General features: G+C 43.6%; 18 protein-coding genes and 3 long non-coding RNA genes across 26 annotated transcripts in view; 12 read left to right on the top strand and 9 right to left on the bottom strand.

The window, feature by feature from the left end:
- Positions 1 to 1361, top strand: part of LOC136355606 (uncharacterized) — a 2754-nt gene extending 1393 nt beyond the window's left edge. The window contains exon 4 of the long non-coding RNA XR_010739926.1: positions 976 to 1361. This is a non-coding gene — a long non-coding RNA (uncharacterized lncRNA). The remainder of the gene's footprint in view (positions 1 to 975) is intronic.
- Positions 1362 to 7658: 6297 nt separating this feature from the next.
- Positions 7659 to 12477, top strand: LOC4333821 (putative linoleate 9S-lipoxygenase 3). Its single transcript, NM_001418506.1, has 9 exons — positions 7659 to 7963; positions 8363 to 8661; positions 9348 to 9585; positions 9843 to 10178; positions 10267 to 10352; positions 10448 to 10555; positions 10663 to 10970; positions 11049 to 11312; positions 11405 to 12477. Exons 1-9 carry the CDS (start codon positions 7774 to 7776, stop codon positions 12174 to 12176), a joined length of 2601 nt encoding a protein of 866 aa, NP_001405435.1. The 5' UTR covers positions 7659 to 7773; the 3' UTR covers positions 12177 to 12477.
- Positions 12478 to 13908: 1431 nt separating this feature from the next.
- LOC136355607 (uncharacterized) lies at positions 13909 to 15405 on the bottom strand. Its single transcript, XM_066308402.1, has 2 exons — positions 14258 to 15405; positions 13909 to 14167 (listed from the first exon to the last, which is right to left on the bottom strand). The coding sequence occupies exon 1, from the start codon at positions 15337 to 15339 to the stop codon at positions 14437 to 14439; it is 903 nt and encodes a 300-aa protein (XP_066164499.1). The 5' UTR covers positions 15340 to 15405; the 3' UTR covers positions 13909 to 14167; positions 14258 to 14436.
- A 9206-nt stretch (positions 15406 to 24611) lies between these two features.
- LOC4333823 (probable linoleate 9S-lipoxygenase 4) lies at positions 24612 to 31009 on the top strand. Of its 2 annotated transcripts, NM_001402222.1 has the most exons (9): positions 24612 to 25113; positions 25726 to 26015; positions 27995 to 28238; positions 28334 to 28672; positions 28781 to 28866; positions 28963 to 29070; positions 29216 to 29523; positions 29609 to 29872; positions 29972 to 31009. In NM_001402222.1, the coding sequence occupies exons 1-9, from the start codon at positions 24903 to 24905 to the stop codon at positions 30753 to 30755; spliced, it is 2634 nt and encodes an 877-aa protein (NP_001389151.1). In that variant the 5' UTR covers positions 24612 to 24902; the 3' UTR covers positions 30756 to 31009. The 2 variants fall into 2 exon arrangements, with proteins under 2 accessions (NP_001389151.1, NP_001389152.1); NM_001402223.1 differs by lacking the exon at positions 28963 to 29070.
- Positions 31010 to 34292: 3283 nt separating this feature from the next.
- On the top strand, positions 34293 to 41918 carry LOC4333824 (protein ETHYLENE-INSENSITIVE 2-like). Of its 2 annotated transcripts, XM_015775950.3 has the most exons (7): positions 34293 to 35512; positions 35769 to 35855; positions 36026 to 36139; positions 36225 to 36437; positions 37404 to 37580; positions 37670 to 40453; positions 41332 to 41918. In XM_015775950.3, the coding sequence occupies exons 1-7, from the start codon at positions 35261 to 35263 to the stop codon at positions 41602 to 41604; spliced, it is 3900 nt and encodes a 1299-aa protein (XP_015631436.1). In that variant the 5' UTR covers positions 34293 to 35260; the 3' UTR covers positions 41605 to 41918. The 2 variants fall into 2 exon arrangements, with proteins under 2 accessions (XP_015631436.1, XP_015631437.1); XM_015775951.3 differs by lacking the exon at positions 36225 to 36437.
- Positions 41919 to 46427: 4509 nt separating this feature from the next.
- LOC4333825 (uncharacterized) lies at positions 46428 to 54821 on the top strand. Of its 2 annotated transcripts, none has more exons than XR_010739859.1 (19): positions 46428 to 47984; positions 48752 to 48856; positions 48942 to 49007; positions 49082 to 49246; positions 49416 to 49490; positions 49574 to 49728; positions 49979 to 50114; positions 50199 to 50268; positions 50347 to 50474; positions 50583 to 50639; positions 51071 to 51256; positions 51776 to 51868; positions 52233 to 52318; positions 52413 to 52479; positions 52618 to 52684; positions 52761 to 52897; positions 53363 to 53454; positions 53599 to 53660; positions 54335 to 54821. XR_010739859.1 is itself a non-coding variant. In XM_015776913.3 (19 exons), exons 1-19 carry the CDS (start codon positions 46557 to 46559, stop codon positions 54497 to 54499), a joined length of 3345 nt encoding a protein of 1114 aa, XP_015632399.1. In that variant the 5' UTR covers positions 46428 to 46556; the 3' UTR covers positions 54500 to 54821. The 2 variants fall into 2 exon arrangements, 1 of the variants encoding a protein (XP_015632399.1); XM_015776913.3 differs by having other exon boundaries at positions 53594 to 53660.
- Positions 54822 to 56612: 1791 nt separating this feature from the next.
- LOC4333826 (uncharacterized) lies at positions 56613 to 59401 on the bottom strand. Its single transcript, XM_026023998.2, has 2 exons — positions 58551 to 59401; positions 56613 to 57329 (listed from the first exon to the last, which is right to left on the bottom strand). The coding sequence occupies exons 1-2, from the start codon at positions 59304 to 59306 to the stop codon at positions 56937 to 56939; spliced, it is 1149 nt and encodes a 382-aa protein (XP_025879783.2). The 5' UTR covers positions 59307 to 59401; the 3' UTR covers positions 56613 to 56936.
- A 1404-nt stretch (positions 59402 to 60805) lies between these two features.
- LOC4333827 (uncharacterized protein C24B11.05) lies at positions 60806 to 63971 on the top strand. The gene is made up of 7 exons (XM_015777674.2): positions 60806 to 60941; positions 61060 to 61223; positions 61355 to 61392; positions 61531 to 61618; positions 61708 to 61932; positions 62455 to 62520; positions 63534 to 63971. Exons 1-7 carry the CDS (start codon positions 60893 to 60895, stop codon positions 63732 to 63734), a joined length of 831 nt encoding a protein of 276 aa, XP_015633160.1. The 5' UTR covers positions 60806 to 60892; the 3' UTR covers positions 63735 to 63971.
- Positions 63972 to 66487: 2516 nt separating this feature from the next.
- LOC4333828 (uncharacterized) lies at positions 66488 to 68654 on the top strand. The gene is given in 4 exon segments (XM_066308316.1): positions 66488 to 66708; positions 66710 to 66859; positions 67341 to 67482; positions 68430 to 68654. Coding segments are annotated over 4 exon segments (543 nt in total). The 5' UTR covers positions 66488 to 66541; the 3' UTR covers positions 68514 to 68654.
- Positions 68655 to 69677: 1023 nt separating this feature from the next.
- LOC136351044 (pentatricopeptide repeat-containing protein At2g13600-like) lies at positions 69678 to 72387 on the top strand. Its single transcript, XM_026024475.2, has one exon. It carries the CDS (start codon positions 69716 to 69718, stop codon positions 72077 to 72079), a length of 2364 nt encoding a protein of 787 aa, XP_025880260.1. The 5' UTR covers positions 69678 to 69715; the 3' UTR covers positions 72080 to 72387.
- A 3477-nt stretch (positions 72388 to 75864) lies between these two features.
- LOC9268583 (uncharacterized) lies at positions 75865 to 76596 on the top strand. Of its 2 annotated transcripts, none has more exons than XM_026024477.2 (2): positions 75865 to 75912; positions 76039 to 76596. In XM_026024477.2, the coding sequence occupies exon 2, from the start codon at positions 76090 to 76092 to the stop codon at positions 76258 to 76260; it is 171 nt and encodes a 56-aa protein (XP_025880262.1). In that variant the 5' UTR covers positions 75865 to 75912; positions 76039 to 76089; the 3' UTR covers positions 76261 to 76596. The 2 variants fall into 2 exon arrangements, with proteins under 2 accessions (XP_025880262.1, XP_025880263.1); XM_026024478.2 differs by having other exon boundaries at positions 76065 to 76596.
- A 1415-nt stretch (positions 76597 to 78011) lies between these two features.
- Positions 78012 to 79091, bottom strand: LOC4333830 (fatty acid elongase 3-like). Its single transcript, XM_015775467.3, has one exon. The coding sequence runs from the start codon at positions 78996 to 78998 to the stop codon at positions 78159 to 78161; it is 840 nt and encodes a 279-aa protein (XP_015630953.1). The 5' UTR covers positions 78999 to 79091; the 3' UTR covers positions 78012 to 78158.
- A 2286-nt stretch (positions 79092 to 81377) lies between these two features.
- On the bottom strand, positions 81378 to 82177 carry LOC9266869 (uncharacterized protein C6G9.01c). Its single transcript, XM_015775470.3, has one exon. The coding sequence runs from the start codon at positions 82080 to 82082 to the stop codon at positions 81594 to 81596; it is 489 nt and encodes a 162-aa protein (XP_015630956.3). The 5' UTR covers positions 82083 to 82177; the 3' UTR covers positions 81378 to 81593.
- A 401-nt stretch (positions 82178 to 82578) lies between these two features.
- On the bottom strand, positions 82579 to 85137 carry LOC4333831 (uncharacterized). 2 transcript variants are annotated; one of them, XM_015775469.2, is made up of 6 exons: positions 84700 to 85137; positions 84163 to 84277; positions 83831 to 84021; positions 83724 to 83751; positions 83117 to 83225; positions 82579 to 82836 (listed from the first exon to the last, which is right to left on the bottom strand). In XM_015775469.2, the coding sequence occupies exons 1-6, from the start codon at positions 84949 to 84951 to the stop codon at positions 82755 to 82757; spliced, it is 777 nt and encodes a 258-aa protein (XP_015630955.1). In that variant the 5' UTR covers positions 84952 to 85137; the 3' UTR covers positions 82579 to 82754. The 2 variants fall into 2 exon arrangements, with proteins under 2 accessions (XP_015630955.1, XP_015630954.1); XM_015775468.2 differs by having other exon boundaries at positions 83831 to 84036.
- Positions 85138 to 87515: 2378 nt separating this feature from the next.
- LOC4333832 (probable ethylene response sensor 1) lies at positions 87516 to 91960 on the bottom strand. Its single transcript, NM_001418507.1, has 6 exons — positions 91640 to 91960; positions 90118 to 91062; positions 89378 to 89746; positions 89017 to 89283; positions 88162 to 88289; positions 87516 to 88023 (listed from the first exon to the last, which is right to left on the bottom strand). The coding sequence occupies exons 2-6, from the start codon at positions 91021 to 91023 to the stop codon at positions 87783 to 87785; spliced, it is 1911 nt and encodes a 636-aa protein (NP_001405436.1). The 5' UTR covers positions 91024 to 91062; positions 91640 to 91960; the 3' UTR covers positions 87516 to 87782.
- A 5629-nt stretch (positions 91961 to 97589) lies between these two features.
- Positions 97590 to 103853, top strand: LOC4333833 (phosphatidylinositol 4-phosphate 5-kinase 1-like). Its single transcript, NM_001402230.1, has 10 exons — positions 97590 to 97991; positions 98381 to 98470; positions 98722 to 99771; positions 100343 to 100510; positions 100845 to 101010; positions 101187 to 101297; positions 101385 to 101572; positions 102090 to 102244; positions 102439 to 102607; positions 103352 to 103853. The coding sequence occupies exons 2-10, from the start codon at positions 98433 to 98435 to the stop codon at positions 103629 to 103631; spliced, it is 2325 nt and encodes a 774-aa protein (NP_001389159.1). The 5' UTR covers positions 97590 to 97991; positions 98381 to 98432; the 3' UTR covers positions 103632 to 103853.
- Positions 103854 to 103993: 140 nt separating this feature from the next.
- Positions 103994 to 107826, bottom strand: LOC4333834 (uncharacterized). The gene is made up of 10 exons (XM_015775535.3): positions 107699 to 107826; positions 107525 to 107623; positions 107378 to 107437; positions 107134 to 107274; positions 106951 to 107067; positions 106616 to 106687; positions 105892 to 105975; positions 105684 to 105784; positions 105289 to 105373; positions 103994 to 104515 (listed from the first exon to the last, which is right to left on the bottom strand). Exons 1-10 carry the CDS (start codon positions 107771 to 107773, stop codon positions 104141 to 104143), a joined length of 1209 nt encoding a protein of 402 aa, XP_015631021.1. The 5' UTR covers positions 107774 to 107826; the 3' UTR covers positions 103994 to 104140.
- Positions 104453 to 105425, top strand: LOC107280443 (uncharacterized). The gene is made up of 2 exons (XR_010739860.1): positions 104453 to 104898; positions 105023 to 105425. It is a non-coding gene; the product is annotated as an uncharacterized lncRNA (long non-coding RNA).
- A 1167-nt stretch (positions 107827 to 108993) lies between the features above and the next one.
- LOC136355581 (uncharacterized) lies at positions 108994 to 110543 on the top strand. Its single transcript, XR_010739861.1, has 2 exons — positions 108994 to 109523; positions 110236 to 110543. It is a non-coding gene; the product is annotated as an uncharacterized lncRNA (long non-coding RNA).
- A 992-nt stretch (positions 110544 to 111535) lies between these two features.
- Positions 111536 to 113349, bottom strand: LOC4333835 (UDP-glycosyltransferase 91C1). The gene is made up of 2 exons (XM_015773655.3): positions 112801 to 113349; positions 111536 to 112714 (listed from the first exon to the last, which is right to left on the bottom strand). Exons 1-2 carry the CDS (start codon positions 113224 to 113226, stop codon positions 111752 to 111754), a joined length of 1389 nt encoding a protein of 462 aa, XP_015629141.1. The 5' UTR covers positions 113227 to 113349; the 3' UTR covers positions 111536 to 111751.
- Positions 113350 to 113833: 484 nt separating this feature from the next.
- Positions 113834 to 114226, bottom strand: LOC107275502 (putative UDP-rhamnose:rhamnosyltransferase 1). The gene has a single exon (XM_015774142.1). It carries the CDS (start codon positions 114224 to 114226, stop codon positions 113834 to 113836), a length of 393 nt encoding a protein of 130 aa, XP_015629628.1.
- Between the last annotated feature and the right edge of the window lie 15260 nt (positions 114227 to 129486).

A 129486-nucleotide genomic window follows, 5' to 3' on the forward strand; every position in this document is an offset into this window, starting at 1 on the left:
AATATCATGTGGAATGGGTCCTATTACTCAGCCATTTATTGTTTACCATATGACATTGATAACCTGGGTATCAAAATGACTAGATGTTGGTTTAGGAAATGCTTAGCCATGCTTAGTTCAACTAGCACACAAATGGGGATCACCTTATTACATAGACTTTGACTATGAGCATAGCTTTGGATTGGTGCCACCGCAATGGTGTTAGTTAATTAAAATACATTGAATGGTGGGTTGTGGGTGCATGGTTTTGCTGGTCGCACCCATGGCAGTTAAGGACCGGTTCACGGGAAACCCTGGGAGACTTACCGTGCTTACCACAAGCGGGAGTGGGTAACTGCTTGATCTGAAGTATAGCTCGACCCTTTCCTAGGCACCGGTGGCGAGGGTGGGCGTGATGGAGTTGGGTCGGCCGGGGTGTCCGGTTGTCCAGCTGCCGGATTCACCGCGGCGCAAGAGGGGACCGCCCACTGCCTTTTGAGGGGTGGGGGTGAAACCTTAGCGTGGTGTGGATGGTTAGGGGAGGGTTATGTGGAGGGTCTTGTCACGATTTCCCCCTTTGCAGTATCATGGTGATACTTCGGGGCATGGCGACATGTGTGGAATCGTGTCTTGTGGGTACAGTTGTACACCTCTGGCCAGAGTAAAACTATTCGAATAGCCGTGCCCGCGGTTATGGGCGATCAACCAGATTCACCGTGATTAGTCTCACCCCTAGTTTAGCTTAATGAACTGGTGTAGTTCAGGTGGTTGGTTGGGCCTGTTGCAACGTGGTGTAGCGTTGGACAGTGTTTGGTTAATATTGATTAATTACTACAACTGTTTTACTGCTTTCAACTACTGCTTTTAAATGCTAGCTTTATGCAAAAGAACCTCTAGCCTCCTTTGGTTATATCCTGCATCATACCTCCTCTTCCGGTATGACTTGCTGAGTACAGTGGGTAGTACTCAGTCTTGCTCTCTTTTCCCCCACACCAGAGCTGAAGATCTTCCTAGTTGGAGCTGTTTTGTCAAATTTGGTTTCGTCGCTGCCGTCAAGGATTGCCTGTGGAGTGGAGTCGCCCGCTGCTGAAGTCAAGCTTCCCGGTTTAGCTCGCTTTTATCTTTTCCGCTGCATTTGTAATCTTTTCTATTTTTGTAAGACGTGGATCCGTATGTCAACAATTGTCGTTTGTGTACCCTGGCTGGTCCTGGACAGGGATTCAATGCACATTCAGCTTAGAAATTCTGGTTCGAGAATTTCTGGGCGTGACATGTGCCGTCTACGTACTTCTTGTTGTTAGTCCAAAATACGAACTCATAATTAGTCAGCTGCATAGTGGCATCCTATCATGTTATATATTATGTGGTTCTGTTTGGTGACATCTTTTGGAATATATGGTTATTCAACATCTTATTGAAATGTCATGCATCTCTATGAAATACTAGTGCTTGTTTTTTTATTGTGCATATGGACAATCAACTTGTTAATAGAACCTAGGATAAAACATTCAAACAAGCAAACATATTATATATTTAGTTTCCACAATTACATAGACGACACATGTACATAGATGACAAAAGTACATATTATGACACAAGTGCACAATTAGTTGCCTAGAAGTTGTATGACTTTCTCATACAACTGACGATCACAGCGAAGGGCTTTAGGAAGAATGCCAAGTGCCTCTAGCCTCGCTTTGTTCATGTGAGGGATCTTGTACTTATTCCCTCCATTAGCTTCCATTACTTCAATGCAACAGCTTTGTAGTGTCACGAACACTCTATTCAGAGTCTTTGGATCGTAGTCATTATATTCCTTCTGAACATTCTCTATTAGCTCCTCCATGTTTTTAGACACCCTATTAGCAGTTAAGGACTGAAGTGATGCAAAGAAGCCAAGATCTAGACAATTCATATCGGGGGAATTGGGAGGTTGATTCACGAGGCGAATATCAAGCCCCATTTGAGCTACTGCAACACTGAACTGCTCATCGTCAATTGGTACATGAGTTCTAGCATTGTCTTGTTGAATAAATATTGTTCTTCTTGCATCTTCTAGAGGCCAACATGCTCTAATAGCTGGGAGAACTTTAGAGATTATAAATGATCTCATAGTGTCTCTATCAACCTTAATTGTCTTTGTTACAAGTGTCCCCCTCTCTCTATTACGGCTTCTCCTTTGTGCGGGTTCCTGTTAGTACATCAAATAGGCTAGGTTTAAACATAAAAAACAGAAGTAAATAACACTTGTATAAGAAGGTTGTGTTACCTTTCTAACAAAAGGCCAAATGCCTATCTTACCATCAAAAGTACAATTGCCTTCAGCATCATACCTAGGCCTCGCAACTGTTGATAGAAACATTACTTTCTCAATTGCATTCTTATTTTGGACAGGTCTATAGGGTTCCTCCTCAAGGGGATGCAGGTAGAAAGTTCTGTCCTTTTTGGTGGCATTGAACCATTTTTCATCTATGTGGACAATGTTTTCCATTTCAATAAACTTGGGGTCGTTTGGTAACGTACGATGATCTAGCATACCAACACACCACTGCAGCCTTTCTTTTTTGTTTGCCTCCTTCAAATAAGGCTTTAGTGAGTTAGAGTGACGTCGTAGATGCCCTTCTTTGAACAACCTATGCAATGTGCTTTTTGACACACCTAGGGCTTCAGCAAGTGACCGTATAGTGCTTCTTTGGCGCAATGGAATAGCTGATACAACCGACAAGTCTATTACAACCTTTTTGCGGCCACAATTGTAACACTTCCTCGAGTCAACATTAACTTGTACTCCATGTGCGATGCAAAGCTTTGCTCTCTTCCAAATACGCTGGACTGTACGGATGCTGACATTGAACACTTGAGCAACTGCACGTGTGGTGTCTTTTTCTAGTTTTCCATCCTTACTTTTTGCAAGCAACAATTCATAAATTCTTTGCCTTTGTGTGTTTGTCAATTCTCTAGAACTGTTTTCCTCATTTCCATTTGCATCTGGATTTGGATTTGCATTTGCATCTTCTTCTTCTTCTGAGTCTGACAACTCCTCTCTATCAAAGACAACATTGACAGTATCTGTATACACGCCATAGTCCCGAAGATCATCCTCCAAGGCTTCCAGCTCATGTTGCAATTCATTGTCATTGTCTACAAAAAAATTTACATGGTAAGTTAATGTGTGTTAATCAGATTGTGTAGATTTATTCAGTCCTAAAATCAAGAATGTAAACATGTTTGTAACTGATCAAAGAGTAATGAACTTTTACCCAGTTGAATTTCTTGTTCCTCATTTCCATTTGCATGCATATCCAGGTCATGCTCCATGTCTTGCTGATAATTGTCTAAAAAAAACTACTTGCTGGTCAGTGCCGCACAAAGAATATTGAATATGTTTAGGATTTGCAATGTCATGACTCATAACTGTAGTTTACAATAGTACTAACTCTTCCATATTTCCATATCAAGATCCATGACTTATTCATACATCTGTTCGTAAGGTAGCATTGATTTGTTGTCATGCTAATTCAGTTATGTATTTAATTCTACCTCTAGCTCTATTTAAGTTCTAGTGTTGTACAAGTAATTTTTTTCAGGTACTTAATTCAGTTCTTGCTTATTTTCAGTAGCAGGTCAACAGGAATATTGTGTCTGGGACTGGGAGCTGGAGTTAAGGATGTTTCACAATTCAAATTTCACAAGTATGTGACCATCTAAGCATGATTCAATATTTCGCATCATAAACACGTGATTTGTTGATGAATATTAAATACTTAAATTTGGCAAGACGTGTGGGTTCTTGGCAATAAATTGGTTCTTTGTACTAGCAATTAACAAAATTAGTTAGTAAATCTTGACATCGTTCTGCTCACCAATAGGTTGTGCCTGTTAATTCTTCCAACATGCTCTGGCCATGACCAAAGTTACTTCCTCCCTAATTCGATGTTAGGTAACAATGTGCTATTTACAGTTCATTTGTTTTCTCTATCTTCTGTAAAGTCCAGATGCTCTAGGATTCTGAAAAGAAATGGTCAGATGTGAACTAAAATTTCATACTAGGCTCTGAAATCTAATCTATTTGTTTGCCAATGCTTTAATCTGTTTGAAACCATAGTGACATGTCTTGAGTTTTACTCTCTATGATTACTACACCTGTTATCTAGTTTCTAAAGTGTCTTCTGATACATGATAATGGAACTAGAAGAACTAAACTCTGCAAAACTGTCACAGTAGCAACCTTTTGTTCTTTTCAGATCGTGTGTGTGTGTGTGTGTGTGTGAGAGAGAGAGAGAGAGAGAGAGAGAGAGAGAGAGCATGTGTGCTGATGAGGGGGTATAATCTGCTGTTGCATGTCATACAACACCATAGTTTTTTAGAGCCAGATTTACTAATGCAATCAACATGCACTGAGAAAGAACCCATTTTATGCATTGAGAAAGATTAGATGAAGTAAAAAACCTGGATGCAGTTGTTCTTGTTCTTCTGTTGCTTCCAAGTTGAGATCAAAAGCTCCCAAGTTGAGATCAAAAGAATGTACAACTTGATCATTTCCATGGCAAGCAACTCGAGCAAGGTCATCTACCTGGATAACATACCTTCCAGGAACTTCTTCTTCTAGATTGGCTTGTGCTTCATTGAGGTCAGGTAAAGCCCCTCCATCTTCCTCTTCTTCTGCTAATATGTTTAGATCTATAGCCATTGTGATGGGTGGGTGTGGAGTTGGTTTGTAGGATGATGGATGAAGTGATAAAAGGCTTGTAACTGCCTCGCTGCTTGAGGATTATGGAGGGTACCCTTGGGTGGCAAAGCACCATCCATGGAGTTTTTGAATTTGATTAGACCGGTTGGATTCTTTTAAGCCCTTATGTTTTGGCGCCATATCACTCGAATTAGGTGTATAACACCAATCTGTAGTGTTGATACTAGTAGTAGCACCCAGCATTAATTGGATGCTTCAAATATTCCTTTTGTACAGATGTGGCAGTGTACTTGTCGTACTCCTACTAAGCATTCAAATGATTAGCCCCAATTCTATAAATTGAGGGCAAAATGGTCATTTTCACACAACACTAATTTTTCCTAACTAACCTAGAACGTCCTCCTTTCTGGGACGGAGGGAGTACTATAGATGACATGGACACTAATTGGAGCCAGCAGTTGGCTCTCTTGTTGACCTTGCTCTTATACACACATTACGTCTTAGAGTCCGTGCTGCAGCTGACTATAGATCTATAGTCCGATGTTCTTCTCTCTCATCTTTTATCTTATTAAAATATGTTTATAGTTGGCTAATAGTTTACTATTATCTGCTATTGTACCTGCTCTTACAAATCACGGACTGACGTGAGAGATCGGAAGTCGAGGCACACAAATCACAAATGGACGTGTGAATCGCATGGCCACAGTTCCCCCTCTCTCTCTTGTTTGCTGACACGAAATTCAGAGTCGTACTGCAGATATTGTTCTGTTTTTCCTTTTTATTCTCCCCTAGCTTTTGGGAGTACACGTGGTTCAATTCAGAATCAAGAGCTCGATCGTTACCCTTTTCTAACATCAAACAGATCCTGGTGGTGAGGAAGAATTAATTACGAGGCTCTCTGTTATATCGCGAATAAGAGAAACGATGGCTTCGGATAATTCACGATGACAAAGATCGATGATGAAGACGATACCTATATCGGTCTAAAATTGATACTGAAATTTCACCTCCGCTAATTTGTTTGCTAGTATCTCTAATCAGAGATATATCCTATACACATAATTATTTTTTATAAGTATCATATACATCAATTAAAAAATATGATTAAAAAATTCTAAAACAATGTATATAATCTTTCAGTAGTTTTACAAATATGTATAAAGTCATACCTACAAATTTATTATAAATAGGGAGCGATGAAATTCTAACATATTTTTTACTTTCAAATCTGTCGAAACTTTTATTTTTTTTATTACAACTAAAATATAATGAGTCTGGCAAGTACTAAGTACTAAAAGAATATAGCAAATTCCTTAAAATTATATGTATGGGTTTTTCTAACATTTTTAGTATAATTTATTTCTTGGTGTACGCGATGTAAACAGGAAAAACTTATATGCACATAAATGTATTCCCCTCTAACGAAAAGTTGTTATGTCAACAATGCAAATCAGATATAGCTGGACTTGAGCAGTTAGGAGTTTGGAGTCAGCATTATTATGAAATAAAATCACGCACAACACGAGCCGCCCCGGCACACCGTGCATCGGTGCACGTCGACGTCGCGATTTGGAGGAGCAGGGGAAACCGAGACGAATGAGACGAGCTGCACGGTGCACGCGGACGTTTCCCACGCCGCTCGCGTCTTCCCAAATATTCAAATCGATTTTAAGCTATCGCAAACGTGGCCGATGCCATGGCCCTAGTCCTAATTAAGGCCAGTAGCACCAGTGTGGGGGGTGGTTTGGTTTGATAACGTATTCCTTCTGTTTTCCTTTTTAATGCACCCGTACGTGACCGGTCGTAATTAGCCTTCTTCCGTTTTATATTATAAATTATTTTTACCTTTTTTATAATTAAAATTCTTTAAATTTAATATAGAAATATTTAATAACATATAGAAATTAATATATTTTGATAATATATTTGTTTTGTGTCAAAATATTGTAATTTTTTTTATAAACTTGATCAAACTAAAAGAAGTTTAATTAGAAAAAAAGTCAAAACGATACAACAAACGATAGACTAGGAGGTGATTAAGAATACAATAACGTACTCTCTCTGTCCCACAATATCCAGATTCAGCATACTAGCATATGTCACATTCACCCAAAATCCCTTATATTATAGGACGGATGGAGTATTACTCACTTGGATGGAGGGCACAGACTCGCTAGGAGGACAAGAGGGAAGTATGACAACTCCAATTCATTTCTATAGTAGCAGAAATTATGTCATTCATTTCTAGACAAGACATTTATTTTTCCATCTTGTTTAAAAATTTGATATAAATATATGAACATATAAGTCATACTTGAAATATCTTTAATGATAAAGTATGTAAAAACAAAATAAAAATACATATATGTATTTATAAAAAGTAGAAACAACATAAATAATGCTTATATAACTTTTTTTTATAAAACAAAGCAAATGATGAAATATCATGTTTAAAAGTTAATAATGTTATATTTAAAAAATAAAGTATAATTACTAAGATTTGGGTACCGAAATCTCTGATGTTGTTTAAATTTTGGGCTGATAGAGTCGTAGAGATGTGACGATAATGTTTGGTATTACCAAAACTATGTCAATAATTTCGACATAGGCCGAGTTTAGTTTTAAATTTTTTCTTCAAACTTTCAACTTTTCGATCACATCAAAACTTTCCTACACACACAAACTTTTAACTTTTTCGTCACATGGTTTCAATTTCAACCAAACTTCTAATTTTAGCGTGAACTAAACGCACCCATAATAATTTTGAAACGAGTGCTTAATTCACTTACCTATCAAAAAGTTTAATCTAAAGAATTTCAGTAAGATGATAAACCGAACTCTCGCTCTCAAGAATATTAAATTGTGCCAAATGATTTGAGATAATAAATTTTAAGCAGAGTATCCCCCACTAGCACTCACCAGTCAATCTTCAGTCACGGCCCTATTGTACTGTTCCCAGTTACACCCTCTTGTGGCTATAAATACCCAGCGAGCTCACGCTCACTGCAACTCGATTCAGAGCGAAACGTACTGATTAAAGTGATCAGTTCATCAGTCCACGGCAAACCCAGGTCGAGAGCTCGAGACATCCAGAAGAGGCGAAGATGCTGGGAGGGATCATCGACACCATCACGGGGTCGTCGAAGCAGTCGCGGCTCAAGGGCACGGTGGTGCTCATGCGCAAGAACGTCCTCGACCTCAACGACTTCGGCGCCACCGTCATCGACGGCCTCGGCGAGTTCCTCGGCAAGGGCGTCACCTGCCAGCTCATCAGCTCCACCGCCGTCGACCCAAGTGAGCACACCCCCCCCCCCCCCTCTCACCCCCTTGCATCTCTTCTCTTGGTCGATTTACCTCTCTTGTTCATTTTTGTCCATACAAACTTAAACACTGTATGGGCGGCCATTGCCTAGCTAGCTCGGTCCTCTTTTGATGGGACATGGAAAGAAGAGACCAACGTCGAGGAAAAAGACAACCAGGGCAGGAGTACCAGATGCTAACCCAAAGTACAAAAGCTAAAAAGTAAAAAAAAAAAGAAGAAGTAGTACCTCACTTTGAACTAGATGCCTGAAACTATAGCTGGTGTCGCGAGGTGGTGACACGTAGTATAATTAACAGCTGGGGCATGATTAGTCGTTGGTTTGGACTAATTAACGGGAACGGATTGGGCATGATCCTCTCATCGGCGTGCAGACAACGGCAACCGGGGGAAGGTGGGGGCGGAGGCGAGCCTGGAGCAGTGGCTGACGAGCAGCCTGCCGTCGCTGACGACGGGGGAGTCGCGGTTCGGCGTGACGTTCGACTGGGACGTCGACAAGCTCGGCGTGCCGGGGGCCATCATCGTCAAGAACCACCACAGCAACGAGTTCTTCCTCAAGACCATCACCCTCGACGACGTCCCCGGCCGCGCCGGCGCCGTCGTCTTCCTCGCCAACTCCTGGGTCTACCCCGCCGACAAGTACCGTTACGACCGCGTCTTCTTCGCCAACGATGTGAGTTCTTCTCTGCTGCATACTGTATTATGCTACCCTGCATGTAAATTACACTATTACAGTAACCATTTGCCGTTCTTCTTTGTTTGGCCAGTTCGTAGATGCTTTATGTAGTAAGTTGCTTGATTCACGTCGTTTGGTAGGCGTCCATAGGGAAGATATTTGGTTAGGTGAGAAGTGAATGGACTTTATGTAAGTTGTTTATGTGGTAGGTGAAGTGGATTTAGTAGCACTGTTCAAAAAAAAGAAGCAGCTCTACAATGGATATGCTTCCTGATGATAACAACATAAAAGTGGCTATAGTACTAGAAATCTGGAATAGTCCTTGGACTCAGGAAGGCATGTGAGTTCACGTGAGTCATCAACTCATCATAGTTGCCACAGTTCACAGTTCACACCCATTTAGACGGCATTGTTTCATGGCCCCGAGAAGCTTTTTCAACAAGATCAACGACACAGCACTCGATTTTACTTTGCGAACACATGACACGGTAAAAGTTTTAAAGTGAACAGATAGTTGCCTGCCTCTTGTTCAGCGTGCAGCCAGGTGTCCAAGGCCGGTGCCGTATCAAGGGACTGATTTGGGCAATCAACTAACCAATTAAGTAGGAGTAATTAGCGATGCGTATTAATACGAGTACGTGCTATAATTAACTTTGTGATATATTTTCTGCGGCGACGCGCAGGCCTACCTGCCGAGCCAGATGCCGGCGGCGCTGAAGCCGTACCGCGACGACGAGCTCCGCAACCTGCGCGGCGACGACCAGCAGGGCCCCTACGAGGAGCACGACCGCGTCTACCGCTACGATGTCTACAACGACCTCGGCTCCCCCGACTCCGGCAACCCTCGCCCCATCCTCGGCGGCTCCCCCGACACCCCCTACCCTCGCCGCGGCCGCACCGGCCGCAAACCCACCACCACCGGTACGCATCCCCCAACCAAAAATTTTACGATTCTTAAAAAAACATTTTAAGGTCTAAAAAGTTTTTTATACATTTTTACACTAGAATGTGGCACCTTCACTCACATACCTCCCAGTTAGGCCCACCTGTCATAGTGAAACACCAGAACTGGTCCATGTTCAGCTGCAATGTCTCACTGACGGTGGGCCCGGTTTGTGTGGTTGACCGTTGACTTTGACTTTGACTGATGTTTTTTGTACACGTATGCGTGCGTGCAGATCCGGACTCGGAGAGTAGGCTGTCGCTGGTGGAGCAGATCTACGTGCCGCGGGACGAGCGGTTCGGGCACCTGAAGATGGCGGACTTCCTGGGCTACTCGATCAAGGCGATCGCGGAGGGGATCGTGCCGGCGATCCGCACGTACGTGGACACCACCCCCGGCGAGTTCGACTCGTTCCAGGACATCCTCGACCTGTACGAGGGTGGCCTCAAGCTCCCCGATGTCCCCGCGCTGGAGGAGCTCCGCAAGCGATTCCCGCTCCAGCTCGTCAAGGACCTCCTCCCTGCCGCCGGCGACTATATCCTCAAGCTCCCCATGCCTCAGATTATCAAACGTGAGCGCAACCTGTCATCGTAGAGACTTTTCATCAGAATCTTTAGGTGAAAACTGACGATCGATGTAATGTTTGGCTATGTATGCAGAGGACAAGGAGGCGTGGAGGACAGACGAGGAGTTCGCGCGGGAGGTGCTCGCCGGCGTGAACCCGATGATGATCACGCGTCTCACGGTGAGTGATCAGTGATGCGTTCATGCCAAATTGATAGTGAACACGGCTGCTGCAACGTGAAATGTGGCAAATTTAACTCGATGTTGATCCCGCAGGAATTCCCTCCGAAAAGTAGTCTCGATCCTAGCAAGTTCGGCGACCACACCAGCATGATCACGGCGGCGCACATCGGGAGCAACCTCGAGGGCCTCACCGTGCAGCAGGTTGGTTTCGTACGTGCAGATTTTGCTATCAATCGTGACTTGCAAACCTGAATTGTTGCTGGCAAATGGCAATAGTGTGTGGAAATTTACTGTGTCGCGATTTGCAGGCGCTGGACAGCAACCGGCTGTACATTCTGGACCACCACGACCGGTTCATGCCGTTCCTGATCGACGTCAACGGCCTGGAGGGCAACTTCATCTACGCGACCAGGACGCTCTTCTTCCTGCGAGGGGACGGCACGCTGGCGCCGCTCGCCATCGAGCTGAGCGAGCCTATGATCCAGGGCGACGTCACCGCCGCCAAGAGCACCGTGTACACGCCGGCGTCCACCGGCGTCGAGGCCTGGGTGTGGCAGCTCGCCAAGGCCTACGTCGCCGTCAACGACTCCGGCTGGCACCAACTGATCAGCCACTGGTACGTTCAAAACCAGAGCAATCGATCGCTTCATCGACGGAGATTTGTACTCATCGGTTGTTGTTGTTGGTTGATCAGGCTGAACACGCACGCTGTGATGGAGCCGTTCGTGATCGCGACGAACCGGCAGCTCAGCGTGACGCACCCGGTGCACAAGCTGCTGAGCCCGCACTACCGCGACACGATGACCATCAACGCCCTGGCGCGGCAGACGCTCATCAACGCCGGCGGCATCTTCGAGATGACCGTCTTCCCCGGCAAGTACGCGCTCTGGATGTCGTCCATGGTGTACAAGAACTGGAACTTCACCGAGCAGGGCCTCCCCGCCGATCTCATCAAAAGGTAGTAGTATTACACATCTCCATTGATTTTTGTAAGGCATCAGTGGGAAGAATGTACAATTTAGTGCAAAATCGTGTGAATTTTTTTTGCAGGGGAGTGGCGGTGGAGGACGCGACGAGCCCGTACAAGGTGCGGCTGCTGATCAAGGACTACCCGTACGCGGCGGACGGGCTGGAGATCTGGCACGCGATCGAGCAGTGGGTGGGCGAGTACCTGGCGATCTACTACACCGACGACGGCGTGCTCCGAGGCGACGCGGAGCTGCAGGCGTGGTGGGCGGAGGTGCGGGAGGTCGGGCACGGCGACCTCAAGGGCGCGGCGTGGTGGCCCAGGATGGACGCCGTGTCGGAGCTCCGCGACGCGTGCACCACCATCATCTGGATCGCGTCGGCGCTGCACGCGGCGGTCAACTTCGGCCAGTACCCGTACGCCGGTTACCTCCCGAACCGGCCGACGGTGAGCCGGCGGCGGATGCCGGAGCCCGGGACGGAGGCGTACGGCGAGCTGGGGCGCGACCCGGAGCGGGCCTTCATCCGCACCATCACCAGCCAGCTCCAGACCATCATCGGCATCTCGCTGATCGAGGTCCTGTCCAAGCACTCCTCCGACGAGGTGTACCTCGGGCAGCGCGACACGCCGGCGTGGACGTCGGACGCCAGGGCGCTGGAGGCGTTCCGGCGGTTCAGCGACCGGCTGGTGGAGATCGAAGGGAAGGTGGTGGGCATGAACGGCGACGCGGGGCTCAAGAACCGCAATGGCCCAGCCGAGTTCCCATACATGCTGCTTTACCCCAACACCTCCGACGTCACCGGCGCCGCCGCCGGCATCACCGCCAAGGGCATCCCCAACAGCATCTCGATCTGAAATCTGAGCTCCCGATCTTAATCTGAATATGTACCTACGATTACGAATAATTGATCCTTCAGCACGGGAGCATGTAGAGAGATTAGCGTTGTGTGGATACCGAATCAGTGTGCCACCTTATAATGTTGTGAAGAAAAATATATGAAAAAAAAAACTGATAACTAGGAACGATCACTTGCTGCTTCGCAGCACGGTAGCACACGCTCTCGATACATAGGCGGGTAATTGAGCGGGTTCACTCTTCTATCATTATCCGCTGCGCAGGCAGTGATGTAGATGCAATCTTCCTCCAGATTATCCACCCAATCTGCATCGGTTCTTTCAGCGAGCCGAATGTTGCTGTAGGATCCTCTCTGTAATCCAGGAAAGAGTCGTTCTCCACGCATCACCTTCTCAAATTCCGTGTCACGTCCATGGAAGCTCTTCTCACCAGGATGCACAATCCTAGTCCCCTTGCTCTCACAGTAAATGCAACGGACTAATTCTGCCATACATACAAAAATGACAACACGTTATAAACTAATAATAGTATGGTAGTGACAATTGATTATTAACGCGAGTAGAATTCCTTCTGTCACATTTGCACACTCCATATTGAGAACAGAAATCGGACGTGGATTTTCATCCCTTGAGGGGACATTCCCTCGTTATTTGCATGTCATCTAAATAGTTATTAAAAAATTAAAAAAATTGACAACATAGATTAATACGAAATATATCACTCCACAAACATGCAAGACCAAATTCAACTTCTATAAGTTGCAACAAAAATAACAAATTAAAGTGAAAATAACACCTAAATGCCAAGGATTTTGTACGCCTAGATGCCATGGCACCCATCATTTGCATACGATTCAAATAGTTATAGAAAAAATTGAAAAAGTTTAGTAGCATCGATTGTGATGATATAAGTCTATGGAAAGTATTTTCTACATGTATGCATGTAATTTAAAAGGTTATATAAAAATTTTATAAAATTTGATAAGATAGATTATGATAATATAAGACACTATACAAACATGAAGGTCTAAATTTGATCAACATATGAAGAAACAAAAATAACAAATTTTATCTGCGTGGTACGTGTACTATTCACTGTCTGATTTTATTGTTTTTGTTTCTCTAGTTGTAGATCAAATTTAGTCATGCATGTTTATGTATAGACTTATATCATCACAATCGATGCTACTAATTTTTTTCATTTTTTCCTGTAACTATTTGAATCACATGCAAATGATGGGTGCCATGACATCTAGGTGTAGAAAATCCTTGTCCATAAGTCTATACACAAACATGTATGACTAAATTTGATCTACAATTAAAGAAACAAAAATAATAAAATCAGACAGTGAATAGTATCCGTACTCCCTTTAAAACTGGACAGATCAAGAAACTGTGCCCTTTTGAAACAGGACAGAGAGAGTATCACCTATGTCATCTATGAAGCATCCTGCATAAGTAATCTATCACACGTTAGCATCTATTTACCATAGACAGATCTAATATAATCTTTCTATTGGACAGATTTTAGCAGCATTCTTTTTTCTTTTCTGGGCATCACATCACTATTTTTGCTTAACCTTTGGTCCTCTGCTATGTCGGTGAGTTTTCAACTAGAGATATATACTGATATGAAATTGATTACGATAGCATAGACAAATCTACTTGGAAGGGAAATATTGAGATGGATATTGAAAGGTTTTTCGATCGTAAGGTCAAGACCAGAGCATACCAGTATCTCGATGCGGCGAAACCACAGGGATGCACCAAGACTCCTCATGAACGCTATAGTTGCTACATTCAGCAAAGAAGAGCGTTGCAGGATCATTGGCAGATTGGGGGTCATCGCAAATCGCCAGAAAGTTGATATGAGAGTGATTATATTTGTAAATCCTCCATGGGCTATTGCTTCTGACCGGGCCGTACTCCAGGCCAGATACGCACTCATTGACACCACAGATAAAATGAAGCCTATATTTGTGCACCTTCAACTAAAGACACAATCGAAGAGAGTTAATTGGACATTTGAGGCTAAGCATATACAACAAAAATAGAGGGGGGTCAACTTGAAGAAACCAAACCTTGTCAAGGTTGAATGTGGCCAATGCAACTTCCACGTTCTTGCAGACTAGGTCATGATGTAGCCAAAACTTGAAACGCCGGTGACAAAGCGCAATGTAGGCATCATTGCATAACCTTTTAGGCTCTGGCTGCTGTTGATGTCGCAACTCGAAGTGACGCTTGCGAAACAACAAGGAAATCAAGGTGACATCGTCAGAGCAGAGCCTGTCACCGTGCTGCAACGCATGCAGATATACAAACCCAAGCTTAGCCAGGTTGTCAGGTGATGCGAGAAGCTCTTGCTGCGCAAGCGGCGCTGGGTGGAAAGCAGCAGCAGCCGCAGCAGCATAAGCTTCGTGGACACCGGCAGACGGGTAACCGATCTTCTTGATGCCTCAGCTCTGAAACACAAACATCCAATCCCAACCTGCAGTGGCAAGTTACAACAGAAGCTCATGCTGATGTTGTCTGTTCTCGTAATCTTATTGGACATATAACCAAGGGCAGGATCAACAATCCGCAAGTCAGCGTTGGCCATCTGCAGCCACCCCATCGCTTGGTCAGGTGAGCAGTCCGGGTAACGAGTGCACAGGAAGGACAGGAGGCCATAGAAAGATCGGGCCACGATTCGCATCAGGCATTTGGTGCTGATCATCTGCAGTGTACACGGCTTGCTCTGCGAGAAGGCCGCCTGATCGTACCAGATGGTGTTGACGATGATGTTGGAGACGGGGTCCAGCGGGCCGTAGCAGTGGCCGGCCTTGAGCATGCTGCGGTGATACCGAGCGCGCAGCTCGTCGGCCGGCAGCCTCGCCATCGCCTGCAGGTAGAAGCCGCGGATCGTTGCGAAGAGCATTCGCTTCTTGGCCGCCCGGACATGAGGGAGAACTGGTTGAGGCTTTGCACGTAGGAGCAGAGATTTTGCGAGTCGCTCCCATGATTTTGCCAGTTTGGTTTTTGTGTTGTGGTGATCAAGCCGAGATTCGGCGAGCTCCCAGGATTGCTTCAGATGGAGAATTTCATCATCTTTCACTGTGGCGTGGTTCATCATGGTGTTGTCTAGTAGCGCCTTGACTCGAGATTTGTTGGGCGTGATGAGCATTTTCAGGTCACCGGCGAGACGAGCTTCCACCCTAACACGAGCAGTCGAGGGTCGGGGTTGTTAGAGATAATGCAATCTCCTGTAATCTCTGTATGCGCAAGATGAGGAGGCCGGTAGTTTGTTAACCTGATAAGGTTGTTAGAGCATGTATAGGAGATCCGGTTCCTCCCATCTATGGCGCATATATATCTGTAAATGATCGCACGATTCAGTGCTGAATTAACACGAACCGTCGCATCGACGACATTACCTCTAGATTGAGTTTTCTTTCAGGGGTGGCGGGCGGCGACGGCGGCGCACCGGAGGGCTATCTCGGCGGTGATCACGGTGGCGCCGGAGTCGACCACGAACGACTGCTCCATTCCGCGCCGGTTGACGATGAGTCGGGCGGCGACGAGGGCGTCCGCCCCGGCGGCGTCGAGGTAGCGAAGTGCCTCCACCTCGGGGAGGTAGGGGAAGAGGCAGGTCAGGAAGGCGACGAGCCCATCCAGCGACCGCTGGAACATGTCCGCGGCATGCTCTCCTCCGCCGCCGCCGCCGACTTCCGGACGCCGGGAAGAGGACGTGATGACGCTGTTGACGACGATGTTGGAGGTGGGAGAGGAGGCCGAAGCAGAAGCCGCCGCTGGAGATGAACTCCTCCTCGAGACACTTCAACCGACAGTGGTCGTAGCACCTCGCGATCTTGGCAAGAACCGGCACACTCTCGGCTTTCGTGTCGCCTCTGGAGTATTCGTCCTTGAAGTTTCTTGGCCCGTAGATGCGGGGAAGGTGGCGGCGGCCGCCTGGGACGCTCCGGTGTGACATCTATAGTCGATGGTTTGGAGGATCGGGTGGTGGAGGCGGCGATGTCGTCGAGGATTTGGAGATCGGGAGGGGGTGGCGGCGCTGCACCTCTCCTCCTCTCTTTAGTCGATCAGGAGGCGAAACGCCGGCGCCGGCCAAAACGCGCGGTGCTGCTTGCCTGCTTCCTTTCGGTTTTTTTTTTTTTGTGTGTGTGTGTGTGTGTGTTTCAGTGTTTGGACTGTGCCGTGGATTGATTCGTTTCCTTACTATAAACATCGCCGTATTTTCTCCGGCTGGGTTTCCGGCTAATTGCGCGCGCGTTCTCTCTCTCTCACATCTTAATATTTCGCAAAAAAAAAGGATCTTAAGGAAAATCAGTTGGCTGAAAAGACTTTTGAAATTGAGAGAAATTTATCGACAGATGTTTAGCGATATCGTTCGTTTTTTAGATGGGCCGTGACGGACCGGCACGGCCTGCTCGCCGTGCCTTGCCGGCACGCGTGGGTCAGGTGCGTGGCCCAAGCATGGCCCAATGAAAAAAGGGCCTCTCCGTGATGAACCAGCACTGCACAGGCACGGCCCAGGTCAAACCATCGGAAGAAAGGTGACTTGAACTAACCGAGTTCTTCCTCGATAGTTATTTTTCCATCCAAGCAGGTGTACAGAAATTTGGGTTGGTTCGTTGGTTCGTTTCCTCCCATTTTGCCAATCGTGAAGATCAGTTGGTGCAAACTCTGTTTTGCGTATAGGCCACTCTGTTTCGTATTCTGAGGAACAGGATCGCATTGGGTATAAACTCTGTTCCAGAGTCATGAAGCAGTTGAGAACTTGAGATCCTCTAAACAAGATGATATGGGCTAACCTCAATTTGCCCCAGATCCACAGATCTATGTCAGGGAATCTTACACGCATTGAGTGAATCGCGAATCTTTATGGAAAAATAACTAAATGTGGTAAGGAATGAGTGGCATGATCCTGCCTCCCTTAAGGCTGCTGTCGGCGTGTGGTGTTGGAACAAATCCCACGAGCACGTAAAATAGGGTGACTCATTACACATGATTAATTAAGTATTAGCTATTTTTTAAAAAATAGATTAATATAATTTTTAAGATATTTTATATAGAAAACTTTTGTAAAAAAATGCAACGTTTAGTAGTTTGAAAAATATGTGCGTGAAAAAAGAGGTGAGTTGGGAAAGAAGAGGAAATGTTACTGATGGATGTGGTTTCATCCATAAAAGGATAAAAGGTTACTCTGCATGCCCTCTAGCTTATTTGTTTCTATCAAAAACGCTGCCTAGTGGCTTCATCCATAACTTAACCGAGCAGTTATCGATTAAAAAACGATCAGTTTCAAATAAATTTTGCTAAAATTTTAAAGTTTACTCTAAATACTTTTGAACTTTGACCGGTTTATTAAGCAATTCCACGTATTGAACAGTGTCGGTGAACTTGCGAGATATGTGTAATTTAGAATAGTAATAACTTGTAAATTATTTTTTATATATATATAAACTTGTTTGGTATGTGCAAATAAAGGGGGGAAAAAGCAAGTCATAACTAATATCACTAAGTTGAACGCTAATTGGAATATTACGTAGACTCCTATGTCAACATGATATGATGTTACCTACGTATACATATGCTTGATCAAACATGAAATAAGTAATGTTTATTATACGAATAAAAAACGTAAAATATAAAGGGAGTATGCAACGAATACAACATGTCTCATGGCCTTATATGTGTGTGAGACATCCTAATTAGTTATAATATATCGTTGAAGACTTGATTCATATGTACTAGACAAGTTTATGCACTAGAATAAATATTTTTATTAGTTTATGTACTAATTGCACATGTATGATATTTCTGTGTACCGCACATGCAATTTAATTACTCCCCATAATCAAGCATTTTTAAGAATGGTGAGGTGTTAACAAAATTATAGGGACACATAAAAAAATCTTATTGAGTTGTGTCATCTCTCTTTCTCGATAAATTGGCATTCAATTGCCATGCTATCCTTAAAAGAGCCAAAAGCCCCTGAAGATTGTGAGGTGAGTTGTCATTTTGGTTGCCGGAGAACACACTCAATTATCGCATCATTAATTAATGTTAACTATTATAGATTTTTAAAAAATACTTGAATCTTTTTAAAAGCCTTTTATATCACCTTTTTTTATCAAAAAACCGCAGCGTTTAAGTCTTGTACTACTGCATTTCCATGCATTAGCACATACTATACAAGGTACTGTAGCAGCAGTACTCAAATCTATTATTGATAGTCTTTTTCTACTACTGCTACAAAGAAACCTTTTTAGACAGCCAAAAGTATTTTTTGCTGGTGGGTGAAGCAACTGTCTAGCTCCAGGTGTATGTGAAAAATCACAATATTCACTTGCGAGCATCACAACCGCATGCGAAACCAATTTTCACAGGTGTTAAGATGATCGACTACAGATTTTTTTTTCCAAAAAAGGAAAAAAAAAAAGGGGGAGAGAACTTAGGGAGGACTAACAGAGGTGTGTTTGAACCAGTAAGAAAAGGACCTATTTGGAGCCATGTGTGTTTTACATTTTGTGCTTTTTATACTTTCTTTTTTTTTAATCCCGTGTTTCAAAAGATGCCCTGGGTGTCTTCATGTCAAGAAGAGACTTCGTTCCTTTGTCGACGCCAAAGAAAGCAACATGCACTCTCATCTTCTTTAACAGCAAAGGGGTCTAATCAACCACATTTCTGTGAGTGAGCAAAAAGTTTTGGTTTGCCGGCTGGTGACAAGCAGTACTAGCACAGCGACTAGATCTGAAGTGCCCGGCCGCTGGAAAGGCAGATCGTGTACTGATTGTCCCAGCTCCGTCCCGCGGTCTCGCGGTAGCTTCACACAACTTTGCACAAAGTCCCAGATTCTTCCCATCAGCGCTGCCTTTCTGGTGGTCCGACCGTCCCTCACTCACTCCCTCTCGCGTGGTTCACGTTCTGAAACTTCCCGAGTTCTGAGCTTACCCTGCCTGATGTTCGCCCTCCCACGTTCACAACGCTGTATCAATTTGCCGATTTGCCCGGTCTGGGATGTAATGCCAACCAATCCCCCGCAGTTGTACGTAACTTCTTGTGCTTCTACCTGTGCATTTTAGGGTGCAGCACAGCAGCAGACATGACTCCATGCACGTCATGCACGGATGTTAACGGGGCCGTTCCAATGAGTCATATAATTAATTAAATATTAATTAATATAATGTTAAAAATAGATGATCTCAATTTTTATATAGATCATTTCACGAAATGTGCCATTTAACATGCTAACGAAAAATGAGAGATAATTCAAAGGTCATGGTACATTCAAACGCAGCCTTGTTTAAGGTTAGTACTTTAGTACGCTAGGATAACATGCGCACGCTTTTTTTTTATTGAGTTGATTAAGGATGCTGCAGTTGCAACTTGCAATCTGCTGCGGTCCGGTGGTGTGTTGCACGGTGGAACAAAGAGGAATCATCGACAGTTTCAAGGTTTCGCTGTCGATCACACACCTAGAGAAATCGCGCTCAGCTTATTCCATACAAAATTGAAAAAAAATAAATAAATAATACATCTATATCACCGATGACTATTCATATTATAACTTTGGTCAATAAATCGAGCATTTTTTATTGGAAAACGTATCCTATACATACAAATTTTCTTGTGTGCACACCATATACACCAACTAAAAAATATGAAAAAAAAACTCTAAAAAATGTACATCTACCCTTAGTAGTGTTATATCTATGTCTAAAGTCACAATTCAAATTCATTACTTATATATGGGGAGAAAAAAATTCTGATAGATTTATACTCTTAAATTGTAAAAAGAATATTTTTGTTATGGCCAAAATATAATTAATTCGAGGTTAATATTTAACACGTAAGTGTAATCTTATCTTATCTTATATAATGAAAGCAGCAGGCTTTCTTACACGAGAACGTGCCACATCATTATAAATATATTAGCCATCGGATGAAGGATTTGGATAAACAATGGTCATTGGATGAAAAGGGTACATGTATAAACAAACCACAGATGAGCTAAATAAATGGAAATTTCCGGAGGTTTCTGGTACCTCCCCTAGACACATGATAAAAAAGAGAGGGGATAAAGAGAGAAGAAACATGAGGTTTCTAGTGATTTCTCTTATAAACATATAGTACAACTTAGCTAAATCAATAGTTGGCTAGGGAAGTCCATACTTTGTAAAATAATAACTTATTATGTTAAAACCTTCTTATAAGTTTACCTAAACTAATAGACCATATAGAAAAGTTCTTAAACAAAATCAAAAGTCGCACAAAGCGTGACTACGTGGCTAGTATTATTGGAAGTACGTATACAATTTTTTTCTAAAATTTTTAGTAAAATTTGTTAGTTCGTGTGCACGGTGTGTACAAAAAAAATTGTGTGTACATTATATGCTCCCTATTTTATTGACCACAACTATTTATTTTTAACTTCTGTCATTAATAAAAAAAATCTACAACCGGTAGTTAAGTGGTGGTATAAGACATAATTCAGTAAATAAAAGTGAAAGGGCCTGTAACCTAGTGGTTACAAGAGTCTCAGTAGCACCTGAGGTCCTAGGTCCAACTCCTAATGGAAGCGATTTTTTTAGGATTTATTTTTCAGGATTTAACAGGGTTACAAGAGCCTCAATTGTACAATTCTCAAAAAAAATATAATTCAGTAAGTAAGAGAGGATGATTGGTTTAGATTTATTTTTTTACCAGCAAAGACCATTATAAAATACTTTAATCTGAAAATAGTAAAACATGCCATATTTAGTACCGGATCATAATGAGGGAATGACTCCATCACTAAGGTTTAAATCCTGATGCCGATCATAAATATTACATAAGCAAATAAGCTTCCAATATAAATTTAATTTAGTGAGACTAAAGAGTTACCTCAATTTTCCGTCTTTTGAGTGTGCGAAAAGAATTGCTTATAAATGTGTGAATAAGGTGTACATGTGTAATGTTGTATGTGAAAATGCGTCTCGTCTTAAAAAAGATTTATGATACTTCTAGTCTTCGAAGAACCTGATCTTTTCGCACCAAATAAGAAAGGGACAAAAGGCTACCGCTTTTTATTACTACTTGATGCTCATCTTCTAAAGCTACGTACTATTAAATGGTACTTAATCCATGCGCATCATAGTGAAATTTTCTATCCTGCCCGGCCGAGCTGTCTATATATCTTTTCCAGGGACATAATTTAGTGTGGACAGTGGATTAACTAGTGTTTCACGTGTTAGCGTGCGTAGCGTGCGTGCGGTAGCTAGGAATGAGTACATACCATATATACAATCTGATGATAGACATAAGCATGATTGCATGATTAGACAAAGTGGCAGCTAATAAGCTACTCCCTCCATCCCATAATATCCCATAATAAAAGGATTTTAAGTTTTTACCTCGTTTTATTAAAAAAATTAAATATAAAAAACGAAAAGTTGTGCTTAAAGTATTTTGGATAATAAAGTAAGTAAAAAAATTAAATAATAATTTTAAATTTTTTTAATAAAATGAGTGGTCAAACAGTGCAAGTAAAAACTCAAAATCCCTTATATTATATTATGGGACGGAGGGAGTAGCTCCTTTCGTACTCAATTTTCTTTCCAAATCACATGTCTTGTTTAGGTGTGTCCGGTGTCCTAATCTCAACTTAAGCTGCGTATATGTATTCGTCTTAAAGTACAAACAGACCATCCAATGAGGTACGGGCTATGGTTTGGATGAATAAACTGCAGTACGTCAACGAAGTAAACAAAGGCCACAGGGCCACATGATCTCAAGTTTCTCAACAGGTGAGATTAAGTCCAAATTCAGATGAGCAGCAAAGGGATGGCACGTGCTTTTTTAAAAAATACATCTTATATACGAAATATCGTAAGCAATTTGCAGTTTTTTTTTCGAGGAGTAGACTAGTCGCTGGTATTGTCATTCGTCTCTAAAGGCTGAAGCAAGCGAGCACTTGAGCTTGTGCTAACAGAAACACTTACAAAAACATATGATGAGTGGTAAACTTCTACTTGCTTATTTTTCGTGAGCACGTTAATCTTATGAATATGTTCTTTACAACAAATTCTATAAGAAAGATGTTTTAAAAGCTAAATTATATTAATTTTCAGGTTTTTATAGCTAATACTTAATTATATGCTAATAAGCCACCTTATTTTTCATGTTGGAGAGTAGGTTCCAGACCTTTATATTCGAACACAACCTTAGAACTTATTCAGAAGTTATGACTATAGTTGTACAACCAGCTACTATAGAAATAAAACTTACATTTCTTCAATCGCTTGCAGCCACAACAAGAGGCGCCAAACAAAGTCTTAGTATTAGACAAACCTATTGTATGTATCATAAAAAATTATACCACATTACTCTTTTTAATATGAAAAATAGAAAAATAAATATTTAACCTTTCTATTACTTTTTAAAGGCACAACTAATTTTTAAAGTGGTTTTATAATATAAGACATGCATTTTTATCATAAATAATATTCCGCACAACAAACTCATGAATATAAAGTCATACTATACAATAAACTTATACACTACCAAGTACCAACAATGTACTCCATGAATTTCTATAATTCTTCCGTACTTAAGGGTAAAATGGATTTTTTTTAAACGAACAACTAAAGCTCAACCGGCAAAATGAGTACGTAACGTAAATCAAAATCAAATTCCAAACGTTTATCAGAAAGTGAGCAAAATATAAGCGCATACATTGGCCGAAATTTCTAAGGCATTCGAGAAAATTTCCCCATAAAAAGGGCAGTATATATTCATGAATTCGTCGAACCCTTTGTGGTGGGGTCCCTCACCCTCGGCACGTAGCCACACCTGACGTGCACCGTTAATTTTGTGCGCGTGAGAGAGGGCGCGGTCACTTGTATGTATACCCTCGCTAGTCAAGAGTCAAGACGCGCGCCCATGGATTCGAGTAACGCCTGTACGTAATCCTCCCCGGCCTAGTCGCGATCGGTCGGTCCGATCGATCGAGTCCACGGCCATGAGCTTAGCTTGTCATGCACGTAGCTTAATTAGGCCCGGAACTTCCAGTCTCCATCGATCCGATCTCTCTTGCTCGCCTCCAAAAACACAATGGCGTGTTAACAATGATGACGGTTACTCCCTCCGTCAAAAAAAGACAAATCCTTAATTTCCGTGTCTAATATTTAACTGTTCGTATTATATGAAATTTTTTTATAATTAGTATTTCCATTATTGTTGATGATAAAACATGATTAATACTTTATATGTGACTTATCTTTTTAATTTTTTATAATTTTTTTAAATAAGACGAACAGTCAAACGTTGGATACGGAAATCCAAAGTTTGTCTTTTTTTTTACGAGGGAGTAGCTGTGGCTCGTTCTCGAGGTGGTGCTGTCGCATCCTTTGAATTAAACGCATGTGTAATCATTTTTTTTTCTAATAGAAAAGGGTAAGGTGACGCATGCTAATGAGTTTGTGCCGATTCTTCGTTAGTTTACTCAAGTAGATATGGTAAACAACCAAACAATAGACTGAAACATGCATAAATTGCATACAAGATATTGAGTTTTACTTTTCCATGGAGTTGAATGCCTTGGAAGGAGCAGGCATTTTATACAAGTTCGTAAAATATTCAAAATTCGCAAGAAGCCAAAGCACCGTGTCCACAGCGCGCCTAATGAGGTAATGCCAGGTTTGATGCATCGGATATTTGTAAGAATGAATTAACCAGCTGACGGGACACTGACGTTGTACGAACCCAGCAAAATTCAACATTCTGAATAGTACCCGAATTCAATTCCTTTCCGGGTTCAAATTCTCTTTTGAACTTTGCGATGCATTTATCCTTATCCATCACACGCACACACGGCACACGGGTGTTTATGCTGGTGTGCGGCGAAACACCCCGAGTATTTCCCTCGTTTTGATCATTCGATCATTCCATGGTTTGGTTCCACCATTTGGACAGTCAACCCGGCAATTGTTGGCATCAAGCGCGGCGGATGGCAGCGACCGCCGACCGGTACACCGCCCATGTGCCACAGCCCGCCCGCCCGCGCGCGCCAGCGGCCAGCCTCTCGCGAATCGATCCCAAAAACACAACGTTTACAAAAACTATTATGAACTAGAGTGGATTTTAATAGGAGATATTTATAATTGTTTACACACTTAAATAATTAAAAAACAATGGTAAAATTAAAATTTTGAGAAGATATATTAACATATGATATATCAAATTTTAAGTTATACCATTTAAAAAAGGTAAATTAAACAATAATTAATGCATATTTATAGTTAATTTTTTTATAATATGTTGAAGTTAAATTTAAATTTGAATGTCTGTGAAGCGATTTATATTAATCTATCTTTTCATAAAAAGTTTAATATTTTTTTTGCGAGGAAAAGTTTAATAATTATTTAAGTGTGCATACCAACAACAAGGGATGTCGGTAGGATGGTACTATCCAATAGTTTCCCTGTTACGAACTCCTCCGCTTTGGTGACTCGCGACGGCGATGCGCGGGCACCACAAAGCCGCCGCGGCTGGTGGCCGTGGCCGCGTCGCTATAAAATCCCACCGCGGCTTCGTCTCTCTCTCCATCAGCCCGTCTCGCTCTTGCTCCGCGTTCCGCTTGGCTTTCCGGCTTTAGCAGAGTAGTGAGAGAGAGAGAGAGAGAGAGAGAGAGAGAGAGGAGGAGGAGGAGGAGGAGGAGGGGATTGTGACTTGTGATCTGCGAGGATGCAGGTGCAGGGGTTCTTTGACAGGTTGACGGGGAGGAACAAGGAGGCGTGGAAGGAAGGGAGGATCCGTGGGACGGCGGTGCTGGTGAAGAAGGACGTGCTCGGCCTCGGCGACTTCCACGCCTCCCTCCTCGACGGCGTCCACAACATCCTCGGCCACAAGGAGGGCGTCGCCTTCCGCCTCGTCAGCGCCACCGCCCGCGACCCAAGTAAGCACCGCCGCCGCCGCCGCCGCTCGCCGGCCAAAGCAAAACGCTCATCGTGCGTGCGTTTCGTTTCGTGTTTTTTTTTTTTTGGTGTGTGCGTGTTTCCGCTCCAAAGCTTTTGCCTCGGCGTGATTGGTTGGTTGGTTGATTCGTTTCCTGAACAGGAGAAACAGCCGCGTTTTCTCTGGCTGGGGTTTCCGTTTAATTGCTCTCGCTAATAGCTTAATTACAAACCGGTATTTGCAGTCTTCAAGCGTTGTTTGCAAGCTTTTCCTCGGAAAAAAAGCGTATAGTAGTAGTACAAATTTGAAGTGTGCGGTTTGGTTGTTGTCACGCATTCAATGCTACTTCCGTAGAGAAGAAAGGAAGGGAACATTAATTAGTGGAGTGATGGGAGGAGGCAGCATTGACGGTCAACGTCAACACACGTCCCTTAACCCCTCAACAATCTACAATCAAATGTGATTAAATGTGATTAAATCAAATCAAGAAAAGGACACCCAATTCCATTGATCGTCCTGTCGATTTGTCCCCCACTTCATCGATGGATCTGTTTTTTCAAAATTTTCTTTCTATCTCTTTCCAATTTTTTGTCTAATTTTTGTGGATGGACAGGCAATGGAGGGAGGGGGAAGCTGGGGAAGCCGGCGCACCTGGAGGAGCTGGTGGTGACGATGAAGTCGACGGCGGCGGGGGAGTCGGTGTTCCGGGTGGCGTTCGAGTGGGACGAGTCGCAGGGGATCCCCGGCGCCGTCGTCGTCACCAACTCCAACCGGTCCGAGTTCTTCCTCAAGACGCTCACCCTCGACGGCGTCCCCGGCAAGGGCACCGTCGTCTTCGTCGCCAACTCGTGGATCTACCCCGCCGACAACTACCAGTACGAGCGCGTCTTCTTCGCCAACGATGTGAGTCCACTCCTAGTCCTCCTCTTGGTCAACGGTCATCTTAGTTACAGTAGAAGCCTAGTAGTACTACTCCATTTTCATTTCCAGATGGACATTGCCAATGCCACTGCTCTTCTGCAGTGTTGCTCAAAGACCATAGTTAATTCTTGCTAATGAGCAGTACCGCTACATCTTAAGCTAAAGAAAGATGAGAACTTGCTTAAGAGCCTTGAGCTAAACCGCTGACATTAACTATATAAGCCTTGAGCTCCCTTGCTATTAGGAATATTGAAATCAACATGCAAATTCTAGTGGTCTAATCAATACGAGAACATAGTTGTTTGTGCCAAAGTTTGCAATTGATGAACTATGTACGGTTCAGTAGTTTGGTTGCAGTAAGGAATTTTCGTTCAGGTGGGGGTCTTTCAGCCGACCATGAATGCATGATGATAATGGATGATACTTAGAAAAATTCAAGGCAAAGTTTTCATAATTGCACTGAACGAGGGTTTCTGATCGGATGGTCCATGCCAAGTAATCTTGGACACGTCACTTAGAAAATTGATTACTGCAGACGATGGTACAATAATTGATGACCACTTTCTGCAGACAATATGATGGCTGCAGAGTGCAGATACTAATAGAAACATCAGGAACAGTATGAATCTTGGACATATGACATCTTACATGTGCATGAAAATATGTAAATGCCTCTACAGTGACTGGAGATAGGCGGCTATCACCAACTCATGGATTTAGATATCGCAATGCCTTTAGAAATCCTTGAAAAGCTAAACAAACCTATGCCATTTTTTTGTCATAACATATATTTATGGATTATATATTGGATCATGGTCAACTTTCGTTTTTGAAGTGTTTGTTGGATTAGGTACCGTGATAGCTGTACCTAGATCCAAATAGCATATGCATATCCACCTTGTCTCCTGGAAATAACTGTGATCTAGAATTTGATCGTATCTTTTCTTAATTTACTACACCTATAGATTAATAGATAGCATCCTTGTCCAGTCTGTCAGCAGGTTAGGAGTATAGAAGCTGACTTGACTTCCACTATGATCTACAACAGGGAAAGAAAGTTGGATAGAACAGCTGATAAGTTGAGTTACTAGCAGTTTTTGAGCTTGGTGCTGCAGTCTAGTCAACCGTCCAACTGTCCATAGTGATGTCCGGGATTCAGGGCTTCCCACAATAAACATATAGTGGAAATAACATCCTGTACTCTACAATTGGCTGTATAAAAATGAAGTTGTTCTTTTTCAAGTTATGGCATCGACAACTACTCGTAACTCATGAATGGTACATGCTAGTCTTTATTATTAAAATGATCCTACATTCCTACTGTCAAATCATGCAAGACATCACATAGCTAGAAAATTACACCTGCTGAGTTCCATTTTGAAAATGACAGTCCTTTTACTAGCCACTTTTTGTTTGATTCTTCAAAATGATTGAATGCGTCTTGTGCTACTTGTCCTAGACAACACCAAACTGAATGCCCACAGACACAAAGCCACCAACCGCTCGTTCGTCCCTATTAGCGACCTGGTCTTACAAGCAAACAAAAGAATAGTTTAGCTTGGTCACCACTCACCTGTGTGCTGTTTAATTAAGCTTTTGTTTATGTATCATGCATGGCATATGCAATCGCTTGATCTACAACTAGTTGATAGAAATAAAAAAATTGAATGCTTTTCTTTTGTTTATGAAAAAAAAAAACAAGTAATAGCTGCCTCGCTGACAATCAAATGGAGGTCATTGATACTGCCTGTATTTTCTTTCAGTTTTAAAGCATGAGTAGTAATATAAATTCACTTTCTAATTGATTAATTATAGTAATATAAATTCACTTTCCAATTGATTAATTAATACTCCTGCTATTAGGGTTTTCACCTGTCAGCTTATCTTCTTGATGAGTGACTGAAACTGCTCATTCTATTTACTAAGTTTATCTGTTGCCTTATTTTCTTGCTGTTTTGCAGACATATCTGCCTAGCAAAATGCCTGCACCTTTGATCCCTTACCGGCAAGAAGAACTCAACATTCTACGAGGGGACGGTAAAATTGGACCATACAAGGAGCATGACCGTATCTACCGTTATGATTACTATAACGACCTTGGCCAACCAGACAAAGGCAGTAAACTAGTACGACCAGTCCTCGGTGGCAGCCAAGAACTCCCCTATCCCCGTCGAGGCAGAACTGGCCGGGCCCCAACAAAGACTGGTGAGTTATAGATATCATGCATTTTCTTCAATTTGAATTTATGGCACCTTGCAACTGGTTCCCTCAAATTCTTTTCTTGCTCAATATTTTCTCAGACCCAAATACAGAAAGCAGGCTTCCTCTGCTGGACTTGAACATTTATGTCCCACGCGACGAACGGTTCGGGCACCTCAAGATGTCAGACTTCCTTGGGTACTCTCTTAAGGCTATTGTTGAGGGTGTTCTCCCAATAATAAGGACCTATGTCGATACGACACCAAAGGAGTTTGATTCTTTTCAAGACATCATGGAACTCTATGAAGGTGGATTGAAAGTGGCCAATGCCTCTGCACTAGCAGAGATCAAGAAGAGAGTTCCCTTTGAACTTATTAAGAGTCTTTTGCCAGTTGCTGGCGATCAAGTCTTGAAGTTACCCCTACCACATGTTATCAAAGGTAACCAGCTTTCTGCATGAGCATAACTCTGTATGGTTATACCTTATTGGGTAATTTGATTCTGTTCATATTTGGTATTATCACAACTTATTGTTTATGATGTTTCAGAGGACAAATTTGCTTGGAGGACTGATGAGGAGTTTGCACGAGAAATGCTCGCAGGAGTTAACCCAGTGATGATCAAGCGTCTGACGGTTAGTAACTTCATCGTTGTAGGATATGCAAGTATGTGCATCTGTGCTCGCATAATGGAGTGAGTAATCTTTTTTTTGTTCTCCAACTGATCATAGAATTTCCCGGCAAAAAGTACTCTGGATCCAAATGTGTACGGTGACCATACCAGCAAGATCACCGAAGCTCACATTAAGCACAACATGGAGGGCCTCACGGTGCAAAATGTATGCTGAATCACTGACATACAAAGCGAAACATTTCAGCTCTAAACATGCATGCTATATCTTTGAAATGCAAATAACTCGTATATGACTATACTAGAACTGCATACACTCAGGAGATTGACCAATAAGTAACCATGCTATGCAGGCACTGAAGGGCAACAGGCTTTTCATCCTAGACCACCACGATCACTTCATGCCGTTCCTGGACAAGATCAACAAGTTGGACGGTAACTTCATATATGCGAGCAGGACCATTCTGCTCCTGAAGGACGATGGCACCCTGAAGCCCCTGGCGATCGAGCTGAGCCTGCCGCACCCCGATGGCCAGCAGCACGGCGCCGTCAGCAAGGTGTACACTCCAGCCAACACCGGCGTCGAGAGCCAAATCTGGCAGCTCGCCAAGGCTTACGCCTCCGTCAACGACTCTGCTTGGCACCAGCTGATCAGCCACTGGTACAGAGCCAGCCTCCTCTGTTTCGTTTTCTGTGTTGGAGTATGAAAAGGAGGCTCATGATGTTTTTGCATGTTGCTGCTGCAGGCTGAACACTCACGCCGTGATCGAGCCGTTCGTGATCGCGACGAACCGGCAGCTCAGCGTGGTGCACCCCGTGCACAAGCTGCTGAGCCCGCACTACCGCGACACGATGAACATCAACGCTCTGGCACGGCAGACACTCATCAACGCCGATGGCATCTTCGAGAAGACCGTCTTCCCAGGCAAGTACGCGCTCGAGATGTCCTCCGTCGTGTACAAGAACTGGAAGTTCACCGAGCAGGCTCTCCCCGTCGATCTCGTCAAGAGGTAAAACCAAAATGAATGACATCTTGCAAAGCTCTGGCTGATCAGAACACGGCAAGAACAACGATGTGACCAGGATGGGTTTTGCTTTTGTGTGTGCAGAGGGGTGGCCGTGCCGGACCCGACGAGCCCGTACAACGTCCGGCTGCTGATCAAGGACTACCCGTACGCCGTGGACGGGCTGGTGATCTGGTGGGCGATCGAGCGGTGGGTGGGCGAGTACCTGGCCATCTACTACCCCAACGACGGCGTGCTCCGCGGCGACGAGGAGCTGCAGGCGTGGTGGAAGGAGGTGCGCGAGGTCGGCCATGGCGACCTCAAGGACCAGGACTGGTGGCCCAAGATGGACACCGTCCAGGAGCTCACCCGGGCGTGCACCATCATCATCTGGATCGCGTCGGCGCTGCACGCGGCGGTCAACTTCGGCCAGTACCCGTACGCGGGGTTCCTCCCGAACCGGCCGACGGTGAGCCGGCGGCCGATGCCGGAGCCGGGCACCGAGGAGTACGCGAAGCTGGAGCGCGGCGGTGACGAGGCCGACCTGGTGTTCATCCACACAATCACCAGCCAGTTCCAGACCATCCTCGGCATCTCGCTCATCGAGATCCTGTCCAAGCACTCCTCCGACGAGGTCTACCTCGGCCAACGCGACACGCCGGAGTGGACGTCGGACGCCAAGGCGCTGGACGCGTTCAAGAGGTTCGGCAGCCGGCTGGTGGATATCGAGAACCGGATCAAGGACATGAACGGCAACTCGGCGCTCAAGAACCGGAACGGGCCGGTGAAGATGCCGTACATGCTGCTGTACCCCAACACGTCGGATGTCACCAAGGAGAAGGGCCAAGGGCTCACCGCCATGGGCATCCCCAACAGCATCTCCATCTGAGTCTCGCGTGCATTCTTTAGATCGATATACGTGTGCTATTGCTAGTGTTGCGCGTTTGCCGTCGTCGATTTGTTTCATTGTTTGTATCAGTGTGCATTACCGTGATTCTTCGTAGTTCAGGGTCTCAGGGATAAGTCGTTGCAAATGTGAGTAACCTTGAGGCATGGATAATTTCATTAGGAATTATTCACATGGAATAATGAAAGTTAATAAAATCATTTTGCTTTCAGAGTTTGTTTCAACTTTTATGATCCATATATTCCCAAATAGCGAAACAACGTCGTTTTAGAATGCACAATTGAGCTTTTTTATCATTCTTGAGGGTGAGAGGTACCAAAATCCCATCCATTCATTGAGCCAGATCCAAGGGTTGACAAGATTTAGTATCAGGAGGTACAAGTTTCATGTGCGCACGGTACCTCCTCGCAGTCCGCATGCAATACTTGAGCGGAAGGGAAAAATTGTATTTTAGCATTCACATTCGTTCATTCTAGTGGATAGGAGCGTCTGCGTCTCCAGCGGTCCAGCCCAAACAAGCAAAGCAACCTTCTCAATCCCGACCTCGGCGGGAGTGACGACGACGTCAGGTCGGCCTCCTTCCTACACGGTGGCTGCGTGGAGCTGGATCGATTACTGCGGTTGCGTAGTGTGAAGGCTGGTTGATTACTGCCGCGGCGCCTTTCCGCATCTCAGTGGTCCAATGCAGCGCTTGCCACTGCATCCAACAAGAGGAGAGCGGCGAGGAACGGCGCGGCATGGCGTTGAAGGGGAGGAAGCTAGGACGCATAGCGCAGCCGGCCAGAGCAAGGAAGGGGAGAGATTTGTGGCAGCTGCGGTGCAGATAGAGATTAGCAGCCGAGCAGGTTGCAAGTCGCCGGTGCGACAAGGTGATGGGAGAAGAGACACGGACCTATGCTGTGGATAAGAGTTCTCTCTCTCTCTCTCTCGTTTTTTCATCTGGTCCATCCTCACCCTGCTAAATGAACGATTGGATTTGATCCAGTACCTCCCATTACTAGTACCTCAAGGTACTATTTCAAGGGTGGTAAAAAAGCTCTACTAAATTTGTCACAAAAGATACTTTCACGCGGCTATATATTCAATATTGAAAATCAATCTTCTCTTCTACCTTACCTCTATCCTAGTCCAACAGTAAATTGTCCTTGATTAATGGGAAATTTTCAGATGGGGGAAACTCTTATCTTGACAACGAGATACTTAATGACAGACCATCTCATCTTCCCCCGTCTACTCCCTCCAGTCGTTCCCCTCCTGTGCTCCCCTTCTTCTTCTCCCTCCTTAGCCATAGATACTTAGATACTCTCTCCGTTTCACAATGTAAGTCATTCTAACATTTCCCACATTCATGTTGATGTTAATGAATCTAGACATATATATCTATATAGATTATTAACATCAATATGAATGTGGTAAATGCTAGAATGACTTACATTGTGAAACGGATAAAGTATTTGATACTCCCTCCGTACTCGTAAAGGAAGTCGTTTAGGACAATGTTTAAGTCAAACCTTGGGAATATAAATCATGAATAACTCTCAAGTTGTTTAGTTTGAAAATGTAAAAATTATATGAATAGATTTGTCTTGAAAAATACTTTCATAAAAGTATACATATATCACTTTTCAATGAATATTTTTATATAAATAAGAAGTCAAAGTTGTGTTTTGGAGACCGTGTCGATATCCTAAACGACTTCCTTTATGAGTATGGAGGGAGTATGTGAATAGGCATGGTGGTAATGGGACATGCCACCAGCATTAAATCTAAAGGCCTAAAGTCTGAGCGCACATGGTGGTAATGGGACATGCCACCAGCATTAAACCTAAAGGCCTAAAGTCTAAGCGCACATTGATGACAAGGACGATGAACGTCACTGGACCCATGGCCTCCTCAACTCCCCGTCCTCCGTCTCATGCTTAAGGCATGACGATGTGCACCGGATTTGACTCTCATGCAGAAAAGAGGCAAACAAGGAGAATTGATACCGACCGGCACGAATTCCTCCTCCCATAAATTGTCATTGGTGATGGAAAAGGAGACCATGAGGCTGCTATATATGGAGCTTTGATTGGCACCTAACATGGTGAAGCGATCATGTTTCTCACCCACCTTATGTGTAGGTACGTCATATGACACATCATCTGGTTAGTACCCATAGGTAACAACTAGTGTTGTTGCTTATAACACCGTGTCCTAGCACCTAGCCATCAACATCGATATTGACCGTTGCCACGATCTCCTCCTAGTGATGTTATCGTGCTTCATTGTTGACGGGTGGCTTTGCTCAGGGGCGTCCTTAGGCCCATGCGGGCTGTGCGACCGAACAGGGCCCCCAAATTTCAAGGGCCCTAAAATATTAAGTATACCCAATATATAATAATATTAAATGCTTCAATTTTAGTAAAACTAAGCCCCCAAAACAATGCAAAAGGTGAATGATCCATTTTCCAATTTCCATCGTACAGTCGTCCGTGTCGTCGAAGTCCCAACGCCACGTCGCTTCGTCTCCTCTCCTCAGTTACTAGGCCACTAGGATCCATTTTAATATTTCGCACGGGGACCCAATTTGTCCGGGATGCCCCTGGCTTTGCTCATGACAAAGACACGAGTGTGTGTCGTGGGCGTGGGATGCTGCCAAACTCACGAGGAGGAGGCACCATAATCCTGCGACCTAGCATGGGCTGCTGCCGACTGATTTTCTCGTGTCGTCTCGTCTGCAAGCTCATCCTGGTGGGAGCACAGCACAGCAGAGAGCTAGACGAACTCACAACCCCAGGTGAACGTGGTCAAGTTGCTCAACATACACGTGCAAAGCTACTTTAGCTCCTAGAGGTTTTGCATGGGTTTAAGGGTGCCTCTCCTACGCACGACGACGACGAAAACAGGAAAGGGTGGGTGGGCACGCTTTTGCAGCTGAACTCCCCGAGATAGAGCGGTTTGATGGAACCCGAGAGACAAAGGAGACAACGGCGTGTGTTTGGTTAATTCGGCAGCATCTTCGGCACGGGACCAGGCGTAGTATCGCGTATATGCCCTCGTCTCGACTCCGCCGTAATCTGATTCGGCCGCGGTCTTCTTCTGGAGAATATTATGCTTGCTCATTTTATGCTGTGTTTAGTTGGTGAAAAGAAAATTTTTAAGTGTCACATTAAACTTTTGATTGGATGTTAAAATGAGTTCTCAGACACGATTAAAAAACTAATTTCATAACTTGGTTGGAAACCGCGAGATGAATTTATTAAGTCTAATTAATCTTTCATTAGCACATATATGTTACTGTAGCACTTATGATTAATCATGGATTAATTAAACTCAAAATATTCGTATCGCGATTTTCATACAAACTGTATAATTAATTTTTTTTAATTTATATTTAATGCTTATATATGTGTCTAAAATTTGATGGGAATTTTTTGAGAAAAAAAGTTTAGGGAACTAAGGTGTCCCTCCTTTCCAAACACCACCTAAACAGGCCTTTACAATCTACAAAAAAGGCACGGGCATAGCACGAGCTTTGCCCTTTTTTCTCGCGCTCGCACATCCTCTCTTTCCACAGTTCCACTAAAAAAATCCACTTCACCTAGCAGCCGCTCTCACCTCCACGCGCTCTCCGCCACCGGAGCACGAGCGCGACTGCCACCACCTCCACCGGATTCATCTCCGCCTCTTGCCGCGGCAAAGCCCCCCCAGCTTGGATTCCTCTGTTTTTTTTTCCTTTTTGCGTACGAATCTCTTGTATATCCCTCTCCTGTATGTTGCGAGAAATCAATCTAGTCCGAATGGTGTGCTCCTGCGTGCTGGAGTAGTCTAGGTATACCAGTTTTGTTCTCCAAAGCATTTGGGATTGGGTTGAATGGAACATCTATGGTCCACGCTAGGTCCGCCCCTGGCTGTGATGGATGGAGCTTAGAGCAGGGGCAACCTAGATCAGGGGTGTCTCCCTGGGGGGTTTTCATGGTGCTGTGGATGTTCACTAGCTTTGGAGGGTTTGATTAGGGCCTCTTGGGTCATAACAGGAGGGTTTTAAGGGACCTGGATTTGGTAAAGCATTTTTCAGGCATGTGATGCTTCTTGGGGAGGATTTCATGGTGTTGTGGATGTTCACCAGCTTTGGAGGGTTTGATTAGGGCTGCTTGGGTCACAACAGGAGGGCTTTAGGGATCTGAATTTGGTAGTCATTTCAGGCATGTGATGCTTCTTGGGGAGGATTTCATGGTGTTGTGGATGGATGTCCCCCAGGTTTGGATGGTTAGACTTCTTCGATCACCACAAGAGCTTTGAAGAGACCTGAGTGGATAAGCATTTGATCCTTCTTGGAGGTGTTTCATGGTGTTCTAGATGTTCACCAGCTTCGGAGGGTTTGATTAGACTGCTTGAGTTAACAGTGTTCAAGGGACTGAATTTGATAAGCATGTCGGGCATTTGATCCAGTGGTGTGGATTCGTATCCATCTTTTGTTGTTATAAGATTTGCTGCCACAAAAAATGGAAGGTGTGCACGGTATAGAATCTCTGGCTACTGGAGATGGTTGGCATCATCTTTCCCGTACCCTTGGACCGGTGCTCCTGATCTCGATGGGGTATATTGACCTTGGGAAGTGGGTGGAAACGATAGATGCCGGGTCTCGGTTTGGCTATGATCTCGTAATACTGGTGTTGCTTTTCAACTTGTCGGCCATTCTGTGCCAGTATCTGTCGATGTGTATCGGCATGGTCACTGGGAAAAATCTTGCGGAGGTACCACTTTGCTGACATCTGTCGTCACCTACTCACATTTCTTCAGTTTAGCTCAATGAATGGCTGTACCTTTTTTTCCTAAGTGGAAGTATTTAGTGTTACTCAGATAGCATCAACCACATAAAAAATAGTGGGGGAGTTCTTCAATTTTTCCTCCTTTTTTTTTCTTTAGGGGGGTGGTTGATATTTCATATTCGTCATCTATCATTTTCTTCGAGAGCTGTTAACTTTTGTAACAATATTACATGAACGGAAGATTTGCCGCGAGGAGTACAGTCCATCAATATGTGTCATCCTTGGTATTCAGGCAGGATTGTCCTTGCTAACCGCGGAACTAACCATGGTATGTTCATACACTTTAGACAAGCTTTCCTCTCTCTTTTTTTTTTTTGTTAATTCTTTGTTCTAGAGTTAATTTACCAATGTTATGCATAGTTGACCTATAGGAGCATTCACTACCAGAGAATTCAGGTTTTTGCCAGCTTTCAAACTTTTAATACTTGGTTATTTCAGCTTTCAGGCATATCAGTCGGATTCAACCTGGTCTTTGAATATGATGATCCTATCGCAGGCTTATATTTTGCTAGTGTTGTGGTCAATTTGCTACCTTACACTATGTCTTATCTGGTAAGCTTATGATTGATCTCAGAATATCTGCAGTTCTGCACCACTAAGAGCAACTCTAAGACGTTATGCCTTTACTTTATTCTAGGGCAAACGGATGGCTGGGACATTGAATGCATGCGTAGCAGGCTTTGCACTTCTTTGTTTTGTGCTTGGTTTATTAGTCAGTCAACCAAAAATTCCAGTTGATATGAATGCAATGTTCCCCAAGTTGAGTGGTGAAAGTGCTTATTCCTTGATGGCGCTTCTTGGCGGAAATGTAATAGCGCACAATTTTTATGTTCATTCATCAGTTGTACAGGCAAGCTCCATTTCCTTATGCTGATGCTTAAGTAAATGCTGAGATAGTGGCTTTTGTTGAACTTGTACTCCACCCATAAGTTATATATATGAGTAAATACTTCTTTAACTTGTATAACTATTCTGATCAGTCCATGAATTCTGAGGACAGTTCATTACTTGCCAATTTTTGGAAAAATGGTAGAACCTATTTTGTCCCTCATTTTTTAAAAAAATTTCCCACACTTGGCATTATAGTTTAAGGTTGGGCTGTTCAATCCAGGTTTTGAATGGACTGTTCAAAACCGGGCAATGTCAATCTTGCTGGCCATGAAGCTAATCACATAACTGAGCCTGCTGATTTCTGGTTTGCACAGGTTGACTTGACCCCAGGCTGTAGTTTAAAGTAACCGGTTTTCCTAAGTTGTGTTTTCTAATACATGATTGGTATTAGTTTTGAAATCTGCAAGGAAGCTAATTCTGGTTCATGCTAAGCCATGCAAGCATAATCCTGCAACTTTGTGGTGTGATAATAGAAACTGGTGTGTGGGTTGGCAAACCAGAATCATGCATCCTATGCTAAGATGTGCAAGCATAATCCTGCAACTTTGTAGTACATTCTTTCCATATTAAGAAAAGAGTAAGAAAAATATGCATAGATTGATCCAAATGCTTGATTTGTTCTTTTGCTCATGAAAAATTTCTTGCAATTTTCTCTAAGCAAATGATGATCACTAAACCTGCATTTTAAATTTATATGCCTTTTCTACAATCAACTAATAGAAAGTCAGGGGATCCAATACAGTTTTTTGTTTCTGAAGCTTAAACTTGTCATAAAACGTGTAAGTCGGTTCTACTGTACCTTTGACATTTGTGCTCTCCGTGCCATGCAGTTTTCGTAAACCCACACCATTTTCCTTTTTTATTTTTTACCTTTTGTTCTATCTGCTATGCCATGTTTTTGTTAATTCAGAAATCATTTGTGCAGGGCCAAAGACAATCTACAACTCTTTCCCTTGGTGCTCTGTTCCACGATCACCTGTTCTCAATATTGTTTATTTTCACTGGGGTTTTCCTTGTGAATTATGTCCTGATGGGCTCAGCAGCAGTTGAATCCAATAATACTCTGGTTACTTTTCAAGATTCTGTAGATTTAATGAACCAGGTTTTTGCCTCCAGTTTGCATTCTGCTTGTTTTGAGTATGAATTCTGCACCATAGTTCCTTCATGAGTTCCTCTGAATGCCTTCTGCAGATGTTCATGAATCCGATGGCACCAATTGTTTTTTTAGTGATCCTTATCTTTTCGAGTCATGTCATCTCATTGACATCTATTATTGGCAGCCACGCAATTTTGAAGAATTTCTTTGGTGTAAACTTGCCTCATTCTGCTCATCATCTGCTACTAAAGGCCGTTGCCATGGTTCCTACTATGTACTATGCAAAGGTTGCAGGTTCTGAAGGGATATATCAGTTACTCATTATCTGCCCAGTTATCCAAGCTATGTTCCTTCCTTCATCTGTTATTCCTGTTTTCCGTGTTTCCTCATCAAGAGTTATAATGAGCAGATATAAAATATCTTTGTACGTTGAAATATTGGCCATCCTAGCATTTCTTCTTTTGCTGTTCACAAATATCATTTTTGCTGCGGAAATCCTGTTTGGTGATAGTACCTGGACAAACAACTTGAAAGGGAACACTGGAAGCCCTGTTGTACTTCCGCATGCCATTGTAGTTCTAATTTCTTGTGCATCAATTACTTTTACGCTGTTCCTGGCTGTCACTCCACTGAAGTCAGCAAGTAATGAACCTGAAACTCAGGAGCTATCTGAGCACTCTCAGAGAGAAGATCCAGATACTACTTATCAAAGAGAAGCAAGTAATGAACCTGAAACTCAGGAGCTATCTGAGCACTCTCAGAGAGAAGATCCAGATACTACTTATCAAATAGAAGTAAGTAATGAACGTGAAACTCAGCAGCTATCTGAGCACTCTCAGATAGAAGATCCAGATACTTTTTATCATAGAGAGGAGCTTTCTCTGGTTGAACAGAAAGAAGATCATACGACTTCTACTATTAATGCTATTCCCAGGATTTCATCAGAAAGTTATCAAACATCAGCTTTGGAGCATAATGACTTTCCTGACATCACTGTGGAGTCTGGTCATGGCACTCAGCAGCTTACTGCTTTTGTGCCAATTATTCCGGAGGTCTCATCGTCTATCAAACATAAGGAACCAAAATCAGTAGTTATTGACCAGACGGAACCAGTGCCAAAGGTTTGTACTGCCACAGTAGTAGAACATAACACTGCTGAGAACATCAAAATGAAGAGTACAACTTCAAAGCATGTCCAAGAAGAAGCAGGAGCTAGCATGGACTATGATACTGAGGCTTCTTATAATGCGGAAGTCAGCAAGTCTTCTGGAAACAAGGCACCTCCAATTTCTGATGACCCAACATCTCTTACTTTGAGCAAGGGGAGAGACTCTGATGCTGGTTATCGTGGCAGTAACCTCTCAAGACTGCCTGGTTTGGGTCGTGCAGCAAGGAGGCAATTAGCAGCGATTCTTGATGAGTTCTGGGGACATCTCTTTGATTATCATGGTAAGCTAACGCAAGAAGCTAATGCAGGAAGGTTCAACTTTCTGCTAGGACCATACCCGAAAGCAGTTAGAAGTGATAACCAAGCCATCGAAGCTTCTAGGAGCCCCTTGATGAGAGATGCAATACGAGGATCAGCTACCATACAGAAATCATGGGACTCACGTGCTAAGGAAGTCTCTAGTCCAGGCTTTAATTTTGTGCTTCAGATGGGTCGCATTGGATCATCAAACTGGTCTGAGAGCATGCGTTTATCTAATGCTGACATCCCAAGGCCAACTAGCACCTTGTTTGAACAAAATACTCAGTTTTATTCAAATTATAATGTCCCATCTTACCCTGACAATCAGTTCTATCAACCTGCTACCATTCATGGCTATCACCTGGCAACCTCTTTGAAAAGTATGAATGCAAGTCACAGCACGCACTCCAGCATTTCACTAGATCCACGGCGACTTCCTAGATCATCTGAATCTGCTGGTTCTAACTACGCAGATTCTGCAAGGTATGCTCGTAACCAAGATGTAATTGGTTCACAGGGAACCGCTTCGCAAAACACAACAATGAGCTGTTTAGATACAATGACAGTGGAGAGAGCTTTTTACAATCCTGCCTCTGTTAATGAGATTGAAGGGGTTGGTTCATCTGCTTACTCAAAGAAGTACCATAGTTCACCTGACATATCTGCACTAATTGCTGCAAGTAGGAATTATTTGCCAAATGAAGTAAATTTGGGAGGTGCTGCTGGAAGCAGTTCATACTTCAGTAATTTGGCATGTGAAAGATCACAATATGTGAACTTGGGATCCAGTTCCACAGCTCAATTTGCACTTAGCAAGCACTCACAACCTAATTTCCATAGAGACACATCATCTATGCAGTCAAGTGTGAACCCAAGTACTGAATCCATTTGGGCCCAGCAGCCGTTTGAACAATTACTCGGTGTATCAAGAGCAGAGTTGAATAAGGGCGAGGGTAACACCGACCAGAGATCAAGTGGTGTCACCAAACACGATTTCTCTAACAAAGAATATGAGGTGAAACTTCTTCAATCACTCAGATTTTGCATCATGAAGCTCTTGAAACTGGAAGGATCAGGATGGCTCTTTGAGCAAAATGGTGGCTGTGATGAAAAATTAATTGATCAAGTTGCTGTAGCTGAGAGAGTTTCACAACATACCACTGAAAATCAGTTATCTGCTGATCTCCAGCTCCATAGTTCTGATGAAGACTTGCAGCCACTGCAAAGGAATGATAACAGGGATGCCAATTGCATGAGCCTACTGCCCAAGTGTGGAGATGATTGTGTTTGGCAGGCCCCCCTGATTGTCAGTTTTGGTGTTTGGTGCATCCGCCAGATTCTGAACCTGTGCCTTGTCGAAAGTAGGCCAGAACTTTGGGGCAAGTATACATATGTTCTTAATCGTCTCCAGGTATTTTTTTTTCTATTGCTGTCTATTTTGGGCAAACTGCAATATGGAGGGTAACCCAGGGATGCAGATCATCAATGGTTGCTTCCTGCATGTAGCATACATACTATATAGGCTATTTTGGCATTGTTGTGAATTATGCTTCCTACATATAGCATACAAACTAGTACTATATAGGCTATTTTGGTATTGTTGTGGATTACGATAATCTTTATTCGTATGATGGCTTTAAGATATTTCGGTTTTTTATTACCTGTTTTTGCCTAAATCAAATTGACAAAGATATATTTCAGTAAAAAAGAGAGAGAGATTGATTTCCCAATAATAGTAGAAGTGGATGGATATGGGAGAACGGCAACAGCTTGATAACCAAATTTGACACTCTCTCTGATTTTTCAATGGATTGTGAAAATACTCCATATAGCAATCCTATTTTCCATAGGAACTTTAAAAATAAGCACTGTCAGCACACATAACAACTGCAAACTAACCATATACTTGCTATGGTGGCTGGGAATATTTCGTGATGTATGAAAGTATGAAACACTGCAATAGATGGCATTCATTTATATAAATTTAAAATATAGTTGTTTGCAGAGAACTTTGTTTTGTATGACTACTATCATTTTCTTCGCCTGTAGATGAATCCTGCAACTTGTAAGTGCATTTTGTCCTACTCTGTGCTTTTAACCATAAGATAAACCTTAATCAGAAATCCCAACTACTGATTTCCTTCAGAAGTGCATAAAAACTTGTGAGTGGGTTCGGTTGCATTGAGAAATTGACTTCTAATGCGACTTGCATGCAGCAGAACTGCCCAAACTTCTGCCACACTGTTTGGACTTCAAGTTTGCTAATTTTCTTTTTCATTTACTTGCTAGGGAATACTTGATCCTGCATTTTCCAAGCCTCAGAAACCCATGAAAGGATGCGTATGCCTTCAAAAAGTTGCCAAGCCCATCTCTGGTACTTTCACCACTGCTGGTATGATCTTGGAGATGATTAAAGACGTGGAACAAGCCATTTCTAGCCGCAAGGGCCGAAGCGGCACAGCAGCAGGAGACGTTGCTTTTCCCAAAGGGAAGGAGAACCTAGCTTCTGTCCTTAAGCGATACAAGCGTAGGCTCTCGAACAAGACATCTGCAGGACAATAGCGTGGCAGCGAGCTTTCTTTTGTTTCTTGTTTGTATAGGGTTCTTGGGGCTGCTCCACAAAGTTCTGTTTTTTTGTGCTCCTCAAACCTTGGGTTTTTTCGATGCACACGATCTCCAGAGTGCCTGAGAGCTTCTTGATCTTTGGTCATTTTTGCACATGTTGTTTATGAAGTGGCCAAGGGTGAATGGTATACCTTGTTTATTCATCTTATCAGCGAGATCTCAACAGTAGATGATATTTGCTGGAGCAGCAACATTGTAAAGTTCTTTTTCCAGATGAACATTCTGAAGTCCGCTGGCTTGGCTTTCTGAAATCTCCACTAGACTCGTTGTTCCTTTCGGCTTTCGCTGTTAGGTTGTTACTGAGAATTTTCTGTTGGTCAGCTAAGCTTGAGTTCTGGTCCTTCTGGACTAGACACAGTGGCACACGATGCAGCGGATACCCATGTGCACGGCTTATGTCCACTTGTCTGATGTTAATTTTTCATCGTGCTTGCTTGTTACTGTAGTTGTTACTGCCTTACTGGTATCATCCAGGAGTCATATTTTCGTTGTTTGCATCTCTATAACCTTTTCCAGGGAAATGCATTGTTGCAGTCTTTCTGAACATATACTTGATGAATTCTTGAGTTTCCATGTACTACGATTTATTGACTGTAATTGGATGGATCCTGATCAGCTAGGAAAAGCTCAGGATCAGCAGAGAGTACAGTGGACGGTTCACTGTACAGTACACACGATCTATCTCGCTTTCGACAGGCAGGATTGGTCAGGGTCCATAAAATTCAGGCTTCTGTGCAGCTGAGCTATAGTGTCTTGGACAAGGGCCCCCACATTTGCATCATTGCACGTGCCACAATCAATACCCCCAGGCTTTGCTAAAGATGCTTTCAAGGATGCACCAACTTGGGGGCGAAGATACACGGTCATGTACGCTGGCGATTTTTGCACGTCGCACGCACCGACCGGTAGAAGATGCAAGGATAGGACCAAAGATCATCGGAATTGTGAACCGTTGTTGCAACTTTTCTGAATTACCCGGTAAAGGTTGTAAAAAAAAGCTACTTTTGATTATGTTTCCACAAATACAAATTGTATTTTGTGTACAACTATTGCTTATGCTTTCATAATTACAGTTTTATATTTTATACGCGACTATATTTATTAATCTTCACCATTATAACCTAGATCCATAGTGATGGAACATTTTTTTTCTTTAATTAATATGGTTTTTTCTCACATAATATAATAAATAGACCGTCGCACCAAATAAATATACTTTTTATGTGAATTGAGTGTAGCTTAACCGGTTAAACTTCTAGTTCTACCCTTGACACATGTATTTATATTTACGGTTAATTATTCATTCAATGATAGATAACATACCCGTCAGTAGTGAGCCGTCTATGGCGACTTTGTGAATCTTAAAATATATCGGTACAATCTTCGAAATTGCTCATAGGGATAGGGTGCGTATGTACACTTTCACAAGGATGAGCTGCGCGTATATGGGTGTTTGCATCTGTACTGTGTTTTTTTTAAAAAAAAACTTTTAATCAAGGGTTAATTAGATCCATGCCACTGCAAATGTGGCAAATCAAAAAAATGCCACACATATTCGCATTATCGGCTGGATGCCACTTCAAATTTTTAAAATTGAAACCATGCCACTCCCGTCCCTTTTTATGTCTCCTCTCAAACGCCGTCCCCGTTTCCGTCTCCCTCTTCGTTCTCCCTTCTTCTGCCCGGCGTCGAGCACGGCAAGGTCGGCGGCGGCGGCACAGCAAGGACGGTGGCGGCGGTGCCCGTCCATCTCGCCTCTCTCCCGCTGTCCATCTTCTCCTCCCTCCCGCCGTCCATCTCCATCACCGCGCTCCCGGCGCTCCTGGAGGTGTCCCTCGACGACCTCCCCCCCGACGCGTATCCTCACCGTCATCCGCCACGCGCTCCCTCCACTTCCCCGCGGGCGTCACCGTCTTCCTCTCCGACCTCCTCAGCCCGCGGGCGCTCACCGGTAGCCAGGCTTTAGAAGCGGCGGCAACGACGACAGCCCACCGCGACACAGCGGGCACCTCCTCAACCTTCACAACCACCTGCTCCCTGCGCCGCCCTCTTTCTCCTCCACCGCCGTCCAGACCACGGCACCACTGTGCTCCGCCTGGTCGGCGCGTCGTTGCCCCTGCCGTCGTCATCAATGAAGGAGGCGGCGCAAGGTCGTCATCAACGAAGGAGGCCACCGCCATCCTTGCTGTGCCGCCGTGTTCGACGCCGGGCGGAAGAAGGGAGAACGAAGAGGGAGACGGAAACAGGGACGACGTTTGAGAGGAGACAGAAAAAGAGACGTGAGTGCCATGGTTTCAATTTTAAAAATTTGCAGTGGCATCCAGCCGATAAAGCGAATATGTGTGGCATTTTTTTATTTGCCACATTTGCAGTGGCATGGATCCAATTAACCCTTTAATCAATGACTAATTAGAAAACAGTATCCCCATCTATAATATATAATAGGACTAGGATACAACTTGTATCCTCTGAGTGTATACTTAGTTGACACCTAATATTTGGTAACCATATATATCATTTTAAAAAGAAGAATTATAGTGTTTGCTCTACCACCCTTGATCACATCTAGGCGATGATGCTCTATAGGGATGATTTCAAGGGCGGATCCAAAAAATGTATAGAGGGAGGGTTTATCTCCTTTCTCCTCCAATCCCCCTGCTCTTCCTTCTCTCCCTCTTCTTCCCCCTCCCACCCCCCTTTCTTAATGGTGATCCAGCGGGATAGAGGGACTTGAGTCCTCCAGCACCCACGTTGGATCTGTTCCTGGGTAGTGTTTTGTCCGTCACCAAACATTGCTACATTACAGTTTTAACATATCACAGTGTGTTAGCTATATGTTTGCTTTATTGTCACACTTATGACATTGCAACTCGATTTTTAGGCTAGTTGTGCCACACAGAACGTACTTTTATGTTTTTTTTTCACAGTTTATCTAATTTCAGTTGTGGCAAGACGCCAACCAAACATCCAAGAAGAATTCACCACGTTTGTGCGGACATCAGGCACGGCGTCCTGAAAGGACGGCCTGAATTGTTCATCACCGGGAGGCAAGGACGATGATGCGGCTTGCTGGTAGGCATTGGTTGTGTGCCCCTGCTGTTGCCTGTTACTCCTCATAGCCTGTCGGTACTATTGCACTGGGCACTGGCTGCTAGTCTGCTACAGTGCGGCACGATCTCCTCCCCGATCTTAGCTACAGTAATTACCCATGAAACATTGATATCTCGTACAAGTCTGCCCCAAAACAGCCGGTTCATCATTATGGGTGCCTTTTCTGTCCATCCATGTTTAGAAGAGTCCTGCATATGAATCAATATCATCCCACTTCCAAAAACAAACACATGTTTTATAGTTATTTTATATATTTAAGAGCGGAGTGTATATTCGGTCCTAAGCTTGTATGGGTGTATCATCGAGACCCCTAAACATTTTCAAGTTTCTATATTGATCTTCGACATCATATAGGTCCAAACATGTTCCAATTTGCTTTGTACATTGACATGGCATGCAACAATATTTTCTACGTATTAGTGTGACCCACGTAACATTCATATAGGAAAAAAAACATATTTTCTTCTCTCTACCTTAAAATTTTTAAAAATGATTTTTTATTTTCTTTGTCTTTTCTCCTCTCTATCTAACATGAGAAAATATGTTTTTAAATTTTATTTTTATTTTAGTGGGTCCTACTAATACGTAGGCGCCACCGTGGCATGTCATGTCAACACTAAGGATATGTTTGGTAGCAAGTTTTCCCAACTCATCTTTCTCGTGTTCCGCGCGTACGCTTTTCAAACTGCTAAACAGTACATTTTTTACAAAAAGTTTTTATACGAAAGTTGCTTAGAAAAACTACATTGATCCATTTTTGAAGAAAAAATAGCTAATACTTAATTAATCGTGTGTTAATGGACCGCTCCGTTTTCCGTGCACAGAATACTTGTTCCCAACTAATCCTAATGAACACAGCCTAAGAGCGGGTTGATGCCCGTTTAGATCTATATGGCACTAAGACAAATTCAAAGACACGAACATGTGTTTTGAGAATTTGAGAATTTAGGGTTCTAGATAACACACCTGTACAAATTTAGAGCCCGCAAGTGTACTTAACTAAAATATATACACTCTTGTTCATATCAATATATCTATTAATTATTTTATTATAATTATAAAGACAACTCGAAAAGGAAACAACGTATTTGCTATGAAGGCTTGAAAATTACCATATTAATCGAAAAAAATCTAAGCCATCATTAGATCGTAGCGAGACATAAGTAGACACTATTATAACTACATAAAAACAAAAGAAAAAAAATGAACATTAAATTTAATCATACTTTCAATATCTAATTATACTTTTATATGTAAGAGTTGCATAACAAATTCAATTCAATAAATTTGTGCGCCGCAGTTTTTATTTAAGTTTCGCTCACGATTAGGCGGACCAGCGAGGGCGTGAAAAGCTACGAGAAGGAAAAAAAAAAGAGCTACTAGTAGTACTAATAAATCAAAGAGATGATGGCATAATTAAGCAGCGTGAGCTGTGACGTGAGCTGCTCTGAATCTCTGATTTTATCATAAACCACAATCCCGGGCCCACCCGTCATGGACCATCAAATAACCGATCTCCCTGGCCCATGGGCCCCGCCCTCCCAGCACGGCACAACCCCCCCTCCTCCCACGGCCAGCACAACTCCCCCATCGCCCATCGTACTCACCACCCTCACACCCCCCCCCCCCCCCGGGCCTCGCCTCCCCTCGCTCTAATCTTCTTCCCCTCAACCCGCTCCAAAATTCCCCCGCCTCCCACTCCAAAACCCAAAAAAATCCCGCGCGGCCGCGTGAAGCCGTGAATCTACTCCTCCCTTCCTCCGCGCCCGCGCGTCGCCATGAATCCGCAGGCGGAGGGCGATGCGGCGGCGGCGGCGGCGGTGCTGGGGGCGGACCCGGCGGGGCTGACGGCGCTGCTGGGGGACCTGACGTCGCCGGCGAACGAGGCGAGGTCGAGGGCGGAGGGGATGTTCCACGCGCTCAGGGCGTCCCACCCGGACGCGCTCGCGCTCCGCCTCGCGCACCTGCTGCTCTCCCCGGCGCACCCCTCCGCGCCCATGGCGGCCGTGCTCCTGCGCCGCCTCATCTCCCCGGGGTCGCAGGCGTTCGTCTACCCGGGGCTCTCCCCCGCCACGCAGTCCTCGCTCCGCGCGCTCCTCCTCTCCGCGGCGTCCGCGACGGGGCTCTCCAAGTCCATCTCGAAGAAGCTCTCCGACGCCGTCGCCGAGCTCGCGTCCTTCCTGCTGCCGTCCAACGCGTGGCCCGACCTCCTCACCTTCCTCTACAAGTCCATCGCCTCCCCATCCTCGCCTCCGGCGCTGCAGGAGTCGGCGCTCAACATCCTAGCCCGGCTGGCCTCCCATCTCGCCGCGGGCTTCCCCAACCTCCACGCCCTCCTCCTCTCCGCGCTCTCGCACCCGTCGTCCGCAGATGTCCGCGTCGCGGGGCTCAACGCCGCTATCAGCCTCATACAGTCTCTCCCCTCTGCCGCCGACCGTGACCAGTTTCAGGATCTCCTCCCAGCCATGATGCGCGCCCTCGCTGAATCGCTCAACTGTGGGAACGAGGGCTCTGCACAGGAGGCGCTTGAGATGATGATCGAGCTTGCAGGTGCAGAACCACGGTTTCTCCGCCGCCAGCTGCCTGACGTGGTTGGTTCTATGTTGCAAATTGCTGAAGCCCCTGGATTAGAGGATGGTACGCGACACCTTGCTGTCGAGTTTGTTGTTACCCTTGCTGAGGCAAGGGAGCGCGCGCCCGGGATGATGAGAAAGCTGCCACGGTATGTGGGCCGGCTATTTGCGGTGCTCATGACAATGCTGCTCGATGTCCAGGATGAACCTGCGTGGCATGCAGCGGTGTCGGAAGAAGAGGATGCTGGGGAGACTGGGAGCTATGTTTTCGCACAGGAATGTCTTGATCGGCTTGCGATTGCTGTTGGTGGGAATACGATTTTACCTGTGGCAGCTGAGTTGCTCCCATCATTTTTTGCTTCTGAAGAGTGGAAGAGACGACATGCGGCACTGGTTACGATAGCGCAGATTGCAGAGGGCTGTGCTAGAGTAATGATTAAGAATCTGGAGCAGGTAGTTGGTATGGTGCTGAATTCCTTCCGGGATCCTTATCCTCGGGTGAGATGGGCAGCTATCAATGCAATTGGGCAGCTTTCGACGGACCTGGGGCCTGAGTTGCAAAATAAACTGCACCATGTTGTCCTGCCTGCATTGGCTTCATCCATGGATGATTTCCAGAACCCGCGCGTACAGGCAAGTTATTATTGAGGATTTACACTTAAGTCATCTGCTGCACTTCTTTCAATATTCGTTATCGTATTTTATAGTGTAAACTATAAAGCATTGGTGGCCCTGTAACCCACAAGTATCAGGCTCAGAGGAACTTGGAAGTTAAAAAGATATTATCTTGACATATATGCATTCTAAGGAATGAGTAGAAATTGCTGGAAACTAAAAATTATATTTAAAGAGAAGTTCGTAGACTGATTAAGGTCTAATGCTCAAAGCTGTCGTACTTTTAATAGAATAGTACATGGAAATTTTCTCAATTATATTACATATGTATCAGTAAGGAATGGGTCTATTTAACCCCTCAACTATCGTGTTGGTCTAATTTCAACTCTCCAGTTATGCAAGTATGCAACCTTGTAAAACACAATTCTTGAATATCAATACCCAACAATCTACAACCCTCAACCTCACCCTAGTTGTTTGATGTTTGAAGTACCATACAATGTGAGTGATTATGCTAGCCTATGTGCACAGGTTATTGTCGTGATCAAGTTTCATGATGCAATGATTTAGAGAGGTTTGATGAGACTGCTATTAATGCCTAAATTGTTTGTAGTGTGTCCTCATCTGAGATCACAACTGGTTACACGTTTTTTTAGTTAGTGGCCATTAGTTTGTGCCACTTGCTTTTTCTTTGACATATACTTACAATTGACTTGTCATTAATACCCATCAAGTTATCAGCTAGACATGCTCTAATCATTGTTTTATATTCCGAATGAGTTCAGGCACACGCAGCTTCTGCGATTCTAAACTTCAGCGAAAACTGCAGGCCTGATATTTTGACACCATACTTGGATGGGATAGTTGGGAAACTACTGTCATTGCTTCAGGTAATCCTTGCATTTGATCATGGAGCCTTCATTTTGTGCAGCATAAACATGAACCTTTTCGGAAATTTTGTTTGTTTTCTGATAGACTGGAAACCAAATGGTGCAAGAAGGTGCTTTAACTGCTTTAGCATCAGCTGCAGATTCTTCTCAGGTACAAGAGGAAATATTTTTGAAGGTTTTCGGGCCAGCATTCTTGCTCAAAGTTTTGCAATCTTATTGTTTCAGGAACACTTCCAAAAATATTATGATGCAGTCATGCCATATCTCAAGTCTATACTCATGAATGCAACTGACAAATCAAATAGAATGTTGCGGGCCAAATCGATGGAATGCATTAGCTTAGTTGGTATGGCTGTTGGAAAGCAAAAATTTAAGGATGATGCTAAGCAGGTAATAATTTGCTAGTTGCTCTGATACATTGTAATACGTTTGAAGAAAATGTCAAAGCACACTGTATAAATGTTATTTATGACTTGTTCTGATTGTATTGCTGATGGGCTTATTTGAATGCTGTTTGCTGAATTCGTTGTTTCTTTGGCTAACATATTTCTCTTGCTAGGTGATGGAAGTTTTGATGACATTGCAAGGATCTCAGATGGAGGCTGATGACCCTATAACAAGTTACATGCTGCAAGTATGTTGTAGCTTAAATACTATTGCCATTTTATGCCATCACTAGTTTGCTTCAGTTTTGCTTATTCTAATTGCATTTTCTAGGCATGGGCGAGATTGTGTAAATGCCTTGGTCAGGACTTCTTACCATACATGAATGTTGTTATGCCTCCTCTGCTCCAGTCTGCTCAGCTTAAACCAGATGTGAGTGTCACATCTGCTGGGCCAGAAGATGAAAATGGTGAATCTGATGATGAGGGGTACGTTTTTGTTACGCTGGCAACTTACCATAATGTTGTCACATTCCCATGATAGAATATTGAAATTGATGAATTGTTATCATTGTAGGCATGATATTAGTTTGTTGCCCTGTTTCAAATTTGCATGTATTTGTCAGATCCATAACAGAGCATTTAATTTGAATGTTGATATCCTGTTGTTGTCTGATTCTATGATCTTATGATATCTGTAAAATTTTGTGTTTTACCTGGCTGCCTGCATAAAATGCAGTGTTGAGACTATTACGCTAGGAGACAAGAGAATTGGCATCCGAACCAGTCTGCTGGAGGAAAAAGCAACGGCATGTAATATGCTATGTTGTTATGCTGATGAGCTCAAGGAAGGGTTTTTCCCATGGATTGATCAGGTTATGTTACGATTTTTTGTGAACTCTATGTGTACACGCACGCGCCTATGTGAAGAGCTCCAGCTGAACCTTGAATCTGTACAGGTTGCAACTACTCTGGTTCCTCTCCTCAAATTCTATTTTCATGAAGAAGTTAGGAAGGCAGCCGTTTCAGGTCTGCAACTACCCTTTTCAGTGTATTCTCCATTATTTTTAGCATTTTTCTCAAAGTGACATTGTGTTATCTCCCTAGCAATGCCTGAGCTTCTACGTTCAGCGAAGTTGGCAATAGAGAAGAGCCAATCGCAAGGTCGGGATGAATCTTATCTTAAGCAACTGTCTGATTACATAGTTCCAGCTCTTGTAGAGGCTATACATAAAGTAAGCATAGCATGCTAACTGAAACTCCTTACTTTTCCTTAGTACTTGTTTTGTTGATCACTGTTGTTCTGTTTAAGCATGTTATTGAAAGTTTGAAACTTTATGCAGGAACCTGACACACAAATATGTGCAAGCATGCTGGAATCGCTGAATGAATCAATACAGGTCTTGTATTGCTGTACCCTAAGTTTTTGTGATATTACACTGAGCTTAATTTAGGTGATAAGCTTCATATAGCTTCAACTCTTGTTTGTGCAACCTATATGATTTTTAGTACTTAAAAACCTCTGTGAAATGTGCGACACTTATGGCTTAAACTATGCTCCATCCAATGGTAAAACACAAATAAATTGTGGTTTGAGGTACTACCTGGGTTTGAATGAATTTAGTATTAACTACTTTGTACTGTATTGCTAACAAAACTGACATGTTTACATTTATAGCATCGTGTTGATTGCCTCTTTCTGGAAAATCTGACCTTTAGTGATGAAATCTGTGACAAATAATTTTTATTTGCTCCTTTTTATTTCCATGCTGTATCCATGTTTACTCCATACAGGACACCATAATAATCTGAACTCTGTTTCTTCACTTAGTTATCTGGAACACTTCTTGAGGAAGGCCAGGTCAGATCTATAGTAGATGGAATTAAAGAAGTAATAACTGCGAGTGCTCTCAGAAGGAGAGAACGAACAGACAGGGCAAAAGCTGAAGATTTTGATTCAGAAGAAGAGGATCTACTCAGAGAAGAAAATGAACAGGAGGATGAAATCTTCGATCAAGTAAGCTATTGAAAACTAGACTGCTAATATTTCTGGAAAAAAATAGTATATTTAGATGTACCTGTTTATAATTTTTTTCCTGATACAAGAATTGACAAGTGTATGCAGTTCTGTGCACTACTGAAATTGAAAGATTTACACATGCTAATTAACTATTCCATTCAAATTTATAAGGCGAGCAGTTATTTCTACTTTCAAACTTTGCAAGTTATGATCAACAATTAGGTTTAGTGATCCAAATTGATGCAGCTACTCAAATGTATTTTGCTTTCACACGATCGTGATTTTCTAGTTAGTAAGAACATATTCAAATGAAATTTATGGTCAAAGTCCAATCTAGAAGACCATGCTAAGTTAAATCTTGCCTTGTAAAGTTGAACGCGGTAGTACCTTAGACACCAAAAGGAGCAAGCATGATTATTGTACTTCCAACTTAAACTGTAGACACAGCTGTGACTTCTACTTTCCAAGCTTTATTGGAAATAACTTATACAGATTTATCTTTTGTGATTTTCACAGATTGGTGATTGTTTGGGCACTCTTGTTAAGACGTTCAAGACTTATTTCCTTCCATTCTTTGATGAACTTTCCGTCTATTTGACACCTATGTTGGTAAGTGGATCCATCTGATTTGATTGGAACTTCTGTTTTCTTAGTGATAGAAGGGCAACATACTGAATGCTGAACTTTACACCAAAAGTGATTTTTCTAGCAATGTGAAACCTTGGACCCTATATCTTTTGGGGGTCATTTTCAGATATTCCCTTTACCCAGAATTTTTCTTGGCTTGCCATAGAAATCTTTTGCTTAAATGTTCCAAAGAGTAAACATAAAGCTACTAGAAACTATTCCAGTTCATTTTCAGATCTTGTAGCCTGTGATAAACATAGAACATCTTATTACAAAAAAAATACTCTGTCAAGGACAAAAAAGAACCTTCTGCGATTATAAGTATTTTTTTTGTTAATAATATTAGGCCAAGGACAAAACAGTAGAGGAACGAAGGATTGCCATATGCATTTTTGATGATGTTGCAGAGCACTGTCGCGAAGCAGCTGTCAGGTAACAGTTTAATGACCCTTTTAACCTTTTTATTGGATGAAATGATTCTTCTAACTTTTGATGAAACGTAATTTGTATGATCTGTGGTTCTCAGATATTATGATACATATCTTCCTTCTTTATTAGAAGCCTGCACAAGTGAAAATCCAGATATTAGACAGGTTTGAAATATTTTATGTTCTACTTGATGACTTGATGCATGAAGTTTCATGTTTCAACAGTATGCAATATTTCATTTATCAAGTTCTTTTATTTTTTTGAAAAAAACAATGAGAGTATGTGTTTCATGCTGCTTTCAGGCTGCAGTTTATGGTATTGGCATTTGCGCTGAGTTTGGTGGCTCTGCATTTAGGCCTCACACTGGTGGTATGTGTTGCATTTACGGTGAGCTAGGCTAGTTCATAGCTGAATATGTTTTGATGTTGTTAATTCATATCTGCAGAGGCCCTGTCCAGACTATACAATGTAATCAAACATCCCAATGCGTTGGACTTGGATAATGCGATGGCATATGACAATGCTGTTTCTGCTCTTGGGAAAATATGTCAGTTTCATCGTGATGGCATTGATGCATCTCAGGTGTCTTACAAGCCATATGAATTAATATACTTACTCTGAAGTGTATTCTTACTCATTTGAAATCATGGTGTTGCTACCTGTCCTGCTGATTAATTAAACTCTTGTCTACAGAGACAAAGAATACCAAGTTTCTTCAGTTGCCCTTGATAAATTTTGACATCAACGTCAATAACATAAAGCATGTAACAGCCTAAAGAGCCTCAGCCGCATACAGTATGCTACATGCAAAAACATTGAATGAACGGGTTGAAAGCCTTAAGTGACTGCTCAGTACTATTGAATTAATTTTCTACTAAAACATACAGTTAAATGACATGAGAACTCTTCTTTACTAGAGTAGTGTCCATTTTGGACTTACATTAGGTCTGCCAAGTCGTCGTAGATTTATTATACTATGTGTAGTATTTCCTTAACCATGCAATGCTTCTAAGTTCTAACCGTGTATCATTTTTTAAATATTAACAGGTTGTTCCTGCTTGGTTAAGTTGTTTGCCAATAAAAAATGACTTAATCGAGGCCAAGATAGTTCATGAACAACTCTGTACGATGCTTGAGAAGTAAGTAATGATCTCAGTATTTTTGTACAGTTACGCAGCTTGGCTTATATATGGTGTAGAAACATCAATCTTGTTCATTGCTTCCTTATTATAATGTTTATTTTTCATTTCATTGAAGATCTCATTTCAATTTTTGCAGGTCAGATAGGGAGCTTTTGGGTCATAACAACCAGTATCTTCCAAAGATTGTCTCTATTTTTGCGGAGGTACCTATTTATTTTTTTCCTTAATTTTTCCTTTTTTGTTCTGATTAACTATATAGAAAGAACTGCAACACAACTAGTTGCAGAGCAGTATTGGAATGTTTATGTTGAAATGGGGTTGAGTTGATTGTGTTTGGCTGGTCAGTTGGAATTCATCACCAACTGAGGCCATTAGGTTAACTACCTTTTGATCCTGAACTGGGTTGCTACAAGCTTAACATAGCTTTATAGGGGCTAAATAATTTTCAGTAGAGGAGTACATAGCACCAGGGTACTGCCAATTTAGATCTCAAACGAATATGAATAAACAAGACATTTTATGGCTTATCTGGTCTATAATGTAGCCCCCCCCCCCCCCCCACACACACACACACACAAAAAAAAAAGGAACATATTTCACCACTGATTTTTCACAATGCAATGTCTTTATCTTTAATTTAGATAATTTAAAAAGATAGCATTTGCTTGTCTCATGTACTGCTGTGTAGTATCGTTGGTAGAAGCCCCTGAAATAAGATATTTGGGAGACATTCCAAAATGGTGATTTGTTTTCTCTGAGTTTTGAGAAAGAAAGTAGTTATACTTTAATGAGAGTATGAGACTTAGGCGATTAACCACCATGGCTTTTAGAACATTGTTTGGTTTGTAACACCACATCTATTTCCTTATGGATGCAGATATTATGTGCGGGTAAGGATCTGGCAACAGAACAAACTTTTAGTAAGATGGTTAATTTGCTAAGACAGCTTCAGACTACATTGCCTCCTTCAGTACTGGCGTCAACATGGTCTTCTTTGCAGCCGCAGCAACAGCTTGCCCTACAGTCTGTGTTGTCATCATAGCTGAACAGTAACCTCAGCAATGTTGAGCATGTGGCCTTCACATATTGCCTTCTTTTTTGGGTTTTCATGTGGTTTTGTGCTTGGGTTCCTGGAGTTTGTGCAGCATACAAATGCCCTGAGCTTTTGTATGAAGGGCATGGTTTGCATCAGAAGTGTATACTGTCACAGAACATCATGGATGTGTATGGGGCTGAGCAATCTCTGCTTCACAGCAAGTGAAGTTGTAAAGCAATATGTTCATTTTACTAGGAATTAGTTGGGTTGAAGAAAATGTAAATTAACAATTTTGATCGTTGATGTTTTGATATCATATTATTTCAAACCTCTCTGCGCACCTTATGTCCTTACCTATTGAATTTAGGTTGCTTGTCTGAGACTTGTGTAGAATGACCATCTTGCTGATTTGAGTTTGCTTTACTGACTTTTGAGAACATGTATGGCATTTGCATACTTCTACTGTCAAGTGCTCAAGCGGCATCTGTCCTTGATCACCCTGGTGCTAATCTTGGAGCGGGAGGTATGTCCTGATACCGCACAAGCTGTAGACTGTCGCTGTACTTGTGGTTTGATGCTGATTGCATCTATTCCTGCAGGTTGAAGTCGAACAGATTTGACAGCTCCATGGCGATTGTCGTCAGGGGAAGGTTGAGGTTAGATTCTGTGGGCCACTGGGAAAACCTCAAAAAGGAACCAGTATTTACTTTCTGAAAATAATATCTGCTGTGTCCCAGTTGAGCTTGGGGTGCTTGATTTCTAGGGTTGCATTGTTAGAACTTTCTGACTATTAATTGCTAAGACGAAATGAAAGCATCAGTTTTCTGAGAAATCGCGATTCCCCTTCTGCACGTAGGGCCTGTTTGGCACAGCTCCAGCTCTAGCTCCACCCCTCCTGGAGCTGGAGCTCAACCAAACAGTTTCAGCTCCACCAAAACTGGGAGTGGAGTTGGGTGGAGCTCTCTCACAAAATGTACTAGAGTTGTGGAGCTGGGTTTAGGCAGCTCCACAACTCCACTCCAGACTCAACTCCTGGAGTTATATTAAGGAGTTGGAGCTGTACCAAACAGGCCCGTAATTCCCTTGTTTACCCCTTTAGCTCTTTCTGGCTTAGGCCCTGTTCGAACGAGAGTTTCAGGCTCAAGCCAGTTAAAAAAGAAGAAATACCTTCTCAAAAGAAGAAGAATTACAGGCTTAAACAGTTTGTATTATCGGATATCTTGTATACATTCGACCCTCCGAGATCTGTTGTAAGATTTGTATCGTGGCACCTTCTCTCGCTCCAGCGAGCTTGTGCATCTGCGGCTACAACTGGCAACAAACCTGACGTGTTTTGGGGTGGGGAGGGAGAGTTCCTCGGGGTTTACACGGAAGCGGACCCGTGTTCAACGTATAAACTCTTATTAATTCAACCTCAAGATCTTGTGTTCAATTCTTAGCACGCTCATAATTTTTTCTTAGAGAGATTCTTCTTAAAAAAATGTTTGGAGGGATTTCTCTTCCTTCAAATCACGTTTTTCTTAACCCAAAAGTTGTTAATGCTAAGTGCAGATATTTCAGCGAACTATTGCAATCGTTAAAAGCTTAGAGAGATTCTTCTTAAAAAAAATGTTTGAAGGTACTTCTCTTCTTTCAAATCACCTTTTTTTAACCTCGAAAGTTGTTAATGCTAAGGCCTTGTTTAGTTTTCAACTTTTTCTTCAAACTTTTAACTTTTCCGTCACATTGAATTTTCATGCACACAAACTTTCAACTTTTCTGTCACATCGTTCCAATTTCTTTAAACTTCCAATTTTAGCGTGGAATGCAGATATTTCAGCGAACTATTGCAATCGTTAAAAACCCTAAAGATTTGGTAAGGGTAGCTTTTAGTCCAAGAAACTTCGTTTATACTCAATGCACAGAGATACCTCATCGTTTCGCCTACGATAAATTATACTCGTCGTTTCACCTACGATTGATTATAAATCATAACACTTATTAAGATCTTTAAAGAAATATAGATAAAACTTTTATATGTGTGTTATTAGGGGCTTAAAAACCGATGAATTACGTTGAAAAAGCTGGAAGAGCAAGGCTACCGATCGGTGGATGGAATCATGGAATCTTGTGATCGATGTCCAACAAGGCAACACCACCACTAATCATCATTCCAATTAACACAGTCCAAGCCTCCAAGGGCGACAGGATATAGTGGATAACTGAATACACAGTCCAGCAGCACACGCCTGTAATTTAATCACAGCGGCAATTGAGTAATTGACAGTCAAGGACGACTAGATGGTGTACCAATGTGCAATTTATAATCAGCGAGGAAGCACGCCAGCAGCACGCCTGTAATGATTTCCAATTACTAATGTGCAAAGTGCAATGGCAAATTGCTAACGGGCGTAAAGAGGAGACCACCATCAATTCCACCACACGCGGACAGGTTCCTCCATCGTCACGACGCGGCCACCAGCCGAAGCGTCTCCTCCGAGTTCTTGGAGTTCTGCTCCGCCAGGAGGGACTGCAGGTCGCTGCCGTTGGCCAGGCTGTTGAACTCCACCGACCTGGACGGGTCCGTCGGGTACTTCCTCTGGCAGAAGGTCATCAGCCTCTTCACGGACTGCAGGTACTTCCTGGTCGTCTCGTCGTTCATGATGTGCGCCACGCTGTTGGCGTAGATCTTCTCGCGCGCCGAGCGCTCGTGGATGCCCACCATCGTGACGCCGATCGGCCACGGCGAGTTGCCGATGGCGAGCTTGATGTAGTTGTCCACCGCCGCCAAGTAGTCCCGTCTCATGCAGCACCTCACCACCTCCAGCAATGATCCACGGACATCTTCGGGCAGGGTCTGTCATGGGATAATTGGATTCATCAAAATGTGGAAGGAATTAGCAAGGTGATTCAGAATTGTTCACACCCATTATATTTGGGTACATCAAGAAGGAAAAAGTTTGGATTAATGAGGCAACTGTAGGTGAAGAATAGTAGCAGCAAATAATTTTCTTGGATCATACTGCAGAGCAGGTCCTATGATGGCAAGCACTGGCAATTTTGAACAATTCAGCAAGCATTGGCAACGTTAAACAATCCATTTCAAGAAAAACTACCCATAATTCCAGTGGGAACACACTAGCATACAGAAAATAAGTTGCCACAAGTAACACAAAATAACCTTAGTGGTGATCACAGAGAGCACATTCTCTGACATTATCATCCGGAGGGAAGGTAGTAGGTTAATCCAGGGAAATCATGAAGGAATTATCGAACTTCCTAAAAGCATAATCTGCAACCTGATAATTGATTTGTTGTTTCAAGATTCAGAATGGCACCCTCCTATTTCAAAGGCAAAGAGAAAAATTAAGACAAATATATTCCTCTGTTACAGAGATTTATAACTCTCTTCTTTTTTTTTTTTTGCGGGGAACAGAGATTTATAACTCTGAAGTCTGAACACATCATGAGACACTTTGATAATAAGAAAGCGCAAAGGTTGGAACTTGAGAAGAATACATGTAATATCTGCTGTCTTGTTCGCCGGAATGTATGATGATTACCAGCTTCTGTCTGTCAACATCTTCATGCTACAAGGAACTAAGAAGAGAACACATTAAACAATATTTGCAACACACTCAAATCACTCAGTAGCATTACCACTTAGTTCATGCCTACAAAATTATAGCCGATATTGGAAACGAATTTTGCAATATCTACAATGTGCCACCAGTACAAAGGCAGTTTGGTGTTTCATCGAAACTGTTGCATGTCTTATGAAGTGCATTTTCAAAATGGAAGCTCACATAACCTATTTGGCTTCTTCACTATATCATGTGTTCTGTAAGGCTTGCATTTCCCCTTCCACAGTGAAGCATCCCAAGCTCCTAACATGTCCTTATGCAGCAAACATTGGTTGTAAAATTGTAATGCTTCATACTGTTCTTTTAGCACATCTTACAGACTCACTCCACTAACTTTGGGTTTTGAAAGCATCGGAGGCATTCAATAAATTCGATTACAGCACCAAAGAACATCAGATTCTTAAGTGTGTGCGTGAATTAATACTGTCACATACCTTCTTCTTGCACAGCTTGAACAGCGGCTCGAGATAGCGCGCGCACTGCTTGCAGGTGGCCACCGCAGCCTTCCCTTTCGCCGTCCGCCTCTCCGCCTCGGGCATCTCGTCCATCTCCTGGCTCCACTCGCTCATCAGCCTCTTGAAGAAGGTCATGATCTTGTCCTCGTCGCAGAGCTCCTCGAACGGCACCTCCTCCCTCGTCTCGCCCCCGCTCTCTGCAGTTGCAGCGCCAGCCTTGGGCTTCGCCGCCGCCGACGCCGACGCCGCAACGGCCTTCGCCCGCAGCGCCTGGATGTCGCGGAGGAAGTCGTTGGTCTGGCCCTCCCCGATCTCCGCCGCTTCGACGTCGGCGAGCGCCGCGGGGTCCTCGAGCACGGCGTGGAGGCGGCGGAGGCGCGCGGCGTCGTCCTCGCCGAAGAGCGTGGCCGGCTGGCGCAGCACGCGCAGGCGCCGGATGACCTCCTCCCTGGGGAGGAGCGGCGCGCCCTCCTTCTCCTCCCCGTCGCCGCGGTGCTCGGTCCGCGACGACTCGTCGCCGTCGGGAGCCCCCGGCGTGGTCGTGGAGCGCGACGCGGCGCGGTGGTGGGAGGAGGAGGACCGGAGCTGCTTCTGGAGGAGGAGCCGGCGCTCGGCCTCCCGGATCCGCTCCATCTCGCGGCGCTCGATCTCGGCGCGGCGGAGGAGCTTGCGGCCGCCGAAGTCGGCGTCGAGCAGCTGGCGCTTCCGCTGTAGCTCGCGCTTCAGGACGTCCATTGGCTCGCCGGAGTGGGGGTGGGTCGCGGTGGCGCACTCGCAGAGTGGGTTAGCTTTGCTTTGGATTTTGGAGAGGCGAATCGGAGGTTCCGCATGGCGGATCGGAGGATGGATGGATAGTTTTTGAGCATTCGTTTTTGGGAGATCGATGGGTTCTGGAAGCATCGAGCACGAAAGGTTTCTCGCGCGAACCTTCTCGAATCTCGATTTTCGGAGTTCGGATTGAGTGAAGAGTAAACCGGTAGGTGATTGGCCCAGTTTAACTTTAGGCCTGCTAAGTGCAAACTTAAGCGCAAAGCAAAGCCCATACAAACAGTGTTTTCTCCGTATTTGCCGTGTGGAAAATACTCTCTCCATCTATTTTTGATAGTCATATTTCATCTTAGCACACAGACCAAGGATAAATGATTCTACTTATCATCCATTTAAATATGCTACTAGTCATTCATCGTAAACAGGCGATTCATTAATATTTATATTTCTCGATGCCCATGTAGCCAATCTTGTGTGTAAGAATGAAGAGTCGCGCATTAAATCCAAGAAAGCCATTGATATGATAAGTTGTTGGATTGAAATATGCTAATCAAAAATAAATTTTTCAGATTTAGAAATATGAATATCAAAAGTAGATGGAGGGAGTACTTTGGTATACTAATTTAATCCCCTTTGATCTGCTGACTGGTTTACTACTTTCAGATCAGACTGCTGGGGAAAAAAATGCAAATGCTGAATAGGACTAGGAGTATTTCACTAGAATTACTACTACCGTAACAATCCCAATTCCGTAGACATTCACCCATTTCTTACCGTTAACTAAACGATTACGTAAAAGTTTTAAAAAATGATAAAATAAATTAATGGTAATATATTATTTTACGCACATGCAAATACGAATTGAACTTCTAACTGTAAAAAAATATATTAGTTAGAGTTCACTTTGTTATTTTTATTACAACTTGTAAAAGCTAGATTTAAATTTTTATGTTGTGAAGTGATATATTTCATATATAAATTTATCTTACCATTTTTTAAAAAAAGTTTATAATCATTAGAGTTTGCATAAAAGAAACAGAGTGGAGGTTCACCCGGAATCCATCTCCGATTCCCAGTCTGGTCAATCCGCCAGAAAATATCCTCCTGCCCTCGTTTCAGGGGCTGCAGCAGCAGAGGAGGCCGGAAGCAGAGAACGAACCGCACGGCGAGAAGGCGCGCAGGCTGCCGTCTGCCCGTCTGCCGAAACCGATCGCGAAAGCGAGCCAGCCAAGGTGCCGCAGTGCCGCCCCCTTCCCTTCTTTCGCCCGCAAGCACGCACGAGGAAAGGAACCAGCGGTGCACGCACACTGACCACCGCACAACACAGCGCCGCGTCCAGCGAGGAACACGAGCCGAACCGCCACGGCGACACACCAAAAAAAATTCCAATTCCCTCTCGTGATCCACGCCTCCCCCCAGCTCGTCTCCCGCTCTATTTAAACGCACCCCCCACCCCCAAACCCGCTCTCCCCTCCTTCTCCCCGCGTTACAATCAGCACACGCTCTCTGCTAGTCTGATCGCTCTCGCCATCGCACCTCTGTCTCGTCGAACAATGGCCTCCACCGCCGCCGCTTCCTCCCCTTTCGACTGCGTCCTCTTTGGTAACCACGTTTGTCTCTCGATTCTAGGCTCCTCTCATAGCGTGATCACTTTCAATTCTCCGTCTAAACTCTGCCTTTCCCGGGCTGTTTTTTTTTTCTTTCTTTCTTTTCTATGAAGACCTCGACGACACGCTGTACCCGGGAAGCGCGGGCATCGGGCTGGCGACGAAGCGCAACATCGACGAGTTCCTCATGGCACGGTGCGGCGTCACGGCGGAGCGGGCCGCCGCGCTCCGCGTCGAGCTCTTCCGCTCCTACGGCAGCTCGCTCGCCGGCCTCATCGTACGTCCAATTCCCAATCCCCCCACGCACGCACGCACGGCACACTCGAACAATCCAAATTCGCCTCTGTTTTCGTCCTCTGTTTCCGTTTCTAACTTTGGCTTTCGGATTTGGGTTTCCGCGCGGCAAAGGCTCTCGGCTATGACGTGCACCCGGATGAGTACCACAGGTCAGCACAACACATCACATCACTTACCTTTGCAGCTTTGCTTAACCAATTCGACAAGCCAATTAGTAATTATTAAGCGGCTAATTTTCTGTCTAATCCGAATGCTGACGCTGCTTGGTTGATCGATTATCGTCGCAGCTACGTGCACGGGAGGCTGCCCTACGACCGGATCGCCGCCGACCCGCAGCTCGCCGGCCTTCTGCGGAGCATCCCGCAGCGCAAAATTGTAAGCTCACGCATCCTCTTTTTTTCCTGTGAAATTCCTGTGGTTTTCCGGACTTAATTGGAGGCAGCTAATTCGTGTTCGTGTTTCAGCTGTTCACCAACTCTGATCGCGCGCACATGAGGAAGGCGCTGCAGCGGCTGAGCGTCGACGAGGGCTGCTTCGACGCCGTCGTGTGCTTCGAGACCATGAACCCTCACCTCTTCGGTGAGGCGCCGTGCGCCTCCGGCGATGACCGCCCCGGCGTGATCCTCAAACCGTCCCCCGATGCCATCGTCGCGGCTCTGCGCATCGCCGGCACCAATCCACACCGGACGGTAAGCCACCACACCCTGCTCGACATTTTTCAGTAGGATTTTTTGGAGCTTGTTGCAATGTAAATGTAGTTAACCATATGGGCAATTTTATCATTCTTAAAAATATACTGGGAAGTAACTCATTTTCTGGTGAAAAGTTTAGTATCTCCAGTCGATATAGGTAACTCGAAGTACCAAATTTTTTTTATCTAACCATGTACATTTAACAGCAGGTCTATCCTCTAATGATACCGTTAATTTACAAACCCAAAATGTATTAATCACTCTTCCATTTTTCTTATCACAACAAGGAAATAGAATGTCTATGGACCAAAGAGTGTATTATGCATCTTGGAAAGTGACATCGAGTGTAAACCCAAAAGGCTTAGAAAGTAACGAGTAGTAATAGGGTCTTTGTCAGCGTATCCTTTTCCATCGAAACAAACATATCGCACACATATGGTATATGTGATTTTACGTGCTTCGTTTGTGCTCTTGTCAATGATCACGAAGCTAGTAAATAACTCGTTCTTGCTCTGTCAGCTCTTCCTCGACGACAGCGAGAGGAACATCGCCGCAGGAAAAGCTCTTAGCCTCCGCACCGTCCTGGTAATTAACCACCACAACTTAATTGTGTGTTTCAGTTTTCTTCGTACCGCACTGTTGGTTTAAGCTACTATAACCAAGTGACAGTATTTTCCTTGTTTTGAAATCTGAATCTTTTTCTCCACTACCATAAAATCCTTACTAGCTCCAAACGGGACATAGATGTGTTCAAAACACAGTAAAATTAATTTCACCAAAAATTTACATGATTGGTAGATATCGATTCAATTCCTATAGTAATTATCGGGAAAAATACACAAAAATCAATGAGGCATATAAGTTGCTGTCTCTGCCTGTCCATTTGTCGATGGGTTGGTCGATCAGGTGGCCGGTGCACACAGCGTCCCTGCAGCTGATGCATCGCTGATGGTGTTGGCCTTGTCGGATTAGAAAAGCATATATCCCAATTTCTTCATTGCCGTGATGCCAAGAGTTTGGTTTATGCACTCAAACTGTGTGTGCATTATTGGTTAATCCTGCTTTTGCACATGGACGCTTAGTCACATAATTTAGTGCTCTCGCATTTGTGGCTGGCACCAAATTGGCCATGTCGTCGACACGGCTCTGGTCGGTGTGATTGATATATCTGGCATATATGATCCCCCATGATTGGTTGAACAAATTGCCTCTTGATACTACTTGAGCAGGGAAAATTTATAATTTTAAATATAGAGACTTTTTAAATATATGGTTTCGATGTGTTCTTTGCTGGATTCGGTTTCAACAACCAATTTCTAAAAAGAAAAATAGCACTTATATATAGTCCTTTCCTACTAGTACAACAAAAGCTAGTGAAAAATAATGGCAAAAAAACAGGAGACACACACAAAAAATCTCCTCTGCCAGTGTACAGCCGTTAACCCATCGCATCGATGAACAGTATCCATGACGTGCCAACGTTTGATAACAGGGGCCATAGCCCATTGAGACCCAACTAATTTGCATACTTTGCGGCTAAGTTTCCTGCATGAACACGAATTTACGTTAGCTAATTAATCTTCTCAATTAATATTCAGGTTGGCAAGAGGGTGAGGAGCAAGGAGGCCGACTACGCTCTTGAGAGCATCGGCAGCCTCCGGCGAGCCATCCCGGAGATTTGGGGCGGCGTCGCCGTCGCCGTCGCCGGCGAACAGCTCGACCACGGCGCCGCGGAGAAGACGAAGGGAATGAGGTCCGATCTGGACTCCATCATCCAGCCAACGTCAGTCCTGGCGTAATCGGTTCCTAATCCATTCGCACATAAACAAATCGCCACTAATAAAAGCAAGTACTGTCCATTAATTATCATGTAAATTATTCTGATTCCTGATGCTGAGTGCGTGTGCAGTGTATTTGTATATGGGCCTGGCTGACAAGGAAATATGCATGTGTATATCAGTTCTGATGATCAGCTTTTGTTTGCTGTAAAATGTAAATGGCACTATGAGCAAGGAATTTGTCTTTGATTGCTGTTTTTTTTTTGTTTGTGTGTGTGTGTGTGGCCACTGTACAAATTGAAGCATGCTATTTTTTCCCCTTAAAAAATCGTAGAGCTGCAATGAGTAGTCACCGTGCACAATAGCAGATGCAGCTGTCCCATACAAATGAAATGTTCTTGCATCCATCAAGGAGTAGATACCTTCTAAGATTATAGAAGTAATTATGCATTAGACAATTAACTGGACCACTGTTATGAAAAGAACCATTGATATGGAACGATTCGGTTCAAGTGGAACTTGGTTCGTTCAATTTTAAACTGGCTAGTTAAATATAGGAATCGAGGAACTTTCCCCACGTTTAAAACGAAATCTGTCTATTCGTCATTAGTCATTGCCATATGTAATACCTGTAGTATGTTCAGTCCTACTGTCCTACTCCCTCCGTCCTATAATAGGCGATGTTTTTGACTTTTTATTTGTAACGTTTGACCATTCGTTTTATTTGAAAAATTAGTATAAATATAAAAAAAAGATAAGTTATATCTAAAGTACTTTTGATAATAAAGCAAATGACAAACAAAATAAATAATAATTTCAAATTTTTTTAAATAAGACAAATGATCAAATATTGACAAATAAAAACTCAAAAAAAGACAAGTAATATGGGACGGAGGTAGTAGCAGCTAAATATTCGCCTTTACGACTCCGAGTCACTCCCTTGCTGCTTCTTGTGCAGCCAATTGCCAAATGGAAAGATGGGGAGACCCGTTTTTATATGTGCCTGGCCTTATCACCTACTAGCAGCTCGCGCGCGGCAACTTGATTGGACCGACGCGTCGCCCGGGGATCGCATCGCATCAACCGGCAGTTCGGCGGATGCAAGCGTCGTGCGTGGGCGCTGACGCGGACGGACGGACGGTGCGTACGTACGTTTCTAGAATTTTTATCCTCGATCGATCGCTAGACGCTAGCTGTTGGGTTTGGGCAGTTTAGATAGGATCGCTCGCTGCTAACCTCGTCACACCGTGCTGTCGTCGCCATCCACAGCGGCCTCGCGCGCATCCTCCTCCTCCTGCTCCGCGGGGAGGTGCGGATCGGAGCCCATGTCGCCGTCGCCGGCGTGCGCGCGACGTACGTGGGGACGAGGCGTACGCGCGTGTTCTTATCGATATAGTCCTCCGTCCTAAATATTTAATACCGTCAATTTTTTCAAACATGTTATGAACTTTCGTCCTATTTAACAATAAAAAATAATTAGTAATTATTTAAAATAAGATAAACGATCAAATATGTTTTAAAAAATTAACAGCGTTAAATATTTAGTGACGGAAAGAGTATATATACCTGAGTAAAATAATGGAGGGATATTCATCAGTCACCCACCGATCGGTCTCTGCGATAAGGTTGTAACACAAACATCCGGAAACGGCGGCGTTTCGGATAAGAGCACACGCGTACGCCGTCCGCGTGTCGTGTGGATCGGGCACACTCCCGGTTGTTGGGCGTGTAGTGCGTTGGACGAAAGAGACTCACCGGACACATGCATGCATGCTACAGTAGGTTGCTCAGCATCGATTGATCATTTGGCCAGGATAGCATGTGTACGTGAGGATATTTCCCTAGCTAGCTACTAGCCAGTTGCCACGTGTTGAGGTCGAGAATTGTAAAGCGCGGTCACGATGGAACGTACGATCCCCGTGTGTCGAGGTTGTACAGGAGTACTCCCTCCGTAAAAAAAAAAAAAAGACAAACCCTACTTTCCGTGTCCAATATTTAACCGTCCGTCTTATTTGAAAAAATAATGAAAAAAAATTAAAAAGATAAGTCACGCATAAAGTATTAATCATATTTTATCATCTAACAACAATAAAAATACTAATTATAAAAAAATTTCATATAAGACGGATAGTCAAACGTTGGCACGGAAACTCAGGGTTTACTTTTTTTTTTTGGACGGAGAGAGTACATTTTTCGGCTATAGGGGGTGTATAGATCTCGTCCAGACATCACATTATCTAAACACATGCATAAAATATTAAATATAGATTTAAAAATAACTAATTGCACATATTACGATTAATTTGCAAAATAAATCTTTTAAGCTTAATTGCTACATGATTTGACTACGTGGTGCTATAGTAAACATTTGCCAATGACGAATTAATTAGACTTAATAAATTCGTCTCGCGGTTTACTGATGGATTCTATAATTAGTTTTTTTATTAATACCTGAACACCATAAATTATACCCTATCCAATACCGGACGTTAACACCACGAAACTTTACACCCTATTTGACGTCAAGAACTGATAGCAAAAGGTACGGCTGGCGACGACGTCGAAGGTTGTTGGGCTGGCGTATAACTTGGCCTTTTGTAATCATAAACGGGCCGTGACGAGTTCCAGGTAACATCGGCCTGGCCCATTATCTGATAATTGGGCCGGGGCCGGTGATCGGTTTTGCAGACAAAATGAATTTTGATCGAATTTTTCCGCTACAAATCAGGATTTGCTCGCAAAACAAATACTGGCCATTAACCCGCAGCATCGGTAGCCGCTCTGAGAGAGAGGAAAGCCGCGCCGTACGTCAGCGGAGGCCGAGAAAAATGGGCGCGCTCTGCCTGCTCCCGTCCACGCCGCCGTGCTGCTCTTGCGGCGCGGCCGGCGGCGGCGGGTCGCCCTCGCGGACGCCCAGGCTCGCGAGGACCGCAGCGCCTTTCGCCTCCTCCTCCTCCTCCTCCTCTGGCGCCGCTTCTTCCGGTGGAGGTTTGCAGCTCGCGTGCAGGCGGCGGCGGCAAGGGGGACGGGGGCGCGAGCGGAGGGGCGGAGTTCTTCGGGGAGGACGGCGTGGTGGAGGACATGGACGGGTACCTCAACTACCTGTCGCTCGAGTACGACTCCGTCTGGGACACCAAGCCTTCTTGGTACGGTTTCTTGGTTCCTCGTTTCTTGCAGTGTAAATTGAAGCAGCTTGAGTTGAGCAAAATAGTAGTAGGACAAAGTAGAGACTAAAATTCTGTTCTCTGCATATATGAGAGGAAAAACAATCTGAAATTTTGTTGATATGTTGTGAATTGTAAATTATAACCAAAATGCCAAATGATAAATGCAGTGATACTATTGTCCATCGTCAATGACTGAATGGTCCAGTGAATTTTGATTATGTCTTTGCTTCAAATAAACAATGGATTAATTGATGTCTACCAATTCTTCAATTTCCTATCAACCTCCAAAGTTAGTAGATCTTCACAAGTTGTATCAGATAAGAAGGAAAAAGAACATCTTTTATTGTTTTCTGTTGAACATTCTAACAACTTTAACTCTTCTGACTCTACAGAACTATATCCTTTCATATGCTTTTGTCCGAGTATGATCACTACAACTATATATAATGCCCATTTTCAGGTGTCAGCCTTGGACAATCTTACTTTCAGGGGCTGTTGCAATTGCCGGTAGTTGGTTGCCCATCCATTCCGCTGTGATCACCGGAGGGGTTTCTTTTGTAATATGTGCATGGTGGTACATATTTCTTTATTCCTATCCCAAGGTTTGAAAACCATTTCCCTTATTCTTTTTGCCACTTTGTGGTGTTTATATGATTGGCTAGAGGTCAGAGCCTTGTAGGTTACACTGGCTCCACTTATGATTGTTCCACAAGCCCATGATCATGAATTTTCAGACTTGCGTCAAAAAAATATTTTTTTGCGTAAAAAAAATGAATTTTCAGACGGTTGATGAAAGTAGATTGAAATAACACTCTCGTTTGGTCTTGACATAATTCTTATGCAACTAATGTAGTTACAGGCTTATAGCATAACTGCATAGGTTCTTTTCAAACTGCTAAATTATACACTTAGCTTTCTTACCCTGATTGTGCGTCCCCCCACTTACCAGAATCTATCAGATACATCTTTCATCACATCATATTGTGCACAAGAATGTTTGTAACTGTGTCTTGGTGGACTTTTACTCCTAACAAAATCACATAGTAATATCTCAAAATTAATGGACACTATAATTTTAGTTTTTTAGCATATGTTTGCATTAAGGGGATGTACTTTAATTCACGAGCTAGCTGTATACATGAGAACTAAAAACATAGAGCACTAGAGGGTAGATTTAGCTAATGATAGCCTCAACTGAGATTGCATGGTATCAAGATAGCAAGTACTACATGCAAAAGGCCGGCGTGAGTGCAGAGAAATCTTGTGGCCACTTGAGATTTAACATCACCCTGGTCGACTAGTGCTTCATACACTGTACTATAGTTTTTTTTGTAGATGTTGCCGTAGTTCCTGAAGTGACGAGCATTATTTCTGATTTCCGACTGGACCTTGTCGGTGTAACCATCACATATTGTCTACTTTCGATCTGTAGTCTTTGATCTGAATGTGTTCTCAACTCTCAAGTCTCAACATGATCTGCAGTAGTTCCTGTTAGATAATTGCTTGTTTGTGCAGAGAACGAAGTAGAACTAACCATCTGAATTGTCAGGCATACACCGAAATGATAGCTGAGAGGAGGCGGAAGGTTGCCAGTGGTGCTGAAGATACCTACGGGATGGAGAAGAGCCAGTGAGGAATTAATTACTGCCACCACTGCAGGCGTGTCTTGTTTGTAGCATTGAGTATGATTGTGCAGAGAACAAAACAAAATCATCGGTTTGTAGGACTTGTTCTTCAGAATATATGTTCCATGGAATCAATCTGTTCAGATCAATGGCCATCTTTGTTTAATTTGCAATGGCCTCCATTGTTCACCATGTGCAAGTTGGCCATGTAGGTTAATTTGCAATTTTTTGCCCGATTCACATCAAAACAGAAATATTCTTTACAGTACTGAAAATAAACAAACCAAAAAAATGGTTGCAGGGTATGACTTTAATACTTATACTCTTAGTGGTTCAAAGCCAAGGTTAAAACATAAAATAAATAAAAACACTTAAAATAGCACTTATCTTTTTTCATCATAAAAGTTTTAAAGGACACTTAGGACCTAATTTAAAATTGAGTAAATTTCACGAAACTTGGGTATTGGGGCATCCATAAAAAAATCCAGTTATTGTGGTTTGTTTCAAGGAACCAAATGTTTTGGAGCAAAACATTTAAAAAAAAACCCATATTTATGTAAAACACTCATATTTAATAAAATTCTTAAAGTACGTGTTCCCCTAGTCTAGTTTTTTTTTTAATTTTTCATTGTACAAAAAAATTCAATATAATCCTCACTGATAATGACATAATAACTGGTTAAATATACACATAAATGGTCATAGAATAATGATCAACGATCGTTGAAAAGCAACTAACGTGTATATGTATAGTTTTTTTTTTTCTGAATTTTTCATTGAACAAGAAATTCAATATTTCCTAACTGATAATGACATAATAATTGGTTAAATATACACATAAATGATCATAGAACAATGATCAACGATGGTTGAAAAGCAACTAATGTGTATATGTACTAAAAATATCTCATACAATTTTTTACAATAATTATAGATAAGTATATAGTCGGGTAGATGATATAAACTTGTAGCTGAGGTTTTATGAAACACTTTGCCCTAAAACCTGGGTTTCATGAAACAATTTGCGTTACGGATGTCCCAAAATCTAGGGTTGTGCAAAAATTTGCTCTAAAAAATTAGATTTTATCAGCCAATCAATACCCAACAAAATCAATTTTGCGCCTTGCTGCCTCACAGGGGATTGTGGCCAGGCCACCACGACAGCCTAGTCTACGGAAACGCTTTCTTGGTTCGTTCAAACCATGGGAGCATGAGCCCGGCAGTGCGGACGAAGCGGCCGCCGCCGCAGCCGCTGCCGCGGCGGCCGCCGCCGCCGAAGCCGAGCGCGGAGTCGAAGCCGGCGAAGGCCCGTGCACCGGCAACCTCGCTACTGGAGAGCCTCAAGTCGTTCAAGTCCCGCCTGGCCGCCGGCCCGCCGCTCGCGCCCACGCCGAAGTCCTTCAAGTCGTACGCGGAGACCTGCGCGTCCATCCTCCGGCTCTGCTCCGCCGCCGCGGCCGCCTCCGGCACCGCTGCCGCCTCCTCAAACCTGCCGCTCGTCCTCTCAATCCACGCGCACGCGCTCGTCTCCGGCCTGACCGCGGACGGCTCGGTGGCGTCGCACCTCCTCACCGCCTACGCCGCCTTCGCGCGCGCGGCGGACCGCGACGGGGCCTTCCGGGACTGCGTCTCCGTCGTCGGGGCGGCGTCCCCGTTCGCCTACGATTTCATGGTGCGGGAGCACGTCAAGGCCGGGGACATCGTCTCCGCTCGCCGGCTGTTCGACGGAATGCCCGAGAGGAGCGTCGTGTCGTACACCACCATGGTGGATGCGCTCATGAAGCGCGGGTCCGTGAGGGATGCGGTTGAGCTGTATCGCCAGTGCCCGCTCTGCTCGGTTCCCTTCTTCACCGCGATGATCGCGGGGTTTGTCCTCAATGAGCTCCCCAAGGATGCGCTCGGCGTGTTCCATGAAATGCTCAGCTGCGGCGTGAGTCCAAATGAGATCACTTTGGTCTCCGTCATCAAGGCATGCATTGGTGCAGGTGAGTTCGATCTGGCCATGTCTATCGTGGGGTTGGCAATGAAATCAAACTTGCTTGACAAAAATCTTGGGGTACGCAACTCCTTGATCACACTATACTTAAGGAAGGGAGATGCAGATGCTGCACGCAGGATGTTTGATGAAATGGAGGTGAGAGATGTGGTTTCATGGACTGCTTTGCTTGATGTGTATGCTGAATTGGGTGACCTCGAGGGAGCTCGACGGGTTCTTGATGAAATGCCTGAGAGGAACGAGGTCTCCTGGGGTACTTTGGTTGCTAGGCATGAACAGAAAGGCAATGCAAAAGAAGCAGTGAGTTTGTATAGTCAGATGCTGGCTGATGGTTGTAGGCCAAACATTTCATGTTTCTCCAGCGTTCTTGGTGCTTGTGCTAGCCTTCAGGACTTAAGAAGCGGAAGAAAGATCCATAACCAGACTTTAAAGATGGCCTGTAGCAATAATGTATTTGTATCCAGCGCTCTGATTGACATGTACTGCAAATGCAAACAGTTGCCAGATGCACAAATGATTTTTTACTCCCTACCACAAAAGAACATAGTATGTTGGAACTCTCTCATTTCAGGTTATAGCAACAACTCAAAAATGGTGGAAGCTGAGGAACTCTTCAAAAAGATGCCTGCAAGGAATGTTGCTTCATGGAATTCAATCATCTCTGGTTATGCACAAAATAGACAGTTTATTGATGCATTAAAATCTTTCCATGCAATGTTAGCTTCAGGGCAGAGTCCAGGGGAAATTACCTTCTCAAGTGTTCTCCTGGCTTGTGCTAGCCTGTGTTCTTTAGAGATGGGCAAGATGGTTCATGCTAAGATCATTAAGCTTGGAATTAAGGAAAGCATCTTTGTTGGGACTGCACTGAGTGATATGTATGCTAAGTCAGGGGATTTAGATAGCTCTAAGAGGGTATTTTATGAAATGCCCAAAAGAAATGATGTTGCTTGGACTGCCATGATTCAAGGACTTGCTGAAAATGGTTTTGCAGAGGAGTCTATTCTGTTATTTGAGGATATGATCTCAGCAGGAATAACACCAAATGAGCAGACATTTTTAGCCATTTTATTTGCTTGCTCCCACAGTGGCTTGGTGGAGCATGCCATGCATTATTTCGAAATGATGCAGGCATGTGGTATATCACCTAAAGCAAAACATTATACATGTATGGTTGATGTCCTTGCTCGAGCTGGTCATTTGGCAGAAGCAGAAGATCTTCTCCTGAAAATCGAAAGCAAATCAGAAGCAAATTCATGGGCTGCTCTTCTGAGTGCCTGCAACATTTACAGGAATAAGGAAATGGGTGAGAGGGCTGCAAAGAGGCTCCAGGAGTTGGACAAGGATAATACAGCAGGTTATGTGTTACTCTCAAATATGTATGCATCTTGCGGGAAATGGAAAGATGCTGCTGAGATGAGGATACTAATGAAAGGGATCAATCTTAAAAAGGATGGTGGGTGTAGTTGGGTTCAGATAAGAGGTCAATATCAAGCCTTCTTTTCTTGGGAGACAAAGCATCCCTTGTTACCGGATGTTTATGAGATGTTGGATTTGCTGACATGGGAATTGATTGCTTGATTTTTTTAAAAATGTCATATAGGAGTAAAACCTTCGAGGCTTTGACCTCATTTTGCTTCTTTAGTTCATAAAGATAACGATAGCAGGATGGAGTTGTTTCTGGAGAATGGCTGAAAGGAAATTGCTTTTGACATTCCAAAAATGATAGTTGCCTTCATATGCTAAGCTCCAGAAATATTCATGGTTATTTGCTTCCAACCATCTAGCTGGAATTTTAGCAAATTGTGATAGCCGTGCTGGATTATTACAAAAGAAGGTAGGGCATTATTGTTGGTTTATTGACTTTGAGCACCGTGGTTTGTTTTTAATCTGCTCTTCAAAACAGCACTACCTCGGCATGGTAGCAACCTGGAATAGAATGTCTGTATCTTTTTGCTGAAGTTCGTGTGATTTGACAACAACCAACTTCAGATGAACAACTTCAGAAAATTCAACTGTGTATTTACTGCATTGTGACTATCCTGACTTGTTTACTGAACCTTGTATTGCCTCCTTTGATATGGAATTCAAATGAAGATTACTGCAAAAGATGTCCCGGGTGCGAGAACCCTAAGCATGAATTGTGCTATGAGCTAGCTTTAGTGATAACCTTTGAGTATGAACTCTCTGGGGTCACCGTTGAAGTGGGTAAAGAATGTCTAAGCTTTCGTTATTCCAGTTTGATCGAAAATCAGGTAAATACTTTGCTATCTTCGTCCCTTTTGATATTTTATAATCTGCTCGTGAATTGACAATGGACATGCACGGATGCACCAGCATTCATGCCTTATTTCGAAGTCTTTTCAGCATTACTGGTCATTTTAATGATCTTTTGACATTTATTTGTTTTCTCAGTACAGCCAACTGGATCTTAGAAGCTGTTCGGTCGAGAAATCTCAGAAGTGTACCGTGTACGCCGTCTCTGCTACATGTATATGGCTTGATTGGGGAACTGATTCTTCTTTACCGGTTGAGGTAAACTCGTTCACATGAAAGCTTTATAATTATAAAGTGATTTACTCTGTATTCTTTATTTTTACTTATGGATTATAAAAGGATTTTGATTGCACGCCATAGTACTAATAATGTTTTTCCTCTACGCGCTGGCTTCGCAGTTTTTAGATTTCAAAAAAGTAATGTGCAGTTTAACCAAACTAGCATGGTGGCCCGCGCAGATTGCGCGGCTAGCATCATTATATTTTCTCTCATATAATAGCATATATGTTTTCTCATTATATTATTCAAATATATTAAAATGACAACATAATTTTAAATTTTGTAATAACTTTACAAAACTACTAATGTGTAATATTCATATTATATTTTATATACGTGCTATTTATTAATTATTTTTACTATCAAATTTTAGTTATTTGTAAATTATATATATTTCTATATGGACTCTAGACTCGTCTTTTAATATATTTTTTTATTCTGAATTTTCTGTAAATTGTATTTCTATATAGACTCTATGCTCTTCTTCCAATATTATTTATTTTTATTTATGAATTTTTATTATTTCTAATTGTATTTCTATGTGGACTCTAAACTCATCTTTCAATATTCTTTAATTTTTAATTTCGAATTTCATTTACTTCTAAATTGTATTCCTATATTGACCTTCACCTCTTCTTCCCATGTTTTTCTTAATTTCGAATTTTAGTTATTTGTAAATTGTATTTTTATACGGACTCTAAACTATACTTTTAATTTTATTATGTTTATTCCAAATTTTAGTTAGTTTTAAATTCCTATATGGACTCTATACTCTACTTCTAATATTCCTTATTTTTTAATTCTGAATTTCTATTTTTTCCTTAATTCTATTTCTATATGGGCTCTATACTCTACTTCTAATATTCCTTATTTTTAATTCCAAATTTATATTATTTGCTAATTGTATTCTATATGGACTCTATACTCTACTTCTAATATTTCTTATTTTTAATTTCGAATTTCAGTTATTTCCTAATTGTATTTCTATATGGACTCTATACTTTACTTCTAATATTCCTTATTTTTAATTCCGAATTTCAGTTATTTCCTAATTGTATTTCTATATGAACTCTATACTCTACTTCTAATATTCCTTATTTTTAATTCCGAATTTCAGTATACTCTACTTCTAATATTCCTTATTTTTTAATTCCAAATTTCAACTATTTCCTAATTGTATTTCTATATGGACTCTATACTCTACTTCTAATATTTATTATTTTTAATTCCGAATTTTAGTGATTTCCTAATTTTATTTCTATCTCTAGTCTCCTCTTCTAATATTCCTTATTTTTTTAATTCCGAATTTCAACTATTTCTAAATTGTATTTCTATATGGACTCTAGTCTTCTCTTCTAATATTCCTTATTTTTTAATTCCGAATTTCAGCTATTTCTAAATTGTATTTCTATATGGACTTTGCCTTTTCTTTTTCTCCGATTAATGTGAGGATTTCTAGGCCATGAGAGCGAACGTGGAGGCTCCTTTCTTTATTTCTTTAATAATATAATAGATAGATGTTTTGTAACGAAGGGAAATCAGCTATTTTTACAAAAGAAAGAAAACCGTATATCTCCACCCATAAACATTAACGGCAGCATTAGATGCACACTAGTCGCCACTCCCTCTCAGTCTCAGGAAGTCAGAACGAACCTAGCCTGTCGGTCTGTCGGACTACTGACGAGCATAGTGACTGATACAGAGGCTGTATTTGAATCCAAACTTCTAACTTTTTCTATCACATCAATCTGTCGTACACACAGTCAGATCGTACTAATTTCAACCCAAACTTCTAAACTTGGAAGGAACTAAACACAGTCAGAACTCATTATCTGTTTACATACTACTAGACTAGTATCTTCTTTTCAGTTTATTCACTATATTATTGTCACGAATTTTGCTCTAGGCTTCTAAAAATATGATATATAAAAGAAATTCAGTTGTTATAAATTATTTGTTAGTTTTATTTCTTAAAATACTTAATTTATCCCTATAACAGGTAGATAATACTTTCTCTGTTTTTTAATAGATGTCGCCGTTGATTTTTGAACCCACGTTTAACCATTCGTCTTATTAAAAAAATTTATGTGAATATATAAGATATAAATCATGCTTAAAGTACTTTGAGTAACAAAAATAACTCACAACAAAATTAATTATAATTACACAATTTTTTTGAATAAGACGAATGATCAAATGTGTAATAAAAGAACAATGATGATATCTATTAAAATACAGAGGTAGTACACGATAATAATCTTTGAAAAGCTAATACATACTCCATCTATCCCATAATATAACAATCTAGAATCGGATGGAACATTTCATATTAGAACGAATCTAGATAGATGCATGCCCAGATTTATTGTATTATAAATTGTCTCATCTAATTTTAGATTGTTATATTATTGGACGGTGGAGTATTAGTGCATGTGGACCGTATAAATAACATCACTTTCTTTCTGTGTGAACCCTCTCAGGATGCATCTTTGGGGAAGGTGCAGATCCTTAGGTTTCTGTGCTGTGCATTTCATTATCAAAGCCAAGGTAACTGGACGACGTGCGCATTGCACTCCAAGCCAATCACATCAACCTGCAGCCGATTGAACCGCGGGGTTCAAATTGGCTGGCCGGTGCCGGTGGCAATTGATCGCTCTGCCTCGTGCCATCGTCGGCACGCGGCTTGACTCTCTTGTCCCTCCTCGTGTCGGCCTACCCGATCAGCACCGGACGCCCAGAGCCCAGACACCTCAGCGGCTGGGCAGTTCACATCCGCGTGTACTACTACGCATATTCTTCTTTCCCCACCCGCAATCACCGATCAAACCGCGTCGCCCTCAGCAGCGGGGTCAGGTCAGGTGCGCCTTCTAGCTCCTTCCTTCTCCCACTCGTCTCACTCCATGCTCCACTACTTGACGCTTATAGCGCACCAATCCCCAACTTTACCAATCTTTTTCTCCGGACGATGTTGGTTTCTCCCGCAGTTGTGGTCTAATTAAGAGAAGTGCAGCCTTCAGGTGGCTGGTGCGGCGGGGATGGAGCCACTGGAGGTGGCGATCACGATCATCTTCGACGCGCTGTTGCTGGTGTTCATGGTGAAGCTCTTCTTCGCCATGTTCCAGATGAAGCTCGTCGTCATCCTCTTCTACCTCGTCATCCTCCTCTTCGCCATGGCCTTCTCCGGCCGGGCACCCAGTAGCTTCTAGTATGCCGCGACAAATTTGGAGGTGCAAATCTCTTCTTTCCCCCTTAATTCGCGAGCTGATTGGTGGATCTACGTGGATTTTCATCCTCTGGTGGAATCGGTCGTCTCGGTTTTTGTGTAAGAAAGGAGAATCATGAGGCCAAGGTGCAAACTGTGTAGTCTTGATCAAAGAAAAGCCATGGCCATGGCCCCCTCTCATGTGAATTTAGTCGAGAGTTTCTTCTATAATTTCCCTGCTTATATATTTCTACTTACATTTTTGCTAATGACTCTTGTCAAAAGTGTAGATTTTCTAGTGGTTTCCTTGATCATCAATGGAGAGTAGTCTTTCTTGCAACTTTCCCCCTTTTTCTCTTGAAGAAAAATACCACCTGAGTTATACCACTTTCTTCATAGGAGTATATAAAAAGGCAGCCTTATGCTATTCATCTCGCCGTGTGGCTTCAATAATTATAGAGAAGGTCCCGAAAATGCTGAAATGGTAGTCTTTCTTTCCTGGTTCACGCGACACTGAAATGTGCAATATAGAAAACAAAAAAGAAGATCCAGTATACTCCTACCAATCAATCAATCATCAATGACTATTTTGTCGTCTGCGATTGTACTTAAAAAATACTTTTTTTCTCATATCAGTCTACGCTATTGTTCAAGCTTTTCTTTCTCATTTCATCGAAACTGGCTGGCAAATCTCAAGTTGACTTATGTAACCTTGGCAATGAAACGAACTGTGATTACGCCATTACGGCATCGGCTGATGCCCCCTCTGTCCTCTCACCACACCAATCGCCATGGCGTAACATGCGACGAGCACACCACAGTCACCGTGGTCACATGCTCACAGCCTCGCAGGTGCCACTTGAGAGCAAGTCTTGAAATACAGAAAAATAATGATTTAACTACAAAATTTCGTGCAGCTAGAAGTAGAAATGGGGACAAGTTTTGCAGATTTTCTGACAGCAACTCTGCAAGATTGATCTTCCCGGAAATACCGGCTGAACAATAAAAGGTGCCTTTTTTAAAAGAAAAAAAGGCCTATTTTACAGCCCAACTGAAGCCTAGCCCGTGGGTGTTACGCGGGAGAATTTTTATTTATATATTTACTTTAAAAAATTTTAAAAATAATTGGAAAAAAAAACGAAATACTCCATCTGTCCTAAAAAGATTTAAATCCAACAAAACTAGACACACGTGTCTAAATTTATTGTTTTTTTTTAACAGATGGAGTATACTCTAACGCATGACTGTGTATTGTAAAAGTCGCCCTTTCAAAAAAGAAATCCTTAAATATTTTTTTTAATTTACAGTTTCACTTCCCGTCCGTTTTAGTTACTAGTAATGCTGATGGATCTTGTTGAGCTCTGTAATTTTGATGTAAAGTTTTATTTTATCCAACTTCATTTGACATATTTGTAAAGTGGCAAACTATATAGAAAAAATGCATTTAAGTCCCTTCCTGACCTCTTGGAGAGCGGTTTTCGCAAAATAAATAAAAAAATAAAAAACGTCTTTACAGAGAGAGTTAGGGGTATATTTTTAATTTTTGAAGACAAAAAGAATTGTGTACATAAAACAATCCAGTTTACTCGTGAGGCCCATATTAGTAGGCCCAGAACGGGGTTGGGAGGACGCGGCCCATTACAGAGCAGAGAAATCGCCCCCAGTTTTTAATCGATATCAAGTTCATCACTCTTCTTGTTTTCAAGTTCATGCTGAAATTACTCCACCGAGCAGACAGCAGAGAAATCGATCCCAGATGACAAGCAAGATTATCGCACAATAACGTCTTGTTTGGTAACACAATGAAATCATGATGTAAAAAAAAAGGAAACCAATAAATTAGAGGAAAACGGAGACCCACAGATTATCACATTTCTTGCATTCTGATTATTAATCACCTCATTACTCTTCTTTAACCACCTCGCTTCTGCTCTTCTTGCCCTTGGCGGCGGCGTAGGCGGCGCCGTGGAAGTCGAGGAAGAGCGCGAGCAGCGACGCGTTGAAGACGGCGTTGAACGCCCACCCGGCCATCCCCTCGCACCCGCCGGCGGCGAAGTGCCGCCACAGCATCACCGCCGACGCCGCGAAGCTGAAGAGGAACTGCGCGATCTGCAGCTCCGTGACGGCGCGCTTCCACCGCGGCGGCCACCGGAGGCCGAGGCTGCAGCAGAGGTAGTAGCCGTACATGGCGACGTGCACGGCGGCGTTGGTGGCGAGCGCGATGGGCATCAGCGACTGCCTCGTGGCGAGCCAGAGGTAGCACATGGCGATGACGGCGGCGTGGTGGTAGACGTGGAGCAGCGTCAGCGGGCGGCGGCCGAGGAGGATGAGCAGCGTGTCGCCGAGCTCGTACACCTTGGAGAGGTAGAACACGTGCGCCCAGAAGAAGACCGGGCCCGACGCCGCCGTGGCGCCGCCGGGAGGGAAGCAGAAGGCCCACCACGCGGAGGGCGCCGTGGCGGCCACGGAGAGCACGCACCCGGCGGCCATGGCGGCGGAGAGCGCCAGGAGGACCGCGCTGTGGAGCGCGGAGACCGCACGGAGCGCGCGCGGGTGCGGCGACGGGAGCGGGACCACGCGGCGGTGGAGGAGGAACACCGTGGCGAGGTAGGCGCAGATGACGGCGGCGGCGAAGGACGGGGTCGAGGCGGGCGTGCGGCCGGGCTCCCACCGGAAGGAGGCGACGGCGGGGTGGTCGACCAGCGCCCACCGGGCGCGCCGCAGCAGCGCGGTCGCCGCCATCTCGCAGGGCACTGTGCACCCACCTCCCCGACCTCGCCGGCCTGTGGAGCGCACTGTGTGGTGGTTTGAGTGACACGTCGAGCCTACATTAGCGGGAAGCTTGGGTATGGGTGGGGCGCTTTGTGCGACAGTGGGAGTGGGCTTGGGTAGTCGATGCTGCCAGGCTGGGGCAACATCAGCCCTTCTAAGGGCCTGTTTGGCACAGCTACAGCTCCAGCTCCACCTCTCCTGGAGCTGGAGCTCAGCCAAACAATTTCAGCTCCACCAAAATTGGAAGTGGAGTTGGGTGGAGCTCTCTCACAAAATGTACTAGAGTTGTAGAGCTGTGTCTAGGCAGCTCCACAACTTCACTCCAGACTCAACTCCTGGAGTTATATTTAGGAGTTGGAGCTGTACCAAATATGCCCTAATGTTTCGATGCCTAAACGTGAGTATGTACGTCTAAATCAGATAACAAAAAGGGAGTGACCAAGTAAGAGCATCTCCAATAGCTTTCTAATATGCTAATACCAATCCCAAAGGATAAATTTTAGGAATTTGGTCTAAAACCATGTCGCCAACGTATGCCTAAACCAGCTCCCAATTTTTCAGTACTCCCAATTCCGGCTCAGCCTTTAGCCAGATCTTGGGCTCCTCGCGGAGTTCCCAATCTGAGCAATCGTTGCAATTTAAAATGCAAGGGCGAACCTAAACTAAAAACTTGAAACTACATGCTTGTTTGGCACAACTCTAGCTCAAACTGCACCTCTTCTAGAGTTGGAGCTCAGCCAAACAGTTTTAACTTCATCTAAAATGGGAACGGAGCTGGGCGAAGTGCTTTCACAAAATAAACTAAAGTAAAGAGATAGAGGTGGGTTTAGGCTACTCTACAACTACACTTTAAACCCAACTCCTAAGATAAATTTAGGAGATGGAGCTCTACCAAACATGCCATACATATTTAAATCCATAAACTTGCAGAATGTATTATTGCCAGTCGTAAATTTGATATGGCCCATCACATGGGCACTAACCCCCCCCCCCCCCACCACAAATAAATAAATAAAAACTTGAGATGAAAGTCTATCTAGCACCCTGAACTTTAACATCGGACATTCAACCCCATAAACTTTGCGATACCATTCATATTAGCCCTAAGATGGTTTTAGATTGTGGTTTTGTATATTTTGAAAGCTTAAACGAATAACTTTGAATAACTAATATAACATATTTGCATATCGTCGGTTGTAAGTCATCAATTTATACTTATACATTGATATCATACTATTAATATATTGGTAGTTGTTTGTAAGTGAGAGCTAACAAGGGGTGAAAAGAAAGATTCAGGTGGAGATTTTAATATATATGTCCAATGTGTATGTCACGTGATCAAACGCATCCAATATATATATAAATTAGATAAAAACAACTATGCAAACCACCTTAGGGGTTATATAAATGGTACTGTAAAGTTTAGGGAAGGTTGAATATCCGGTTTCAAAGTTCGGGGCAGGGGAGGGGGGGGGTATTTGGACTTTTTCCCTCCTCTTTTTTATCCTTCTCATCCTCTTCTTCCCTTGAACGACTCATGGACGGTGATAAACGAGGTGAGAGCTTGTGGGCAGCGACCGACGACAAGCTTTAACGGTAGTGACTTCATGTGAAAACGCTCGAGGCCTTGTGGTGGCTAGGGATGAGCTCGACGGCGCCAAGAAGGTTTCAGGCAGCGGTGAGGCTGATGAGGTGCTGGGGTGGATGCTTAGAGGGAGGGGATGGTTAGAGCTCAAGGTTTGCAGGGAGCTTGTTAGCGCATGGCCAAATATGAGTGGAGGCTCATGGCAAAGTATTTCTACAACAGTACAACCAAACCTCATCTTTATCTGAATAAGAGTTCTCCAGGGCCTCCAGGCACCCAGACAGAGCCCCATTTGCTACTCTGAGGCAAAGAATGAGGTTCTGCCTGCCACCCATAACAATATCAGAGAACATACAAGAGGGTACTCTTATTCAGATAAACTACCATATCATAATTCAGAAATCAACTGTGGTACACTCATGGGCTCATTGCCTAGAACTGAACACTGATACACTAGAAGAATTAAAATCCATACAGGGCTCAATATGCGTAAATATCAGGAAACAATCAGCCTAATTCAACTGAATAATGTTGATGCACATTCTTGATGTTCCGGCCAACAATAAGCTTTGAGCTTCAGTTTCAGAACAGTGGCAATACCAGCAAAGTTTCTAGGCATTATCTTATAACGCTACACAATACACATTACCTTTTCCCCTATGATCATATTCATATATCATCTCAATTTCTCAAGATCCTGTGAACTAGTATCCATCTTTCTTTGCTGTAAGAATACACCATCCTCTATTCATAGAGATTTGACATGGCATTAGCACCACAAAGAAGTGATGTAAAACAGAGGTAGATAGGTCCCCCCAAGTTATCATCCAGTATCATCAATAACACGAACCAAAATTTCATTCCATTAGAGCACAAATCTAAGCGCATGTTCCCAACAGAATCCATCAAGCATTACAAACATACAAAGGATTTGACATAAGAACATCACCTCGAGCACAGGAAAACCCCCGGGAAAAAGCTCAGAAGCAGCAGTCGCAGTCGAAGGGGCAGAGCGGGGTGCCGCCGGCGTCGGACTTGCCGAACCCGAGCTCGTCGGCGGAGTATATCGCCAGCCCGTCCGCCGTGCGCCGCCGCGGCCGCTTCTCCTCGACTTCGTCGTCGTCGTCCGTGTCCCTGCCCTTGCTACCCTTCTTAGCCTTATTGCTCTTCTTGGCCCCCTCGGACCTCTCCTTGGGCTTCTTGGCTCGCACAGATTCCTCCTCCCCCTGCTGCTGCTGCTGCTTGCGCTTCTTGCCGGATGACTTGGTGGCCTGGAAGATCTTGTCGATCTCGTTGGTCGCCTTCTTCTTCTTCGGCTTCTCCGCCGCCACCGCCGCCGCCGCTTTCTCCTCCCTCTCCTCCTCCGTGGGTTTCGAAGGCTTAGGTTTTTGGTCGGAGGACGAGGCCTTGGATTTGATAGAAGGATTAGGCCCGGAAGGCCTCTTCTTCTTCTGTGATTTGGTGGCCATCGGAGTCTCGGAGAATATGAAGTCGGAATTCGCAGCCGCCGCCGACGAGGAGGAGAAAGATTGCGGTGGCTTTGGGGAAGGGAAGGAATGGCGGCGAGAAGGGTTTGCGAGTGGAGACTGGACAGGAAGCTTGTGGAGTTGTGGAGTTGTGGGCCTTGGATTGGGCTCGTTCCAGGCGTCGTCTGACGCTGAATTTAACCAGCCCATCTGACAGGAGGAAATTTACCTGAAACCCAGTTACTGCTTTTCATCATATTTGTTGTTCTAAAACTCGTAAAACCCCGCTACACCGAGTGAATTTACTCCACAAACCTTTTTGTTCGAATTCCGATGATTCCCTTGTTTCTTTCAAATGATTCCTTTGTATCTTTCAAATAAAGATATTTGAAATAGTAAAATGAGAACAGGAGCGATATAAGTTGAAAAGAAATCGGCTTGAGATGGAAAGAGAGAATATGTCAACTTGTCAAGCAGATGTATCATTATACAGACTCAATAAACGAATTCTTCCACCATTTCACATTTCATAATTTATGAGTTATGACGCTTCTGAACAAACAGTTCAGAACAAACCATAATTCACAATTTCACATATGTACAATTGACAAGGATAGTTTTTGTATGTACAAATTGCTGATCATCGCGCATGCATAATTTCACTGCTTTCACACTTCACAGTGCCTTCATGACGAATTTGGCAGACACGACAGCTCCCTTGGCTGCAATTTTCAGCACGTGGCGACTCCTATACAACCTGCACAAAATAAAAGGCAACAGTCAAAGAAAGAAAGGAGATATCTCCGTATGGACGGTACTGTTGCATCTTCAATGTCATTTAGCTAAATCCTACTAAAAATAGATCCCCTGAAGAAAATCAGCAATATAACAAAACAAATTAAGATAATGAAAGTCAGGTTTGCATTATGAAATGGATAGGAACCTCAGCATTGAAAACAGAAATAAACCAAAAAGCAGATTGTAACAAGACGTTTACTTGCAAAAGCGACACAAATTTAGTATGGAGACAACTTTACCCCACTATTGTGATTCCCCATGTTGCCAATATGTAAAGCACTTTTCCAGCCTCCCAAATACTCATCCATTTCCACTTATCATTAAGGGTGCTCAATGCCATTGCAACAGCTGCACAGATGTTAAAAGTTAGAACATGCTACACAGAATTGAACAGCACGTAAAGCAGACTAAGACTCTCAAAGACAGAATATTTTGTCAAAGAAACTTAGTCATGTGATCAAGAAATCTTGTTTATTGTCTCAGTGCAATGAATTACTGGTCCAATTAATTTCATTTGTGATTGGATGTGTTAAAGGGGTCAGTCTCCCATAACATGCTCCAACATTGAGTTCACCAAGTACTCGACTAGAACAATGCATACAAAAACTTGTTGTGATAACCATATCCACACCATAATATAGCACTGTTGTTTAGATCCACAATGTTGGAAATTAGTAAATCACAACACTATTTCAAACAGCATATTGAAGTTCAAGTTCTTTCTTGGTCACACACACACTGACTCATTGTTTTGAACCAGTTACCTAAGTAACAGAGTTTAGATGCAAATAAACTTCATCTTTATCAAATTTAAAGTAACAGCATGGAGATAAGAAGTTAGTATACCCTTTTGCAGCTCCACTGGTGATATTGACTGAAGAATACAGAACAACAAATAGTTAGATCATTGAGGTAGTATAGAGAGTATTCATCAATTGTTGAAAACAAGATACCTTGGACTTTGGATCTTCAAGAATGCACCTAGCAATAAAGGAGGTCATACCATCAATAATGTCATCATCATTAACAAGTACATAATTTTCATTATCAATTCCACTGATTTCCTCCATATTTGCCCCGGGTTTATCACAGGCAACCAAGACCCAAGATCCATTCTTCCCGCCACCTTCAGTGTATGGAATATCTGCAATATCCAGTTCTGGTTTTGATTCATCAATCAAACAAAAGGTTATTTACATTGTTGTTGGCACAATGTAACGCAGGAAACAAATAGTCATAAAAGTATGGTTCACAAATAAAATCGCAGTGTTTCACACAGATGTACCTGTCATGTTATCAGGAGATAGCTCTGTTTGTTGATGCCTTGACTCATCTCGAATTTTCTCAAGCTGAGCCAAGAAGCTAGCATTGTTAACTGCTGCTACAAGACGATTATGCAGCTGCATCATGAAATCACATCCATGAAAAGCAAAATCGGTCAGACATTAAAAGGTAAAACAAATTGAACAGTGATAGAAATAAAAGCTGGATAAGGGCATGTAATCACACAACTGAATTTCTAAGTCATAAGTGTTTTGGTCCATGCATATTATCAGTCAGCAACTCAGCATCATTGCATCACGAATTAAACTTAATATGTCCTGTTACACCCCCTCAAATGGCATGGATTCGAATGATTGTTGTTAAAAAAACGGTGACCTGATAAATTCATACACCGCAATTCCTGCCAAATTTCGGATGCTCGTGTTTTTATAGTATCTAACAAAACATCATCTATGATCATGTCAATTCTCAGAGGATTAAGGTTAATACTCCTAATCTGAAAACATAAGAGAGCAACAGGGAGTTGCAAGAGGCTCACATCGGCAGGGCACTCCTGGGAAACACAGGGCTCGCCTTGGAGCTCGCGGAGGATGGAGAGGTCGTCGGCGAGGCGAGCGCGGAGGATAACGTTCTCCGCCCGCAGCCGCTCGGCCTCCTCCCCGTCCACCGCCGGGGGGGAGACGCCGTCGTGGGCCGGGCCGTGGCCGCGGCGGTGCTCGATGGCGTAGCGAGCCACCTCCGCGATCTCCACGAGCGTGTGCGCCACCTCCAGGGGGATCTTGTGCGCCATCGCCGCCGCCGCCTCGATCGGCCGCCGGCCGCTCGATCCCCTGGCCTCGCCGACGACGGGACCGCGGGAGGAGAGGGACGAGAGGAGGACGGCGAAGTAAACCCTAGGGCCAAACACGCAACCTGAGCGGAGCACGAAAGGATTGTGGTAAACCGGGGACAACCCGTGCTGTGCTCTGCTCACCACAGAAGAAAAGAGAGAGAAAAGAAAGGGTTACGGAGTAGTAGTACTAATTAATAACGGGATTCGGTCACGTTCACGTGGCGCCAAGCTGTGTCTAAGGAGAAGGAAATAGAAAAGATTAGGAAGATACGTAAAACGAGGTAAGTTATTAGCGTATGATTAATTGAGTATTAACTATTTTAAACTATTTTTTAAAATATTTTTATTATAAAATTTTTTTTATAAAAACGTACCGTTTAATAGTTTGGGAAGCGTGTGCGTGAAAAACAATGTCCCTTTCTCACCTAATCTCCTAGAACTAACGCACCCAAATGTCACAGGGACCATCATAGTAAAAATTTCTCTATGTAGAAAGTGGAAACGCACTGAACGTGAAAATTGTAGGAAAAAGAAAACACTGTCGCCACTTTTGCTTCCGTACTCCGTAGGTCCGTTAACATCCAAAATGTTGTGCACAAAATAGCGAATGAAAATTTTGGCCTTTTTCTTCTAACTTACAGTACTGGATATGGAGGGTAAATGACACGTGTAAATTTTTTATTAGTTAATTTTCTGCGGAACACCATACATAAGCATACACTCACATTTATTTTAGAAAAGGTTTTGTTACCCGGCCTCTACAACCAACCAAATATATGTAGCATTTTTAAATTAAGAACTTAGCCTATTAAATAAGAAACTTAGCCCTCAAATAACCCGAATATTTTAAATTATGAACTTAACTCGGCCTCTACATCCAACTGGATATATACTTCCTTTTTAAATCCTCAAATAACCCGGGTACTTTTTTACATGTACATCCAACCGAATATATGTAGTATTTTTAAATTAGGAACTTAGCATATCAAGCAGAGAACTTAGCCCAGCCTCTATATCCAACTGGATTTTTAAACCCTCAAATAACCCGGGTATTTGAACTTAGAGCCTTGGGATGCTACTCAAGTCACTGTAACCAGATTATATGACATTTCACACACTCACATTCAACCTACTACTATGAACACCTTAACAGATACATCGTCTAGAATCAAAAGAATAGTTAGTTGTAGACGCAAGCACATGTATTAAGTTTGGAACTTGAAATTGAGTGGACATACTCCATCACAAGGACCCTTTCTAGATGAGCTACGCTAAGTTCACGACACGGATAGCTGTTAAACAAAGTCCAAAAATTACATGAAAAAATTAGAGGAAAAATTTGGACATGAGAAAATAGCTTTACTTACTACTCCCTTAATCATAAATGATTTATATTAGGATAACATTTGATAAAAATTTTAAAACTTTAACCATAAATTTCAAATTAAAATAAGTTAAATCTAATAGCTTTACAATATTAGGATATTTCATTTCAAGGTGATTTTTTTTCTGTTTTATAAACTGAGCATTTGAGATGTTATTGATAGTCAAAATTTTAAAAGTTTGATTTAAGTTTATCCAAAACATCAAATATTTATGCCTAGAAGTAGTATATTGTTTAGTCTCTTTTTTTTTTCTTGCCGGCATTATGAAGCAAAATTAGTGATCAATAAGTATTTTGTGGTAGGGCAAATTTTGAATGATGAACTCCACTTTCAGTGTTCGGAATACAACCAAAATATCAAGCTAAGTATTTGTGGGCACCTGTGTCTGCGTTTTGCAAAAAAAAAAAAAAAAAATCAAGCTAACATTGTTTGTTTGTTTTCTCTAACAAGCTTTGCTTGTCGCTTTTGAAGAAAATTTTGCTTGCTTGGATTAATTGCGATCACGTCATATCGGTGATACACCAATGCACTCCAAAGTAATATCATAGACACAGGATTCTTAATACCACTAGATCAAGCTTTGCTAACCTGTGAAGAGATTAAAGAAAACATGAGCATGTTGTTGGGAGAACATAGGGCAATAAGGGATGGGGTAGCTTTTAGAGGGAAATAAGGATTTTGTCCTTAAAAAAATGAGAAATGATTTACCTTCAACAGCGAATAATATGGGAGCGTATCCTATGCACACAGGCCCTCGCGTGTACACACCGTGTACACCAACTAAAAATTATCACAAAAAATTCTAGAAAAATTCATACATATACTTTCAATAGTATTACATCTACGTGCAAAGTCGCATCTTCAAATTCATTCTACATAGAAAATAACAAAAAAGATAAAATTCTGACAAAATTGCAACCTTAAAACTGTCAGATTTTTTTTTGTTACGGTTAAAATATAATGAATTTGACGTTAAGATTTTAACCCTAGGTGTAATACAATTAAAAGTATGCGTATAATTTTTTTTCTAGATTTTTTGGTGACATTTTTTAAGTTGGTGTATGCGTATAATTTTTTTTCTAGATTTTTTGGTGACATTTTTTAAGTTGGTGTGCACGTGTGTACACATGAGGGCTTGTGTGCATATGATATGTTGCCGAATAATATGACAGAACAAGCAATGAGCTATCAGAAGGTCACACGAACAGCCCAGAATACACATTTCGCTGACAGGACACTACGCAAGTTAGAGTTGTACCCAGGTGCATAGCTGCATTATGCAGTCCCATCTGCTGTACATTATTTGTACAAATATATTCCAGCTATCACAAGGCTAGGCACAAAATTAGAGACAAACTAACCAGGCCCTACTTGATACAATGCCGTCGATCAATTTACAGTAGCTCATATACTTCTCTGATACCGAGATTTCAGAGAAGCCTGACCTTTCTCTTCATTAGGAGCATTTGGCACCGGACCAACAAAATCAGCATCCCCACTGCTTGGCCAGACTAGAGGAATCAGCTTCTGCTGATATGCATTCGTATTATCGCATATGCCAAGCTGGATGACAAACGTTACTGTGCAGCCTCTTCCTGTTCCTTCGCTATCCAACCAGATGTGCCCTCCCATCAAAGTAACAAACCTGAGATAGGATTTTTCACATTTTCAGTTAAGTCGCCGAGTTTACAGTGAGGGAGTGAGTATATAGCAGCCTCAGCACAAATTGGGTTGCAGAAAAAGGAGCTGATAGGTAAGAAGGTGGTGATGTATAGTAAACTACCTCTTGCAAATGGCAAGGCCAAGACCACTACCACTGTATCCTCTGTTTCCTCCAGGCTGAGATTGAGCAAACTTTGTAAATACTTGAGGTAGATCCTGAGGGCTAATGCCACAGCCCGTATCTTTAATCTGCAACAGAAGAAATAACAGATGTCATAAAACAGTAAAAAAAAAAAACTGGCAAACAGTTACCTGACTGTACACAACTCTAGTTTTTCTTTATCAACCAGTAATGCAGAAAACTGCATGTGTCTGTGTCATGCCAAGATCTGAAAGTATAAAACTATCTTCCACTTCTACTCCCAAGAAATCTGGGATCGGTTAAACCAGACATTTTAGTATTTTAAAGTAGAGTTTGTCCAACTACATATAATGATATCTTAATTTGGCATTTGCGAAGTTAACAAGATGTGGTCTGGTACCAAATCTCATGTGTGTTATGTTCCCATTTAAAGTAAAATTGCTCTTTTAGGTCTACCTTCAGGGTAGGCTCCACTAAGGCAACTAAAGCAAGATGCAACAAAATGACTACAGCCAACAGATAACATTGTGAGGAATTGGATAAGCATGCAGTGGACCCAGACAAATGTGAAACTACAAGGCATATGAATAGCTTAGGGATGATGTAACTGAACAATCCATCCAATCTTCACGATGCAGTGCATGCCAACAGTTGTCACCGACCAGTGGTGGCCAGAGGTGCATAGTGTCATACTTCCGTGCAATTGTAGATCAAACATTTTCCCATATGATTGTGAATATGCATGATACATCAAAGTGCTTCCTATTGATACTCTGGTAGCATGCTGCATGCTCCTTAGCCAAGGAAAGCCATTCAAACAATTAGAATCTTTACCTGAACTTTCAAATAAAAATTGTCATCGCTTGCAGTTGGGTGAAAATCTGGGGTTCTGAATTCTCTTAAAGAGTCAGCCTTCACAACAGAAGCTACAAGTGTGATGTGGCCCTCCTTTGTAAACTTAACAGCATTGCCAGAGATATTCAAAATAGTTTGCATTAGCCTCTTTTCATCACCGATGGCACATAATGGCAAGTCTGGTGCCAACATAACTGACACAGACAGTCTCTTGATGGCTGCGATTGGCTTGATGAAACTCATTACCTGTAAGAGTAAGACGAAGTAAAATTTCAGGCAAGTGCAATTTGCATATTTAGTCATTAAACAACCATAAATGATGAAGTTTCAGAGTTCAGACCTCCTTGAAAACAGCATGAAGATTGAATGCTTTAATCTCCAATTCAAGGCTACCATCCTCAAGTTTGGAAAGATCTAACACATCATTGATGAGTGTTGCTAAAAGATTGCTGCTTTTCAAGACTGTTTCCACCATCAAGCGCTGCTCAGGAGTAAGTTCGGTTTCCAAAAGTAAGGACGAAAGGGCTATTATTGCATTCATTGGTGTTCTCATTTCATGATTCATAACAGCCAGGAAATCATTACGAGCACGGATAGCCATTTCAGCCTCACGTCGAGCTAAATCCAGAGCAACATTTTGCTCCATTAGCAGATCACGCGCACGCATGGACTCTTCAAGAATAGCTGCATGAGAAAGTGCAACTGCAACCTGAAATAAAAGAGAAAGATGATTAAAAAAACTTGCTTACAACACTGCCTCATTCATATTTATGAATATAACTAAGGTGATAAAAAAGTAAAGAGGGCACTTTTAGCTTGCTTGCTGCTTCTCAGTATCCTTTGTTTTCAAAAAAAAAAAGGGAAACTCTTGGAATAATATAATGATATTTGAAATTTTCCATGAATCATTGATCAACAGATCATAGTTGTGAATATGTGTTGTTTTAGGTTAATTGGTGACTGTTGTCTATCGATTGAAAGATCATGAGCACACAGCTTTTGAAACATATTAAATATCACGCTCTCTCTCCTATAAATACCCATGTTATAAGTAACCATAGCAAAAGAAACAGCACTAACCTGATCAGCCACGACCTCAACAAGCTCCAACTCATGCACATGCCATTTTCTTGCGCTATCAGATGGAAGCATCAGAACCATGATTGCATAGCTCTTTGCTGAAAGCTCTGGCCAATCATTTATTTGAAAGTTTGAAAGATGTAGAAGAGGAACTCGCACTGCAGCCACTTCTGGTGGAACATATCTCCCTGCAAGAGGTCGGATCCGTGCCAAAGGAGATGTGTGGGGTATTATAATTGCTCTGTTGCTACTGAACACTTGATTGACAACAGGAAGATTAATTGATACAGTTGACCCAACAGTAATCTGGTGGCGGAGAGTATGAGAAAGCTGAAGACTTGAACCGCTTCTTGATGGCATCCATAGGGCACATTCTTCCAGGCCCAAGGTCCCTCCTAGCTCAACAAGTGTAGTCTTCAAAATCGTATGTCTATCAAGAGTGCTTCTGATTTCATGGGTAAGCATCCTAACATGCCTCCCAGTCTCTTCCTGTGTCCTAATCAAGCCCATCTCCCTATCAAGCTGTTCAGCTTTATTCTTCAGAAACAATTCCCTTGTTTTCACGCTCAGCAAGTCAGGGATAATATGTACAAGCATCAAAGCTGTCGCACAGGACACAACAGCCGTTGAAACCTTTGCGACTGTCATGACCATAGCAACAGTCTTTGTGTGTGTGGTGAAAGTCCACAGGTTTATGAGATGAGTCGCTCCACATAGGACTATAAATGCACCAAACTGGATCAAAACCCATCTGTATGGGAAGAAGGATGACTTCTTCACGAAATAAATTAGTTCCAACGGGATCGAGAAATATGCGAGGGCTATGAAGAAGTCCGAGATGTACTGATACTTGATGAGGAGCTCATCAGTTGGCCATAGTGGCTCGATGCAGTCACATCCATCCATACCCAATGTTTAGAAGTTCATCAGTCCTCACCACACTCCCTACAGAAGTACAAACATACATATGAGCTGTCCTGTCCGACCCAATCAAACATATCACTGAAAGTTCATGCTGCAGCTCGTTTTAAAAGAAACAGAAAGCATCTAATAATTAGGAAACTGTAGCCGCATGACGATGAACACATTTGGCATACTACTAGACCCTGCAGATCAGCTAAGATGAAGCGATCATCACTCCGATTCCCATTTCCAATCCACCCTCAACCCCCATTCCCACCATCTAAAGCCAAGGTTGCAACCCTCTCATCCCACAGCAGCATAGCACACATCCGAAATCACTCCCCCCACGCCCCCCCCCCCCCCCCACCCCATTCCATTAACACACAGTAGCACAGCGCTCTCCTCCGAGGCTAAGATACCACAACAAGCAACCAGATCAAGCTGCTCCTCTCCCGGACACGATCAATCGACGCCTCCCCTGGAAACCCCTCCCCCCATCTCGACCACCGCTCTAGCCTCCCGATCGGTCCAACAAACTCGGAGAAGACGGGAAACCTAAATCCCAGATCTGAATAGTCCAGCAAACGAAAGAAGAGAAGCACGAGCATCCGTAGCGTACCTCGCGCGTCGTCGGCGGCGGCGGCGGGGAGCGGCGGTGGCCGAGAGGCGGTGGAGCTAGAGCCCTAGGGGAAAGGAGAGAGAGGAGGACGCGGCGCAGAAAAGGGAGGTAAGATAGCCAGCCAGATGCGCAGAGGCAGGCGGCACGGCAGGGAGGCAGCCAGTGGGGAGCCGTCAAGTCCGCCACCACCAGTCCACCACCCGGAAAAGGCAAAAGCGGAGGAGGAGAAAAAAAAATCCAACCGCACGGCGGGTGCTTGCTATAGTAGCCTAGTATACTACAACTAGCGTGGCTTTGCTTGCTGCTGCTGCCGGTGCGGGTGCCGGGTGCGTCCCCCCTGGTCTTTCTTTTCTCTCCCCCTCGCGTTTGTCTCCACGCTACAGCTAGCGCTTTGCTTTTGACTGCCTGCGTTCGGTGTGGCCCACGGGGGCCACACGGCCCACACACCTCACGGCCGGCTGAGCGGTATGGCATCGGCGGGGGGAGGTGGTCGACTGGTCGTGATGGGTGGTGGTGTGCGGTGCGAGCAGCGGAGAGGGTGTAGGAGCGAGGTGCGCTGTCGCCGTTGCCGGCGGTTCGCCAGTAAGACGGGTGTTTCCGGCTAAGGGGCAACGTTGCCGTTTTTACCTTCGTGCTCACTGTAGCATTTTTGTTGGTTGAGTAGCAGAGACAGTGTTTGAGATATATGAAACGAAAAAAAAATCAGCGTATACAAAACGAGAAAGCCATTAACGTATAATTAATTGAGTTTTAATCTCTACTGTTATAAAAATTAAATATGTTTTTATCGGTATTTTAATATGTCATCCGTGTTTGAATCTGTTTTTAAGTTCGTTCGTTTTTGAAAATACATATACGTGTTTAAGTTGGATTTTAAACTTGTTTGTTTTTGGAAATACAAAAGGAGACGTATGACGTATATGAAATCTCTTTAAAAAAACTCACGTGCTAACTTGAGATGAAAATCAGACTCCTAATTGCAGCTCATGATTTTCTAAAAAGAAACATCCAAGCGAATTCTCACAGTAAATTTTACCCTATCTAAACCGTATAACAATAATAAGATTTTTTAGTTATTATAAAGTTTAAAAAATATATTTATTTTATATTTTAAAATAACTTCTATATAAAAGTTCTTAAAAGACGTACCGTTTAGCACTTGAAAATAAGTGTTAACGAAAACTAAGGTAAAATCATCATCTTAATTACCTTTCATGAAGATGAAGATAAAGACTAAGTGTTTCAGGTAAAACTAGGAGGTAATAACGTGTGATTAATTGAGTTTTAATTATTACAGACTTGAAAAATAGATTAATCTTATATTTTAGAACAACTTTTACATAGAAAGTTTTCACACAAAACACACCGTTTAACAGTTTGAAAAGCGTTTCTCAAGTATCCAAAAGTTTATTCAACTTTCGTTGCAGAAAAGAACATGCCAAAAGTAGCATGGTAATGCTTCCAACCTCACTCACAGCTCCTCACACCAACCGAGCATCTATGTATAGTCTAGGCAAAAAAAAAATTTCCCTTCATATTTCTGACCACGCTAACGGTTTAGCCAAATCTCAATGACTAATTCACTAGCTAAATTTTTTATATTACAAATAAAAAACACACTCCAACAAGCTAGCCAAATCCCACTCATCAAATCACAATGGCTAATTTCATACTCCCTCCATCCCATAATATAGGAGATTTTGATTTTTTTGCTAAATCCCTTATATTATGGGACGGACGGAGGATTACAATTGATTATGTTAAATTTTGCAATAATAACATTTTTTGTACATGGGGCTGCTCAGTTCTTGATGTATAGATTTTGAGTTGAATTACTGAGTTTTGTGATTGATATGATATGTTCATCTTGATTTTTGGGCTAGTTTTGTGGCCCATGTTGTTGTTTTATTGTTTTTGGTTTTGGTGCAGTCGAAATAATTCCTATTGGTATGTTTTTCTTTTCATTGGATCTAGATCAAAGGGCTGAAAAAAATCTGTTTGATTTTTGTCAAAAAAAAAGTCAATGAATAGTTAGACAATCCCAATTAGTTTATCAACACACATTATAATCCATCATATCCTTTTTGTTAATCTGGCCATTTCTTATTTTCGTGTGAACAATGAAGTTTTCTAAAGTACTCCCTCCGTTTTATAATGTAAGTCATTCTAGCATTTCCCACATTCATATTGATGTTAGTGAATCTAGACATATATATTTATATATATCCATTAACATTAATATGAATGTAAAAAATGTTAGAGTGACTTATATTGTGAAACGGAGGAAGTACCACATAATGTAACTATGTCTCTTTGGTGATTTAAGTTGGATCTACTTGTCCAGTGATTTGAGGCGCTATTTGTCCATTGGTGGAGAAACCATCTTTGCTCGGTTGACCCAAATCCATAGTAGTCCTGGTTCCATTAAAAACCGGGAGTAAAAACGATTTTTAGTCCCGGTTTATAAGAACAACAATACTAGATGATCTTTATTCCCGGTTGGTGTTACCAACCGGGACTAAAGATCATCTTTAGTTCTTTAGGGAACCAACCGGGACTAAAGATCTAACTTTAGTCCCGGTTGTTGTTACTAACCGGAAATAAAAATCTAACACGTACTATATAATCCCTATTACTTATCTTCTTATATCGTCCACACAACAAACTCTCTCTATCTCTTTTTTTCCTCTCTAACTCTCTTCCTCTTTCCTGCCTTATCTCATTCTTTTTGGATAGATCGAGCGAGAGCGCTGCCTTATCTCTATCCAGATCGAGCGAGAGCGAGAGCGGGTCGGCGCGGCGGCGCGGAGGCGCGGAGGCGGCGGGCTGCGCGGCGGCACGGAGGCGCAGCGGCGTGGAGGCGAGGAGGCGGCGTGCGGCGCGGCAGCGAGCGGCGGCCTGCGCGGCGGGCGGCGCGGCGGTGGCCAGCGGCGTGGCAGCGAGCGGCGGCATGGCGGTGGCCGGCCGGCGTGGAGAGGAGGCGGCAACGGCCGGCTGGCGTCTCTGTGAATTTTTTTTTAGAATTTGTGATTTATTGCATGATCCTGTAATGTATTGATTTGTGTGTGATGTATTTGCGATGAATTTTGTAGAACTTGTGATGTAATTTGATTTGTGTGCAATTTTATTTTAGGATTTGTGATATATTTGATTTGTGTGTATAAGTAACTTTAAAGATTTGTGATATAGATTTGGGATGTTACCTTGATTTGGTATTTGGGGTTTAATTTGGAATACGCATCTCACTTGATTTGGGAGAAAATAAAAAAGAAGAAAAAGAAAAAAAAAGGAGGGGGCATCTAGACTGCTGTTATCTCATCTTTAGTCCCGGTTGTTCCCCTATCTTTAGTCCCGGTTGGTGTTAACAACCGGGACTAAAGATCGATCTTTAGTCCCGGTTATTTCACTCGGGACTGAAGATAGCAATCTTTAGTCCCAAATTTATAGTCCCGGTTGAATAACCGGGACTAAATGAGGGTTACGAACCGGGAGGAAAAATGGTTTCTTCACCAGTGGTCCTTGATGTACACTAAAGTTGCCAAAGAACAAGAGGCTTCTTGTTAATTGCCAAAAAGATCAGGTATGCTACCACACTTGATAGAAAATGCTAAGCACATTTGATTGGATATCAGTGCCTGTCATGTTGCTGATTTTTCTTATGCATAACTCTCGTGGTACAGGGATCTTCACCCGTATCACCTTGTTCTCTTTTGAAAAAAAAAAACAACGCATTTGATTGGATGCCGGTACTAGTCGCGTCACATACATATTACTCTCGCAGCAGAACGATTATCACCCGCATCACTTATCTTCGTTGTCTTCTCTTTTTTTTTTCAAAGAGTTTCTGTAGTAATAGATCATGTTTTTGTTTCCTGAGTTAAATGGATCCATGCATTGTAACTTTTTCGATGTTGAAAGATAACATTACTATTCATTTATTTTGAGACATGCCGTTATAATTGATCAAAATTTAAAATATACCACTACATACCCCTTCAATACAATTATAAAACATTTTAGATTAGATTACTCTTCCTCCTTCCTTCACCCCTTCTTCCTTCTCCCTCTCACTAATCTCTGTCATCTCTCCCACCATTTGATCTAGTGATCCTATCCAACCCACCGGTTGGACACTCCCTTTGTTCTCAACTCTCATCATTCATGGTGCCACAACACAAGCGACACAAGAAACTCTGGTTCCTACCGGCCACCGAGGACTCACTCCGCCGCTAGCTCCATCGCCGGTGGTGTGACTTCATCTAGATCCCAGATAAAATAAGAGAGAGGAAGAAGGAAGAGGGGGTGAAGGTGAAGGATTTCTACGAGGGATGATTTGGTCCAGGTTATTTTATAATTGCATTGAAGAGATACGTCGTGGCATATCTCAAACTTTAATTAAATTGTAATATCATATCTCTTAATAAGCGAATAATAACGATTATTTTCAAAGTCGAAGATATTACGATGGCATGGATCCAATTAACCCTCGTTTAATTATGTTCTCAAAGTGTGCTGCATGTTTCATTCTCAGGGGAACTTTGTAGTGTGTAGTTTGTGTTCTTTCTAAAAAGATTATTACTACTGTTGTTTTCACCATAGTAGACCGTGGCTTTCGGATCCAGTTCCTAAGCAGTTTTTAGTGTGACTATAACTTAAGTAGTCGCACTAGAGCTGTTGGATACAAATCAGGTCCAAATTCAATATGACACAGTTTATCCAGGGCATTCACTATAGAACTGTTATAGTAATGCTGCAGTATCATTTAATCTAGGTCTTCAATTGAAAATTTGGATGGATGAGATTGTGTGCATTTCTAGTTAAGGGACCCTTTGAATCGCATGATTGAAAAAAAATATAGGAATAGATAAAATGTAGGATTTTAATAGAAATGTAAGTGTAAAACAGATGATCACAAAACACAGAAAACACAGGAATGACTAGTTGACTGAACCGCAGGAAAAACATAGGAATTAGATGAGAGAGATAGACTGAAAGAAAAGTTACCAAGAGGTTGAAGCTCTTGCTAAATTTCCTCTAAAATCTTTATAGGATTATCTATTCTATAGGAATTTCAAAGGATTTGATAGGATTCAATCATTTATTTCAAAGGCCTTCATAGGAAATTTTCCTATACGATTAAAATCTTCTAAAATTCCTATGTTTTTCCTCTAATTCAAAGGGCCCTAAAACTGCACTGGATCTCGATATGTGGCTTTCATGTTCTACTAACCACATAAAACATGACACCACAATATTCTCTCCGTCCTATAAAAAATCAACCTAGTATCTTATGTGACACATCTTATTACAACAAATTTAGATATACATATGTCTAAATTTATACTATAACATATCACTTCCCGTTCTAGATTTACCTTTTTTTTTTTATGGAGGGAGTAGGCCAATAGCCCAGAAAAAACTGCAGTCCAATGCACTGTCCCCAAAAGTAGAGCCACGGGCCCACTCAACCCAGCCACCCCCAATTTTATCCAAAATTAACCCATAGTACTATGCATGAGTAAACTTCAAAAACTCAAATTAAGTCGTTCAAAAAAACTCAAATTAAAACCCAGCTAAAATACGGTTCTGGGAGCCTGGGATGTCCAATGTAAACTCAAAACTAACCGGGAAATCTTTCACCGCGCTCGCTTCTAAACGGATCCGCTTCGCAACCTCAACCTGCCCCCGAGATGAGAATCAGATTCCCCCGTCGCCATCCGCCGCCGGTAAAACCGCGCGCTCCATGCCCACGAAGCAACCGACGCCACCACCACCACCACCGCAAGGGCCCCCCGCCCACGTGCGCCGCGCCCCGCGCCGCGGCTCGCACGGCGCACCGCACCTGCGCCTGCTACCGCTGCGGTAAACCGAGCGGAAGGAACGCCCCCCCCCCCCCCCCCCCCCCTCGCCGCGCGCCAACCTGGCTGCTCTGCCTCTGTTCGCGTCGCTCTCTCTCTCTCCGCGAGCGCCGCCGCCGAAAGGAGTGGAGAGAGTAGAGAAAAAAATATCTGAGGGGGCGCGGGGGGAAGGAGCTGGATGTGGGGGGATTTGGTCGGCGCCAGCAAAGGCCCCGCGAACCCGCAACGTGGTGGTGAGGCGATTCCCATTTGCTTGCCTCCCCCCGGGGCCCAGACGCCTCCTCCTCCTCCTCCTCCTCGCACTGTTTCCCTTTCCCCTCCTCCTCCTCCTCCTCGATTGATTGCCCTCCTCTTCTCCCTCCTCGCTGCTGCTTGAGCCGTGATCCCATTTGCTAGCTTAGCTTAGCTCAGCTCGGCTCGGGGGCGGCGGAGGCGGATCGGATGCCGGGGCTCCACGTGGTCTCCTTCCTCGTTGTGCTACTGCTGCAGCTGAGGTACGTTCTTGCTTGCTTGGATTGGCGCGGTGATCTGGAAGGCCGCTTGCGCTGTAACCAGGAGTCGTTCTGGGTAGCTTGATCTGTCTTGTTGATGCGAGCTCGAGATGATGCTCTTCTGGGAGCAGCGTTTATCCGGTTTGCTTGAACAGTACAAGAGGATATTTAGTTTTCTCTATTTGCTTTTTGTCACTTTGAGCTGGGCTAGTGTGATTGCAAAGTTTGCAACTGCTTTCAGTTGTACGTGGTAACGGAAATCTGCTTTGCTGAAGGCATTAGAGTTGTTATGTCTGCGATGTATTTCGATGTATCTGGGAGATTAAACCTGTTTTCGGTCAGAATTGGTTATGCTCGAATACTGGATCATAGTTTTTGCTGCCTTGTTTCAGATCTTCTGGAATGCATCTTGTGGCTTCTGAGCTATTCTGGTAAAATCTTGACATGGCCCGAGCAGAGACAAGCAAGGGGAGCATCCAGAGGTGTGATAATTCTCGTGTCTATCTCTGCGTATTCTTCATTTTTTTTTCTTGGTAGGAATTACAAGTGCTTCATCGTGTTCTTCCCACATATTGAAAAGCACATTAAAATCAGCGCAAAGTTTGCAATCATCCACTGCCCCCACTCTCCAGCTGTCCAGCACTAATTGCGTTGCTTTACGATTGGGCAATTTAGTTTTGCAAGCACCACACAATGTAATTTGAATCTCATATATATTTTTTATTCTGGCTAGGGGTAATACCCTTCCAAATGGGGACATCTACGTGGGGAGCTTCGATGGGTTAGTCCCTCATGGACCGGGAAAGTATATGTGGACAGATGGAGCTCTTTATGATGGTGAGTGGGACAAGAGTAAAATGACCGGGAGAGGACTAATTCAGTGGCCTTCTGGTGCATCCTATGAAGGTGACTTCCGTGGAGGTTTCATTGATGGAGCAGGCACTTTCAAGGGAGTTGATGGCTCAGTTTACAAAGGTTCTTGGAGGATGAACAAGAAGCATGGTATGGGGACAATGGTTTACTCTAACTCCGACACTTATGAAGGTTTCTGGAATGAAGGTTTACCTGATGAATTTGGTAAATACACATGGGCTGATGGCAACGTATACATTGGAAGATGGAAATCAGGCAAAATGAATGGCAGCGGGGTAATGCAGTGGATAAATGGTGATACTCTTGACTGTAATTGGCTCAATGGCCTGGCTCATGGCAAAGGTTACTGCAAATATGCATCTGGGGCTTGCTACATTGGTACATGGGATAGAGGACTAAAGGATGGCCATGGTACATTTTATCAACCTGGAAGCAAAATTCCTTGTAACCTTGAAGTTTCTGACTGTCTAACAAGTCATGATGGTACAAGTGCTTCAAGTTCTAGTAATGAAAAGATCACTATTGGACTGTTATTTCTATTGCAAAAACTGTGCAAGAATTGGAGGTTGCGTAGGTTTCTTCATCGGCCCAGACGTATTTCAAATGGTACCACACCAGTTTTCGATGATAATTCTGGAAGCCATCTATGCCAAGATGTATCAAGTAAATCATTTTCAGCTGATGATCAGTGTCTACAAGACAGTGAAGTTGATAAAGATTCGGTTTATGAACGGGAATACGTACAAGGAGTGCTTATCATGGAACAACCAAAAAACGAAGATTCAAGAATGTCGGAGAGCGGTATAGCACAAGAAAATAACTGGGAGAAACAAGCTAAAGGACCAATGGAGACTATTTACAAGGGCCATAGGAGCTATTATCTAATGCTTAACTTGCAACTTGGCATCAGGTAAGCTTCATTGTATGAATGCATCATTGTTTGCTATACAAGCTTTGGAGGGTTACACTCAGTGCTTATTATATTTTCTGGTTTGTTCTGGATATATCCATTTAGGACAAGGGCACCTTCCATTTAGATCGATACATACGTGTAAAGCAAACTCTTTTTTGACAATTCAAGCATAAATTAGTGACTGAAGAATCAATAATCATTTCAGTGGGGAAAAATTAACCACCAGTTAGAATGTTCTCACTATGAGTGACAACAAAAGTAGTTTCTTCTTTCGGGAAAAAGTGCCTTCTCTTTTTGAAAAATGACATAAGTAGTTGTATTTTGATATGGAGGGAGTATGTCATAATGCATCTAGTCACGAGCCATCTGTTAATTTTTTACTAGCATGTTATTTGTCTTATCATAATAGTGATTGGATGGTATAATAGCCATATTTTATGAAAAACATCGATTACCTCATGAAATATAATTTTTTTTATGTTATTTTTTATGTTTACCTCACGACATGTAACTAGTTGATGTTCTTTTTAATGATTACCCCATTTGACTATACAGTACTTCTATGCAGGTATACTGTAGGTAAAATTACCCCTGTGCCTTTGCGTGAAGTTCGTTCAAATGATTTTGGACCTCGAGCACGAATAAAAATGTACTTCCCTTGTGAGGGATCCCAGTATACCCCTCCGCACTACTCTGTCGATTTCTTTTGGAAAGACTATTGTCCGATGGTCTTCCGGTATATCTCTTTCCAATCTTCTCATTGTGCGATAGTCTAGTACTTCATACTGTTCTTTTATTATATCATCTGATTGTATTACATAGGTGGTTCACGCATTCTGTACTGAACATGGGTGGTTGCTCCTCTGTGGTTCACCCCTCCCTTGTTAACTGTAGGAAATTGCAACCATGATCTTATGTATATATATGCTATCACTATCATATTTTCAGATAACACTGCAGGATGATACAGACATTGTTTAGAAATGCATCGACTTGAAAGTTCGATCAATTCTGTCAATTGTTCTTGTAATTTTCTCCATATCTTATTAGCTCATAATTTACTCTACCAGGAATCTTCGAGAAATGTTTCATATCGATGCTGCAGATTACATGATGTCTATATGTGGTGGTGATAGTCTAAAGGAGCTTTCTTCACCTGGGAAAAGTGGCAGCATTTTCTATCTTTCTCAAGATGAACGTTTTGTTATAAAAACATTGAGGAAAACTGAGCTGAAGGTATGACCCACCCTCAATTTTTTTCTTGCAATAACAATAGTGTTATTTGTTAATTAAAAATGACTAAAACTGAGCTTTACAAGAACAACAAAGATTTGTGCTAAAAACCGTGTATATCCTTGTTAAGTGATAAGATATGCCTACTGCAGATTGGTTTGATGTAATACGTGCTGCAGATACTATTGAAGATGCTTCCAAAGTATTACAATCATGTCAAAGCTTATGATAATACGCTCATTACAAAATTCTTTGGCGTGCACAGGATTACTCTGAAACCTGGAAGAAAGGTACATTATCATATCATACTGTTGTGTTGAATGTTGTTGTCTATTTGTACACATTTGCTATATTAATTCTATGTATGGTGTTAATAGGTCCGTTTTGTTGTCATGGGAAATATGTTTTGTACTGAACTGCGAATTCATCGTAAGTATGACTTAAAGGGCTCTACACAAGGCCGATCAACAAAGAAGCAAAATATAAATGAGAACACAACACTAAAGGACCTTGACCTATCATATGTTTTTCACGTGGATAAACCATGGAGGGAGGCACTTTTCAGGCAAATTGCTACTTTCTTGCTCCTCTTTTTTCTGAACATCTTACTGTCGTCTTTCATGGTTTTGTCTATATTGGCTTGAAGTCCAGGTTCCATAACTTACCGTTTATGATGTTACTTCTGGAGATTGTGTTCACTGGGTAGTCCCTTCTGGAAAATTAAAAAGAACAGTAGATTTAAATGACTTGTGCAGATTCCTGCTTCAGTCCCATGATTGGTGGACATCAAAATTATTTTCTACTATTTTGATATTGATTCTTATCCTATTCTTGAGATCTGAAGAATACTTAAGATGGACAATTTTTATTTATACTATAGCAATAAATAGATTTTTTTAAATATAAACAACTAGATTAAAGAGGCAAACCAGATTTTAAGCAGTGTCCGACCATGCATACAAGAGATTGAATTCCAGCTGTCTAGTTCAGTTTTGCATATTACTGCTCCATTTCTGCTGTGCTATTTTTCTTAACATGGTTGACGATGATATCTTGAGAGCCAACAGTTGTACTATTTTCAGGCAGATAGCTCTTGATTGTATGTTCCTGGAATCCCAATCTATAATTGACTATAGCATGCTATTGGGAATCCATTTCCGAGCTCCCAATCACCTGAAGCGTATCACATCATGTCAGAACGCTCTTGAAAGTACTGGAATTTCAGCTGAAACGGAATGTACGTACTAAACCTTAAGTACATCTGAGTTCTCTTTATTATATTCCTCTGAAAATTTGTCCTTTTACTAAATCTGAAGTCAGGACTACACCAGATTCTTTATATCATTACATCAACCAATTGCCTATCTTCAGCTTTTGACTTCCATTTGTTGCCTAATGGTAATATCTTAGTCTTTTTTTCACCTTAATCAGGTAGTGTTGCACTGCATCATGAGGAGACAATTTCTTCAAAGGGATTTCTACTAGTTGCTGCTGATGAGCCAGGTCCAGCAGTACGTGGTTCGCACATAAGAGGAAGCATGGTTAGGGCAGCAGAAGGTGGTTATGAAGAAGTTGATCTTGTTTTGCCAGGCACTGGAAGGTAGATTGACTTGTACTTAATTATTTCAAAGTTCAACTTAGCATTGGGTATATTTGTTGCTGCACAATCTGAACATGCATAGAAGAAAGAATATAAATTGCGTAGTATAGCTATCACACTCTTCAGGAAAGATTTCTTAGTATATCAGTGTGTTCTAAAGTACAAAGTACAACGAACTTGTTGGTGACTTGATCCATTATTTGATTTTTTGAACTTTTATATCAACCCTTTAGCTTTAAAATAAACATTCACAATACAACTCAACGTTGGGTGAACCATGGCAGCTCCACCAGACAACACGATAATTTTATGACTATTCAATGCAACATCTACGTTTGCAAGTTGATAGTTAAGTGTGAATTCTCGAAGCATTCATAGATGTAGAGCATATAATAGCTCGTGCATTTGAATAGGCTGTGTCAAAAGAATTATCATTTTTGTGCATGGTAAAACAAGGTCAAGTGTGTGTTCATATATTTGGAAAGAAATATCAGTAATATACATTGCCTGTCTTCTTTAGTGCACATACGGCGGTGGTTTTACACTTTTTTGCACCTGTGCCCCTGCTATACTAACTTAAACTTACCGTTGGTGCAGTTGCATATCATAAGTGCAGAAAATCCCAACCACATATTCACACGTTTTACATGCCGTCAATGTTTTTTTCTGAAACTATGGTCTGCGTGGTACTTTGTTTTCACAAAGATGCATTCTGTTTCTGACTCATTTGTTCGTTATTTTCAGGTTCCGTGTTCAGCTAGGGGTGAATATGCCAGCTCGAGCTCGGAAAGTGCAAGAGGACGTGAACGTAGAAGTAGAAAACAGGGACACCATTGAAGAGTATGATGTTGTCCTATACCTTGGTATCATCGACATACTACAAGAGTATAATGTGTCCAAAAGAGTTGAGCATGCTGTCAAATCACTAAAATTCGACCCTCTTTCGATATCAGCTGTTGATCCAAATTTGTATTCGAGACGATTTATAAGTTTCTTGGAGAAGGTTTTCCCCGAGCAAGATTGAACAGTAAATAGATATTGCAAGTTTCTTGGAGAAGGCTTTCCCTGAGCGAGACTGAACAATAAATAGCAGCGATGCGGCCACACATCTAGATCTTCTTGTAAAGAATTAACATATACCCCCATTGGAATTACTTTACAGTCGGCAAGCTTCTTATTAAGCTCCAACGAATTTCAGTTCAACTGTGATTTTTTTTTTCAGAAAATAGTTCTAAACTTTCGTATGTCAACCATCATGGTAATCTTAAGACAGTTTGATAACCCCTGTCGCTGGGCAAGCCAACATTCATCAGTAAATTGCTCGATTTATACTAGAAACGCAAAGGATGCAATGATTAACAGAGTATATCGCTCAACGGCAATACATCCCGCAACAATATATGGCTTGATAACAGCGGGGAAAATCTCAAGCGTCAACAGACATACAACAAGCGTCAGAAAATGAGGGCAGCTGAAGGATATCAAATGTGGAACTCCTAGATGCCTACCTCGCAACAATACAAAACAAATTACCTATTGCACTTCCTCAGACACCGGAACACCATCAGCAGCTTCTTCAGACGGCTTGGTTTGCTCATCGCTGATTGGCTCGTTAATGCCAAGGACTTCATCCATCAGCTCATCTTCCACGGCCATATCGTCCATATCATCCTCATCGTCATTGCCACCCTCAAGAACTCGTCGAGTTTTTGGACCATGCTCCGCCCTGTGCGTGTCCAGCTCCTTGTCCATTTCTTGCATGTTTGAAGGACCATTACCCCTCCGTGCATTCCGCGCATTCTGCATCCTTTCCAACTGCCTCTCAACATTAGACATGTACTGTTCTTCGACTTGCTTTTGAAACTGAGTTAGCTCAGCCCTGCGTTCAGATTTCCATTCTTGAAATGCCTGCAACATTGAATATGAGTTCATGATGGATGAAGAGGACAAAGAAAAATCGGTTGCCCCAGATTGTACAAAAAAGGAAGCCCAGGAAACTAGCAAGCATATGATGTAAATGGCAAAATGTGAAAGATGAGTATTGACTTGCGGAAGTGGCATTCTCTTAATATGTTGCACTTGACCAAGGACTATCCCGTGAAAGGTTAGATCAATATGCTCCATACATGCAAAGGAAGAGCATTGATGCACAGTTATCGAATACAGCCAGTCCCACCCAAACCACCAGAGCACTTTCAAGTATAAAGCTTTGTAAAATATGACAAATTCATAGCACTGACCACGTACTTTCAAGTGCCCAGAAATCTTACTGATTCGATATGCATTTTTTGGTAAGATTTTATATCATGTCACCAAAATAATCATAATGCGGGGGAGGGGGGCAGCAATTTCATAGCTGGCTGATCAGTTAGCCGTTGTACTTATTTGATGTTTGATTGAACCATGACAGAGCAGAAACCAACAGGACTGGATATATGCAGGCAACTGGCATTCTGATGGTGCCCTATGATGAAATTAGCTATGCCACACAAATACTACAGCAGCAAAATAGACAATTTATTATTTGTAGTAGGCACAAGTTTGTCCTCATTGTGTACATCTGTAGTGTTCTGCCTCCCAAGTTGCATGTAGATGGAGGTGTGTATAAAGGGTCGCAATTCATCCTTCAAAAATTTGTAAACTTAGCGTTTTTACTTTGACTTATATAGGGCAGAAAATACCTTTTCCTTGTTCTCCTCAGCAATAGCCGGATCATCAATTATTGGTTTAGCTGGCATGTAGTAAATTGGTGGTTCCGCAGTTGTCCTGACAAACAACAATAATGTTCAAAAAGATACTAATGTGTAATTTAGCAAAATGGATATAGAAACCCCTATGAACATCAAACATCAAGATTTGCACAATCAGAAACGCATCTTCCCTCAATTTAATTGTCAATATGGATACTTTTGGACCAGGAATAAAAATAACCTGCAGCACACAATAAGACCAGTTCATAAAAGAGTAAGATAAATACAGATAAAAATATTGCAAAGTGGCACAACAAAAGGAAACAAAAAGGGACCCCATTCATGGATAAAAAAAGGTGCAGAATGATGCAAAGAAGTAAAGCGACCTTAAGAAATTGGACAGCTTTTTGTGATGCTCAGCCCACTGCATGTATAACAGCTCCAACCTCTTTTCTTCTGCCTTAGCAGCTACTCGAGCACGCAGCATCTATTCAAGAGCATATCAGGAAACCATTTGCAACATAAACTCATCAATTTAACTCAGGTGAACCAATCATAAATAAATGCAAGTCATAAACACTGATGTGAGCTTACCATATCACGCTTACGCTTCTCTATTGCTTGCTCTCGCTCTTGCTGCCGCAACCTTTCACTTTCCTCACGAGCCTTTTGATCAGCCTACATTCACGCAATCTTTTTCAATATTCCATGCTACATCAGACCTAATAGCGAGAATAAAATCAAGGCTAGACCATAGTATATGCGAGATTACTTTGAAAGAAAGAACTGAGACCCTAGAGAATGAAATCGATATCTCAATAATGGAAGATCACTTAGCCTAAGTCCAGCAAAAGAATGGTAATAAAAAGAATTTAACACGGTCCATTCAACTCATGGTACTGTCCAAAGTTCTACTAGGGCAATGCATATAGCAACAAAAAGGTAGTTGTATAAAGTGAATGTGCGCTAGATAGTTCCTATGGGAATAGATATTTTCAGGACCACAGGAACAGAAAAACATAACACTGCTTGAAAAATGCATTCTACTTATCTAAATTTCATTGATGTAGTATCAGGAGACAAGACGTTTTCTGTTGATGTATGTGTTTTATTGAGATCGTTTGGTTCATTCATGGGTCATGGCACGGGACACAATAGTTAAATTCCAACAGCAATATTACATTCATAATTCCATGTATGAAAATCAAATTTCTAATTAGCACATGTCATCATGTGAATAAAGTGGATGCAACTGACATCAGCCACTAAATCATGCTTAAATGTAGATTGGCCCAAGACCAAGAGAAATTGTTAGTACCTTTCGCTGAACCTCTGATCTGCGCATATAAGCCTCTGTGTTGGACAGTTTTTTGTCCTCTTGCTGAAATTTCTGGATTACCAAGCACAAGGAAAAATCAATTACACTGATTTGAAATATTCACAATGAAGGGGACTAAGGGTGGCTTGCCACTAGTACTTCCATTAAATTCCTACCTAATTGACAGGTTGCCATACCCAAGATAAAGCTAGTTAACAAATACTGAAAATTTTCTTTTGTGTGTATCAGTTGGAGAGGAAACACTGAAAACTGTTGATATCTTATTATCGCTTGACCCATGGATTGTTCCTTTGTATGTCTATTGAATCGGTTACCTCTAATGTACCGACAAGAAGCTTCCCCAGCATCCTCTTGTTCCTCTTCACAAGGCTTTGATCCTCATCCTTGGGAAATTCCCTCGGGAGAGGTTCTGGCAATGACATATCAAACTCCTGCAACCAAAACAATACAGTTAAGCAAACTCAACCCGCAATCCCCTATAGTTCCAGCCTACTCACCCTCCTCGGCATGCGCTGGCTCCCATCCCTCCTGAACCCACCATCCCTCCTCTCACCGCCTTCAGCAGCAGCCGAACCGCCCTCCGGCCCCTCTGCCTCCGCTTCCTTCTTGACATCCTCCTTAGCTTCAGTATCCTCCACCTCCATTCATGACACCAAACAAATGCACAGAATATTAGGGTTATCGACAAACAAACCACAAGTTTGACTAAGGAAAATAAAAAACCAAAGCCTAGGCGGATACTTTAACCACTGCAGATAGAATCCTCCGCTTAGGCGCAGACTGGTCCACCAAATCCACAGCCTTGCAACACAAGAACACGGAAATAAATCAAATCACGAATACAAAATAAAGGGAAAGGGAAGAGGAGACGCAATCGCGACGCCGTACTGGTCTAGGGAATCCGCGAAGTGGGCGGGGCCCGCCGGGTCCTGCAGCGGCGGGCGCGCCGCGGCGGAGGCCGCGGGGGTCTCGGAGGCGCTCGCTGATCTGCGCACGGGGAGAGGAGATCGTGCTGAGTACAGGGTGGTCTCTCAGGGGAGGGAGAGAGGGAGAGAAACCGACCTCGCGGTGCTGGCGCTGGAGCTCCTGGAGCTCGCGGCGGATCTCCTCGGCCGTCTTCTCCGTCGCGGCGGCCATCGTCGTCGCCGTCGAGGATTCCTTCGGCTGCGCGGGGGGTTGGAGGTGGGGTTGGCCAGGGTTTGGTTTGGGTTGCCCTATTGTAAGCTTTGCTCCTCTGCAAAAGTGCAAAGGGGCCGAAGCCCGAAGGCGATTTCCCCGCGGCAGACCTGGGAATGGGCCGGGTCTGATCGGGCCGCGTAGAAGAAAAGCCCATTTTGTACGGGCCGAAAATCCGTGCCCAAGTCCGGCCCGTGAAGGTATTAGGACAACGAGTTTTGGGCCAGGAGCAGGCCGGGCCTGCTGCCTTCCTGGTTACCTGTCAAAATAAGGCTGCATTCGGTAGATGCAGTTGGGAACAAATCCTCCTGCATACAAAATGGAGCGGTCCATTAGCGCGTGATTAAATAAGTATTTGTTATTTTCTTTCTAAAAATGGATTAATATAATTTTTAAAGCAACTTTCGTATAGGTTTTTTTTTGCAAAAAAATGCATCATTTAGCAGTTTGAAAAACGTGCACGTAGAAAATGAGAGGATTGACTTGGGAAACTCAAGTGTTGCTAGGTGAGAATAAGTCCACTTTGACTCCCTCAAATATAGGTCCAATCTAATTTGTATCCTTTAATCGTATATCTTGAACCCCAAATTGTTAAAACCGATACAAAATCACTCGGTGGTTTTGAAAGCGATTCTTACTGACATGGCTCATTGACTTAGTCTAACATGCTGGCCAGGAGCAGGCCGGGCCTGTTGCCTTCCTGGTTACCTGTCAAAATAAGGATGCATTCGGTAGATGCAGTTGGGAACAAATCCTCCTGCACATAAAATGGAGCGGTCCATTAGCGCGTGATTAAATAAGTATTAGTTATTTTCTTTCTAAAAATGGATCAATATAATTTTGAAAGCAACTTTCGTATAGGTTTTTTTTTTTGCAAAAAATACATCATTTAGCAGTTTGAAAAACGTGCACGTAGAAAACGAGAGGATTGAGTTGGGAAACTCAAGTGTTGCTAGGTGAGAATAAGTCCACTTTGACTCCCTCAAATATAGGTCTAATCTAATTTGTAACCTTTAACCGTATATCTTGAACCCCAAATTGTTAAAACTGATACAAAATCACTCGGTGGTTTTGAAAGCGATTCTTGCTGACATGGCTCATTGACTTAGTCTAACATGCTGAATCAACATGTAGGATCCACATGTCAGCGCCTCCTATTCCTTTTCCATTCTTACTTTTCTGAGTGTTCCTACATCCTCCTTTTCCCTACATGAACACACACGACGACGAGCAGACCTCAGCGCAAGCAAGGAATAGCTGTCGCCGGCGGTGATGACCGTGTGGTAGGGATTCAAATTCAGTGACATTGTTATGGCATGGCATGGTGTGACATTGGAGCGATCTGGAGCGTTGAAATCTAATCGAACGGTCTGCTGCGCCGGCCCACCTGCAGCCTCCGTTTTCAGCCCACGCTCTCCGTTTCCTGCCGCCCGACGCCCAAATCCCTCGTGGTCGCATCGCCGCCTTGCCGCTTCGCCTTCCTCGCCCGCGCCAGGCCGCCGCCACACCAGGCCGGAGAGGCGCCAGGCCGCCGCGAGTGGGGAGGGGACTAGGCGGCCGCCTCGCAGCTTCGCCTCCCTCGCCCGCGCCAGGCCGGAGCTAGCTGGGAGCCGCCGCCGCCACGCCAGGTCGGAGAGGTGCCAGGTAGCCGCGAGTGGGGAGGGGACCGGGCGGCTGCCTCGCAGCTTCGCCTACCTCGCCGCTGAACTTTGTTAGTCTCCTCCCTTTCTCCTCTAAATTTTTCATCTCTCTTTTTTTTTTTACAAACATCTACATCAACGGTTTTGTTTGATTTAATTTTCCATGCCTGAAGTTTGGGCTTTATATATGAGCTTTGATGTGCTTCCACGTGGATTATGTGGGACTGTGGGACAGTGGGAGCAGCAAACCATATAACCAAGTCAGTGCTGGGCTGCTGGCTCACGTCGTGTATTCCGCCGTTGAGTCGTACGCGTCGGTCGAACGTATAGCAGCTTTCTTCCTGTAACACGCAAGGCAGAGGTAGAGCAATCTGGATTCTATTTCAAGAACATGGATATCATCGAGCAGACGCGGGATGAAGATGGATTCTAATATCTTAAATGAACGTCCACCCATTTCATGTTAACTAAATAGTTATAAAAAAATTAAAAAAAACGATAATATAGATTAGTATGTAATATATCACTCCAAAAAATACAAGTTCAAATTTAACTTTTCTAAACTGTAACAAAAACAACAAATTAAACTCTAACTAGTATATGTATTAAACTCTAACATGTCAATTAAATAACAAATTAATTCACAATTAAATTTGTTATTTTCGCTACAATTTATAGAAGTCGATTTTGAATTTGCATGTTTGTCGAATGATATATTACATATTAATCTATCTTGTTTTTTTTAAAAAAATTATAACTGTTTAGTTGATATGTAATAAATAGGTGGGCGTCCATCCAAAAAACAGTTTCCAGTTTAGCACGGGCTGAACCGCTCAAATATATGTTTGCACTTTGGAGTCGTGGAGACTTTGAAAGATCCAATCAGGGAAGGAACTACTTTAGTTAAGCCGGCAGGCCGGCACCGCCACCGAGGAAGTCAAGCATTTGCTGTATCTGCATGTCATCCGACATTTTTTTACTGCAACTTCACAATGCAACTTTGTACTTTTCTTCTTTGCCTACCTTCCACCCTGGTTTGTTTAAGTTAAGATTGTGATCGTTTGGAGATGAAAAAGCCCGTGATCTTGATATCTTGCCTGTACAATTTGTCAAGCTGAGTGCAAAGTTAAGTTCTCCACCAATTAAAGAATCAGACGTTCCGCTGCCGGCTATTTATGAACTTTGACGACTGACGCCCGCGTGGAGTAGTCAGTAGTCTCCTAAGTACAGTATTATTAGCATGGTACACTTGCATCATGCTTGCCTCTCGCCCTCTCCGAGATGCCAGATAATGAATAATGAATGTTTTCTTTGGAAAATCTCGAAAAAAGTTTCACATACAGGAAACAGTCCTACTCCGGTGTTTTCTACTCGGAGTAGAAAGTAATTTGGGCCCTTGATCATATTTAATTGTAGGGCTGAGATCTAGTTCTACTCCCACCAGAATTAGTGGAAGTAGAAATGTGGAGGGGTGTTTTCATCCAGGAAAAATAATTCGCGTAGGGGTATTATCGTTTTCCAATCCATAGATCAATCACCATGTCATCCTCGTCGGAGTTGGTCGTGCAAGATCTTAATCGATCCATGTAATCCATGAAACAATCGGAACGACAAGAAGACGAATGAGCTGAGACGATGCCGCCACGCAAATGACGTTGCGTGCGTGCGTGATGCCGCCGCCGAAGCCCATGCCAGAATTTTTACTACCACCAGAACTCCTGCTCAAGATCGTCGCTCGCTCGGACGCTGCCACGCTCGTCCGCTCCTAGACGGACGATGCGACTGAGGAGGCGGACAAGGCGGCGACGGCGGGGGATACAGACGGTGACGGAGGGGGCGGACAAGGCGGCGAGGCCGGGGGAGGAATAGCGAGGTGTCTGCATGCGACGGAGTCCGGACCTGATGCGATGCGAACCGAAGAAAACATCCCAAACCAAAATTACCCCTAAACGATATTAGGAGATTACTTACCTGCCCTTTAAAATAAACGGTCGAGATTAATTCTACTCGGAGTAGAATACTGCAAGTAGATTGCACCGGAGCATTACTCTACAGGAAATGAGTATGTTGTGCGTGTTCCATGTACTATAAAAAGTTTTACAATTAAATTTCAACTTTGTCTGGGCGGTATCAAATTGATAAATAACAAAGAAAAACAAAAATGAAAAAAAAATCAGGATTAGAATTTTCCCCACCGTTCGGCCTTTGCATATTTTGGGTAAGTGGACTACAAAACAAAAATCATTTTATTCCAAGGATTTTGTAGTTGCACTGTTGCAGGTGTACATCCTGAGATGCTTCAATCCTTGTAAGATCTCAATTGCTGAATGAATCCGTCGATGTACCTCTCATGGCAGGCCATGTCCGCGACGATCTCCTGCAGCTTCTTGGCTTTGGCTTGAAACACTTTGCTGCTTTCTTCCTCCACCGCGACTGCACGAATCGCCGCCGCGACGCCTTCTCGGTCGAACGATCCATCGCCGTCGTTTCTTGCCACCTGCAATCCGGCGTTCTTCGCCTCGATTAGCCGCGCGTTCGGTCCCTGGTCGCCGAAGATCGGCAGCATGATAAGCGGGTGGCCGAACATGAGCCCCTCGATGGTCGAGTTCCAGCCGCAGTGGGTCAGGAACGCGCCCACGGCGGCGTGCGCCAGTATGCTCATCTGAGGAACCCATCTCGTCGCCACGACGCCGCGGCCGCGCGTGCGCTCCTCGAAGCCGGCGGGGAGGAGGTCGGCGTCGGAGACGCCAGTGGGCTTCCTAAGAGCCCAGAGGAAGCGCGTCCCGGCGAGCTCCAGCCCGAGCGCGAGCTCGTGGACCTTCTCCACTCCCAGTGGCACCTCGCTGCCTAGCGCGACGTACACGACGGACTTGGCCGGCTGCGCGTCGAGCCAGCGGACGGTGGCATCCTCGCCGTCCTCGCGGCGGCCTTCATGCAACGGCGGCATAAGGCCAAGGAAGGTAATAGGCTTACCGCGGAGCGTCGACAGGAGCGGGACGGTCTCCGGCTCGAACTCCACGCAGCTCCGCCCGACGACGAGGCTGCTCCTCGAGAGCGTCAAGGAGAAGCGCTCGGCGAGGGACATTCCCGATGAGCCTTTGGTTCGTATCAACTTCATCCTCGCCACCTCGAACGTTGGCGCCGCCGCTGGGCGTCCCTGCCCGGCAGCCGCAGGCGACTCTGTCTCCGCGCGCTCGAGCCGTCTGTCTGCTATGGAAGCGATCATATGTGCAGAGCCCAACAACATCATTGCACATGGCACCTAAGGCGAATAACGTAGCATCAATGATGGAATTATGTAATTAAGGTTAGTGCAAAGATTGAGCTATTAGTAGGACTTGGTGCAACCTTGTGCTCGAGAGCGGCGGCTGCGGCCCAGTGGTGGAAGACGTCGACGATGACCCAGTCGGCGCACGCGGTGCCCAAGAACTCCGAGAAGGGCGCGGCGAGCCCGTCGAAGGCCCTCCGGTGGAGCTCGACCATGTCCGGCCTGTCGTGGGGGACGTCGTTGGTGGACTCGGCGCCGTCGGGGAGCCCCTCGACGCGCGGGAGCGGCAGCGCCACGAAGGCGACGAGCGGCGCGAGCGCGGGGCGCACCGGCGGGAGGCGGGATATGTTCCGCGGCGTGGAGACGAACGACACGCGGTGGCCCCGCGACGCGAGGCGCTGGGCGAGGTCGAGGCACGGGAGCAGGTGGCCGAAGGCGAGCCACGGGCAGATCACGACGTGCATCCCGGCGGCGGCGGCGTAGGAGGAGGAGTAGCCGGAGTCCATGACGGAAGAAGGGGGCCGGTGCGCGCGTGGAGCGGCCGAGCGGGCGGGTTTAGCGTGCGGCGGCGTGGGCGTCGATGTGCGGGCGCGACCGATGAATACCGCCCGGACGCCTGATGATGCGATGGGCAGTACCGCCCGTGGGTTTGGACTTTGTATACTTTGGAGGTTTACCAAGCTTGCTCCGATCGGGCTGATTGCTTCATTACTGCGCGACGTATTAAATTCTACGTCAGAGGGACGTAGCTTTCCGCATCGCCGTTGCTTCCACATCCAACGGCACAAGTTCAGTGGAAGCGTTCCTGTCCTCCTCCCATTCGTCTCATGCGCGATGTTCAGCTGCTTTCGGCCCATTTGCAGACCAAGCAGAGACCGAAAAACGTCGCGATAAGGAAGGGGAGGGGAGGTAAAGGCGAGAAGGGACCGAGCTCGCGCGTTTTGGCGCGAGGAGCGGACGAGCTTCTCTGCAGCGCGCTCGAGCGTGTTCGAATGAGGAGTGATTGGGCAAAGGAGGCGACCGCTGGGCGCCGGGGTGCCTGGGCGGGACGAGTTTCTCTGCAATTCTATCATGTGCGTATGTCTTCAATGGTTCTGCCTCTCTTCTTCCATCTCATGAATGGTTCACGTGGATGTTAGAACTTAGTGTTTGCCTAGGTGCGGACGACGTCGGCATGACCCAGTCGGCGCAGGCGGTGCCCAAGAACTCCGAGAAGGGCGCGGCAAGCCCGTCAAAAGCTCTCAGGTGGAGCTCGACCATGTCTGGCCTGTCGTGAGGGACGTTGTGGGTAGACTCGGCGCCGTTGGGGAGCCCCTCGACGCGCGGGAGCGGCAACGCCACGAAGGAGACGAGCGGCGCGAGCGAGGGGCGCACCGGAGGGAGGCGGGATATGTTCCGCGGCGTTGAGACGAACGACACGCGGTGGCCACACGCCAGGCGCTGGGCGAGGTCGAGGCACGGAAGCAGGTGGCCGAAGGCGAGCAATGGGCAGATCACGACGTGCATTCCGCCGGCGGCGGCGGCAGCGGAGGAGTAGCCGGAGTCCACGACGAAAGAAAGGGAACGTCGGAACGATGCGCTCGTGCACGGTGCTCAGCGTGCGGCAGCACGGGCGTTGATGTGCTGGTAATAATGGTAAGGGGATTCTAAATTCTCAATCCTTATTTACATATGATTCAAATGATTATGATTTTTTTTAAAAAATAACAAGATAAATTGTTAATATACGATAAATCACTCTATACACATACAAGGTAAAATTTGAATTCTATAAGTTGCAACGAAAAAGACAAATTAAATAATATCTAGTTAACGTATATTTGTAGTCAAATTTTTTTCAGTTGCAACTCATAGAAATAGAAATAGAATTTGATCTTGCATGTTAGTATAATAATTTAACACGTATTAATCTATTTTTTTTAAAAAAAATTCATAACAACGAGTTTAGAGTAGTTTCCCATAATAATGAGATGGTTCGTATAGGATACGTAGCTGTCAAAGCTAGGCCGTAGGTGAGTTTGGACTTTGGAGTCTGGAGGTTTGATCGCTTCATTAGGCCGGCAGACTATATATTGCGTCCATGTGGAATTGATGTTAACAAAGAAAAAAGGGATTTTTTTATCCGGTATATTGAACAAGTTTAATTAATTAACTTAAAAAACAAAAAAAACTTTTTTAGGGAATACTACCAGGCCTAACCCAATAGTGTAATTTTACAAAAGCATAAAAAAATACTTACAAGGAAAGTTACAAGAAAAAAAAACCCAAAACAAGATTACGGCGTTGTAAAACCAACAAGTAGCTACTTCCTCCGTTTCACAATGTAAGTTATTCTAGCATTTCCCATATTTATATTGATGTTAATGAATCTAGATATATATATGACTTACGTTGTGAAACGGAGAGAGTATTTATTTAAGAGGAGGTTGGCCCGAGAAGGAGGAGAGAGAGAAGAGGACCCCGGTGGCGGGCCGAAAGAGCAACTAAGAGCTTTGGGCCGGAAATGGCCTAAAGAGAAGGAGAGATTTATTTTTAGGTTTTCATTTTAATTAACTACAAATTTGGTTTTTGTTGCTTTAAAATTATTTCTTTTGCTCTAGAAATCAAGTAAAAATCGAGGGACCAATTTTGAACATGGAGATTTTAGGAAAAATACTCCAAGCTCAATTTGAAAAAAAAAATCACCTGGAAAGCTGCTAGGGATTTGCCTAGCAATGTATTTTCATTAAAGCAGAAAATATTTACAGAGGTTTAGTGCTTGAGATTTCTTTTAGATTTATAATAATTTCTATTCTTTTCTTTTATAAAGTGATTTTTAATTCGGGGTGGATTTATCAGGACATGATAGGGGCCCACACTCTCGTGGACTCAAAGCGCGTAGTGGCGACGTCACCGGGTCCACCTCCGCAAACAACCACTTCGCATTTGTCGGGCACGATGTTAGGGATTTTGGGCTATTTGCCACTCTCTCTTCGATGTCACATTCTCAAATGTTATCATTCCCAATAACTTTTGTTATTTGCCATCGTGATCCACCAAGTTGTCTCTGTTTCGTTATTTTTGACTGACAACTTAGCAAAACTATAAGAAAATAACCTCATTACCCTCTCATTCATCTCCCTTCTACCTTCTTCCTCTCTGGCATGGCATGAACCAATCTCTGGTGTGAGACAAGCTAAGCAGTAGGGACGGCTAGCGCCATGGATGAACCGGATAGCAGGACAAGCAATGGATGCGACAATGGTTGATGGTTCATCGAATGGGTCATCGGGGCCAAGGTAGTACATCTTGGTTGCAGGCCCTTCGCATAGATCCTGTGATGTTGGGAGAAACGGTGCAAATGGATGTTTAGGAGGGGGGGAGGGAGCCGGCATGGGTCAAGTTGTATGCTCCAGCGCGAGTATCTCGCTTGTGGTCGAGGTGACCTCGACATATCCTCGCTCGTCAAAGACCTCGCCGTCAAATCGCGGAGGCTCGCGCCATCCATCCAACTGCAACAGTACATGGGATTCTCACGTAGGAGAGGAATAACATAGGAGAGATGAGGAAAGAAGAAAAGATAGAGGAGATGAGAGGAGCAGTAAGGTCATTTTCTGTTTCTTTTAGTGTGTTGGCAGTTAAAAGTGGCAAAATAGAAACAATTTGATGAATCACGATGGCAAATTGTTGTCGAAGCGACAATAGCTTCACGTCGAAAGACGTGGTTCTCTCGGTGGAGTGGTTGAATAGTAAAACAAGGTATTAATTGATGATATTTTTTTGGATCCCCTATTACATGCCCCTATAGGGCCTTTTATAGTCTTAGTAAAGACTCATACTCACTAGGGTTTAGTGTGTATAGGAGAATTTATATTGATACCCTTAAGATAAGGACATTAGTGAGGGCACATAGTGTCCATCCTAGCTATGGGGCCCTAGTCGGGCTTCGTGGGCCAGCCCATGTGTGGCGAATGGCCTTCTTGGGCCATCCCGCACTCTCAGGCATGTTTGGCGAAGGCATCTAGCTCATGGTCGAACCCCTCCGGCTTCGCCTCTGACAGAGACTTGACGACAAGTCCTATGGACAGGGTGGCGAACCCTTCTAGCTTCGTCCTTCGGCCTTGCCCCCTCGGCTTCACCCCAGTCGAACCCCTTGATCGTCGAGCAGCACTTCATAGGTGTGGTGGTTTTGGCATCCTCGATCAAAGCCCCTCATGACATACTTTCAACACAAATAATTAGAGTTATTAGGGAAGATGGCATTTGAGAATGTGCTATTGAAGAGAGTGGCAAATAGTCCAAAGTCCCGCGATATCGTTGTTGTCATCGCCACTTTGCAGATTCACCATACGATCTCGTCGTCATGAGTTTGCTTTACTCCCTCGTGACAACGGTATATTCTCTCTTCTAAAACCTTTTTGCTTGTCATATATTTCTAAGAAAAGAAAATTTTAACGGTATATTTTTCAATTATTTTTGGCAGAAGTTATCTCATGTTTTGTCGGCAATGTATGCCCTTGCGGCCATGCGGCCATGCCCGTCTACAAGACCACAATCACGCTCCCAAAACAGACAACTGCACCTGTGAGAGCGCGATGCAATCGCGCAGTGGCTCGACGAAAGCAGCCATCGCACATAGGTTTCGCTCATGTGCACCATGCCTACCATCCTCTGCCATTGCACAGAATTTTTTTCATTTTTAGATTTTTTTTAATATTTACAGAAATAATCTATCGGCCAAAAAAATTGCAAAACTAGAACCTGCCGCCCCAGTGGTGGGCGACAAGCTGACGTGGCAGACAGCGGGTCGACCGCGCCGTCTGCCGCCGTCGGCAAAAATTGCAATAACCCCCTTGCCGCCCATACAGAGGGCGGCAAGGGGCTAATTGCAATTTTTGCCGCCATAAAGAGGTTGCGCTCGTACTTTTTGCATTTGGGCCCCTTGCCGCCCCAGTAGAGGGCGGCAAGGGACCCAGATGCAAAAAGTACGGCCAAACGATTTTTCTATGTTATGTTAATAATAAATAAAGAAGTATTTATTGGTAAAACATGTTAATATTGTTATAAAAATGTATTGAAGTTGGTTGTTTCGCAATTTCATATGTTAAGTAAGGTATTATTTTGTAACTTATTCGACGTATTAGTACTCGGATAATTAATATAGGCCTATCGCAGTCTCGGTCGTAGAAACATTATATGGACTTAAACAAGGAGAGTTATGTAACATGAAGAAATAGTAGTACAATTTGAACATGATACAACTATTTCCATTGCGGTTACATAGATGATATTAGATTCGAACTAGGAGGGAGGTAGTGCAATAGTTGAACACAACGACGATGTAGTAATGGGACAAGGAAGCATGACAGTAGAAATTTCAATATGCCAAGTTGTCCGATAATAGCTAACCCCTACGTGAGGATCCCTCTCCTCTCTCAAACCGCGCTTTAGTAACCCTGTATTGCTCTGGTAGTTCAAGCTGCACAACACGGCTAGGTGGAGTTAGAACCCTTCTGGTGTCTATACATTCTCTGTATTGACATCTCCTTGGTGGTTCCTGGGAGGAAAGAATAGATTTAAAGCGAGCAAAGTTAGTAAATGTTGTGAGAAAAAAAGGATTCATGTAATCAAAATATTCTTACCATGAAATCGTCGTCAAGAATATTTGGACAAACAAAGAACCTTCGACCCAATGTTGTAGGCTTTATGGAATGAAGAACCTGACAACGATCACCACACCTGCATCTTGGACGGGCTTCCCATGGAGGGAGTGCTATAGTTAGCACCTGCCAGTCGCTCTGTTGTTCACGACATTGTCGTTCATAAGCCGCTTTTCTCTGTAAGTATTGCTCAGTACTTTTGGATGCGAAATACCAGCGACCTTCTTGTAAACAAGTGGTTAGGTCGAGAACGGGATTTTCTGTATCGACCCACTCGATGTATGCGTAAGCCGTAGTGCGGGTCTGCCGAATAGAGTAGTGTTACGAAGAATAAAACGATTGCCCATACGGAATGAATAAGCATATGCAGATAATAAAATACCTCACGATCATAGTTAGGGCACCTAAAAAAGCGCCTTCCTCGAATATCAGGATTCCTCGAAGCCATTAGTTGGCATCGATCACCGCATAGGCAGAGAGGACGCTGGCACCAAGGTGGTAGTAGGTATACACAAGTATTGCTACGCCAGTTCGGATCCTCAACACCCCGGCGTCTAGCCATTGACGAAAGCCGGTAGGATTTGTAATGAAGCAAGTGGGGAAGAGAGTACTGAATGTGACTGAGTTCTGGAAGATTGTGAGGCCTCACTCGTTAAGGCGACTTATATGGGCGCAAAAAATCGAGTGATATCCCTGACATGTGAACGTGGCGGGGCATGGTGGGTACGCCTGATCGGCGCCGAAAGTTACATGCCTGATCGGCGCCGAAAGTTACATTAGTCGTATGCGGCAAATGGCGAGCAAATACTCGTATCGTACGCGAATAAAGGAGGCTGCATCGGTGCGGCAGAAAGTAGTCGTGCATGCGCCGAAAGGTATCGTGCATGCGCCAACAGGTATCGTGCACATATAACAACAACGTATTCATTACACAAGCATACAGTACTGGAAAGTGAAGCAAATAAACAAAGAGAAGACTGCTCTACTGGCCCTGCCCCGCGTCGCGACCACGCTCCTCTGTCGAGCCTGAAGCGAAGTCGAAGTCAGTGATGTCGAAGAGCAAGGTGGAAGGCACCAAGCGGTCCGACGAGGTCCCAGCATGGTCCAGTGGTGGACCCTGACTCGACGTGCCGGCTGCCTGTGACAAAGTCCCGGTGTACTGCCAGAACTGCGCTGAGTGCGAGGTCGATGCAGCTGCCTGAGACGCTGACCCTGCAGCCTGGGAGAAGTGGGCGGCCTGCGTCATAGCGAACTGGGCGAAACCTACACATCGACAACGGGACCCTTGTAAGCTAAGACATAAAATGCATGTAAATTGATTGTCGAAGTAATGTTATTTTTTAAGTACCTGTGGGGGGCACAACAGAAGGCCTAGCCGAGGAAGGCGGGGTGCTGAACGGTGCACGAAACCCTGAAGCAATCGGCAAGTGAAACGGCTCACATATATGTGCGAGGCATGTGCAGAAAAATCCTTAAAAATACTTACCTCCGTGCGGAGGGGGAGTCGGCCTAGGAACGTGCGCAGCTGGACGGGGACCAGTCGGTACGGGTGGCCGCTGTACAGCTACGTCTGCCCGAGCAACGTCGTCTGCACGACAGGTGAGCACTCGGAGAATCGAGCGCATCGACTCCACCATCTGCGTGTACGTCGTCAGGTGCTCCTCTACGGGTACCGGAATCCCCGCGCCTAAACGTTGGATCGTCGTTGAACCGTCAACGACGACCCGGTTGATGTCGTCGACCTGCATGGTTAATTTGTTCGTACATATTCGTAAAATTTGATAAAGAGAAAGACATGAAAACATAAAGGAATGGTGTGATGCAGGGTACTCACAGCACGAGCGAAGTCCTGGTCCCGGTGCCTGGCGTAGAGGTCTCTAGTGCTCACAACGTGGGGCTGCTGCTCCAAGGGAGCGAAGGTGACCCTAGTACGGGTGCGTGGCTGGTACCAGCGTAGGTAGGCCTGGTACGCCTCCTCAGTGTGTGGCTCTCCCTCGTGGTCCACGACCTCCTCGGTTGCGAGCAACCAGTCCTCAACAAAAGTCGCCAACTTGGCGGGCCAGTCGCCAGCTGACTGCTGACCCTTGCGCGAGTACCTGCGAATTAATGTGTCATATTAGTGTGAATCGACAGATGTTGCAAATTATTGTGGACAGGTAGATTTTAATGCAACAACTGAAAGCATAGTGAAAGATCTTACCGGTGAACAACAGCTGGGACGGTCGTCGGAAACGGTACTGGAAAGGGCTGACGGAAGCCGAACTGCCGCATCACGTGGAAAGGGGCGTGAGGCTCAACGCAGATGTCGAAGACCATCGGAACCGTAGTCATCCAGTACGCCTGGTCCCTGGTGCAGAGTGTGGACTGACCCAACGGCGCACGAGCCTGGGTAGCCGCGACACTGTAGGGCTCCCACACGACGTCAATCGGCAGAAGGCGGTCGAACTCCATAACAAACTCAGGATACGACCGCCTAACCTGGACGTGAGCCCATCGGTGCTGCAATACGAGACGTTCGATGTGATGTACAATGAACTTAGCAATTAACTTAACAATACGAGAAGATCGATGTGATGTACCTGACGACGGCACCACAGAGTACCGATCGTAGGGTAGTTGACCTCTGGTCGCTCCGCGTACAGTGACTCCTCGTACGCGTGCTGGTCCACCTCAGACCGATCGCAATCCTCTCAGCTGTCCAGATAGGAAGAAAGAGAGGGCACCCACCAAAGGTCGCGCTAGGATCCGTCTTCGTGCAAGCCTCACAAAGGCCACGATACAGAGCCGCCAACAACGCGGAACCCCAGCTCCACTGAGGCACCTCGCCTACCGCGGCGTCGGCGATGCTCCTGGCCTAGTGCACGAGTCCCTTGTCGACCGCGTGCCCGTGACCGCCACAGAACATCACTCAGCCAAAAAGCCAGAGCAAGTACGCCTCCAAACAGCGGCTGTAGGAGTACTCGTCGGCCTCTGCCTGTAGCTGCTCGACCTGCAAGCGTTCGATAAAATGTTAGGCACCTTACTTGTGGACTAAATATGTAGTACGCTTGTCATTTCGGTACAAAAAACACTCACGGTGAACTGAAGCAGTCACCTCTTCGTAGGTCCGGTGTTGCGGTGGTGTGCCAACGGCTCGAGCGGGAGATGCGGTGCGCGCTGTACTAGTGCGAAACATGCCGTCAGATCGTCTTGCCAGTCCACACCCGCGGTCACTGGCCCAACAGCGTCTCCCGCGAGCGGTAGCCCCAACAAGTACGATACGTCCTGTAGGGTAGGGGCTACCTCACCGCACGGCAAGTGAAAAGTGTGCGTCTCTGGCCTCACGCAGCCTGTAATAACAAATTAATATGTCATTATAAAAATTAGTACAGCGCAACTAAGTTATAGTAATACACTGTTCGTACCTCTCGACAAAGGAGTCGTGAACCGTAAGTAGCTCACCGCACGTCCGTGCCCGGAACGTCCCAAGCTGAGCCCCCTGCACCGCAGTAAGGTGAGACCAGTGTCGGTGATCTATCGCCGGGTCCAACAACTGAGGTGTATCCTGACGTGCCATCTCTGAAAAATATAGTGTTTCGTGTTAGAACAATTCAAAAAGTACTAATGTAAAACAAAAGATAACTTGTAAAATTATGAAATAGTAATAAAATCATGAGAATAATTATGTACAACTAGAGTACAGGCTATTTAAATTTATCAAACGTTACTAAGGTGTAGACCCCCGATTTTGGAAATCGGAAATCTTCTGTGTTTATCCGTACCAATCCCTGGATCAGTAGTTGGTACACACATACATAGTTGGATCACAACATATCACGAATGAATTTAGACTAAAAGAGTTAAATACTTACATTAGGGCCAGGTAGGCCAACAACTATCAGAGAACAACAGCAGAAGACAAAATAATATAAGGGCCCGGTTAACATGCCACAGGCAGTCGACTGGGGAACGAGACCTAGAACAAGACCGCACTCCGATCATCTTGTGGGATACGCAAGCGTACCGACAAGGGCTTCTCTTCAACACTCTCCTAAAAGATATATAAATAGCAAGGGTGAGTACCAACCGTACTCAGCAAGCCACCACAACAACAATGCATATGATAGAGGGTATTCAAGGAATGGTTTCAGGTTCTTTTGCATAAAGCTGCGTTTTGCAAATATTTTCACAAGCCTAAGACCTATCATAGACTGATCAAATTTTAGTTCCAGTGTTCACATTAAACAACGACGGTTCTGTCCACCATCCATTGTGATCCCAAGGATAGCTTCCCGCCATTGAGTCGTCATGGTTTTCTGAGGACGTCCACCTTCCCTCCTCTCAGGAAGTGGCTCCATCAGCATAAAAATCACCATGCAATATCCCATCCAACACAAGTTAAGAATTTAGAGTCTAGCCAAGTGTAATACATGTCCCGGTGCTCATTAACCGCGAGCACGGCTATTCGAATAGATTTGGTTTACTCACACTGCAGTGGATGTACACTTTACCCGCACTCCGCGACTGCCCAACACATGAGCCTCGTCCCAACACATGAGACGCGCCACGGCAAAGCCTTTTGATAACCTCGCATTGGCAGTACCCGCTCCATGAACTTAAATCCTCATGCACTCTAGGCGTCCATGTTTCTAGCAGTGAGAGGAGTTCTGGCGCTCCCGGGAAAGAGAAGTCTCACACACATATTAAATTATGGCTCAAGTTAAGTTCTCTCTCTCACACACTCATGGCAGTCCTACCAATGGCGACACCGATGTAGGGCACGCCTCTCGGCCCTACCTCAACGGCTGTCCCACCGTAGCGCACCTGCCTCACTCAGGGGTGAACCATCTATGCAGGGATACTGCCTCCGCTCGGCTATCTACTCCGCTAGGTCTATACCCATACGAGAAGTGCGGTTGTACGAGGGTCGTTTCATGCTTAACTTCATGGCTCGGTCCTTAATTGACCGGGGACGGTACTAGCCTTTTCCAGATACCACCCAAATCCTCCGTCCGCCCCAGTCGAAAATAGTTGTTTAATTTTATTTCTCCTTTCACAAATCATGTCATCAACATCATGGCAATGTGGCGCTCATGTCTCTACATGCCGCATCTCAATTACCTTCCCAAAGGTAATTGCCCAAGCATATAGCATTTGATAAATATGAGTATGCATGATTCTAGAATAGCATTTCTAAGCAATTGTCATAGTTGACTAGGGACTCATACGTAAACATGGTTACAAAGATTTAAGGGTAAACAATAATCAAGGCATGGCATAGTCGACGACCCGGTTGATGTCGTCGACCTGCATGGTTAATTTGTTCGTACATATTCGTAAAATTTGATAAAGAGAAAGACATGAAAACATAAAGGAATGGTGTGATGCAGGGTACTCACAGCACGAGCGAAGTCCTGGTCCCGGTGCCTGGCGTAGAGGTCTCTAGTGCTCACAACGTGGGGCTGCTGCTCCAAGGGAGCGAAGGTGACCCTAGTACGGGTGCGTGGCTGGTACCAGCGTAGGTAGGCCTGGTACGCCTCCTCAGTGTGTGGCTCTCCCTCGTGGTCCACGACCTCCTCGGTTGCGAGCAACCAGTCCTCAACAAAAGTCGCCAACTTGGCGGGCCAGTCGCCAGCTGACTGCTGACCCTTGCGCGAGTACCTGCGAATTAATGTGTCATATTAGTGTGAATCGACAGATGTTGCAAATTATTGTGGACAGGTAGATTTTAATGCAACAACTGAAAGCATAGTGAAAGATCTTACCGGTGAACAACAGCTGGGACGGTCGTCGGAAACGGTACTGGAAAGGGCTGACGGAAGCCGAACTGCCGCATCACGTGGAAAGGGGCGTGAGGCTCAACGCAGATGTCGAAGACCATCGGAACCGTAGTCATCCAGTACGCCTGGTCCCTGGTGCAGAGTGTGGACTGACCCAACGGCGCACGAGCCTGGGTAGCCGCGACACTGTAGGGCTCCCACACGACGTCAATCGGCAGAAGGCGGTCGAACTCCATAACAAACTCAGGATACGACCGCCTAACCTGGACGTGAGCCCATCGGTGCTGCAATACGAGACGTTCGATGTGATGTACAATGAACTTAGCAATTAACTTAACAATACGAGAAGATCGATGTGATGTACCTGACGACGGCACCACAGAGTACCGATCGTAGGGTAGTTGACCTCTGGTCGCTCCGCGTACAGTGACTCCTCGTACGCGTGCTGGTCCACCTCAGACCGATCGCAATCCTCTCAGCTGTCCAGATAGGAAGAAAGAGAGGGCACCCACCAAAGGTCGCGCTAGGATCCGTCTTCGTGCAAGCCTCACAAAGGCCACGATACAGAGCCGCCAACAACGCGGAACCCCAGCTCCACTGAGGCACCTCGCCTACCGCGGCGTCGGCGATGCTCCTGGCCTAGTGCACGAGTCCCTTGTCGACCGCGTGCCCGTGACCGCCACAGAACATCACTCAGCCAAAAAGCCAGAGCAAGTACGCCTCCAAACAGCGGCTGTAGGAGTACTCGTCGGCCTCTGCCTGTAGCTGCTCGACCTGCAAGCGTTCGATAAAATGTTAGGCACCTTACTTGTGGACTAAATATGTAGTACGCTTGTCATTTCGGTACAAAAAACACTCACGGTGAACTGAAGCAGTCACCTCTTCGTAGGTCCGGTGTTGCGGTGGTGTGCCAACGGCTCGAGCGGGAGATGCGGTGCGCGCTGTACTAGTGCGAAACATGCCGTCAGATCGTCTTGCCAGTCCACACCCGCGGTCACTGGCCCAACAGCGTCTCCCGCGAGCGGTAGCCCCAACAAGTACGATACGTCCTGTAGGGTAGGGGCTACCTCACCGCACGGCAAGTGAAAAGTGTGCGTCTCTGGCCTCACGCAGCCTGTAATAACAAATTAATATGTCATTATAAAAATTAGTACAGCGCAACTAAGTTATAGTAATACACTGTTCGTACCTCTCGACAAAGGAGTCGTGAACCGTAAGTAGCTCACCGCACGTCCGTGCCCGGAACGTCCCAAGCTGAGCCCCCTGCACCGCAGTAAGGTGAGACCGGTGTCGGTGATCTATCGCCGGGTCCAACAACTGAGGTGTATCCTGACGTGCCATCTCTGAAAAATATAGTGTTTCGTGTTAGAACAATTCAAAAAGTACTAATGTAAAACAAAAGATAACTTGTAAAATTATGAAATAGTAATAAAATCATGAGAATAATTATGTACAACTAGAGTACAGGCTATTTAAATTTATCAAACGTTACTAAGGTGTAGACCCCCGATTTTGGAAATCGGAAATCTTCTGTGTTTATCCGTACCAATCCCTGGATCAGTAGTTGGTACACACATACATAGTTGGATCACAACATATCACGAATGAATTTAGACTAAAAGAGTTAAATACTTACATTAGGGCCAGGTAGGCCAACAACTATCAGAGAACAACAGCAGAAGACAAAATAATATAAGGGCCCGGTTAACATGCCACAGGCAGTCGACTGGGGAACGAGACCTAGAACAAGACCGCACTCCGATCATCTTGTGGGATACGCAAGCGTACCGACAAGGGCTTCTCTTCAACACTCTCCTAAAAGATATATAAATAGCAAGGGTGAGTACCAACCGTACTCAGCAAGCCACCACAACAACAATGCATATGATAGAGGGTATTCAAGGAATGGTTTCAGGTTCTTTTGCATAAAGCTGCGTTTTGCAAATATTTTCACAAGCCTAAGACCTATCATAGACTGATCAAATTTTAGTTCCAGTGTTCACATTAAACAACGACGGTTCTGTCCACCATCCATTGTGATCCCAAGGATAGCTTCCCGCCATTGAGTCGTCATGGTTTTCTGAGGACGTCCACCTTCCCTCCTCTCAGGAAGTGGCTCCATCAGCATAAAAATCACCATGCAATATCCCATCCAACACAAGTTAAGAATTTAGAGTCTAGCCAAGTGTAATACATGTCCCGGTGCTCATTAACCGCGAGCACGGCTATTCGAATAGATTTGGTTTACTCACACTGCAGTGGATGTACACTTTACCCGCACTCCGCGACTGCCCAACACATGAGCCTCGTCCCAACACATGAGACGCGCCACGGCAAAGCCTTTTGATAACCTCGCATTGGCAGTACCCGCTCCATGAACTTAAATCCTCATGCACTCTAGGCGTCCATGTTTCTAGCAGTGAGAGGAGTTCTGGCGCTCCCGGGAAAGAGAAGTCTCACACACATATTAAATTATGGCTCAAGTTAAGTTCTCTCTCTCACACACTCATGGCAGTCCTACCAATGGCGACACCGATGTAGGGCACGCCTCTCGGCCCTACCTCAACGGCTGTCCCACCGTAGCGCACCTGCCTCACTCAGGGGTGAACCATCTATGCAGGGATACTGCCTCCGCTCGGCTATCTACTCCGCTAGGTCTATACCCATACGAGAAGTGCGGTTGTACGAGGGTCGTTTCATGCTTAACTTCATGGCTCGGTCCTTAATTGACCGGGGACGGTACTAGCCTTTTCCAGATACCACCCAAATCCTCCGTCCGCCCCAGTCGAAAATAGTTGTTTAATTTTATTTCTCCTTTCACAAATCATGTCATCAACATCATGGCAATGTGGCGCTCATGTCTCTACATGCCGCATCTCAATTACCTTCCCAAAGGTAATTGCCCAAGCATATAGCATTTGATAAATATGAGTATGCATGATTCTAGAATAGCATTTCTAAGCAATTGTCATAGTTGACTAGGGACTCATACGTAAACATGGTTACAAAGATTTAAGGGTAAACAATAATCAAGGCATGGCATAATCACAAGTAGGATGTTCATCATTGCATGCAATTTTATTTGTAAACAAAACAATTTCGCAATTGGGATCAACATGTTCAAGGAATAGTGATGACTTGCCTTGCTCAGGATAGTCCTTATTCTTGATATAATTCTTGATCAACCTTCACCTCCTGGAAGTTGCTGACGTTGCCTCACGACTATCCGATACACAAAGTCTATAATACGCGAGAAAAACCAATATTCAAGCAACAATCAAATATGCACAAACAAAATATATTTGTTGAGGTTGAACCTAAGGTTGCTCATATTATTCGCGCTTGCTAATGGGTTCCAACATGCTAAGGGCTAAAGTTTCTTAATCTTTCTGTTATCATGGTGGTCTATTTAGGAGCTAGCCAATGTAGTATGAATGAGATACGTATCTGGCTAATTTGTGGTTTAGTCTAGCTAATGGCTATGGAAGGATTATGGCTACACATGCATCTATCTAAATAAAATGGTCGTATACTAGAGGTTCTGTTGTCGGATGGATTTAGGATCAATCAAATAATTACAGTGAATCATTTGTATTATTTATTTTATTGATGGAAGCTTTACTTTAATTATGAACATATTTTACTTGTCACAATAAATTGTAAAAGGTTAATAATTATCCATGCTTTGTATGTTAGAGTTGTTTAGGTTAATCATATTATGGTTACAGATTATCCCATCACATAATTTTACAATGAATAATCCTAATTTACAGTTAAACTATAATTATAATTATATGAGGTCAATATTTATAACTAGTATTTATCTAATATACATGTTTGTCATACACTCCCTCTTAATTTCATATATGCAACACGCAAATTAATACTATACCGTACCACTATAATGGGATGTATAGTATATGTGTAAGCAACAATATCTTATTATTGGATCATATATTTGAGTAGTTTCTTTTTACTGTAAGCTATATAATACATGTTGATTTTAAGATGGCTCTATTTGGTTAACTAATGGATATCAACCGACTATATATATATATATATATATATATATTCTACTTCACATGACATGGTATCAACTAATTTTTTTTAAGTGGTCCAAATACAACTAGCTCTGTGATTACTCTCCTAAACAAGTTAAAGATTCATCTATATGTGTTTATAGTTTAGTTACAAAATATGAGGCTAAACTTTATGTAAATAATTTATAAGTCATGGAATTAGTTATATTTGGACATAGGCTAGTAAATGGCACTAATATTTTCCTTTACACCCATTAATTTGAAGGATTGATTATAACTAATTTATTTGGTTGCTACAGTGACAAGATATATTAAAGATAATTATGCTACTGTACAATATCCATTTTTTTTATTTATTGGCACACTATTTAGGTTAATTATTATCTAATCATTTGATATTAATTAATTTATAATTATAAATATATTTTATTGAATAGTGAATTATATATCATTGGAAAGCTTATGAATTTATATGAATTTAGGTTCAAGTTTCACTCAAATCCGAGTTAAAATGAATAAGTTATGCTAGTGTAAAGATTCAAATTTGAATTAATCCGAGAAATTACGAAAAGCTACTGTTCATAAACGATTTATTTTTAATCCAAGACATATCCATTGACAAGTGGGACCCCGGGTTTATTCCTTTTTCCTACCGAATTATTTTCTAAAGGGAAATAGGAAGAGCTAATGACAAGTGGGGCCCACATGTCATAAACTCGAGACCAAAAAACTTCTATAATTAGATTTTTAACCACCCGGACCCACATGTAATAGATTCAACTAATAAAGATTAAGAAGGGGATTACTATTCACTAAACACGTGGGGCCCACTCTAATCTCTCCTCTCCTTTCTCTCTCTCTTTTCTTTTCTTTTCCTTTCTCTCTCTTTTCTTTTCTTCTCCTTTCTCTCTCTCTCTCTTTTCTTTTCCTTTCTCTCTCTCTCCTTTCCGGTTTCTCTCCTCCTTCCCTCTTCTTTCTCTCCCTCGGCTTCTCCCTTCCTTTCTCTTTCTCGGCTCCCTCTCTACCCGGCGGCACGGCGACAAATAGGGGGGGGGGCAGCGGCTCACCGACGGCAGCGGTGGCGACGACGGCGGCAGTGGCGACGACGGCGGCGGCGACGACGGCGCACGGCGCGGCACACTGAGGCGGCGGCGCGGCGGTCACGAATGCGGCGGCACGACAGCACGAGGGCGGCGGCGCGGCGGCTCGAAGGCGGCGACGCGGCGGCGCGTTGAGAGGGGGAAGAGGGAGAGGAGGGGGAAGATGGAGTGAGGAGAGGGGAGAACGGTGGCTCTTATAGGGGAGAGAGGGAATAAGGAGAAGAGGGA

This window comes from Oryza sativa, chromosome 3 (assembly GCF_034140825.1).
Source record: "Oryza sativa Japonica Group chromosome 3, ASM3414082v1".
NCBI lineage: Eukaryota > Viridiplantae > Streptophyta > Magnoliopsida > Poales > Poaceae > Oryza > Oryza sativa.

What these genes read in the sequence shown, in the direction of transcription:
- LOC4333821 (NM_001418506.1), top strand. Translation starts at nt 7,774, where the DNA reads ATGCTGGGAGGGATCATCGACACCATCACGGGGTCGTCGAAGCAGTCG. An exon ending in CTCCACCGCCGTCGACCCAA is followed by an intron (nt 7,964 to 8,362) that starts GTGAGCACACCC and finishes ATCGGCGTGCAG; the next exon opens with ACAACGGCAACCGGGGGAAG. An exon ending in CCCGCCGATCTCATCAAAAG is followed by an intron (nt 11,313 to 11,404) that starts GTAGTAGTATTA and finishes TTTTTTTTGCAG; the next exon opens with GGGAGTGGCGGTGGAGGACG.
- LOC136355607 (XM_066308402.1), bottom strand. Translation starts at nt 15,339, where the DNA reads ATGCTCATCACGCCCAACAAATCTCGAGTCAAGGCGCTACTAGACAAC.
- LOC4333823 (NM_001402222.1), top strand. Translation starts at nt 24,903, where the DNA reads ATGCAGGTGCAGGGGTTCTTTGACAGGTTGACGGGGAGGAACAAGGAG. An exon ending in CCGGGCCCCAACAAAGACTG is followed by an intron (nt 28,239 to 28,333) that starts GTGAGTTATAGA and finishes ATATTTTCTCAG; the next exon opens with ACCCAAATACAGAAAGCAGG. An exon ending in CCCGTCGATCTCGTCAAGAG is followed by an intron (nt 29,873 to 29,971) that starts GTAAAACCAAAA and finishes TTGTGTGTGCAG; the next exon opens with AGGGGTGGCCGTGCCGGACC.
- LOC4333824 (XM_015775950.3), top strand. Translation starts at nt 35,261, where the DNA reads ATGGAAGGTGTGCACGGTATAGAATCTCTGGCTACTGGAGATGGTTGG. An exon ending in CTTACACTATGTCTTATCTG is followed by an intron (nt 36,140 to 36,224) that starts GTAAGCTTATGA and finishes ACTTTATTCTAG; the next exon opens with GGCAAACGGATGGCTGGGAC. An exon ending in CTGTAGATTTAATGAACCAG is followed by an intron (nt 37,581 to 37,669) that starts GTTTTTGCCTCC and finishes TGCCTTCTGCAG; the next exon opens with ATGTTCATGAATCCGATGGC.
- LOC4333825 (XM_015776913.3), top strand. Translation starts at nt 46,557, where the DNA reads ATGAATCCGCAGGCGGAGGGCGATGCGGCGGCGGCGGCGGCGGTGCTG. An exon ending in ATTTAGGCCTCACACTGGTG is followed by an intron (nt 52,685 to 52,760) that starts GTATGTGTTGCA and finishes TCATATCTGCAG; the next exon opens with AGGCCCTGTCCAGACTATAC. An exon ending in TTGTCTCTATTTTTGCGGAG is followed by an intron (nt 53,661 to 54,334) that starts GTACCTATTTAT and finishes TTATGGATGCAG; the next exon opens with ATATTATGTGCGGGTAAGGA.
- LOC4333826 (XM_026023998.2), bottom strand. Translation starts at nt 59,306, where the DNA reads ATGGACGTCCTGAAGCGCGAGCTACAGCGGAAGCGCCAGCTGCTCGAC. An exon ending in TCAAGCTGTGCAAGAAGAAG is followed by an intron (nt 57,330 to 58,550) that starts GTATGTGACAGT and finishes ATCCCATGACAG; the next exon opens with ACCCTGCCCGAAGATGTCCG.
- LOC4333827 (XM_015777674.2), top strand. Translation starts at nt 60,893, where the DNA reads ATGGCCTCCACCGCCGCCGCTTCCTCCCCTTTCGACTGCGTCCTCTTT. An exon ending in TTTCGACTGCGTCCTCTTTG is followed by an intron (nt 60,942 to 61,059) that starts GTAACCACGTTT and finishes TTTTCTATGAAG; the next exon opens with ACCTCGACGACACGCTGTAC. An exon ending in GCTCGCTCGCCGGCCTCATC is followed by an intron (nt 61,224 to 61,354) that starts GTACGTCCAATT and finishes CGCGCGGCAAAG; the next exon opens with GCTCTCGGCTATGACGTGCA.
- LOC136351044 (XM_026024475.2), top strand. Translation starts at nt 69,716, where the DNA reads ATGAGCCCGGCAGTGCGGACGAAGCGGCCGCCGCCGCAGCCGCTGCCG.
- LOC9268583 (XM_026024477.2), top strand. Translation starts at nt 76,090, where the DNA reads ATGGAGCCACTGGAGGTGGCGATCACGATCATCTTCGACGCGCTGTTG.
- LOC4333830 (XM_015775467.3), bottom strand. Translation starts at nt 78,998, where the DNA reads ATGGCGGCGACCGCGCTGCTGCGGCGCGCCCGGTGGGCGCTGGTCGAC.
- LOC9266869 (XM_015775470.3), bottom strand. Translation starts at nt 82,082, where the DNA reads ATGGCCACCAAATCACAGAAGAAGAAGAGGCCTTCCGGGCCTAATCCT.
- LOC4333831 (XM_015775468.2), bottom strand. Translation starts at nt 84,951, where the DNA reads ATGGCGCACAAGATCCCCCTGGAGGTGGCGCACACGCTCGTGGAGATC. An exon ending in CCCAGGAGTGCCCTGCCGAT is followed by an intron (nt 84,278 to 84,699) that starts GTGAGCCTCTTG and finishes TTCATGATGCAG; the next exon opens with CTGCATAATCGTCTTGTAGC. An exon ending in TTGAAGATCCAAAGTCCAAG is followed by an intron (nt 83,752 to 83,830) that starts GTATCTTGTTTT and finishes TGTATTCTTCAG; the next exon opens with TCAATATCACCAGTGGAGCT.
- LOC4333832 (NM_001418507.1), bottom strand. Translation starts at nt 91,023, where the DNA reads ATGGATGGATGTGACTGCATCGAGCCACTATGGCCAACTGATGAGCTC. An exon ending in TTCATGCTGTTTTCAAGGAG is followed by an intron (nt 89,284 to 89,377) that starts GTCTGAACTCTG and finishes TTACTCTTACAG; the next exon opens with GTAATGAGTTTCATCAAGCC. An exon ending in GGCCTTGCCATTTGCAAGAG is followed by an intron (nt 88,024 to 88,161) that starts GTAGTTTACTAT and finishes ATCCTATCTCAG; the next exon opens with GTTTGTTACTTTGATGGGAG.
- LOC4333833 (NM_001402230.1), top strand. Translation starts at nt 98,433, where the DNA reads ATGGCCCGAGCAGAGACAAGCAAGGGGAGCATCCAGAG. An exon ending in TATTGTCCGATGGTCTTCCG is followed by an intron (nt 100,511 to 100,844) that starts GTATATCTCTTT and finishes TTACTCTACCAG; the next exon opens with GAATCTTCGAGAAATGTTTC. An exon ending in CTCTGAAACCTGGAAGAAAG is followed by an intron (nt 101,298 to 101,384) that starts GTACATTATCAT and finishes TGGTGTTAATAG; the next exon opens with GTCCGTTTTGTTGTCATGGG.
- LOC4333834 (XM_015775535.3), bottom strand. Translation starts at nt 107,773, where the DNA reads ATGGCCGCCGCGACGGAGAAGACGGCCGAGGAGATCCGCCGCGAGCTC. An exon ending in TCCAGCGCCAGCACCGCGAG is followed by an intron (nt 107,624 to 107,698) that starts GTCGGTTTCTCT and finishes CCCCGTGCGCAG; the next exon opens with ATCAGCGAGCGCCTCCGAGA. An exon ending in CTGAGGAGAACAAGGAAAAG is followed by an intron (nt 104,516 to 105,288) that starts GTATTTTCTGCC and finishes TCAATGTTGCAG; the next exon opens with GCATTTCAAGAATGGAAATC.
- LOC4333835 (XM_015773655.3), bottom strand. Translation starts at nt 113,226, where the DNA reads ATGGACTCCGGCTACTCCTCCTCCTACGCCGCCGCCGCCGGGATGCAC. An exon ending in CCGCCGCTCTCGAGCACAAG is followed by an intron (nt 112,715 to 112,800) that starts GTTGCACCAAGT and finishes TATTCGCCTTAG; the next exon opens with GTGCCATGTGCAATGATGTT.
- LOC107275502 (XM_015774142.1), bottom strand. Translation starts at nt 114,226, where the DNA reads ATGCACGTCGTGATCTGCCCATTGCTCGCCTTCGGCCACCTGCTTCCG.